At 37.6% G+C, this 144179-nt stretch overlaps 8 protein-coding genes across 11 annotated transcripts; 5 read left to right on the top strand and 3 right to left on the bottom strand.

The window, feature by feature from the left end:
* Positions 1 to 14049: 14049 nt before the first annotated feature.
* Positions 14050 to 19287, top strand: LOC110758091 (uncharacterized). The gene is made up of 5 exons (XM_021959885.2): positions 14050 to 14261; positions 14564 to 14673; positions 16009 to 16622; positions 17440 to 17548; positions 18990 to 19287. The coding sequence occupies exons 1-5, from the start codon at positions 14184 to 14186 to the stop codon at positions 19030 to 19032; spliced, it is 954 nt and encodes a 317-aa protein (XP_021815577.1). The 5' UTR covers positions 14050 to 14183; the 3' UTR covers positions 19033 to 19287.
* Positions 19288 to 21403: 2116 nt separating this feature from the next.
* On the top strand, positions 21404 to 26915 carry LOC110758079 (O-fucosyltransferase 1). Of its 2 annotated transcripts, XM_088253624.1 has the most exons (10): positions 21404 to 21539; positions 21635 to 21806; positions 22649 to 22727; positions 22816 to 22886; positions 22995 to 23083; positions 24253 to 24376; positions 24483 to 24766; positions 25453 to 25582; positions 25798 to 26531; positions 26622 to 26915. In XM_088253624.1, exons 1-9 carry the CDS (start codon positions 21532 to 21534, stop codon positions 26344 to 26346), a joined length of 1506 nt encoding a protein of 501 aa, XP_088109750.1. In that variant the 5' UTR covers positions 21404 to 21531; the 3' UTR covers positions 26347 to 26531; positions 26622 to 26915. The 2 variants fall into 2 exon arrangements, with proteins under 2 accessions (XP_088109750.1, XP_088109751.1); XM_088253625.1 differs by lacking the exon at positions 21404 to 21539 and having other exon boundaries at positions 21666 to 21806; positions 22816 to 22878.
* Positions 26916 to 41048: 14133 nt separating this feature from the next.
* On the top strand, positions 41049 to 47749 carry LOC110758051 (beta-casein (DUF760)). Of its 2 annotated transcripts, XR_015835894.1 has the most exons (4): positions 41049 to 41261; positions 44175 to 44452; positions 46650 to 47549; positions 47626 to 47749. XR_015835894.1 is itself a non-coding variant. In XM_088253204.1 (3 exons), the coding sequence occupies exons 1-3, from the start codon at positions 41124 to 41126 to the stop codon at positions 47455 to 47457; spliced, it is 1224 nt and encodes a 407-aa protein (XP_088109330.1). In that variant the 5' UTR covers positions 41049 to 41123; the 3' UTR covers positions 47458 to 47580. The 2 variants fall into 2 exon arrangements, 1 of the variants encoding a protein (XP_088109330.1); XM_088253204.1 differs by lacking the exon at positions 47626 to 47749 and having other exon boundaries at positions 46650 to 47580.
* A 4335-nt stretch (positions 47750 to 52084) lies between these two features.
* XTH30 (xyloglucan endotransglucosylase/hydrolase 30) lies at positions 52085 to 55203 on the top strand. Its single transcript, XM_088253205.1, has 4 exons — positions 52085 to 52581; positions 52730 to 52830; positions 52957 to 53165; positions 54436 to 55203. Exons 1-4 carry the CDS (start codon positions 52338 to 52340, stop codon positions 54959 to 54961), a joined length of 1080 nt encoding a protein of 359 aa, XP_088109331.1. The 5' UTR covers positions 52085 to 52337; the 3' UTR covers positions 54962 to 55203.
* A 15320-nt stretch (positions 55204 to 70523) lies between these two features.
* LOC110758043 (cellulose synthase-like protein D3) lies at positions 70524 to 75368 on the bottom strand. Its single transcript, XM_021959826.2, has 4 exons — positions 75116 to 75368; positions 73927 to 74742; positions 72556 to 73363; positions 70524 to 72429 (listed from the first exon to the last, which is right to left on the bottom strand). The coding sequence occupies exons 2-4, from the start codon at positions 74712 to 74714 to the stop codon at positions 70642 to 70644; spliced, it is 3384 nt and encodes a 1127-aa protein (XP_021815518.1). The 5' UTR covers positions 74715 to 74742; positions 75116 to 75368; the 3' UTR covers positions 70524 to 70641.
* Positions 75369 to 81408: 6040 nt separating this feature from the next.
* On the top strand, positions 81409 to 83957 carry LOC110758044 (protein SUPPRESSOR OF GENE SILENCING 3-like). 2 transcript variants are annotated; one of them, XM_021959828.2, is made up of 2 exons: positions 81409 to 81611; positions 82299 to 83957. In XM_021959828.2, exons 1-2 carry the CDS (start codon positions 81433 to 81435, stop codon positions 83845 to 83847), a joined length of 1728 nt encoding a protein of 575 aa, XP_021815520.2. In that variant the 5' UTR covers positions 81409 to 81432; the 3' UTR covers positions 83848 to 83957. The 2 variants fall into 2 exon arrangements, with proteins under 2 accessions (XP_021815520.2, XP_021815519.1); XM_021959827.2 differs by having other exon boundaries at positions 82284 to 83957.
* Positions 83958 to 85175: 1218 nt separating this feature from the next.
* Positions 85176 to 89891, bottom strand: LOC110758042 (cellulose synthase-like protein D3). Its single transcript, XM_021959825.2, has 4 exons — positions 89431 to 89891; positions 88265 to 89097; positions 87256 to 88063; positions 85176 to 87149 (listed from the first exon to the last, which is right to left on the bottom strand). The coding sequence occupies exons 2-4, from the start codon at positions 89080 to 89082 to the stop codon at positions 85383 to 85385; spliced, it is 3393 nt and encodes a 1130-aa protein (XP_021815517.1). The 5' UTR covers positions 89083 to 89097; positions 89431 to 89891; the 3' UTR covers positions 85176 to 85382.
* Positions 89892 to 100517: 10626 nt separating this feature from the next.
* On the bottom strand, positions 100518 to 108996 carry LOC110758083 (alpha/beta-Hydrolases superfamily protein). The gene is made up of 5 exons (XM_021959876.2): positions 108029 to 108996; positions 107233 to 107269; positions 106234 to 106470; positions 105993 to 106040; positions 100518 to 101250 (listed from the first exon to the last, which is right to left on the bottom strand). The coding sequence occupies exons 1-5, from the start codon at positions 108361 to 108363 to the stop codon at positions 100774 to 100776; spliced, it is 1134 nt and encodes a 377-aa protein (XP_021815568.1). The 5' UTR covers positions 108364 to 108996; the 3' UTR covers positions 100518 to 100773.
* Between the last annotated feature and the right edge of the window lie 35183 nt (positions 108997 to 144179).

Here is a 144179-nt window from a genome sequence, read left to right as displayed (position 1 = left end):
AGTGAATGCTCCTAGAGATGAAGAGAAGACAATCAACAAGTATGGATGCTAGTCTACTTCTTGATTGGACCAATTTTTGGTTTATGGAAGATGAGATACAAAGATGATCACTCATCAACTAAAGTAGGAAACCAAAAACCCTAACTAGGTTTTCTCCAAAGTTTAGCTTATATAGGACAACACAAAAGGCAAAGTGAGAGCTTCCCTTTAGTTGCTGAAATTTGAGTGGGTATTTGCGGCTCCATTTGGTCCATGGGTCATGTCATCTTATGCCACTTATCTCTTGGGCCTAATAGCCATTTGGCCTATTTTGTCTCTTTCCTTTTAAATCATATTTAAAAGCCCAATCCAATATTTCTATATGTCAATATTAATTCCATAATGAATCTTTTAATTATAATTTAACTATTAAATTATAATTTTAGTCTTACTTAATTAACCCGGTCAAACTATTTGACTTTGGTCAATTGCTCTGGTCAACATGTTGACTTTTTACCATTGACAAAGATTTGATTATCAACCATTGACTTGTGTCTCCTCATTTCATTTCTCCTCATTTGTACTTCTAATCACATTCTTTGGGTGTGCAGATCCGTAGGTTCCCTTTAGCAAGCTAGTGGGTTTGACTCAACTCCTCAGAGATGATATACAAATTAAATTCCACAATTTAATTCTTCCTAGTAATAAAGGTTAATTGAAACCTTTTAGGACATCCACAAACCACCTAGCAGCAAGTCACGGTTATCCGAGCTAAATGAGACGTTGTGAAAGAACCTATTCAAACTGGAATGACCGTGCAATTGAATCCTTCTCTTGTGTCAATACTCCTTATTCACATTATTAGATCATGGAATCCGATTGTCAATATCCTAATGTGAATCATTCCTTTTATATGATTATCCTGGTAAGATTTGAAGACTTCTTCTTTCAAGTCTTATCCACTACTCTGCGTAGAGATTTGACCAATCATATCTTGGAGTATTCTCTCTCCTTTACTGAGAGTATAGATTCCTTGTTGTACATTCATTTGCTTCCATGACTCTAATGAGAATCCTGATAAGCACCTTTAAGCTATGCCTAATTCAGCATGACTGTATTGTGCCCTCAAAGATTAACAACATAGCCACAAAACATCTATGATGCCTCAAGTCTAAGGATTAGTTTTCACCATTGCAATTTATGAGTTCCAGCTTGACATGTGAGTAAAGACTTCCATGCTGTAAATCATGTGTTGGATCGCGTTCAGTGTACCTGTTCTTCTACAAGCACCTACACACATATCGATGTGTCTCCACACTTAATGACGATACTGTGTGTATTGGTCTTTGCCGAATATTGACGCCCAATCAATATTCCTATGACCAGGAACATATTTAGAATTTAGGGATGATGAGAAGTCTCCATGTATGCAATCTCATTACATAGCTCTCATATCCACTTGTGTATTCCTTGGACTATGGTTGTTCTACATATTGAAAGATAATATAGGATGATGTAATGTATAAAACTACATTTCTTACCCATTGATAACATAATGTCTTTTATGTCGTCTGAACCTTCATGATTGTCCGCTTGCATCACTTCTCCTTTGTACTCGAGACTTTCCAGTAAAACACGGTTGAGCCCCCAAACCTGTCATAAACGGTACACCGTTCGTCCGTCAAGCAGCGTAGCCTTCGAGCATTGGAGCTGAGCGTAAGCATGGTTGTTGACTTCTGAGTGTCTCTTCCTTTCTAGGTCGACAATTGTTATGAGTTCCTCATTGCTAAGATAACAAACTTCGGTCCAAAAAGGTAGGTAGGTTCCAAAATTCTTGGATGGGTTGCTTCCAACACCTGTGCATTCGGTGTAGAATTCCGCCTCCAAATAGTGGGCTTCGTTTTGGTTGAATGACACTTGATTTCCTGGTATACGAAGTGGTCTCAGCCCAATCCTTCCTTTCACGCATTGGTGGTAGGTGGAGACCATAAGCTTGTGCTTGTTGAGCCATGGCCTCCCAAGCAAAGCATGGTAAGCCACATCTACATCTACCACATAGAACTTAGTAAGTGACCGAATTGGCCCTACCTTCAAGTTTATCTGTATGTAGCCGACTATAACCTCACTCTTATTCCTGAAACAACTGATGCTTGTTTGAGATTGCACAATTTGAGATAGTGGAATGCTAGCTGCCGTGAGCACAGACAGAGGTAATATGTTGACAGAAGAGCCTGTGTCTACCAAAGCTCTTCTTATAAACACGTCGTTGATCTGACCCTCCAAGTAAAGTGGCCTCCTGTGATCTAGATACGGGACTTCCATATCTTCGTCAGTGAAGACAATAGCATTATCATTTTCCAAGAACGACCTTTGCAGTTGAGCAGTGAAGCAATGAGGATTAGATTCTGCAGAGATGTTCATGAGGGCTACAGCAGCTGCTTCCCTTGCTTGTGGTCCAAAGCCAAGTTAGTAAAAGAGTGACTTGAACTTTGGATTCTTCTGGAGGACTTGTGAGGCGGTAAGCCCCTGCTTCAGACCTAGGTAACGCTCCATCACACTCATTTCAGCCTCTGTGAGATTATGAAATGTAACATCGGTTGTTTCTTACTGTCCAAATGAAGTCCCCAAGTAGCGTTCTTCTAGCATGTCTAACGTGAACACTTCATTGCCTGAACCATCATCCCATCCATCAGCAAGTGGCCATGGGGTGTTATAACTTGAAGGTTTTGAATATTTACACCAGTAGGCCTTCTTCATGTTTCCACAAGGTTCCCAAATAGCCTTTGGTGACTTTGGGTCATTCTTTCATGGGTGGCACAATTCATCATCGTCGAGCAAGTCATCGGAGCATGTGATGACATCGGCTATCTCATTTCCCCTCGTTTTGGCAAGGGGTCTTCGTCAATGGCTTGCTTCTTAGAGGGGAGCTCAAGAATTCCCCCATGTATCATGTAAGATCCTTCTTAGAGTTTGGCAAGCAGTGGTTGGATGCCCCACAAACTGATGATAACGGCAATAGCTAGGATCACCTTTTTCCTCTCTGGTAAGGACCTTGTAGGGCCTGAGGGGTTTGATTGCATCGTCAGCAAACATTGTGTCGAGAATAGCATGGAATTCTTCGTCTTTGCACGACAGTGGCGGATATGTCTCCCTATCTTTTCGTTTGTGTGAGTTATAGTCATTGGACGGCTTGTCATCCACAGCTAACGTTGGTGTGCTTCCTTCTTCTCACTCCTCCATGTTTTTCTATCCAGTTGGTTTGACTGACATGCTTGTCTTCCTTACTGCTTCCAGCAGCCTGGAAAATTGGCTGATACCAATATTTTCCAGATAGACTCTGTAGTCTGCCATGATGTTACTTATGCATATTTTGACAAGCGCTTCTTCATCCTTCTTATCATAGCAGTCTAGAGCCAAGTCCCGGAATTGACGCACGAAGTCCACAGGGTCTTCCTCATGCTTTTGGCAGGTGTTGTTGAGTTGAGTCGTAGTGACTCTTTCCTCACGCTGGAAGTACTTCTTACAGAACCTACCTGCCAAATCTTCCAAAGAGCAAATAAAGCCTGGTGCCAATGTCGTGTACCACGTATAAGCACGGTCGGTGAGGCTTTTTGAAAACTCCTGGATATGGAGGTTATGATCACCGGCATGTGGTCCCAAAGCATCAATGAAGCGGTTGACATGCTCTTTCGGGCTTCCTTTCCTTCCGTCGAAAATGACGAAGCTTGGTGCCCATAGCCTTTGGGATATGGCTGCTGGAGTAGGCTTGATAGATACGATGGCTGAGGAACATACTTCCAATCCTCCTAGCTTCGGCTTAGTTCCTTCTCCAGCATGGCGATGACATCTTCATAAGTGACAAAAGATGGCCTTTTTGTTTAGAACCCTTTCCGGCAGCAGCAGACTCCTCTTGAGGGGGTCTTTCATTTTCTTCGCTTGGCTTGGAGACTGAACTTTTTAGTTCTTTGATCGTGTCCACAATCTCCTTCTAGGTTTCCCTCATAGCATGGATGGCTGCAACAAGGTCTGTAAGGGTGAAAGCTCCCTCACTTGCATGTTCTTCCTCTCTAAGGGAGGCATTTTGCCTTGATTCCGAGTTACCATGGTCTGGCCCCTCTTAGGAAGCCATGGTATTGCTTCTGGTTTTCCTTCCTTGGAGGCATTGGTGAAGATAATGTTAGAAATATGCCCTTAAAGCCAACTAATTATGTAATAGTTTGAGTTAAGAACATCTTTGATAAAAGACATATTATGTTATTAATGGGCAAGAAATGTTGTTTTATACATTAAATTGTCTTATTATCTTTCAATTATGTAGAACAACCATAGTCCAAGGAATACACAAGTGGATATGAGAGTTATGTAATGAGATTGCATACATGGAGACTTTTCATCATCCCTAAATCCGGAATATGTTCCTGGTCATAGGAATATTGATTGGGCGTCAATATTCCGCAAAGACCAATACAGACAGTATTGTCATTAAGTGTGGAGACACATCGATATGTGTGTAGGTGCTTATAAAAGAACAGGTACACTGAACGCGATCCAACACATGAGTTACAGCATGGAAGTCTTTACTCACATGTCAAGCTAGAACTCATAAATTGCAATGGTGCAAACTAATCCTTAGACTTGAGGCATCGTAGATGTTTTGTGGTTATGTTGTTAATCTTTGAAGGCACTATACGGTCATGCTGAATTAGGCATAGCTTAAAGGTGCTCATCAGGATTCTCAATAGAGTCATGGAAGCAAATGAATGTACAACAAGAAATCTCTACTCTCAGTAAAGGAGAGAGAATACTCCAAGATATGATTTGTCAAATCTCTGTGCAGAGTAGTAGATAAGACTTGAAAGAAGAAGTTTTCAAATCTTACTAGGATAATCATATAAAAGGAATGATTCACATTAGGATATTGACAATCGCATTCCATGATCTAATAATGTGAATAAGGAGTATTGACATAAGAGAAAGATTCAATTGCACGGTCATTCCAATTTGAATAGGTTTTTTCACAACGTCTCATTTAGCTCGGATAATCGTGACTTGCTGCTAGGCGACAACCATGGTTTGTGGATGTCCTAAAAGGTTTCAATTAACCTTTATTAATAGGGAGAATTAAATTGTGGAATTTAATTTGTATATCATCTCTGAGGAGTTGACTCAACCCACTACCTTGCTAAAGGGAACCTATAGATATGCACCCAAAGAATGTGATTAGAGGTACAAATGAAGAGAAATGAAATGAGGAGACATAAGTCAATGGTTGATAATCAAATGTCAAAGTCAACATGTTGACCGGAGCAATTGACCAAAGTCAAATAGTTCGACCGGGTCAATTAAGTAAGACTATAATTATAATTTAATAGTTAAATTATATTTAAAAGATTAATTGTGGAATTAATATTGACATATAGAAATATTGGATTGGGCCTTTAAATATGATTTAAAAGGAAAGGGACAAAATAGCCCAAGAGGCTATTGGGCCCAAGGGATAAGTGGCGTAAGATAACATGACCCATGGATCAAATGAAGCCCCAAATACCCACCCAAATTTTGGCAACTAAGGGGAAGCTCTTCCCTTGCCTTTTGTGTTGTCCTATATAAGCTAAACTTTGGAGAAAACCTAGCTAGGGTTTTTGGTTTCCTACTTTGGTTGATGAGTGATCATCTTTGTATCTCATCTTTCATAAACCAAAAACTAGTCCAATCAAGATGTAGACTAGCATCCATACTTGTTGATTGTCTTCTCTTCATCTCTAAGAGCATTTGATGTGGTGAGATAAAGAACTCCAATCTTGGAGCCTTAAGGTGAAGGGGTCAAAATCAAGAGAAACAAAAGGCCTTTCCAACAAAGGTGTTCATTCTTGAAAATCAAGAAGGTTTAGCTCAACTAGTATAAACAAAATGAATCCGTCATTTAGAATGTTTTTGTTGTATAGGTTGTGGCTAAAATTCATTTCCTAAGCATTAGATGCATGTTTCCTTCAAGTGGTATCAAGACCCAAGGTCTAGTCTCTTTGAGCCTTTTATTTTGGTTATTGGTTTTAATATGGACTTGTTTTCAAACTTATGTGATATATGTATTAGATTTTCTTTTTCATGTCACTTATTCATTGGATATGGGATATAGGATGAATGAGTAGGAGTATGAAAAGAAAAATCAAGAGATGACACCAATGGGGGTGGCGGCAAGGAGGGGCTTTTTGGGTCTTGTGTGTGTCCATGTGTGAAATGTTTACACGGTTGTGTTAGTCTTGAAATTCTAAGCATGGATATGATTTTTGCATGAATTTAAGATTTGTGTGTGATTTATGAAGAGTCATAAAGATTTGAAAAAGGTTCTTGAAATGTTCTTGGTGTTCATGATATGTTTATAGAAGTTCTTGTTAAGCATGCTTTTTGATCTTATTTGATACTTGACATTTGTATGTTGAATGTTAGTCAAAAACATTTTATGACATCCTATGACATTTTCATATAGTATATAGTTTTTGTCCCCTAAAGTTTTAAAAAGAAACCAATGAAAATGAAGATTCTTTTTTGGTACAAAAGATGGTACCACCTTGTGGTCCCAAAATCACACCATCTTTTTCAAAATATCAACACACACAACACAACACACACACACACACACACACACACAGACACACACACACACTCTTACATGGCCAGACCAACCTAGGATTTTTAATTTTTAATTTTTAATTTATTCAAGTAAAAGACAATTTTACTCAACATAATTATTTAATCCAATTATTAATTAATTTTTAATTATTAATTTATGCATGTAACCTAGGATCCCTTTTCAGGCACCGTCAGACCCACAGGAGAGACCAAAAGGGTCCAGCTAGCTCGAACGCCCAGTGAGTGGACTTTTGTTTTATAAATGGATTTTATGCAATTGAAGTTTCATTAATTAATCTTGAATGAATTATTCATGACTATTACTTTCCAAGCATAAGTATTTAAATTCAAATATTTTTATTAAATTCTGTTTATGTTAAAATGTGAATGGCTTGGAAAGTAGGAAATGAAGTTATAACATGATTAAAAGATTTCATGAGAAATAGAATTATAATTTTCTAGGAAATGTTTTTAAACCACCATAGGTACCCAAAATGTTGCCTTCTGATAAAATATTGTCTTCGGTTATAATGATGTCCACGGACATCCTAGTTGCCTTCGGTTGAGTCAGCGCGTGGTTGACATTTGCCCCACGAGTCTTAGGGATATCCGGACCGTGATGAGTGAGGATGCGGCTCGGGTCGACTTTGTGTTACCGAGGCCTGCTAGGATGTGTACGTGACACAAGGCATTGACGGTAATGTGGGAGTTAACGGAAAATTAAGGAATTGACGGATATATGATGGGTACACCTAGATGGAAAAGAAATCTTTATTTTTCAATGCTTTAAACTGAGTTGATGATTTGTGTAACCGTGTGAATTGTTATATAATTATAAATATGCATGTTCGATTTCAGGACGATTATAGCATGTGAATTTAATTGAGTTTTCTAAATGTTTTAATAGTGGGGTTAGTATGTTCATATTTTATTTTCCAAAACTTTATTTTTGGTCCACTCACACTTTTAAATGTTTTGCGCCCCCAGGCAGTAGTCGAGTACCAGAGCGCCACCACAGGGCAGACCCCACATTCCGCTTCATCCTTTCACTATGTAGGGTTTTTGTATAATTGAATTCTACTTGTAAATTAATCCAACTAGTATTGCTCTGAGAAATTGCCCTAGGATTGCTATAAGGCCTGAGGCCTTATAATTTTGTTGTTGAATTGCTTGAATATAAACTTGATCCATGCTGAACGATTGAGGGTTATAAATTGCTTTTTGTGCAGGTGTAAATTTTTGGGAAATGAGTCATATCAGGGGAGACTCTGCTGAATTTTCGACAGAAGTCAAACTTGAAGTTAATTTTGTTTTAATTAGAAGGGAAATATAGTCAAGTGTGTTTGGCACATGCTAGGTGTTGGACACGCACAGGATTCGGCGCAAATTCCAAAGTGGAATTTGAGTCGGGTCATGTCAATGCAATTGCTGAAAAATTACAGTTTTATCCAAAACTTTAATTAATTGCAGTTTTGCCCCATTTGCCCCATTTCACTAAATGACAAAGTTTTTTCATCCTTTTGTGAAAATTGTTTATTTGTTTGAAATAAATGTTTCATTGAAATTAAGCCCATATTATCCAATAACAAATTTTAGAATTAGATTCTAAGTTAATTATCTAATAAGATTAAAAAATCAAAGAGATGATTATGGACTTATGAACACAAATACATGACACAATGTGATTGGCCGATTATTCATTAGATGAATGGAATAGGTTTGATTTATTGGTTTGTAAATTAAATAGGGGCTTCCATGCCTCTCCTCTCTCTTAATCTCAAATGTAATTCCCTTAAAGTCCATTGGGCTTTAAGTTCTTCATCTCAAGTTCTCTATTCTCAAATAGTTATAGGGAAGAAGGAACATTAAGAGAAGGAATAATCAAGTCAAGATTACTTATATTATTCATGGGTCCAACGCCCAATTACAACCATGAATGTTTTAAGTAGTTAAGACATGTAATAAAATCAACCTCCTTCCAAAGGCCTTAGATTCAACATCTTGGCTAGATGTTAGATCGAAATCAAGTCCATAATCATTCATAAGCCTATGGATGACTATTTATCTAAACTTAAGCAAATGCAAAAGCTTTCCGTTAGTAGTAGCGCATATTCCCAAATCTCAAATAAAGGAGTTTTATGAAATTGATTTGATTTGCAAAACAAATAGTGGGAGTATCGTATAACTACTAATATGATTTAGAATAATAGTTGTCCTAAGCCAAGTAGTTTAATTGGATTAAACATGTTTATGATGAGACCTTAAAACCCTCAATTAACTAAATTAAGTACAAAAACGATAGACTTTTTGAAAGCCTAGTCGTGGCCTTCCACCATGGTGAATTCTGAATAGGCTTGACCCTTGTGAAGGCTTTGCCTTAGATATGGGGGGCTGATAGCAAGATGTTCTTGCTTAGGAAGAATTCATTTATACATTGGATGTTGCAAGGATAGGCTTAAACATGGACCAAAATTCTATTATGATGAGGTTCATGATTGTATCACTATACTTTGCAAGAATGGTGGGCTAATACTTAACTAGTAAAATGGTGCCTCACGATAATATTCGGGGGTATACATTTGCTAGATCCCAAATTATATGGGAACTCACATCATGATGTGAATGAGTAGAAGGACTCTCTCTTTATTATTTGTGTTATCCCTAGATCCTATTATGGTGCGGTGATCCAAATAATAGGGAGCCTCCCATCCCGCTAAGAGACATCTTACATAAGTCTCTCGTATTCCATTTTTGAGGGATTATGGAAATCGTTTAAAATAGTGAGAGGAGCTATAGAATTTAAAGACCCTAAATCTATGGCCTTAACCAAAACAATCTAATTTCTGTTATGTTTGTAGATATTTCTGTAGAACCCCATTCATAACACATTACACAAAGCAAGCCTCAAATGAACCATATAATTTCAAAAGGGATTAGCTTCCATAAGGATTGTAAAAGGAAGAAGAGATGTAATGTACATCTTTCATGCACAAGGAACAAAACTTATTAAGAGAGCAATTTTGTCATTGAGTCAGTAATGGCAGTTGAAACTTCCACCTGGATAATGGATTCAGGAGCTAGCAGACACGTTTGCAATACATTACAAGGTCTAGCAAATCATAGGAAGTTGTCAAAAAAGGGAAATAGTGCTACGTGTCGGTAATGGTACCCAAATATCTGCAAAAGTAGTAGGCACTTTCCACCTTAAACTACCACATGGGGAGACACTTGAACTTAAAGAATGTCTTTATCTTCCAAGTTGCGTAAAGAACCTAGTATCTGTTTCAGCATTGCTGAATGAACATTACACTATCACATTCAGTAGAATGAGATGCTCTTTACAACAAGGCAATCGAATCATATGTAAATGTACTATGATCAATGGTCTCTACAACAATTATGGAAAATAGCAACTGCTTGATTAAGATGCCAGGACCTAAGAGGCCAGAGAAGAACTCAATCCAACTCAAGTTTGGCACCTAAAGTTAGGACACATTGGCCAAGATAGGATCCAAAGGATGGTCAAACAAGGATACCTTGAATCTTTGGGTTCAGTCCCTATGCCCACCAGCGAATCCTGTTTTCAAGGCAAAATGTCAAACTTGCCTTTTTCAGAAAAAGGGGAAAGAGTCACTGAGCTTCTTGAATTAATCCACACTGATGTATGTGGGCCATTGTCCACTGCATCAAGGGGTGGCTTTTCTTACTTCATTACGTTCACCGATGATTACTCTCAGTTGGGAATAAAGTACAAGTCCAAGGCCTTTGAAAAGTTCAAAGAATTCAAGAACAAAGTTGAAAAGTAAATAGGAAAGAGTATCAAGATTCTAAGATCAGATCGAGGAGGAGAATACTTGAGTACTGAGTTTCTTGAATATCTCAAGAAACATGGCATCCTATCTTAGTGGACTCCACCTGGAACTCCACAACTTAATGGTGTCTCCGGAAGGAGAAACCAAACATTGATGGACATGGTCCGATCAATGATGAGTTATACTGACTTGCCAGTATCGTTTTGGGGATATATACTTCAAACTGCAGCATACCTGTTTAACAGAGTACCTTCTAAATCCGTGCCCAAAACACCCTAAGAAATGTGGTTTAGGAGGAAGCCAAGTCTTAATCATCTTAATATATGGGGTTGTTCGGCTTATGTCAAGAAGCATGATATTGACAAGCTAGACGCTAAATCAGAAATGTGTAGATTCATTGGATATCCAAAGGAAACTAGGATACTACTTCTACCATCCAAAAGAACAAAAGGTGTTTGTTGCAAGATCTGCAAGATTTCTTGAGAGTGATTTTGCATTGGATGGCACCTGTGTGCAAAATGTTGAGCTCAAGGAAGAGTCTGGAGAGCCTCATGAACCTGAAGTAGAGTCAGATCCAGTTGACAATCCGGCCCCTTTACCTACACTCATCCAACCTCTACATAGGTCTAAAAGGATCAGTAAAGCACCTGATAGATATCTAGGCTTACCCAACCTCCGCACTCATGGGAGATGACATGGAAGATCCTCTTCTCTTCCTTTGATTCATCCCCATTTTGTGAAATCCCCCTAATCTAAACACACAGAGACAAGATTTTTGGGAGGTCTAGAGTCTTCCCGTAGCTGTCCTTGTGTCAACCTCCTATCTTTGACAACACTCTCTCCTTCTTTCCTCCCTTATTTTATGGCAAGAGCTGGTGGGGGAAAGAAGTGGGCAATGGTGTTGGTCTGAAGGGTGTTTCGCTCCCAGCAGCTTGCACACGCAAGTATCCTTCGGTTTTTTCAGATGGTCTGTCTTGGTTTTGCCTCTTGGCCATGTGCTGGAGACTTTCAGATATTTTCTAAGTTGTTTGGGCCACTCCCTAAGGTGATGGGCTAATTTACTAAGGTGATGCCAATTTTCTAAGGTGATGGGTTATTTGTTCTCTCCTTCATGCTTACCCACATATTTGGGCTCAAGAAATGGGCTCGAGTTTTTGGGGCTTCTAAGCAGCCCAAAACTTCCACTTCTTGGCTCATCAATGGGCCTCATGAATACTCGTAACCATCAATACCACAACCCACTCAGCAAGTCCTGTACATTTGCGTGGCTTAGGCCCACTTAAGCTTATAGCGTGACTAGGTGCAAAATAAGGATTTTCCGCTTGGCATTGCATGTTGTTTGGCGTGCTCGTGCTCGAATTTTATTGTTTTGTAAAAGGGGTTGTGGTCGAGTCAAAATGACGTTTGATGAGGTAATAAGCATGGGTTCATAGAGCTGGTACATTTTACAGGCTTGTTACAACTCTTGGCATGACGAGTTACATATTTGCTTGGTGTGGCTTGTGGATCATGACTCGTGCGAGCATGTACAACGAATTTTCGCGTGCCCAAGTTGGGTTTCTTCTTGGTAAGATATCGTACTGGACCGGGAATATATTTGGGCCTAGCCTTGGATTTTTCGGGTCTCAACAACCTCTACCAAGCAAGATATTCAAAAATACAAAGGAGCAACAATTGTTCAATGATGATCGTCTGAACCTCCTTCACCAATCAAACTTTATCAAGATTTATTCAGAGACTACATCCAGGAGACCAAATGACACATATGAATTCAGGATAAGCAAAATAGGAGCAAAAGTTTTTTATGAAATCTATAACCAGATAACAGAACAAATTGAAGCATAAGACAACGACAACTCATACTGGTGTCTGCGGCGCAAATCTCACGGCCTGGAGTTCCGGGCCGAGGGGACGTGCATTAACACGGGGTTTCCTGCTTTTGGATGCGGTGCGGTTGTGCGCGGCCGTGCCAGCACGGTTTACCTTGCGTTGTTGTTTTGATGAGCGTTGGATGGGTGAATGGTGCGCCTGTTTGATCTGTCTTCTTGGTCAAACGATTGTAGCCGAGAGAGGAACTGGTCTCGGCTGTTAGGTTCACGGCCTGAACTACAAGGCCGTTGAGTGATGGTGTTGGTGGTGGGTTTTGGGCGGTGCTCCGGCGCGCTGCTCAGGGAGCGACGGTCGTGTGATATATGGGGTGAGTGAGCGAACAAACAGAGATGGTGCTCCGGCGCCTTGAAAATCAAGGGTCGTATGATATATTGATGAATGTATTCTGCTTACAACCTAACACTACTCCTAGGAAAGCAAGTAAAGATATTGAAAGTGCATTACAGAAGAAAATAAGTTGCTCCGTGGGAGGCTTGTTTTGGTGTTTGAACCCTTTGAATGTAGCTTGAGTCTTGTATTTATAGGAAGAGTCCCTGGATGAGTAATCGAGGCTGAATTTATGCATAGTGGAGTCTGACTAGCGCAAGTGGGCAATCCAATCGACATTTGGGATCGTGAAGTATGGTGATGAGACCCCAGAAATCCTGGTGAATCTCGGCCGCCGCGTTTAATCGTGGGTTCTGAACCTCTAGCCGTGGAGACGCATTTATTGCCTAGATAGCTGGTGAACCAACATCTCAAGCTGTCAGAATCTTCGTGAGAATGTCCACGTCTAATCACCCTGATCTTCATCACCAAATCCTGACTTCAGTCACTTCCCACCTTCCCTCATGCATTAAATGCTACTTTGTGGCCAATGGGTTTGCTGCATTAAACAGGCACTACTTCAATAAATGAAGCATGGGACCCTGCTGTCACGTGATGATTTGCCTTTAATGCCTTGGCCGCAAATTTGTTCGGCCTCGGCCTCGGCCTATGCTTGAGGCCGAGATGATCATGCCTTAGCAATTCCTTCTTTTATTCTTTAAGGAAGGCGAAAATGCCCTGGCGAAGCGTTCCAGCCTCTGCGAGCAAGTGCCAGGGTCGAAAGAAAGGGTTCCCTCGGCCAGCTCGTGGCCGTGATTTATCAGGCACAAACAACTGGAATAGCTTAGGAGAAGAAGAGCTACACAACATAGACAACATGATGGAAGCATAATAACTCCATGTGAAAGCCTTATGATAGAAGCATCATCAAATTCATTTCACGTGAACAGATCATCCTAGCAACATAGAAGCAGATGTAGCATCAGTCCAAAGTGTATCAAAGCAAGAAAATCCAATTTTTTGGCTCCATATGGCTAGCAAGAAGCAAGACTTTTTGGCACCATCTAAAAAATAGAGAAAATACCCATGGGGTTTGGTCCAGTGGTTGGGGCTGGGTCCACCATGTTTGGCCGAATGTGAGCAGGCTCCTCAGTGAGGTCCTGCGTTCGATGCTCCGCATGTGTAAAAGAACCCCAGGGGGAGAGCTTTAACCTTAACCCCTCCCCGGCTCGGAGTGGTTGCACACTTGCCACCATTTTCTTAATCAAAAAAAAAAAAAAATAGAGAAAATGCTCATTTTTTTTGGATCAGAAGAAAAGGCTCCTTAGGCAATCTAAAAATAAATAAGGGCATTATTGTCCAAACACTAGAATTTTGTCCTCATTTATAAATACTTCCTTAATTTTGGGCTGAATCAAAGGTTCCTCTTATTTATAGTTCGGAGTTAAAAACGTGAAAAGAAGGTTGAGGGAGGGAGGGCGAGACAAAGGGGTCTTCTTTTTTTCTTCGCTCTTTCTATTAGTGCCCAGCGTCTACGTGAGATACTGAGAAAGAGGAGAGTTAAAAATGGGGAAGCAGGAAGGTACCTTGTGGGACGATTCAGCTCTGATCTATGCTTTTGACGACGCCATGTCCAGCTACAAGGTTCCACCTCTCTCTCTCTCTCTCTCTCTCTCTCTCTCGCTTCTGTATTTTGCTTCAGTATCTTGAGAAGAGCACTACTTACTTACTTGCCTCCATAGCTTCGACCGCAATTGTTTTCATTTGTAGACTTGTGCTTTCTTCAATATCATTTTATTGGGCACAATTTTGATACTGATTTTTATTGAAAGACCTAAAATTGGAGAATCATGGACTGCCTAATTGATTTTATTATTATTTTTTTCACAATTATGTTTTTCTTTGATGTACTGACCTTATAATATCTGCTGTCACCTAATTTCCAGAAAATGCATGGCAAGAAAACGAATGAGGCTTCAACTAAGGAAGAAAAAGTTGCCATCAACACAGCAGAACAAGTCATTACTGCGGTTGAAGAAAGTGAGGAGGCTAAAAGGTGAGCTTATGACTTGGCAGAGCTTTTCTCTTTTGTAGATTGTGAATTTTGGATTCTCATTAAAAGAAGAAGAATATTGGTTTTGTTAAGTAGTGTAGTTACCCTTAGACTGATAGATTTTATTTTCTTTTAAATGTCTTTTTCTTTTTGACGAGCTGGGTATAGCTCCTGTTATCTGTAATTTGTAAACGAATATTTTTCCATTATCTTCCCATAAAGCTTAAAACAAAATGAAAAGTATTGTTGTTGTTTTATTGCGTATAGTTTTAAATTTTTGGGCCTCTTATATACATTAAATGGTTTATTTTAGATTTTGAAAAGAACTTTACTATATAGTGGTGTGAGTTGTTGAATTCAATGACCAAGTGTTCAGAGATTGTGTGCATGGAGGTTTGTATAAATAATCAAAAGATGGAGAATAATTTTTGAGATAGTGCGGTTGGAACTTCGACTCTGGTAGGCTTAGTTCTAGAACAACTTACATATATAGGTGTTTATGGATTGGTGGGATTGGGGTTTGTGATATTTTTTTTGTTGGACCCTGCTTTATTGTCTTGAATATTTTCACCGCTCAAACAACTGATTTCGGGCCCAGAGCCAACCCTATCTAACAAACTGTGGGATTGGATCAGTCAAGTGAAGGGATTTTTCTTTCTTTCGATCGATGCGGGACTTATGCTTCTTACTTATTTTATATAGCTTAGGAAATAATGAAAATAAAAAAGATAAATTTCTGCAGAATCAGCATGGCAGTAGTCTTAGACAGGTTAGCAGCATCTTCATTCACCTCTATTTCCATTGTTCAAGTCCATCCCAAGACCTAATTTCGTCATACCTTTGAAAATACTGCCGGAATGTTTATAAGTTTGCAAAAAATGCAATAGTAGTCACTTCTCTCTTTATTTTTCTTATGTTTTATATATTTTTTGTTTTTGGTTTCTGGTCAAGAGTGCAATGATAGTATCTTTATAATGGGTTTCAGTTTATTGTTTTTGTTTTTGTATATATGTAAATTTGACTGAAAACAGTGCATATTCTTGCTTTTGTGTTGGGATTATGTATCATGTAATGCACTTTTCTAATTAATATAGTGCATAAAAGAGCTAAGTTAACAGAGGAAGGCTAGAAGTCAGCTAACCATCACTTATAGAATGTCATGCATAGAACTCATTAAGCTTGAAAAACCATAGTTTTGCATAAGATAGGGTCCACTAGCAATGTATGGCTCAGTTCACCTGGTAATAATTTCTAGTGTGGTATGCAAACCTTAAATTGTATCTAATAGTGTTTATTGAATCCTGTGATGCATATGACCATTTCTTGTGCTTTAAAAAGACGAGGGGATGCAGATGACCATAGTAATGACACATTGAAGACTACTGCAGAAGCTGGAGAGACCAGTAATCTTTCAGAAGTGAAAGAAAACCATCCTGTAGATTCGCATGTACCTGAGCCCTACTCACAAGTTGCTCAGGATGTGCAAACTGACTATTCATATTCACAAGGTGCAGCAGATTATAACCAGTTACTCAACCAGTATTATGAGGTTGAGGAGAAAAGACAGAAGCTACTAGAGCAGCTTCATCAGTTTGGTGGTTGGAATTATCAATATTCTGGTGAAGTTTCTGGTTCCATTGTACAGGGGGATACTGCTTATAGTTCTCAGCAGCAAGCAGTCCCTACATGCCAACCTTCTAATCCAGCTGTTGTCTGCTCATGTTGCCCGTATCTTTGTCAATGCTTGATGGCTCCGTGCACTTCATTTCCTGCTAGTTTACCAGGTGGGTCATGTGCTGGTAGAACTTGTACCAATGCTTGTTTAGCAACAAGCCCTGGGCAATCATTTTCTCTTGAAGATGATCAAATTGTCAAGACAGCAATGGGGACTGCAGAAAGAGCATTATCATCAATGAAAATGAAAATTTCTGGTGATTCTAATATAAGTGAAGGTATGCATGTCTTCTTAATAAATATATCTTCCGGATCATGGTTCATTTAAAGAAGTAGCCATGAAATAACAGGATTAACACTTAGAAGCTTTGTTTGTAAGTTCTCCTAAAAAAAATATAGCTATGAAAGAAAAAGTATAATATAATTTTCATTCGTCAATATAAGTGAAGGTAATAATTTTCTCTTGACCTGGTGAGATAGTCGGCCTTGGTTATCTAAATTAACTATTTGGATGGCCAGAGGCCCAGAGTTGTTGATATATGGTGTTTGTAAAATCTGTATTTACTCACCTTCTAGATAATTTGATTTTATGTTGTTGATATTATTGCTCTTATGCTGTTACGCTTTACAAACACAGACGCACACAGACACACACCCACACACAAAACATAAGTACATACATATGCCTCTATGTTATGGATATATCATCTATGAGCCCTGTACGTTATTGAAGTAGTATTATTGTATGATTCTCCTAGGACAGAAGATTGTATATTGAAGGGCTTTAGTTTTACTGGTTGGCCATGGCTGTTCAATCAATGACGCAAACATATTGTTCTTTGATTTCAACCTTACCATTACCCAACAAAAGATAGAAGTCAAGTCTGATACATTAACTACCTACTCAATAACCTTGTATGAGTTCACAATCACTACAAATGAACCTTGGTTTGGGAAGTTGAAGTATATTTTTGTTTCAGTCCATGCCATGGCTGAACGATGGTGCTGTGGTGGCTTTATAAATTTCATGTTGTTAAAGCAAATGGAAGTTTATCCTCTCTGATTGTATCAATTACTTTTTTACATAAAATACAGATAAAAAGGATGAGAAGCGTGAAGGGGAAATGGCTGAAAGTACTAGCTCCGAGACAGATCTTACTGTTGTATTAAATGCATGGTATTCTGCAGGTTTCTTTACTGGCAAGTACGTAATCATTTCCCTACTTCAAATTATTTAAGCTCAAATAAATTTATTAATTTTAATCTATAATTGAGCTCAAGTTACTTTTGTTTCATGTGACAGCTGTATTGAATAGTCTCTTCACATTCCATTTCTTTACACTTTGTTGTCAGCCTCTCATTATATATGATTTGGTTACCAAACATATTGCTTTATGTGATTTGCATTGCATATTTGACATGATATTTTACAGGTTCGTCTATATCTATTGCTCTTATTCTTGAATTTCAGTAGGAGTTGAGAACAAAACTTTTAAATGTTCAATTCCATCTGGACAAGTTAGTGTTTATTACCATTCTTTGCGTCTACCATTTCACTGGACATATATGTAGGGCCAGCAATATAATGAGCTCATAGACACATTTGATTATGCATTGAGGTACATCCATTGAGCTCTGAAATTTTTTTCAGGTCAATTACTAAAACCACCCCTCAACTAAGAGGTTGATTTGAAGTTAGTACCCAATCTTTAAAACGTGACATTTTGGTCCCCCAAACTTTTGAAAACACTCAAAATCAACCCTCTGTTAGGTTGACTATCAGTTAGAAGTGTTAAATGTTGGCAGTTTCGGGTCCCATTTTTTACTCTTATATAGAATTCAGGGTTTGCGCCATCTGGATTACTTAATGTCAGGTGACAAGAAAATAAAACAAGTAGCAAAACTGTTGAGAAATATTTAAAAAATAGCATACAAACCAAAAATACATTAAAAACACAAAAAGACAATAAAAACCTGCTCATGAGCAGGATGAGATCTTATTGAAAGGAAGCATATGGGCTCTCTCTTCCTTGGAGGTTGTGGAATAGAGCGTAGAAGGGAGGGGAAAGACGCTGGGAACAATGGAATGGGAGGGGTTTGATTTTATGGTGGAGCTGTCCATGAGATGGCCCAAATTTTAGTCATTAATATTTATAGAAGTTTTGATGTTCTTGTTAATTATTTTTTTATTGATGTGCATTAAATAATCCATATGGCTCAAACTTGAATTCCACATAAGAGTGAAAAAATGGGACAGGATCCAGCTGCCAACAAGACATTTAATGGTTCTAACTAATGGTCAGCCCAACTGAGGGTTGATTTTGAAGGGTTTTCAAAAGTCTGGTGTGGTGATCAACTTGAAATTGACCCCTCAGTTGAGGGGTAGTTTTATACAAACTATACAGAAACATGTGACATGGCACAAAATTTTTTTTATGTCACTCAGTATAAACTTATTGGTTTCACATGCCAGTACACCGGAAGAACACTGTCCATCTTCCCTACCTTCCATAGAGATCGAGATCTATATTGCTTGATATACATGGTTATGAATTAATCTGGTGTTTGGTGATCCTTTAAACTGATTGTTTAAAATTGGAATGGTTTATGGCAATTCTGCTAAGTTAGTGAGGTTTCTGATGTAGGTATCTTGTGGAGCAATCCGTTGCAAAGAAGCGACATACTTAGGCATGACACATCAGGGAGAGGCAAAATTGTTCTGTTTTCTACTGGATCTATAGTTGAATTAGAAGTATGTGGTACTGTAATCAGAGTCAAAATAGTTCTGTGAAAAAGTATGTTCTCTGTACGACATTTTTTAATCTGGAATCGTTGATCTTTTTTTTTTTGTCAAAATTAATTGTTGATCAGTTTGACCAAAAGCTGTATGAACATGGCATTTGGAGCTTGAAGTTTGTCCTATAAGTGGTTAAATTCCCCCAAGTGCTGGAAAAGGTTATCATTTTTGTAGTAAATAAACTAATTGCAGTTTTAGTAGGATATTGAATAGCACATCTTCAAACTGAAATATCAATTGTATACTGTGTTATGCTACAAGCACCAATCACAACGAGCAGGTGCCTTCAAGTTATGAACTTGCTTTAAAGGACCCTTCCCTCCACCTCCACCTCCACCTCCACCTCCACTTTGTTACTAATGTTTGAACTATGTATGGCCATGGGACCTTCCACCCTGATAACAAAGATGAAAGATGCAGAAGTAAAGGAGAGAGAAGGAAGAAGAAAATACAATCGAGCTTGCTGTATTTCTCTATCTGATTATTAGTCCAGAAAAGAAAAAAAACACTGCTTGAAATACAAGGGGGTTTGTATTACCAATGAACATTATTGACTTAACCAACCGTCCCATGACCAGCATGGACTCTTAAGTAACTCTAAACCTTTTGTTATTACTGCCATCCTTCCTCTTCTTCTACTCTATATTTCTGCCCTTTCTCCTACTCGGACTCATCACAAAGGTTGAAACTCAGCTCATTTCCTTTAGAAGTGGTTAGCTTGTGTTCAATCAAGGTGCTTAGTCTCTTATTGCTACTCTGAAACTCCGTAGTTAGATCACTAAACTAACCTTGGGGAGTTTTTGGGGGGGAGAGGGGGTGTTGTAGATATGCTAAACTAACCAATGTTAAATTAACAAAGTTGATTAAACATACATAATATTTTGAAATTTAGCTCTAATGAACTAAGAAATCATCAAAGATTTCGAACTACACACGCACAATTTGTTGGTACTAACCACGAGATCCAGTCTAGACTCTAGACAAATCAATCCATCATGAATAAAGACAAAATCCCGCTCATCAAAGGCCCACAGGAACCGAGTTGATGCTCCCACATCCTTAACATGAGTAGTTAAAGCAAGTAACAAAAAACGTTAATCAGTTAGAGCATCTGTAGTGGGGAGGTGTAAATTCGGAGATGTACATCTCCTTTACGCCTTCGAGAAATGCAAATGTCATTTTTGCTCCAATGAGTTGGATTCAAATTCAAATATGTAAATCCGATTTGCATGTATTATTTCGTTTTTTACGTTAAATTTTTTTAATGTTGATTTTGTGTGTGTTAGGTTTAATTATTTTTTCTAAACAAATTAACCTAAAAATTTTAATATTCCGATAATAGATAATTTCATTCAATATGATGTAGAAGAACCTTGTACAGTGTAGTTCTTAGTTTCATATTAGAGAGTTGTTGGAGAAGAACCTTGTACATTTGCATCAATTTAATTCCCCATTTTAATAAATCTTGGCCACGCCCTAGGCCCACCATTTTAATAACTTCTCCATCTTTTAGGCAACTTTCCTCTCTCCTCTTTCTTGACTTTTTTGTTACGGGACCCACTTGGTTGGGTGTAAAATAAGATGTACATTTGCATATTTTTTCCCACTTCACGACTGTGATGTACATTTACAGTCGTATACATCTCCCCATTACAGGACATTCCGGCAACCAAATATGTATATTTGACATACACCTCCATATACACCTTATCAATGTGGTTGCTCTTCGTAAGTTAATATGACGTTAACTACTCATGTTGGTCTAATCTCAATGTAATTTCATAATCCGAACGGTTGAATTTTTAGTTCATCATTCAAAATCAACTCTATAAAATTATATCCAAATCGGTACTCATTTAGCCACGTGATTATAATCATGAATATTTCTTTATTTATTAAAAATGTTGTGTTCGTCCATTTATTTCATCATAGTTAGATAACTAACATTCTTCAATTTGAGTATTTTTAACAAGAATAATCTCTCAATAAAGATCTATTCGAATCATGAGATAGATTAGATTGTGGAGTTGGGTTCAGGGCCACATAACTTACTAGTTGACCCGACCCGACCCGGTCAACAACTGAAACATATATTTTTTTTTTTGGTGAAAACCAAGGTATCCCCGTGCGATTGCGGAGACTAACCCTCGAGGTACTGTCGGGCGCAAAGCGGGGACCTCTCCCAACAAAGTCTGCTCTATTCGCAAGCGCCTGGGATCGAACCCAGGACCTCTTGTTTAAAGGATCCAAGCCCTTCCACTTGGACCAACTCCTGTTGGTACTGAAACATATTTTCGTGTGTTGAGAATTGAGATAAGAAGGATTCAGTGACACCGAAATTAAAGAAAGAAAGAAAGTGGCTGTTGAACTGTAAGAAAGAAGCTTAAGCAATGCGAAGGTAACTGAAGTACCCATTTCTCACTCCGATTCTGAACTTTCCCGGTAACCAAACACAATTGAACCCAAACTTTTTTCTTGGGTGATTTGATGCAGACAGGGGCTTCAGCAACGGCAGCATGCGAAGCCAGCAGGAGGTGGAGGAGGAGGGCTGAAGGGCATGATTGGGAGGCTATTGATCGCGGTTGTGGTTGTCTTGATCTGCACCATTTCTTTGGTTGTTACATCGACGAGCAATGGCGGCGCTCGATCTGGCTCTCGCTCTAAGGTTAGTTGGAAGCTGAGGCTTTGAATGATTTTGTTTGATTTTAGTTTTGGAAGTCTGGCCTGTTTGGTTTCTGAGAAATTTTATTTTACATACATTTCACCTCATGCAGTGGGATTAGTTTTAATTAATCTTAGTTGAAGAGATTGGTAAATGCTACTGATTCTTGGATACATTGAAATTAGGAGTTCTATTTTTGGATGCGTGCAAATGACACATGGAATTAAATGCCCTTGCTGTTTTCTTTTGCCACCTATTAGCTGAACATCATCATTTTTATGGGTGATTGTTGAAAATTCAGGATCCATAATGTAAAGATAATGGTATTGATAACCGAAAATTGATACTTTGTCCACTCTTTCTAATGACTGAAGATGAAAATGAGAGTGATGATCCAATATCCTCTAACAGGTTGATCAAGATAACTGATTTATGAAGAGAGATTATGTAACAAATCATGCAATCGAGCATAAAGTACTCAGGTCATATCCAATTTTACCATTTTTTTTAAAAAGACAAAAAATCACATTGCGAAGTACCCTTCTTAGATACTTTTGATGATGAGAAATCCTTATCTCAAAATTACTAGAAGGTTTTTATGGTGTATTCTAATTGGGAAGAAGGAAGCTAAGGTAAAGTTGCAATGTTTATGTGTACAATACGAATAACAAAGGTGAGATAACATTTTTAGTTTGTCACCTTAATCTTCCGTTGTGTTCAAAAGACTCTTTGAAAGTTTCATTCGAGGCAGACATCTTCTGTTAAAAAATTACCGTAACAGTGAAGCTGCCTGCTATTTATTTGTTGAAACTTTGACTCTGAGTTCTCTTACCATGTATATGCAGCTGATTTTAGATGAACTTTGGAGAAGTGCTGATTCTGTTGGTTGGAGACCATCATCAGCTCCACGGTCTGATTGGCCTCGTATGTCTTTACTCTTTTCCTCAATAATTATAATGCTTTAGTTTCTAGAAACATCATTTTATGTTCTGATGCTACTACTTTGTGGCAGCTCCACCAAGTGAGACTAACGGCTACCTACGTGTGCGCTGTAACGGTGGTCTCAATCAACAACGTACTGCGGTTTGTATCTTTTTCTTTTTCCCTATGATATGTAATTAATTACATTTTTGTCACCCATGTTCTTACGAGGGAAATATTTGCTTTCTGTTATTCTCTTGGATGTTTTAGATCTGCAATGCAGTTCTTGCAGCAAGAATCATGAATGCTACACTTGTCCTGCCTGAATTGGATGCAAACTCTTTTTGGCATGATGATAGGTATCTATTTTCAATGATTATGTTGACCCTCAACTCACATATACACATTATGTTTCACCTTGTGTATTCAAATTCATTCTTAACTTGTATTTTCTGATATTAAGCCAAAAGAGACAGGGTAGATAGAATTGTAAATTTCATGTAGCTACAGGGTTGATGTGCCACATATAATTAGCAGCCTCAGTTACTAGTTTGTAACATTTTAATGAACATGGAGGAATTAGATGTTTCCAGATTTGTAGTGATAAGGCATTACCTTTCTTCTTTTCATCTAGGCACTTAAAATTCATTACCATGGCCTTAGTTTTTTCAGTTTGTTCTGTTAGTTGATCTAGGAGGACTCTTCTCTTGGGGATTTTCTTAAGGTATATTTCAATAGTTAAAGACCAATATTGAGTTTTTCTGGTTTTGTTGCCACAAGTGGATTCAAGGGTTCCCTCAAATTATATTCTTCATACTTGCAGGAATGCAGAACCAGCCTTATTCCATAAGCAATCCATGGACTTCCCTTCATCCCCTCAATGATTAAACTATTCCTTTCCATCCAGTGTCCAACATATGCCCTATAAAAAAAATATCATCCAAAGTTTGGCTAGCAAACCACACCTACTTTGCATCCTTGTCTTCTCCCCTCCACCACAAGAACCTCCACAAATAAGGCATTACATGATGGTGGCAACACCCAAACCAACCTAAGAGCTCATTAGATGGGATAACATCACAATGCAGTGCTCCTTCTCTTAACCTGAGATCTCAAGCACACCAAAGGAAGACCTATCATTGGTCTTTCTGAAGGGTAGCTCAGCTACTTTTGTCCAGTGGTTCACAAGGAAATAGGTTTAATCATATATTGACCTATTCATTGGCCTGAATGTAACTAGAGCAGTTAAATTCCAACTTCTGGCATTATTGAACGGAAACTTAAAGCTTCAACATAACTGCATGAATGTATTTTCCTGTAGAACTTTTGGCATAATTTCCTATAAATATATCCCCTCATACTTTATGGTAACAACTTAAATAATATATTTTCTTGGGAAAAACAAAGGTATTTGTTCTGAGGAACTGTGAGTAATGTGTCTACTGTGCTCTCATTGTTAATTGAATGCTGGTTTCTATGAACTCCATAAAATATTACATGATTGTAACCACATCTTTAACATGTGCAGTGGTTTCCGCGGTATCTATGATGTTGAGCATTTTATGAAGTCATTGAGGTATGATGTAAAAATTGTGGAAAAAATACCAGAAATTTACAAAAATGGGAAGACCAAGAAGATAAAAGCTGTACAGGTAAAACATCCGTATATGTTTTCATCGCATTCATAATCAGAAATCAATGTGAGTTCTTTAATAGGTTCAAAATGTTTACTTCCTCTTCCTCTAAACCTTGTCTCAGCTCCGTCCCCCTAGAGATGCTCCTATCACTTGGTATACCACAGACGCTCTTGTGAAAATGAAGGAGCATGGTGCTATTTATCTTACTCCATTTTCACATCGTTTGGCAGAAGAAATTGACAACCCTGAGTATCAACGGTTGAGGTGTAGAGTTAACTATCATGCTTTGAGGTTTAAGACAAATATTATGAAGTTAAGTCAATCAATAGTAGATAAGCTTCGCGCACAAGGTCACTTCATGTCCATACATCTTCGTTTTGAGATGGATATGCTGGCATTTGCTGGGTACGTTCTAACTTTTTTGCGATGTTCTCATTTGCATGTGCATGTTGGGGGGAGAGTTCAGATGTAAAATATTTAGTTGATTTTGTTGCATATGGTGAAATATCTGCTTACAAGACAAAAATATGATAGAAGTGAAAAATGAAAGCAAACCAGACATATTCACGTATATAAATATGCTTGTGTACAAACACATGCGTTGCGCTAAATTAAGTCAAACATTTGAAGGTACGTTTGTAAAATATTTAGGGTGAGGGGGGCATAGTTTCCAGCACAACTAATGCCCTGAGTGACGTAGGATATAGATTGCTCTGATACTACTGATGTAGAACAAGGAGAGAACAGAAGTAAAAGAAAAAACTGACCAGTAATTTAGCACAACAAATTGAACTTTAATCTTTTAGTTTAGTATCAATCGGCCAAAACTAAGATTCCAAGCACTGGAGTGGCCTATCTATATAGTCACTTCAGGTAAGTTCCTGGCGAAATTCTTACATCAAATGAGGAATGACTAGAGTGTTCTCCTTTATATCATGCCAAGAATTCTCGTGTTTTATAGTCACTAGATAGACAAGGCGAACAATCTGTTTGTTTCATCAGTTCATATTTTGAAACGGTTCATGAGTTCAGATTTTGAAAAACAATGTTATATGATGACTTCGTAACATCTGGTAAAATTATTTCTGCAGGTGCTTTGATATTTTCAACCCCAAAGAGCAGGAGATTTTGAAGAAGTATCGAACAGAAAATTTTGCACCAAAGAAGCTTATCTACAAGGAAAGAAGAGCCATTGGAAAATGCCCATTAACTCCGGAAGAGGTAATATTGTCTTTCTTGTTAATGTTTCCTTATCGATCAGTGAAAAAGGTTTTTTGTACTGCCAGTGAGAAAGAGTCATCAAGATTAAGATTATAAGATGGCTGTTACCTTGCATCAGTGTCTTGTTAAGCTTCGCATACCATTTCAAGATAACAGGCAATATATGACATTTCCTATATGAAATCCTAATAAAATTATGCCTCTTTTCTATGCAGGTCGGTCTTATTTTACGTGCGATGGGGTTTAACAATTCTACCAGGATATACTTAGCTGCTGGTGACCTATTTGGTGGGGAGAGATTCATGAAACCTTTTCGGGCTTTGTTCCCTCACCTTGAGAACCACAGTTCTGTAGATCCCTCAGACGAGCTAGCAGAAAACACCCAGGGATTGTTAGGGTCAGCAGTGGACTACATGGTTTGTCTTCTCTCTGATATTTTTATGCCTACATATGATGGCCCTAGCAACTTTGCAAACAATCTCCTTGGTCACCGCCTTTATTATGGCTTCCGAACCACAATTAGACCTGACAGGAAAGCTCTTGCTCCAATCTTCATTGATCGAGAGAAGGGATGGACAGCAGGTTTTGAAGAAGCTGTTAGGCAAGCCATGTTCAAGACCAACCTTGGCGGCCCCCACAAGCGGATCCCACCTGAGTCTTTCTATACAAATTCTTGGCCAGAATGTTTCTGCCAAACTTCTCCACAGAATCTGGCACATAAATGTCCATCAGATAATGTGTTGGAAATTCTTGACAGCAGTTGAGTGAAGCCAAGCCACCGATGGCCTGGAATCCTTGCCTCAATCAAATTCGACAATATCTGTGACAGAAAGATGAGAAAGTAGTGTCAGGATTTTAAGCAGGTGATTGTTCCACCACCATACTGATGAATCCCTTTTTGCCATAATGTATAAGGGATGGTTTTCCATACTCATATTCTGCCTTTCAGGTAACCATTATATCCATACTTATGTTCTGTTTAAAAAATTTCGTACGTCCTCTTCCACAACCATTTCATTATTTTCTTATTTATCACTAGGAAATTTACGGACATTTCATGTTCCTCTTGATCATATAAATTGGTTCTTCAGTGATTCTGATTTTCTGGGGTTTACACCATGGTGCTTCGATTAGTATATGGACAAAGGAGGCAAGCTTTCACTGATGCAGGACACACGAGCCATGATGGTAGTTTGCAGATGTCTTATGTTGTGATCTCAAAATTTACATCTGATTTGTGATACAGTATGATTTGATTGACTTCCCTGTATGTTTATGACATGTATGGCTAATTATAGTCTATACAGATTTTTCAGTCTTACCTTTACCAAAATGCTCTGTTACCATTAGATTACCTGGGTATTGATGCATATGATAGATTTAAGGGTTAATTATAGTTTAGTACCTTGTGGTTACACCATTAAGACATGTTAGTCCCTACCTTCTCAATTTCTACAATTAACATACCCTGGTATTTTAAATTTGTTACAATGTGGTTCCACTGTTAGGTTTCTGTCAGATCTCTCCTTTAGTTGCCTATGTGGTGCTATAGGTCTCACATTTTCTTTTCTTTTTGTAAATTTTAAATTGAATAAAATATTAAAAATATTAAAAATAAGAAATTTTTTTTTTTTAAAATAAAATAGTACCCCTTTATCTCGATTTCTTCTCCCTCAATCCCCCCATGACCACCACATGCAAGCTCCAACCCCCAAACCCATCCCATCCTCCATCCCAACCCGCAACCACAGTCCCCACAAACCCAGAACCCCAACTTTGAACCACCTATAACCCCTCCCCCTCCTTCCTCCCGATTTCTTCCCTCCTTCCTTCCTCTCGATTTCTTCCCCCCTCCTTTTATAACTATACAACGGATCATATGGTATGGAACAAGGTAGCACGGACACTCCATGAGGCCGAAGTGTCGGAGTGTCGGACACGTGGACGCTCCTCGGACACGGGTCAATGGTCAAGACACGGTCAAGACACTTTTGGACATGGGTCAATGGAAGTCAAGACGCGGCAGGGACCCATTTGAAAAGTTAAAATAAAAACTTGGGTCAAAACATAATTATTGAAACATTTGTGGACATATTTGAAATATTTTTAAAAAAGGGGCTAAAAATGTAAATCAAAAAAGTGGGCTAAACCTATCTGGGGTCATATTCATTTATCTTTGTCATTTACTTTCATTTATTTTTATATTACTCCATTTACTTAAGTTTATAATGTAAGTATATTTGGATTCAAATAAAAATATTAGAAAATCAAATTCCCACCAAAATCAAAATGACGCCGTACCTTAAAGTTTCTATGTTGAATGAGACAAGCCAGCTCAGTAAGCGAAGAGATTCCAAGTAGATTTTGCAAAAAAATTTCCCAACATGCTTTCGTTATTCAAGGACGTTGTCTGATGCTTTCCTTACCATTTAAACCAAGACGGCCTTTAATCTGAAAAAACAGAAGCAAACTAGAGAGAAAACATAAGTAGAAATCAATAAAAAAAAATGGAGTTCCCTACTATTCCTGAAGTCTCCACATATTTGAATTTATACCTTGCTCCTCCTTCAAACCAAGAAACAACATGTGAAAATGTGGTGTTTTCACACTCCAATGAAATTCCAGCAACTATGAACATGCTTACACCATATGGGAACTTGGTGATGGCAAGGAGGTTTGACAAGACTGTGGTGGACGAGACCAATTTTTTCAGTGCTCACTGTGCCGCTTCGGTAGCAAATGTAGGATTGCATCTGCTAGCGAGGAACCAAGAGTGTGCCTCATTGACTGCTTTAGTCGCAAACTTGAAGGTTGAAGTTGCTGAATTGTATGGGCAACTTAGGCAATCAAACTGACATATAGAAGCACTAGAAAAGAAAAATTGAGACTATGCCAAACTAGTGGAGGTTTTACAAACTCTTGTATTAAGAAGAAACATATAAGGATTTGAGATGAAGAGAAAAAGTCTCCCTTTTGAAAGTATGTATTAATAAATTATAGTTCTATGTTTGTTTGGATGGATTTGATACTATAAACATGGGAAATGCGGGTGTGCTTGAAATTGCAAACCTTTCACTTGATGAACCGGAATTAGAGGGCATGTTGTTTTTAAAATATATATAACTTGTAAGTATATTCAGATTTATTATTATTTTAATTGCCGTGTCCTAGCCGTGTTCGTGTCCTAGTTTTTTGAGATTTTCCGTATTGCCGTGTCGCATTTCTGTGTCCCCATGTCCGTGTCTGCGTAACATAGGTTGTATCTCAACAATTAGCTTGGAAAATATGGATAGCTAACCTTTCATCCCCGCTTGATTGCAATAAGAACAACTTGTCATGGTGAGACTGAACAGAATTGGCAAATATGGACAATTAGCTTTGCCCAAAACCCTAGATACCTGAATATAATACTTGATGGCGAGACTGGCGATGCTGTCGCCATGGACAATCCGGTGCGAGATGGTGAATTTTCCGAGAGAATTGTCTCTCCAAAAGTTTCCAGACGCTGGCATACCGATGATATGCTTTAGATTCCAAGGGGCTTTGAAGGCTCTGGTGACAATCTCCTGATCGGAGGCAACCGAGTTCCAAACTCGACATAACGAGCTGGAGCGAGCTAGGTCGGGATCGGGAGCTTCTTAAAAATGAGGCGAAGGGTGTCGCGGTAAGTCAAGGCCGAGAAGTGAGAGTTCATCGGAGATATGGTGGAGTCAAAAAAGTCTAAGATTTCAGTGGTGGTGAGGTTGAGAGGGTTGAGAATGTTGTCGTAGTTTTCTTCGTCCTTGCAGCAACCCATTGTCGTTTAAAAGCTAATTGTCTAGATACAACTCCCCAAATTGCTTAGAAATCAGGAGAAAGGAGGGGGAGGGGGTTTGGGTTGTTGTGGGCTGTGGGATGGTTTTTGGGGTTGGAGCTTGAGGGTGGTGGTCATGGAGGGATACGAGCAGAAGAAATTGGGATAGAGAGAGAGAGGGAGAGAGAGAGAGAGAGAGAGAGAGAGTTTTATTTATTTAATAAAAATTCTTATTTATTTTTAAAATGTTTTATTCAATTAAAAATTAAAAAAAATGTGGGACCCATAGTGCCACGTAGGCAACTAACAGAGAGATCTAACAGAAACCTAACGGTGGAACCATATTGTAACAAATTTAAAAGACTAGGGTATGTCATTCTAAAAATTGAGAAGGTATGGACTAACATGTCTTAAGGGTGTAACCACAGTATACTAAACTGTAATTAACCCTAGATTTAATCCATTCAAGAAAGCTCAAAGTTGTGACTTATGAGGGAACTCGAAAAAGAACAATAAATTTGTTAGTAATACTCGAGATGAACACAAAACCGCAATAAGCACTCCAAAGCTTTGTTTGAATCAAAACATGTATGAAGAAATCATAAGCAAGTATGCATCAAAACTCACATTCAAAACCCCAAGTGGATACTAACACCTTACTTTGAACCAAGAAGAATGAATAAAAACCATAAATCAATAGAAACAGCTCTTAAGATCATAACCCGAGTATAAACTTTATCATCAACACATTTGAAATGGAAAAACGTAATCTAAGCAATTCATAAGCATTTATAAAAGCAATTAGATTATGAAAACTATTTGGAAAACAAAAGTCCACGCACAAACACGTCCTAACCGTTTGGCCTCGACCGAGCCACCAGGTCCACCTTATAGGTAAATTGGGCACGTGGGGGCCACGACCTTAATGCAAGTACATGCGATTCCTAGTCGGACACTTGTATACATAATCCAGGTATGTGCAAAATTTTCCTAGGTGGACACTGGTATACTAAATACAAGTATATTCAAATTTCTCATACGCACCGTAGACATTACTAAAAGCAACATGGTAAAGTAACCATATGACCCACCAATGGCAATTAGGTAATATAACAATAATCCGAAGGAAACTTTTATTCCTAAGGCAGTCAAAATATGGGTACTTGAGTGGGTTTGAAAACCATTTCCCAAAAGCTTATCATAAACCACTTCCTCAAATCCTATCAAATCCATACAAAAAACAAAACCAGTCACTTAAGCTGTTTATAAATCATAAACAATACTTTCCAAAACTTTTTGAACTCAAATATAGCAAAGAATGTTCATAATATGAAATCAAACTCTTATTCAACACCAATGCCACGAATGAAATTCAAAATTCATGATTCTTAATTAATCAACTGAAAACCATTTCCAAATCATATCTCAAATCAATAAAACCTTAATAAGTACCCCAAAGCTTTGTTCGAACCAAAACATGCATGAGAAATCATAAGCAAGTATGCATCAAAACTCACACTCAAAACGCCAAGCGGATACTAACACTTTCCTTTGAACCAAGAAAGAACGAATAAAAGCCATAAATCAATCGAAACAGCTCTTATGATCAAAACCCAAGCATAAACTTGATCATCAACACATTTGAAATGTAAAAACATAATCTAAGCAATTCATAAGCATTTCTAAAAGCAATTAGATTATGAAAACTATTTGGAAAACAAAAGTCCACGCACAAACACCTCTAAACCACTTGGCCATGACCGACCCACTGGGTCCACCCTATAGGTAAATTGGGCATGTGGGTCCCACGACCTTAATGCAGGTAAATGCAATTCCTAGCCGGACACCTGTATACATAATCTAGGTACAGGCAAAATTCTCCTAGGTGGACACTTGTATATTAAATACAAGTACATGCAAAATTCTTCCCGCTGGACACATGTACACTAGATACAGGCACATGCAAAAATTCTCCTATGCGCGTAGACATTACCAAAGGCAACATGGTAAAGTAACCATACAGCCCACTAATGGCAATTAGGTAACATAACAATAATGCGAAGGCAAATTTTATTCCTAAGGCAACTGAAAATGGGTACTTAAGTGGGTTTGAAAACCATTTCCCAAAACCTTATCATAAACCACTTCTTCAAATCCCATCAAATCCATACACATAAAGAAAAACTGGTTAGTCAAGCCATATATATATCCTAAGCAATACTTTCCAAAATTTTCAAAACTCAAATATAGCCAAGAATTTCATAATATGAAATCAAACTCTTATTCAACACCAATGCCACGAATGAAAGTCGAAATCCATGAATCTTAATTAATGAACCCAAAAGAATTTCCAAATCATATCTCAAATTAATAAGCACTCCAGGGTTTTGTTCGAACAAAAACATGCATGAAGAAACATAAGCAAGTATGCTTCAAAACTCACACTCAAAACCCCAATTGGATACTAACACCTTACTTTGAAACAAGAAAAAAAGAATAAAAACCATAAATCAATCGAAACAACTCTTAATATAAAAATCCGAGCATAAACTTCATCACCAACAAAATGATATTGATTGATTAGTGATGTGGTTGTAGTGAATTGTGCTTATAATTTGACTTTTAATCAAACCATTGTGCACTGAATGGGGAACTGGCTCAGATTACTTCTTTTCTATGCTTGAATGAAGAGGACTTAAATATTCTACTTTCGTGTGCTAGATCTAGCAAAAAGATAGCCTTGATTGGGCTGGAAAACCCCTAATCAGGCTAGGAAAAAGCTGATCGGGCCATAAAACTTTGCATGATGTTTTTGGTTTTTGTAGTTTGATGAGCACATAAATGAATTAAAATAATAAGAGCAAGCTTTATCAACTCAAATATGATCAAAGGACAATAAATGAAATTCAAGATCTCTCCATTCGATCCATTATAAGTGAAAATCCAAGTAAATACAACTAAAAAGTTAACAAACTAATGAACTGGGAAGAAAAATTCATAAATGAATTAACTGATTTTTGCACCATTGATGATGGTTTGTCCAGGTAGGGCTTCGCTTTCTTCAACAAGTTGGCATGGTAGAGACTCACAGTTCAAATTGCATTTATTGCGGTTGCTCAACCTTTCCCTTCGTTGTCTCTAGTTGTCAACATCAAAGATTGAGGGATTCTTTGTAAGGGGTTGGACATGATTGGACTAAGCTGAACTGTCTGATGACGAAATTCGACTGGTATAATTCCACACCAGCATGGTAGTTTTGTCCCACAGCTAGACCCTAATGGAGATCTCAAGTAATCAGAAAGCTGGCACATTTTTGGGTCATTTGAGCATGTGTGCTTGGCTCGTCAGGAAGCGGGTCGCTCAGCTTCACTGCTAAGTAATAAGGATAAGGTCGAGAGCAGCAAACTAAGAATTGTTCCTCGGGCCTTGTGGTGAGATCGAAGAAAAATTTGAAGCAGGCTTTGGCATGGTTGGATTTCTTGACTATGTCATGAAGAGCTGAACCCAGCGGCTTCTTGTTTGGAAATCTACATATAGCTGTGAGCTCAAGGAAATAGACTTGAAACTAGAATTGAAAAATCCACAGTGGACCACCATAATAAATCTTCATTTTATCGGTGACGATGTTTCGAAGGCAGCAGTACAAGTGGGAGAGGAAAAACGAGGTGAGGGCTAGGCCTTTCTTATCAGCAACTGCATTATGCATGGCTGCGAATTCCAGAGTGATTTTGTTTGACTGAACATAGAACATAAATTTGCAAAGCCGAAAAAGGAGGAAAGCAGCATGCTCATGCTCACGAGGAGATGGGCGTTCTTCTTGGACTTTGTCCACTGATAGATTAATATTTTGCATATATAATTTATCTATATTTGCATTGTTTTCCTGTGAAATTGGTTAGTTTAATGTGTTTCGTGAAGATTTTGAAGGCAATCATTTCTAGCAAGGCTTTGGAGCTAAAACTATGATTTTGGAAGCTTAAGGGATCGAAATGGGTGGAATTATCAACTCAACAAACTCTTAAGAACTCACTTTGTCATTTCATCAAACACCTGAAGTGCATCTGTGCAAGTGTCAATTTATATTCACAACTGGTCTCAGTGACCAGCTCTAGAAAGTTTGAGTTAGAGAAGTTTACCATCATTTGTATGCAACTGGTAATTTTGGTGAAGACTCATTTGCATTTGTTGAAGGTTGATGTCTCTGTAAGCACCAATGAGCAATTTAGAATCTTCAAGAATGATTTGTTTAGCCATAGAAGAAAAACAAAGAATTGACAGAGAGTTTATGGGCTTTGAAGAAGAATTCATTGATTAATTTGTTGAAGCACACAAACCTTGCCTACAGGTATATTAGTGATGAAGACTTACCCGGAAATGGTACAATGGTGGAGTTGGCAACTCCAGACGAGAACGGTAGTGATGAAGATGTGGGTACGCCTCTTTATGAACCTCCAAGAAGTGGGCCAACTCTATGGGAAATAGGCATTCCAGGTAGTGTGAACGGCAGATTACTAGTCCATTGGTTTTGCCGAAATCCGTTTAAACCATTGGTACAATTTCTTTATTTTCTCCCAAAGTTCAATTTCTTTCCTTCTAAGACTTGGATAATTCCTAACTCTCCCAGCTGCATCTTCTATTTGTCCTTGAGTGGGAATTGTTTATTCCACTCAGCCGCGCTTTCCTCTCCACAAAGCCACTTTCTTGTTTAGACTTGGGTAATTCCCAAGTCTTCCTCAGCCGCACCCTATTTTATTTTCCTCCTCAGTTTGGGTTTTCTTTTTGGTCTTATTATTCCTCTACTTCCTAAATAATTATTATTTTCTTTATTTTTGGAGTCCGTTTTGCCTATAAATACAAAGCCTTAACCTAGGAGCCAAGGATCTTTTCCACCATATCTTCCCATATACAACTTTCATACACCTAGAGAAATATCATAGAGATCCAAGAATTTGCTGTTGCACTACTTGAGGAGCTTTCAAAGGTGTTGCGGCCAAATCAGTTTTATGACAATAATTCTCTTGTTTATATTTTTTTTTTTGTTATGAACTAATTTCCCTTGCTAGGGCTATGATGTAGCCTAACCATGAACATTTAATTTTTATAGTTATATTAATTTCTGATTATTATCCCATGTTGAGTATTTGTTACTGCTCTTAATGATTTAAATATCTAGCTAATATTTAATTGATGATCCAAGAGGAGACCAAGAGGAGATGTTTGGTGTTTGCTTCTTGTAACAAATACCATGTCTTGAATGAGTGCCCCAGAGGGACTAACATGACTCATGTAGTTTTCTTGTAGGTTCTCATAGAACTTAATGGGTTCTTGGTTTTCTAAATCCTTTGCTCGAGAGAGAATGGGTTATTAATTGAGAATACTTTTGTTTGAGCCCGAAAGGGGGGATATTGAATGAATTAGGAGAAAGCAACTGTCAACATGGATAGTAATTAGGGTTAATTGGCTATAAGAATTAAGTGGAATTGGTTATGGTGAAATATGATGCTCTAGTGTCTCATCAACTTGATTTTCCATTGTTAATTAAATTGCTATTTTTCGTAATTGTTTTAGTTTACTTAAATCAATCAATCTTCTTAATCAACTGATTAAATAAACTTTTGAATTAATCATAATTGGTAATTAATAGGAAATTACAGTCTTCGTGGGAACGACACTCTACTTATTTCTATATTACTTGTGTAGATTGTGGGCTTGCAATAATTTCACAACATCCACGCTAGCATAAGTCTTGTAGAAGGTACCATAGTTGTAAGTGTTCTTATTGCTGCTAGCCAAGTGCATCTTCAACCTACTGGAGAACTCTTGGTCCTTAATGGTCTCACTTATCTCCATACCGAAAGGCAGAAGGCCCAAAATGACAGAGATATCCAAAACTATGGGCATCATGGCATCAAGCCTCAAAATCATGGAATTGGTCACCGAAGACTAAAAGTTTAGCACTGATGCGAAGAGGGATTTATCCATGATTATAGGACATTCACAAATTTTAATAGCATCATAAATACCTAGGTCTCTCTAGTGTTTGGCGTAGAAGTGCTCCATACGAGGAACCCAAGCTTTCCAGATGTTTGCAACAGTCGGCCAAAAGAGTTGAGGTCGGGCACCTTCCCACGAGCTGAATGAAACCTTGAAGAAGCATGACTTTCCAGCAGATTGTGACTCAGGAAATCCGTGAAAGTCGCGGGCACACCCTTGGGGAAGTGAGGATCCAAGATGTGTTCTTTATTCGGAGACTTTGCAATCTCGTCCATCACGAGTGTATTCACCATTTTTGAACAATCAATAAAGAGGGCACTGAGAGAGGTATGCGCTTTGGAGGTAGCGGCCTTCCATGCTGCTTTCTCCGCAATTTTTGCCTCCACAACTGTGACAAGTTGTTTCGATGGGGCTTCTTTTCCCTATTTAGTAACCACCTCTGATACCTCCATCTCCGGTTCTTTTGTTGTTTCTTTTTCTTCTTCAGCAACCTTCAATGGAATTTTTGGAGCCATCACGTTTGGAGAAGACACAAAAGGCAAGGAACAAAGAGTTTTGATGGAAGACGGGATTAAGGGATTCTAAAAAATCTTTTGGAGAAAAAGAAGAAAGGATTTGAGTAAGATGTGAAAAGATGGGAATGACAAAAGTTTCAGGTTTTATACCCCACTTGCATGAAGGGCATTTAATGCTTAGTGGGAGGGAAATTTGAAATGGATAGGACAACTGGGAGATTGCCTCGTTCCACAAACAAACGCATGTGCTGGAAACCCAGGGGAGAGACATGTAACCCCAATAAATAGTGACGGCACAAAGAAATCCCTTCCCTCCCACTTCACACCTCGAAACGCACTGTTCTTAGATTTATATAAAGAAAGGAGCTTTCACATCTTAACCGGAAACAGTTGGGGAGAGGAAAGTTTCCATTTCTTTTTAAGGCCACTCCCAGGAACAAATCCAATGGAGACAGGGTGGGGCCTGTAGCTCAGAGGATTAGAGCACATGGCTACTAACCACGGTGTTGGGGGTTTGAATCCCTCCTCGCCCACAACTAGCCAAAAAGGGAAGGACCTTTCCCTTTGGGGGTAGGAAAATCATGATCGCCCTACGGACATTTAATAAACCTTTATCATGGAAAGTTGTCAGAGGAATTTTCACGACTAAAGGATTTTGGGCAGATTTTGCATTTAAAACTTGCATTTCCACGAATCATTCAGCTACAAATGTGTAGGAGCTGAAGATTCTAGAAATAGGGGGCAATGTTTAGACCCAAAATTTTGCACCAGCTGGATACATGTACAATGGGCTTCTTGGGGAAAAAGAGGGCAACGAGTGAAGCCCAGAAGCAGCCAATGAGGCCCAAAAAGAAAGGACCAGAGATTGAGGGAAATTTATTACCGAAGAAGTATTTCGGTCAGACAAAAAGTTATCAAACTGAGCAAAAAGGGAATGGTCAAACAAGTCATGACAGAAGAAGATCTCCCCACCGCCCATAAATATTTCTGCCACTAAAGCTAGCCAATTGCATATAGCCACGTGTAAAGGAGGATGCACAAACAATTAGATGTTTCAGTAGGGTTACAACAGTTGGTTCAGCCAAAAGACCTCTGTTAAAAGCTATAAATAGAGGACTCCAGGCAACGTTCAAAGGGTCCAGCACCAACCAAAACCCTTTAACAAGCAAACCAAATTTATCTTTTATCATATCTTGTCAATATCTTTAAGATGTTTTCTTAGGAGGAGTAACTATTGTGTAACTATCGCAGAGATCCCAGAAATCGTTCTGGGATTCGTGGGTAGTCCCCACTTCGTTTTCGTTCATCAATATACATTTCAAGAGAGTTCTTTTGATACCCACAGTTCATAAGCATTTTCTTGAACATCATCCCTTCCATCCAAATTTCTCCAGATACCCACATTTTTCGAGCAGTCTGAACCCACTGAGTCACCAGGCTCAGTGCCATCACTGCCAAGCTACAGGGTTTGGTAGTCTACTAGCCATATCAACCGTCTTAATCAATCCAACGTCCTTGTAGCTCAAGCCGTGAACCTAATGGCCAAGATTTGTTCCTCTCTTGGCCAACAATCATTTGCAAAAAAGTCAGATCATTCAAGCGCATCCAATCCATCCGTCCATCCAATCAATTCATCTATGACTCAAATCGCCCAGTCATTTGTGCTGTCACACCCGCTCACCGCACTCACACCAAAGCAGGACATATTTGTTACACGTCCAAATTCGCACTGACCCATAGTCTTGTTATTTCACACCAAAATAATAGACTTGCAGTCGGAGAGATTTGGACTAAAAAATGCTTTTTGTTTTTTAAATAATGTCTTGAAAGGGACAACGATCAATGGTTGTGCTCTGCTGAGAGAAAGTATCCATGGTTGACTCACATAAGGATTCATCAATCTTATGCAAATTGGGCAACTCTAGAGACAACAAGGGATGCAGAGTTTGCTAAGAAGACCTTAGCTTGTTTATTGGCAAGGGATCTTCTCTTTGGGAGTAGGTCCAAGGAAAAGAAGTATGAATATGGAGTGGAGTCCTAAAATCCCCAATTTGACTATCGTCAATTTGGATTGGTGCAAGCCATTTCAGAACTTGTCTATGGATCAATGAATACACGTAGTTCCTGGAGAAAGAAGAGTATGACTTTCCAAGAGATTAGGAAGCTGATGGAGAGTTTCAGCAGAATGTTTTAAGGAAGAGGCATCCCTCCATACAACTTGAATCCCCTCAGTACTCCTTAATTCCATGACTATTGGATAGAGAAGTTAGAAGATTGGTTCCGTGAGAAGTTAAAAAACTTTTGATTTATTTATTTTTTTAAATTGTATTTTTCTAGATGACTACCTTAAAAGTTTTCCTTTTATCATCCGTATTTTTCTACATGTCCATTTCAACAATTTACCTGCAATAAAAGGAAAAAAAAAAGAAATTGTTCAAACGAACACCTAGAAATACGAGTGATAAAAGGAAATCTTTAAGACGGCTATCTAGAAAAATACAATTGAAAAAATAAATAAATAAAAAGTTTTTTAAGCCGCTCGTAGCGCACATGATTACAATTACAAAATAGAAAAGGAAAATTTGCAAGTCACGTAGCACTCGTGATAAAATAAAATAAAAAAAAGACTCTCGCACATGCGACTTGATAAGCTTTTTATTTTTATCTTTTTTTACAATTGTATTTTTCTAAATGCATGTATCAATAGTTTCTTATTTGAATGACATGCGTGTGATTAATGTTGCATATGGACATGCGTTTTAACATTCTTCTAATTTTTTGAACTTTTTTTTTTGTTTTGTTGGAAAAGATGCTTTATTAAAAAATAATAAGTACCATAAGGACATCTCCAACCCAAGGACCTAAACCCAAAATATCCCAAATTATTGCCTAAAACCTCTCCCAACCCAAGAAAATGAAGGACCCAAAATTTGGGAAAACCCAAACTTGGACCCAAATAACATTTCAAGTATTGTCTGGACCCAAATCCTTTCATGGAGCCCACATGCATCTCAAACAGCCCCTATGTGCAAAGATTCTAACGTGGCCCCCACCTCCAAATTTGCTGCTGCTTTTTGTCTTCTGTTTGCGCCACATGTCGCTGTCCTATGGAGTTGCCATTGGAATCCAACGGCAACATTTGAATAAGTTGCTCTTTTTTTTTTCTTTTTTTTTCTTGTGTGTATATACATATAACTTAAATCAACGATGGGGATTAAATCTAAGCTATTTTAACAGTAAAAAAAAGATCAAATGGCTGGAATTTAAATCCAATGGTCAAAATAATATTTTAAATTAATTTAGATCAGATCCAACCCCAAAACTCACTCCAAACTCTATAAACACCCATCCATTTCTCAAATAATCTACCAAAAATATTTTATTTATTTCTCAATTTATTTTTCCTTTGTCAATCTCATCCATCTCCTTTCACTCTTGTTGAAGATGTCCACAAAATCTCAAAGCGGTGTAAATTGGAGGCCCGAAGAAGATGATGCATTGTGCAAAGGGTGAGTTTCTGTCAGTGAAGATGGGGCTATTGGCACCAATCAAGCAAGCGACACATTTTGGAAGCGTGTATATCAAAAGTTTCTGGAAAATGATCTGGGCATTAGTGGACCCGAGCGACGAACATATCAAGCCATTGCTTCTCGGTTCAAGACTATCAACCAATAGTATTCTCTTTGGAAGGCATGCTTGACTAAGGCCAATACGAACCCACAAAGTGGCTCAAATCTACATGATGCGGTAAGTAACCATTCTTATTAAAGTTTTAAATTTATATTTGTAATTTTATTCAACTCCAAACTTAAATTTATTTTTTCATGCATAGGCCTCCAAATAGGCCTTTCAAGTTGTACCATGCTTAGGAAATTTTAAAAGATTGCCCAAAGTGTAACGATATAAATGAGCCTGCCACACAACGTTCTTCTGGAGCTAGTGCAAGTATGATGAATTTGGATAACGACGCAGATGATATCACCATGCCTAGTCCAAGGCCTGAGGGGCGAGATAAACAAAAGGCTGTAAAAAAAACAGGGAAGATGGCTGACCCTTCTCAACAAAAAAGGGATAAGTACTTGGAAACATTGGTGGAGCAAGGTATTGCTTTCGAGGAGGATAGGAGACGAAAGCTCAACATATTGGACAAATTTGTCCAAGATCAAGCTGATGCTTATGCGTATCAGAAGCAACAATATAAGGGAGCCCAAGAACAAAAAATAATGTCCATGGACGTGTCCAAATTTACTCCAAGAAGGAAGAAGTATTGGGGGGATAAACAAGATGAAATTATGCAAGAACATGCAAGGCAAGCCCCCACGATGGTGGTTATTAGTTTATTCCTATTGGGTTTCATGTATGGTGAATTTAAAGTATTGTGTTTTTTCTTTTAGAATTATGTTGTGTGTTTTCTTTTGGAATAAAATTATATTTGTGGAATTTTAATTTTTTTAGGTCAAATGGTTCAAAAAAATTTAATTATGAAGTTATTTAAAAACATTGAATAAGAAAAGTTATCCATAAAAAAAATATTAAACTTAAATCATTCTTAAACAATTTAATAAAGTTGCGGACTTAAAATTTGAGTCCGGAGGGTTGGGAGAAAAAACAATTCGAGTTCAGGCAAAACCCAAATAGTCACTTTTTGGAGGGGAAAAATTTGGGTTTAGCCCCTCATGGGTTGGAGAAGGTCTAAGAGTGTACAAAAGATAGCATTGAAACAACCAATACTATCCAAAACCCAAGCATGAGAGACATGAATAAATGCATGATTTTAAAAAAAACTCACGCTTGAACAACTCAAGGGGAAACAGCAAGAAAAGAGAAGAAAGAAGAGGAAGCCTGAACAACACTTCGATCTGCACACGAAAACCGCAATGCGACCAACAAAAATCATCATCCTACATCAGAAAAATAAACCAGAAAATTAAAAGCAGCATAAACTAAGAAAAAACAAATGACGTTAAGCAATTTTTCGGACTTTTAATACTAGAAAAATATGGCTTGACTTTAAAATAAGAAATCGTTGAGACGGTTATCCAGAGAAATACAATTGCAAAAACAAAAAACAAAAACAAAAAGGTTTTTAAGTCGCACGCGCTTACGTGCGGAGAGGCTAGTTAGAAGAAAAGGAAAAAGAAGAGAACCCAAACAAACTGCTTTTAACCACCAAGACTTCTACTATCAAATTATCACGCAACTCTCTCTCTCTCTCTCTCTCTCTCTCGGGACATACAAAATGCAGGTTTCAGGTGTTATTGGCGACGTTTCGTTGGTGATTCCCTCAGGCGGTGGTCTTAGCTGGCCAGAATTCAGACACTTCCATTCGCATACGCTCTCTAACTCCAAGTCATTTCTTTCTGGTGCTTTTTTCAGAGTAAGCTCTCGTCCACTCTCATTCATGTTTTGCTCTCGTGTTTAAGCCTTTGGTTGCTAAACAAGCGTGAGAAATTGAAAGGAATTTTTAGATTTTAATTAATGATGGTTGGATCTTTTTTTTAGCCTTTCGTTTCTTTGGGATAGATTGGACACAACCCAGATCAGATATTTTCTTTTACCCTGTTTGGTTGCCTAGAAAGTGTAGGAAAATTTGTGACTGATATACAATTATCCATCTCCACTTGGTTTATTTAAAAGCTATTTCGTGAATAAATTAACAATGATAAAATTTTACTTCCTTAGGAACATATTTTCTTTTTCTTTTTTGAAATAAATGGAGCCGTACGTATTCAGACTGCGTGTGAACTGTTTGTTCATTTGAAGTTAATTCTTCAGTCATTCAATTGGTGGTGATATGAACTTTCATGGGCAACAGTGACCAAAAGAATTAGACCTTGTGCTCCCAATATTATCAATCAGATTGGGTTTTAGTTTTATTTTTTCTATAATTTATTTAGGTTATGAAGAGTTATCCCTGCAAAAACGTTGTTACATAAAACTGAAACGAAAATGTGGATAATCAAATGGCTAAACAACTTTCAATTTAAGTTTAACTGAAATTTTGCATGGATAATCGTTGATAGAGAATCTAAAAACTAAACAGTTCCAGTCATTGGTTTTTATCCCAGAAATAGGATGTGCATATTTTAAGGAAAAATATGGACATCCTTAATACACTCGTGTCTCTATGTTTTTTTTTTCTTTTGCTCATATGTTGAATTTTGCTATTTTTGTCAAGATTTTGTCAATGTTGTCAACTGATTTATGCCTATTTATGCCTATGTTCTGTCTTGTCTAGTGCAAAAAAAGAGAGGAAGAGAGCAGCAATCTATATACTTAATTTCTTTGCCTGCCAACAGTTTCCTCATTCTTTCTTTCTGGATCTTCTGATTTTTGTGTTATTTTTTTCTTTACCACAAGGTTTACACATGAATTTACCAGTTCTACATACCATAAACTTACTGAGGAAAACAAAAACAAAAGATCCCGAATGTACTAAGTAAACCATAATAATCTTACCTAAACAACTCATGATCCTAGCCATAAACTGAAATGGTTGCCGCAACATTAATGAGATTAATGACAGTTGGGTGGCACCAAAAGACGGCTTCGTTTTTTTTTTTTTTTTGGCTGGGTGAGAAATTTATAGTATTGGGTGGTGGAAGGAAGGCTAAAGTATCATGGGGCTGTATGTTGATGGCTATCATTTAGGCTATTTGGTCAAAAAGAAAACAAAGGATCTTTGAAGATGTTAAGGGGATGGAAGTGGAGGAGGTGCGGGAGAAGGTTAATTATCGGGCGGCACTTTGGGCATCTATTTCTTCTGATTTTAGGAACACTTCTATTTTGGACTTTGTTTTAGACTGGAAAGCTGTAGTGTCTTGAATTGTTTTGGTTTGCTAAACTAGTTGTAGAATGAATTATTGTTTTCTCTTGTATGTTTATGGTGGAAAGCTTATACATGGTGTTGTACAGCTTCTTTTGTGAAATAAACTTTCCTCTCTTTGTATTTTTTTAAAAAAGGTTGGGTGGTAGGATTGAAAAGGGGAAATCTGAATCGGTGTTATAAAAAAGGAGAAGTGGAGTAGCTTTGAGTGGATGTGGCTTGCTTTGGTTTTTACTATAAGTGAAACTGTGTTGCAGATGAGTAAGAAAATACATGCTTAATGCAATGTCATTGGTGAAATAACTGATGGGTGTGAGATATTGTTGTTTTGTTCACAAAATGTTGCACAACTTTGTTCATATCTGGGTAAATCTCACATATTTCCTTAAAGCAAGCATTTGATTTTACTAATGCCAGTATTTAAAGCAACTGAAGTGCCAATCGAATGGGAAGAACCTTATGTCGGGAACCAAATAGTATTTAGGGTTTCAGGCAAATATGGGAAAGGTTAGAACCAGTACCCAAAATTGGTGCAGGCTTCAAGGGGTGGCCACACTTACTGGGAAAGGAGGTTGTTAATTTAACCTTAACATTTTCCATTATGATTTAGACCCCTTCTTTAATCATATCATTCTTCCGACAGACTCAACTTACCAGTAGTCCTGTGAGTCATGAGAACTTATCTTCATAAAGTGGAACTGTTTACTACAGTCTAGGTATCACCGTCGAAAGTTGACAATCTCCTTGAGAAACAAAAATTTAAACATAAACCAGAATTTGCAAGTGTTTCAGACCCAAATTCTAGCCAATCCTCACATGACAATGTAATTTATTAAAGTTAAGAGTTATTAATAAAGAGAGCAAAGTTTACCTGTGGAAGATACTTGCATTATCACCAAAAATGGCAAAAGGATCCATAAGTAAAACTAGAACGGAAGAAGCAGAAGATGAAAAACAGAGAATAATGACAGATGCATAGACGAGTAGAAATAAAAACTGCTGTCAACTGCCTAGCTGCTAAGGATGAACATCTGTTTTGCCGTCATTTTGTAATGAAAATGATATATTTGATTGATACGTTGCTCCTGAATTGGCTTTAGTGTATTATTTTTTCCATGTCTTCATTGAATTTGTATCCCCATATATTTACCAATTTCTAATCCTTTTGATTCTATGCATTTGTATTCCCACATGTACTTGCATGGTATCATTTTTATAAGCTAGTTGCCCCAAGATGCCTAAAGGGGCTATTCACCATTTTGTATGTCAGTTTCAAAGTAACACTGATTATCTTGATTTTGGCATTGATTTAATATATATATACACACTGAATTTGACTGCTGAAATTCAATGAAGAGAGTTGTATGAATATTTCTGCACCATATTGCCATATCCAGGGTGGGCACTAAGGCAAGGTTATGAATGGTTGGCGCTTTAACAAAATATTTTTCTTTTCTTTTCTAGAGCTGTCCTTCATCTTGCATACCAAAGCTGGGAAACGGACTGTATAAGTGCCGAGCAAGAGGGTTGATTGTGAGAGCATCAAAGGATTCAAGTGATAATTTGGTGCCAGTTGCTCCTCTTCAATTTGAATCCCCCGTCGGCCAGCTTTTGGCCCAAATGTTGCAAAATCATCCACATCTACTACCTGCAGCCATTGATCAGCAGCTTGAGAACCTTCAAAAAGATAAAGATGCTCAAAGAGAAGAAACTTCTGCTTCATCTGAAGATCCCCTCTACAAGTAAGTACTGTGATCTCTCAAGAGTAGTTATTTTAGTTTTGTTCTTGAATGGACGGTAATTGGTAAATTTTTACATTTTGAAACAACTCAGAATTTGATGCACACTGATGGAAATGTTTAAGGATCCTCTTTGGACGCCCACCACTAAGCCCATTGCCCCAATTCTGACAGTAAGGCCTTTTTGGTAGTGTAAGAGTCATTTAATTTTAAAATAGTTATAATGTAAGTCAAAGAGTTAATCTGAGAGTTAACAGGGGTTAATAAGAGTGAACTTATTTGGATCTTAGCTTCAATGTGTTTTAAGATTTCTTGGAGTTCTATTATTTAATGTTTTTTTTTTGGACGAATCTATTATTTAATGTGACTTATACTATTTCTCTAGAAATTAAATTATTTAAAAAATGTTAAAAATTTCTAATTCAATTTCGAAGTTAAAAACAAAAGCTGAAAAAAAAAATGGAGATAGAGAGAGAGAGAGAAAGAGTACATTTGGGGTGGGGGTATTTGGGTGGCTTAGAGTAATTAAGCAAAAGTTCTATCATTTAAAGCCCTTCATAATCATAAGCAATAGCCACCTTGTGTTTTCCTACATTACACACAGTGACCTAATGCTGCATATGGACTTTATCTTACCACCCAACTGACTTCATAGCAGCAGCATTGCTGATCATTGTGGGGTAACAATGTGATATGGGAGCAGTTTTATTTTCAAATTAGCAGGGGATTAAAAGTATTTGGTTTGGCATGATTTTTAGTTTTATGGGATAATGATACTTGTGGCATTGAAAACATGATTGGAATTGGCAGATCATTAACTAATTGGAGAGAATAAATACTTTCTTCGGGCCTGGTCCACCTGTAATTAATTTGTGTCTTTGGGTCTATTAGCTAGATACTGTAAGACTCCACAAGATGCAGACCAGTGGTCATACTGAATTCAGCAGTTGAACCCTCAGTTGTGTCAGTAGTAATTGAAAAGAAAAATAAATATTGCAAAAGATTTCATTAGGTCTGCACTTTTTCTATCATCCCATATTATGCTCACCTTCTTGATACAAGATAAACTTATACATCTATGTAACTTCCTGCCTTTGCTATGAATCTTTGAGATTTAGTATTTTACACTACAGGTTGTATCATGTTATGTGCTGCTCTAGTTATTTCCGGGTTTAAACTTGATTTTTTATTTTTTATTTTTTTTAAATGATGGCAAGAGCTTCCTAGGTAGCTGAAGTACACTTGACACATGCCAAGTAAATTTTCTAGTCCTACTGAACTTGGATGTGAGATTTAGAGAAAAAAGTACTTGTTTTCATTTATTTTCTCTTTTCCATAATTTGACTTGAACCATTTTTGTTTAAATATAGAGTGCGGTTCAATTTGTGTGCATGTGCTTGAGTTTACAAGTGTATGACAACTGATGGGTACAATTTAGCACAATGCTAACACCTCAATGCTAGTACTTTAATATGTGATAGGTACCAGCAGGAATATGACATAATTTCACGAAGATCAATCAATCTAAGAACTTTGTGCCAATGCTTACCCTTAGATTGTGGCACTACCATCAATCAATCTAAGAACACAATTACCTTTCCTGCAGTTGCAAAGCTGATGCATCACTGCCCTCCCGGAGCCTATTGCACACCGGTCTGTCCACCATTTCGATGGGAGCAATTAGATGACATCCAATCAGAGACTCCACAAACTACTAAAAAACAACCTGCATATGTTTCCCCTCCATTAGCCACATTACAGTACTAGCACTAGAATGTCACCATCCTCACCATTGATCAGTTGGTGTCACACCATCTTGAGTCTTGACTTACATTTGGCCTCCATCAGTATCTTATCTTCATTAATTTGTACTGCATTTCTGACCTACCATCACCATCACCATCACCTCTTTCAGGCTGAATCATAGCTCCAAATTTTCTTTCTTCTCTTGAAAGTCAATTTTAAGTAGACATGATTAGGTGTCTATGAAGAGATACTGTTATTTCCTCACAAAAAATAATTGAAGAGATGCTTTTATCATGCATCTCTCCATACTGTACACAGTTTGAAACATATTGTCTAACAATCTCTTCGCATACTGGTGCTTTCTCTTTATTTGTTTTCCCCAACTATTGTTTGATTCATTGTTTGGGTGTTGGAGGATATGGATTAACTTCTTAAATAAAATCATGAATTTTAGGCGAATAGCTCAAGTCAAAGAGAAAGAAAGACGCATGGCATTGGAAGAGATAATATACTGCTTGATAGTGCAGAAATTCATAGAGAATGATATTTCAATGATCCCGAAGATATCAGCGACCTCAGATCCCACCGGAAGAGTGGATTTCTGGCCAATGCAAGAAAATAAACTAGAATCTGTTCATTCTCCTGAAGCATTGGAGATGATACAGAGCCACTTATCCCTTGTACTTGGAGAGCGACTTGTGGGCCCTCTTTCTGCCATCGTTGAGATTAGCAAAATCAAACTTGGAAAGTTGTATGCTGCTTCAATAATGTACGGATATTTTCTCAAGAGAGTTGATCAGCGGTTTCAGCTTGAGAGAACCATGAACACCCTTCCTGATGGTTTCACTCCAGATGCAGCACCAGCAAACCAGCTATGGGATCCAGATTCCTTGATCCGGATACCTCCATACGGTGGTAGTGATAGTGATAGTGATGGAGGTAGTTACATGAACAATGGTGATGACAAGCCGTATCGACTGAGATCCTATGTGATGTACTTGGATGCAGAGACTCTCCAGAGATACGCTACTATAAGATCAAAGGAAGCGATTTCTTTGATTGAAAATCAGACACAAGCACTATTTGGGAGACCTGACATCAGGATTACTGAGGATGGTTCAATCGATGCCTCTAACGATGAAGTGATTGCGCTTACTTTCTCTGGATTGACAATGCTTGTCTTGGAAGCTGTTGCTTTCGGATCATTCCTATGGGATGCTGAAACCTACATTGAATCCAAATATCACTTTCTCAAAAGCTAAATGTTTATTTATTTACGCCCAGAGGCGAGGCTGCTGCTTATATGTTTTAGAGTATTGAGCCATGGTGTAATGAGTTTCCTGTAAATATAATGGTTAGTTAATTGTTACAAAAGTTACTGTCTAGATGTGTTGCCAATTTGACCTACTTTATCCCAAATGTAACTGCAGGAAAGATGTAAATAGTGATGCACGTATTACCTGGTGCTGGGCCTCGGGCGTGCGACTCGACACCACCAATGTTGGTGATTTCTAGTGTCTTCCTCAAATTTTTAACATGGCAGCAATTACACAATCCGAGTATACAAACATGCTATGTTGCACGGATATCAGTATAAGTATGAGAATACGATATGGCAATACGCCAATTATAATATTATATTTAATTAATTTTAGATGAATTAGTTCTAAAATATAATACATTTGTTCTTTTAAGGGATTCTCAAATAATTTTATTTGAGGGACACTTTTGAAGCCCAATATGAATTTTTCTTTCACAATCTGAATTGTCTATTTTTTAAATCCTCACTCATAAATCCTCCTTGTAAAAAACATTAGACAAATCAGAAACCGTTAAGACATCTTAGTTGTGTCCAACGAAATTGACGAACATGGTGCTTCAAGAAAATATAAAATAACAAGGGAGATTCACTACTATACCCAATATAGGAATCCAAATTATATATTAAAAAAAACCTATATGAAATGGACTTTAGAAACACACCCAAAACCCATTTACAACATAACAAAAAGGCTTTTAACTTCTTTTAAATTACAAAATTGTCACTGATTTCTTAAAACAAACTCAACCCCAAAACCTCATAAAAAAATCCCAAAACACTCAATAGGGCATCAAAGTAATTTAATAATTAAAATTCAATTCAATTGGGGTCAGCTATCATTTTTTGGGTTTTTTTTGGATTTGTTTATAGAAATTAAATGGTGTAGGGTTTATTTATAATTTTAGTACTAAGAATGGGTATATGACTAAATATCTCAAATAACAATCGTTTAATTGAGTAGACAAATATATCCAAATTCAAGTAATTTTTTGAAGATATTTTTAAGGGAATAAAACAACAGCATGTGTAATTAGACCCAACATCAAATGGTTAACAAAAGAAACATCTAAGATCTGATTGTAATTAGACCAAACATCAAGGGGTGCAATTGAAACGTCCTTGTATTTTCTCATCGACGTCTAGAGCTTTCCAAAGCAACTACCCCTTTTTTAAAACAAACGCTTAATTATTCCACACCCAACCGCCGCCCTTTGTTTAAATAAACTGTGACCATCATTTCACTTGCTCCGCATATTTATTTATTTATATATATATATTTTTAAATGTATTTCATACCCAAATTGACTTGCTCCTCATTAAAAAAAAAAAATTAACAAAAAATTTGATTCGGTCCATTTTGGGAGGGCAGGTTAGTATCCTAACTTCTCGTGTATAAATTAAACTCATTATTTATAAAAATAAATAAAAAGCCAATGGGTCTAGCTTAGTGAAAAAGGCCCTTGACTTGCAAACTAAAGGTCCCAAGTTTGAATCCTCACGGCATCATAGTTGTGTGTGAGTGTGTGAGAAATCCCCTCTCTCCTGTAGACTATTGCTTGTCCTTTGAAAAAAACAAGAGGGGTGGGGGAAGACCCTGTTGGCGGTTTCTAACGTTAGATCATGTAATTAAGAGCAATTATCTATCCACTCGAGGTCATAATTTAGAATGTTAGTAAAACGAAACGGGATAAGTACAATTTGGCAAAATTTTTGAAAAATCCAAATCAAAAGTTTGGCTACTATATAATATTTCAATATAATTTTTTAAAAATTTGTAATATAATTTTTTTTAATAATATATGAAAAAATACGTGTATTAAACGTGAAGAATACATACATATGTATGTGTGTAAGACGTGTATTGTACATTTTTTTTTTAAATGTGTATATTATCGAGTCTTTTATACATGTATGGAAAACAAAAATATTTTTGAAAAATATTTACGTGCGTATATAACACGAATATTATACAAAAAATTACTAACTAGGCCATATATACGAAGATGTCGCTTGTATAAAAATAAAAATACAAAATGTACCTTAGCAGTGTTTTTAGTCACTTGTTTTATGATGGGCCATATATACGAAGATGTCATCATCCTTACGTTACTCCCTTCATAGCTTAACAGATGTCCCTTTTCCAGCGTCACATTAAAGGCTTGGGTAGATAAACTTAGCCTAAATTATTGAGTTTGATGATGGGAACATTTTGCTTAGATTACGACTTCTTCTTCTTATTATTTTTAAAATTTTATTCTTTCATATACGCTAGCTAGCTCGGGCTCACACCCATATTTATTCTTGTATTCTTCTTTCTGCTTAGCAAATAACAATTAATTAATTAATTAACAAATATGTCTATACTTTTAATTAACAAATATGTCTATACTTTATATAGTATATACTTAGCTAAATACGAATATAGTATGAATTTAATTTTAATGTGTATTCATCTCTTTTGAAGGATCAATATCTAAGGATACAAGTTGACTTAGTGACCAAGAAAAGCTAATTACAATGAATTCTAATAATTACAGAAATCCTGATTATACAATAATCACCACAATCCTAACCATACTAGGAGAGTTGACTCACGCTAACAATATGTATAAAATACGCACTTCTATTATTCGCTAAATTTCTTTAAAAGATACAACGAAAAATTCGGCCATTATATAAAAACTTGTAATTATGCCTAAATTTGTTTGTTTGCATTTTTTTTTAAATTGTACGTGAAAAATAATGATAGAATACGCAAATAATTGTTAAATGTTTGAAACAAACGTTTACTGTTCATAAAAAATAAGTACATATGCCGTTAAGAGCATTGCGATAAAAAATAGAAAAAATACGTCAATTAATGTAATATGCCGTTAAGAGCATCCGCAATAATTGTTTAATAGTTCAATGCAATAAAAAAAATACGGCAATTAATTTTTTTTTCAAATATATTCAAAATTGATCTTTTTTTGAAGATCTCTTTGAGAATATTTCAATGGTACAATTTTTAGTGTTATTAAATTTATTTATTTTATTTTATTGAGTATGTAATAAATAAAAAAAACATGTAAGAAATATAACCATTGATATGAAGTTATTTAATTGTACCATTATAAGTAAAATGGCAATCCAATTATTGCATGGAGTCATTATGGATGCTCTTAGACGAATCGTTGCATGGAGTATCAACTTTATTCTTTTAATTGGCAGAAGTGTTAGTTGTTATTACAATTATATTCCCTTGACTTGGAAGGCCAAAGGACCCCTCCATCGATATAACTTAGGCACCGCATGAATTTGTAGTTGTTAAATTTGGTTATGGATTACCTACTGTTTATATTAATCATTCATTATTATTATATGTAACAACCCGACATTTATTTTATTTTAAAATTTTAATGTATGCAAATCCTAAAGTTCAAACATAAAAACAAACAATTCCGTAAGTTGTAACCACAGGCACCAACTACATTTTGTATATAATATCTCTTCGGTGAAACCGTGGGTATTGTGTTATCAATTCTTTCATGTTATTATATGTGTATTTATTTATTCATATTATACATAGGTCCATGATATATTAATCATGTTGTCAATTCATATTATAACATATGTACTAGTACGTAACATAACATAATGCATTGATGTGACCATCAAACTAGAATTTTTTCGATGTGTGTTTCCCCAATTCTCCAGAAAAATACAAACACTTAGAAACCTTAGCCACTCTCTCTTTCTCTCTCTCTCTCTCTTAGCCCCAAAGGAAAAACTCAAAAAAGGGAGGGGAGGTTAGGGGTAGGAAGAAGCGTAGGTTAGGGGTAGGAAGAAGCATAACTGCCCCTTCTTTCCCTCTCCAAATTTTTTTCGGGTTAGTGAATACTCCCTTATGGTGTTTTCAATAAGAAGTCCTTTGTGGTGATTTCTTCTGACCCATCCTTAGGTCGAAGTTCGTCATCACCTACTTTTCCATGATTGTTCGATTGACATATTTGTTTGTTGTTATGCGTAGTTAGATCGCTAAAAAACCATGTATTTCCCAAATCAGTCATATAATGGCGTTTTTTAAGGTGGTGGCTGTAGTGTTCATTTAAAGTTATTGGTGTGGTTTTAGAATTTTGGGTTTTGTGGGTTTTGCTTAAGATAACCATGCTTAATGGTAGTGATGTGGGCTAGGAGTTGTGTGTTCGACTTTTGTCCGCTTTAGTTTTGTTTTTTATCGTGTTAATTTTATTTTTCATTAGACTTGATACTTTGGATCGATCTGTTGATTTATTTTTTTATTTTTATTTTTTTAGTACAAGTAATAGTGTCACATACACACACAAATATGATGTCATAAAAGTTCGAACCTAAGATCTCTAATCTGCAAATGAAAGCCCTTTTCCATTGGGCTAAACCCATTAGCGTGATGTTGATTTCTTAGTTGTACAAATATCTAATGAAGTTGCTCCTTCTTCTGATGGCCAATCGGATAATATCCCAGCCAACCAAGGGCATTATCGTACATCCCACAATTAATTAGTTAAATAATTAATTCAAAGCCTGATCAACAGCCGAGGACCATATATTTTGTCTTTCTTTTCTTCTCTTTCTCTTTCTATCTGTTTCTCTCGTAACCTTTGCATTGAATCCCTGGCCTCTTGGTTTGGTGGCCTCTTAGCTCCTCCCTCTTGTGAATTCTATATAAACAAACTCGGAGAGAAATCAAAGGAGGTGAGATCGGATGAGAGAGAGAGAAGGAGAAAGAGAGAAAGAAAATTAAAACAAAACGCAATACAGATCAAAATTTAAATTATTACAAAGAAAAAAGAAAAGAAAATTATGGAGGGGACAATAAAACGTTGTAGATGTTGGTTCAACGGGATTTCTCTCTTTCTCCATCCTCTGATCATCAGTGTCTCAATCATATTCTTGTGTATGGCTAATATTGGCAACGCGGACGCAGCTTTCAGTAACCTCACCACCATCCCCTTCAACCAAGGATACAGCCCTCTCTTCGGTGATGGCAATCTTGTCCGCTCCCCCGACGGGAAAGGTGTTCGTCTTCTCCTCGACCGCTTTACAGGTTAGTTGTGTTCATTTGCGCGTGCAGAAAAGCTAGTATAATATTAGACAATTCATTATATGACCTTTATTTATTTCTTCAATTATATTCATTTTTTTCTCTCTTTCATTTTTCATATTGATTAATTTGGTTAATTAATTTAATTAAGGGTCTGGCTTCATCTCCTCTAATCTCTACAACCACGGCTTCTTCAGCGCCAACATTAAGTTGCCATCCGATTACACTGCCGGTATCTGTGTTGCCTTCTACGTAAGTTCTCTTATTATATTTTGGAAATTGGAATCCCTTCTGGTTGGGAAGAAATTTTGTTGCTACATATCCTGCAAATTAATTAATTTGTTTATTTATATGATCGTGATCAAACTGAACAAACAGACCTCAAACGCGGACGTATTCGAGAAGAGCCACGACGAGTTAGACATAGAATTCTTAGGGAACACAGAAGGGAAGCCATGGAGATTCCAAACCAACATCTACGGAAATGGCAGCACCAACCGCGGCCGGGAAGAGCGTTACCGGCTGTGGTTCGACCCTACCAGGGACTTCCACCGATATAGCATTCTTTGGACCCCTCAAATCACCATGTGAGTTTTTTTTTTCTTCTCATATTTCTATTATTAATATTTATTAATTTCCTTCTATAGAATTTGTGTTCTTTTCTACATATATATATTTGTTTTGCCTTGTTTTTCTATGCCATGTTTTGCTTTGATTGTTCCTCCTGTTTTGGGAAAGTTCTGGTATTCTTGTTTACGTGGTTATGCTTTGTAGACTTTGTTGTTTGCTTATTTGACCTCACGGAGCAGCCACACACGCTTTGGGATTGCGTCTGGGTTGCTTCTACTTGAGCACAAATGGACAACACATGAGTCTATTCAACCTAAAAAAAGTTTATATAAATAATATCTCTTCTCGAGAATTATTCAACATGTGTTATGCTTAGGTCGCACTTTGAATTTAATTTGATGGTTGATTAAATAAAATTGTGGATAAATGTGATCATACTTTGTTTAAAATCTAATAATAACCCAATATGTCACATCTAACACAAGAATAATTCTCTTTTATGCTCTCAGAGAAAAAACAAGAATCATTTTTATATACGTGCGCCTACACACACGATCATTTTGTCATATATATATATACACACTAGTTTTTGATGTATTTTTACTTAAACATTTTTGTTATTTTGAACTCAATTTGACTTCAAAATATTCGAATGAAACTGTAACAAGAAGCTCTTATATAATTCATACTAGCAAGCTTGTGCCAATTGGTTTATTTATTTATTTTAGAATATAAAAAGATATGGATAATTGTGTTTCCTAAAAATAAGACTCTTTATCTGATTTTTTCAATTATATATTTAAATTCTTTTTTAATATGAAAAAGTGTGAATTTACCATATTATCCTCATTTAATTAATAATCTCAATTATTAATGTTTGCATTAACTAATGACATTTTCCGGTATTTTGAATGTTGATTCTCTGCCTTTTGCTTCATATTTAAAGATAAATATACTTTTTAGATGGTGTACCAAATTATTGTTAGGCTACCAAACTGACCCATGCAGATCCGAAGTTTTCTATACACCATATTGACTCAATCATAGCCTAATTTTAATTGAAAAAATTGATTGATGATAATTGATATAATCAGTCAATTTGTCCAACTAAATTATTGCCATTGTTGACGTATAATTTGGGGTGATGCAAGTAAACCTTCCCCTATATATAATTATTTAATTATTAAATTTGTAAAATTTGTTCAATTAAATTAAGGCTATGATTGACGTATCAATTTCAGATGATGCAATAAATAATTAATGACTAAAAATTTGTTAATGTATCAGATTTTATGTGGATGATGTTCCAATTAGAGAGGTGGTGAGAAGGGAAGAGATGGGGGGGGACTACCCGTCAAAGCCAATGTCGTTGTATGCGACTATATGGGATGCTAGCAATTGGGCCACATCAGGAGGGAAATACAAGGTGAATTACAAATATGCCCCTTTTGTAGCCGAATTCAAAGACCTGGTCCTGGATGGCTGCCCTGCCGACCCCATCCAGCAAATCCCAGCCGCTGAAGCATGCGCCGAGAAAAACGCCCTCCTCGCAACCCAGGACTACTCCGTCATCACACCTCAGCGGCGGGCCGCCATGCGCAGGTTCAGGCTGCGTTACATGTACTACTCTTATTGCTATGATTCGTTGCGGTATCCCGTGCCACCACCCGAGTGCGTCAACATTGCGGCTGAGAGGGCACGCTTTAAGGACACCGGCAGGTTGAAGTTTGGCGGCAGCCACAAGCGGCAGTCCAAGCGGAGAACCCGCAATCGCAATCGGGTCCTCCCTGATTCGGACGTTACACCCTATTAACCTTTCGGTCATTGCCTTTATATTTTATTCATACAACTCATGCATGCATGTAAATTCAAGCCTAGCTTATACCATACCGTACAATACTGTACCTATATAGGTTGGTGGGGCGTCATTCCCCTTTTCTCTCTCCAAATTAAGTTCAAACCTTAATTTTCTGTTGAAAATTAGTATAAAATTTGGCATCATGAGTTATATATAAGCAACCACTTTTGGTGGGGTCTTTTTTGGTTAGACACAAATTTGGTGCTTTCTCATTCACATGAAATAAATTTAATTTGATGAGCGCGTACACTGAAAAAAAAAAGCCAATGATTAGGTCGATTGATATTGTTTTAATATGATATCCAAATTCATATTTCCAGCAACATATAAAATTTGAGTGCTGTTAAACAAACTCTAAAATTAACTGAGTACACTCTACTACCAAAGAATTTATTGAATTATTAATTTACACCAATATAAAATGACCAAAAAGGATATATTGAATTGTGAAACAAATATAATTTTAATAAGTATACTCTACTCACCATATTCAACCCTAATCAAATGTAGATAAGTTTTTGTTTAATTTTAAGGGTCATTGATGTTTCAAAGGCTTAGAACTTCCTTACAGACACAGTGAAAGACAAGTGTTGACGTTTCTCCATGTACTTAATTCTTCCTGATGCAAAAGATGGGCAGCCATATTTGAATGAAAAAGTTTGTTCCAGTTTGACTTAACTCAACATCATCCATACAATAAAGTTGAAGTGGATGACTTAAAATCCTAGGGTTTGAACATTTCTTCTAACTTGGAAGCATTCAAAATTCTCAAGGATTTCGAACTGGTGATGATGCATTTCACTGGTAATTTGACAGAGATGTTTGAGTCCCCTCCACATAGTTCGAAGAAAATCACAAGGATTTACAAGAATCAAGCTTTGAATTGTAGGAGCTAGCAAATCTACTCACACAACAGCTTACAAAATTAAAGATTTTGAAGTGAACCCAAAATCTGAAAAGAGGGCACGAATTCATGTAAAAAGAGAAATCTGGTTTAGGATTGGTATTAGGGTGTTGTGTGATAGAGTGTATTAGGGTGTGCACGGGGTATTTTGGGTAGTTAAATAAGGTGTACTTAGTTAATTTAACATTTTGATTAAAATATTAGGGTGTACTTAGATCATAGGGTGTACTTAGTTAATTTTAGGGTTCGTTTAGCAACACTCTAAAATTTTAGGGTTTTGTTGAACAAACCCTAAAATTAATTGAGTACACCTAATTACGATCTAAGTATACCCTAATATTTAAATCAAAATATAAAATTAACTAAGTACACCCTATTTAACTACCAAAAATACCCCTGGTAAGCAACAAAAGACTTCAACTGCATAAGTAGTAATTGGAAATGAAAACCAAACTAAGCAGAGCACAACTAAACAAGACTAAGATTATAGGTCATCATGACTTACAAAACTAAGATGGACAAACTGTGATGAAACTAAAGCCATTGAATAGAGAAGTTCATTTGGTTCATCGACTGTTAATTTTCTAAAAGTGGTCTTCAAAATCAGAGTAATATCTACATGATCATATTTCTTCAGTAAAATCAAAATAATTTTAGAATTCGTTTAACAACACTCAAATTTTATCATACCAAATTGTCTAGCTAGAAATCACCATCCAACATCCATCGCATTTGAACTATTTTGTTTTTGTTATCTTTTATCCTTTCAGTCATGACGTGGCCAACCTTCAGGCTAGGCTAAGCATGTGCCACCTCCGCCTCACACTCTAAATCCCACTATGCATGTATAATTGGGCAACAAGAAAAAAAAATTGAATTAACTGTATAAAATCCCAGGACATTGGGATTCATTTTAAATTGGTACCCACTTTTTGAAGATCCTACAAAATCATTCACAAACTCATTAAAATTTGTCACCTTAAGGAATGGTTGTTCATAACCTCTTATTTTCGAAGCGAAAGATCAACATTGGGATCTGCACTAGACTCTAACTTTTATCATAAATTCTAACCTTGATGTGGTGTGTATTATAGAAGAATATAGTTCTCATTAATTATAATTAGATTACATCAGAGTATTTATACAGGGAATAAAAACTGACTTTTCATACTACACAAGAGTCGTGCTCTAACAATACTCTAACAGATCTATAGCTGTCTAAACAGAGACTTAACAGCAGTATTAATATTCTAACTAACTTTGACTTGTTTGACTCCTTGTAGAGAGGTCTCTTTACATCCCCTCAAGCTGAATGGGGGGGACTGAAGTGAAAGCTTGGACCTGAGAAAAAGGAAACGTTGCTTGCTCAAAGACTTGGTGTGAATGTCAGCAATTTGCTCTTGACTACAAACATACTTCACAGTCAATTTTTGATTGAGAACCTGTTCTCTAATGTAGTGGAAATCTAGCTCAAAATGTTTAGTTCTAGAATGAAACACATGATTATTTGATAGCGCTATGGCAGATATATTATCACACCATAAGACTGGAAGAGAAGGAAGTTTGTAACCAATATCTGCAAATAACTTTGCAATCCAAGAAAGTTCAGTTGCTGCTAAAGTGAGTGATCTGTACTCAGCTTCTGTTGAGGATTTTGCCACAGATGATTGCTTCTTTGCACTCCAACTTATGAGAGTAGATCCTAGAAAGATGCAATAACCTCTAGTAGATCGTCGATCATAAGGGCAACCTGCCCAATCTGCATCAGAGTAGGCTTGCAGAGATAGAACATTAGTAGCTTGCTTTTGAATAAAAAGACCATGGCTGATTGTGCCTTTAAGGTATCTCAGAATTCTTTTTACTGCTTGTAGATGAGGGTCTCTTGGAGTATGCATAAACTGACACACCTGGTTGATTGCATATGAGAGATCAGGCCTAGTCCAAGTAAGATACTGGAGAGCCCCCACAATAAAGCGATATTCAGCAGGATTAGGCAAGAGATCACCACTATGATCTAATTTTACAAAACCAACAGGAGTGGCACAAGGTTTAGCACCAGTCATGTGCACCTTGGTGAGAAGGTCAATGGCATACTTGGCTTGAGAAAGAAACAAACCAGTGGATGATCTTTGAACCTCAAGACCGAGGAAGTAATGAAGAGGGCCAAGATCCTTGACTGGAAATAAGGCCCCCAACTGAGTAATAACAGAGGTACAAGCCAAAGTAGAAGGACCTGTGATGATAATATCATCCACATATACTAAAACAATAACCAAAGAAGGAACTCGTTTGATAAAAAGAGAGGTATCAGACTGTGAAGCACTGAAACCAAGAGAAAGAAGTGTTGAATGCAGTTTTTCATACCAAGCTCGTGGAGCCTGCTTTAGACCATAAAGAGAACGATGGAGTTAACATACATGAGTAGGCTTAGAAGAATCCACAAAGCTGGGGGGTTGCTCCATATAGACTACTTCCTTAAGAAAACCATGGAGAAAAGCATTACTGACATCCAATTGATTAAGAAACCAGTTGTGATGAACTGCCAGGGTAAGCAAAAGTCTAATGGTGACTGGTTTGGCCATAGGGCTGAATATTTCACCAAAATCCACACCCTTTTGCTGATGATAACCTTTTGCAACAAGGCGACCCTTATATCTATCCACAGAACCATCGGGTTTTCGTTTGATTTGAAAAACCCACTTGCAGCCTACAAGATTCTGTTGAGGATAAGAGGGCATTATACTCCAAGTACCAGTGAGTTGGAGAGCATTAAACTCTTCTTGCATGGCATGTCTCCAATGAGCAAACTTAGAGGCTTGAATGTAGGTTGTGGGAACAAAGTCTAAATCTGTAGGAATATGGAATTTGGCAGAGGATGTTTAGTGGTAGTGCAGGCCTTAGGTTTGGATATTCCACTTTTAGATCGAGTCTACATTGGGTGAGTGGGTTGAACTGGTGGGAGAGGGGGAACCACAGGAACAGAAGCAGCAGCAGGAGAGACAGATTGTATATAGTGGCAGATTGTGGAGGAAGTGAAGTAGGGAGGGGAGAGATGGGGATGGAAAAAGTGAGAAAGCTTGGTGAAGAAGAATAAGGAGTAGGCAAGGGAGAGGAGACTAAGGCCAGAGTATGAAATGGAAAATCTGTTTCATGAAAAAGAACATGCCTAGAGATGTAAACATGACTAGTGTTTTGAATATCAAGGCATCTATAGCCTCTATGATGAGGACTATAACCGAGAAACACACACTTTGTGCTCTTGGGATCGAGTTTGGATGAGGTATAAGGCTTGAGCCAAGGATAGCAAGCACAAATCAAAATTCTAAGTTGAGAATAATCTGGTTTTCTTTTGAGTAAAAGTTCCAAAGGGGAGATAGTTTTGGAAGAAATAGGAAGGCGATTGATAAGGTAGATAGCAGTTGTAAAGGCGTCAACCCAAAATTGATGAGGAACCTTAGAAGCAGCCAGTAAAGTCCTAGCAGTTTCAACCAAATGTCTGTGTTTTCGCTCAACACACCCATTTTGTTGGGGAGTGTGAGGACAACTAAGTTGATGAGCAATGCCATTATCCTTAAGGTAGGTCACAAAAGCAATACTAAGAAATTCATCCCCTGAATATGATCTTAGGGCATGTTTGGTACCCCTCACTATATTGGATTGGGTTAAATAACACTTAAAAACCCATGTTTGGTAAGAGGAGGACTAACTTAAATGAGACTAGCAAGTTTTTGAATACCATAAGACTTTATGTTAGTTGTTTAAAGTCTTGATTGAATACCACTAGATTTGACAATTCTATTTTAAAAATCCTAATAGTCTTAATTGAATACCACAAGATTTATTTAGATTATTTAAAAGTCTTAATTGAATACCACATGACTTTTTTATCTCTAAATAGTCTTTTAAAATCCCAATTGAATACACCCCCTAAATAGTCTAATAGTAAAAAATTTGCCTCACTCGCGGGTTCAATATAACGAGCTTGAAACATGGTTCGCTAAATAGCGAGCTTGCTAAACAGAGCAAGCGAGTTCGACGATAACCAACTTCTTCTTCTTATTCACCTAGAACTGTCACCACCATTTCCCCAGTCGAACCACCAGAATCACCACAGACAGTCGTCAAACCCAGTCAATCAAACCATCTACCACCAATTCAAACCCACCCACTAGAATCAACCACCACCAATTCAAACCCACCCACTCGAATCAACCACCACCAATTCAAATCTAGTGGAACCAAAACCAAATTCAACCCAAATTCAACCACCACTGTCAAACCCAATTGAACCCTTTGAAAAATCATCAACCATCGACCATGGCTCAATGAAATCAGATGGAGATTTGTAACTTCAAAGGAGATGAAAATCTGTGACTTCAAAGGGGAATAAGAGAGAGAAAATGATGAGGAGGCAGAGAAAGGTTGGGAGGGGGAGATAGAAAAGGACAGAGAAGGAGAAGGATATCATTGTATCAATATTGGAGAAAAAAAGAGAGAACCAGAGAGTGAGATCTGGAGGAAGAGAGAAAAAAGAAAAAAGAAAGGGGGCCTGGGAAGGAAGAAGAAAAAGAAAAAGGGGAAAAAAGGAAGAAAAAAGAAGAAAGACATGAGATAAAGATAGTTTTAGCTTTTAAAATATTATAATTTTTTTATTTAATAAATTATACATTTTTCGTTGGTTTCTTTGCATCATTTACTTAGTTTTAGGTCAAAATCTCTAATGAATTTTAAATATTTAAATAATTATTTTAATGGTAGAATTGTGTGTAGTGAATTGAATCTCTAATTTTTGAGTCATGTAGATGACTTTGGTATATATGAAGAATTTCTAACTTTTGCATATATGAAATGTACATGTCAATTTAGTTTGGAGGAAAAGAAATGTATATGCCAATTTGGTAATTCTAATAACAAAAAAACTTACATTTAATTATTTAAAAATTATTATTTTAAAATATAAAATAATTATTTTTTAGTCCGACACAGCACCAAACATAGGTCTTCACTATTTTTACAATCCAGCTTCGTAGTTCGATGCAACACCAAACGTAGGTCAGGACTTAATCCAGCTTAGGCCAATATGAGCTAATCCGAGACAGTCCTAGGATTTAGTCCAATCCATGCCAGTCCGCCGTACCAAACGACCCCTTAGAGCCTTAATAGAAAGAGATAACAACTTTTCAACATGGGCTTTGAAATGCAGAAATGTCTAAAAGACCGCAGATTTTGTCTTTATTGGATAAAACCAATAGAATTTTGTACAGTCATCAACAAAGAGTACATAATACCTATAACCACTGAAAGAAGTAACAGGGGCTGGTCCCCATACATCAGAGTGCACTAAGGCTAGTGGTGTACAAGCAACGTTTGAAGAAGCAGTAAATGGAAGTTTAGTACACTTCCCCAAGGCACAATTAGAACAGAAAAATGAGCCATGAACAACATCAGATAAAGGCAAAAGTCCATGAGTAATCACTTTATTGAGGATTTTGGAGGAGGGATGACCCAATCTTTGATGCCAAGTGTTGTAGGAAACCTTTGTAGCAACATGCGCAGTGAGGGGAAATTGATGAAGAAGACCTTGAAGAGGATAGAGACCATTATGTGTAGGGGCCTTAAAAAGCTTCTTCCTCGAGATTCGATCCTTAACAAGGAAGCATGTTCATCAAATTCCATAGAACACTGATTATCCTTTGTAAATTTATGCACAGACACCAAATTATGTGCAATTTGAGGTACATGCAGCACATTATGAAGATGAAATGTAGAATATTGAGTGCAGAAGAAAATCTTGAATTGGAGGAGGGTGCAGAGGGTGCACGAGAACGATCATTGTGAAAATTGTTGTGACGTGGAGCAAAAGAAAATTGAGAATTATTGGTGTGAAAATTGTGAGGCTGGCGATTTGAAGAATTATAGTTGGATCGACCCCGGCCACGATTGAAAGAATTGGAGCGATAATGTTGTGGTTGAGCAGAATATGCCTAAGGTTGAGTAGGTGTAGGGAGTAATGGTGGTTGTGGTGGCGAGGCTTGGTGAGAAACAAAAGCCTAAGATGAGTGAGAGGATTGAAGGTGTTTCTTGCGTGCTAGAGACACTTCCTTGTTTAGTAAAAGGCCATGGAGTTCATCCACAGTGGTGGAACCAAGACGAAGCTCGATTTAGGTCACAAAAGACTCATACTCACCAGCGAGACCATTGAGAATAATAGCAATGAGATCAGATTCATCCACCAGAGGACCAGCGGCAGCTAAAGCATCGGAAATCGACTTATGCTGAAGATACTCAGAGATCGAAGAAGAACCTTTCTGAGCCGATTGAAGACGAGATCGGAGTTGATGAATATAAGATTGCGAGACACCAGCAAATCGCTTTTCCAAATTTTGCCACAATTCATTAGCAGAAGTAACACCAACAGTAAAAAGAATGAGATCATTAGATAAAGTGAAGTTGAGCCAAATGATCAGATTCTGATCTTTCTCGTACCAGAGCTCATAAGCAGGATTGAGCTGAGAGAGACAATTTCTAGAGGAATCACGAAGAAACCGAGGTGGTGGTGGTTCGGATCCATCAACAATGCTAGACAATTTGTAGCGACGAAAGATCGGAGCAAATAGAGAGCTCCAAAGAAGGTAATTGTCACGCTTGAGTTTGATTGGAACTAGGCTTCCAATATTCTGAATTGTGATCGAGTGCACCGGAGTGAAGTTAGGGTTTACAGTAGTTGAAGAAAGAGGAATTGATGGAGAAGAGTCAGACAAAGGAGAGGCCATTGGAAGAAGGACTAGGAAGGAGGATCTTGTTTGGCAAGAGAGAAAGTCACAGAGAAAATGACAGGGAATGAGGATTGTGTTTGGCTCTTGATACCATATAGAAGAATATAGATTCTCATTAATTATAATTAGATTACATCAGAGTATTTATACATGGAATAAAAACTGACTTTTCATACTGCACAAGAGTCGTGCTCAAACAATACTCTAACAGATCTACAGCTGTCTAAACAGAGACTTAACAGCAGTATTAATATTCTAACTAACTTTGACTTGTTTGACTCCTTGTAGAGAGGTCTCTTTATGTATTGCTAAAATATGAATATCGTTTGAATACTTAAGGTTAAGTTTTATTCTTCTTCATAAGGAGGTATATATAGGAATTTACATTAGTGCTTTACAAGGAAATAGATTCAGTAATCAATTAGGATAGTATCTTCTAATTATACAATGATTTGTCAACTATATAAAATAAGAAAGTAAATCCCTTAACTAATCAAGGAAATAAATCTCCTTGATTAATTAGGAGACTCACATCAACACTCCTGCTCAAGTTGGTGCATATATGTCACCAATCCCCAACTGGGTAAGTGAGTCATGAAATACTCTAACACAAACAGCTTTTGTTAAGACATCTATCAGTTGATCTTCTGATTTTACGAATGGTAGGCGGATGATCTTATTCTCAATTTTTTCTTTGATGAAATGTCTATCCACCTCAACATGTTTGGTTCGATCATGTTGAACTGGATTATGGGCAATATCGATAGCTGACTTGTTGTCACAATGCAACTCCATTGGCTTTTCTAGCTTGAATCCCAATTCTATCAAGATTCTTCTGATCCATAATAATTCACAAACTCCGTGAGCCATTTCTCGATACTCTGCTTCTGCACTAGACCGAGAAACCACATTTTGTTTTTTACTCCGCCAAGTGACTAGGTTACCTAACCAGAAGTAGAGCGTCTATCTATAATGGAACCAGCCCAATCAGCATCTGTATATCTAACAACTTCAATCTCCATTTTTTGAGAACATTAATCCTTTCCCAGGGGTTGACTTTAAGTATCTTAAGATTTGATCAACTGCATTCCTATGAGAAACACTGGGTTTATGCATAAACTGACTAACCACACTCACAACATATGCAATATCTGGTCTTGTGTGTGCCAGATATATCAACCTTCCAACAAGGTGTTGGTACTGTTCCTTATTAGTTGGTTCTTGGTAAATGTCTTCACACAAATTGTGATTCATCTCAATAGGTGTGTTAGCAGGCTTACATCCAAGTATTCTTGTTTCAGTGAGTAGATCCATTACATACTTCCTTTGAGACAAAAATACACCAGTTTTTTACCTTGCTACTTCGATTCCGAGAAAGTACTTCAGATCACGTAAATCCTTCATCTCAAATTTCTGAGACAAATACTTTTGCAACTTCAGTTGCTCTCTTGTGTCGTTTCCAGTTACAACTATGTCATCTCCATAAACAATCAATTCAGTAAGTTTTCCTTCATCACGCTTCAAGAACATGGTGTGATCTGAATTACTCTGTGTATATCCAAAATTCTTCATAGATTTAGTAAATCTGCCAAACCATGCCCTGGGAGATTGCTTTAACCCATATAATGACTTTCTAAGCTTGCAAACTTGATTCTTCTTGTCATGAGCTAAATTGCATCTTAGGGGTAAGTCCATATATACTTCTTCTTCCAAGTCTTCATGTAAGAATGCATTTTTGACATCAAACTGATGTAGTGGCCAATCGAGATTTGCTGCTAGATACAATAGGACTCTAATAGTGTAAATTTTGACTACTGGGGCAAAGGTCTCTTGGTGATCTCATATCTCTGTATGTACCCCTTCGCCACCAATCTAGCTTTATATCTTTCAATGGATCCATCTGCTTTAAGTTTCACAGTATAAATCCACTTGCATCCTACTGTCTTATTTCCATGAGGTAAGGGAATGATATTTTGTGACATTCTTTTGGAGAGCTCGAATTTCTTCATTCATGGCTTCTTTCCATTTTGGGTATTCTAGTGCTTTAGTTACACTGTTGGGGACAAATATGTCAGCCAACAGCTTCACATAGTGCACACGTGACTCTGATAATCTGCTAAGAGATATATAATTATTGATGGGGTATTTTCCTTTGGCTTTAAGATCTGCTTCATATTATACTCGAGGTTTGCCACGATTTTTCCTTTCTGGAAGCTGAGATGTAGGCTTTGTGCCTTCTGAAATCAAATCATCATGGGATATTCATTAGTGTTATCAGTTTTAGGAAAAGATGTTACCTGAATGACTTCCTCAGCAGGAGATTGGTGTGGTATTGAAGCTGAAGTAGGCAAATTCTCATAAAACGGTTCAACTTTCTCCTCCTAATTTTGACAACGTGGAGACAACTCATCGTTTTTCTTTGGCGACCGGTCGTTTTGAAGCAAGTTCTCCATATTTGAAGAACTAAGAGGAGGTGACCAGTCGCTTTCCACTAGAGACCAATCATTTTGATGCAAAGTGACATCATGGGGAAAAATTTGAGAATTTGAGCAGTGGTGGATTCTCGATTCTCCTCATATGCTGCTGAAAAATATAAGTCGTGTTCCTGAAACACAACATCCATGGAGGTAAAGACCTTCTGACTAGGAGGATGATAACACCAGTATCATTTTTTATGAGGTGCATAGCCAATGAAAACACACTTTTCGGCTCGGGGATCCAATTTGCTTCGTTGGTGATCATTTAAGTGGAAAAATACAACACAGCCGAAAATCTGGGGTTCTAGATTTGGGGTGGGAGGTATTTGGATATGGTGGTGAAGTGTTTGAAGTGGTGTTTGGAAATTTTGGATACTAGAGGGAATCCGATTGATGAGGTATGCTGCAGAGACGGCGGCTTCGCCCCAAAAAGATCATGGCATATTGGCACCAAAGAGAGAGGCACGAACTACTTCCAATAAATGTTTGTTCTTTCTTTCAACCACTTCATTTTGTTGGGGAGTGTAGGGTCATGAGCGTTGATGTATGATGCCATGATCTTTCTTGTAAGAATTGGTTAAGATCATGGTTGAGAAATTCTCTGCCATTGTCATAATGAAGAACTTGAATTTTAGCATGAAACTGAGTCTTTACCATTTGATGGAATTGTTGAAATTTGGAACTGACTTTCCTTTTAGTTTTGAGAAGGGAAACCCAAGTCATGCATGTGCAATCATTTATAAACGTGACAAACCATCGAGCTCCTGCTAGAGTGGCAATTTTAGCAGGTCCCCAAATATCAGAATGAACAAGAGAAAATGGAACCAAACTCTTATTTGAACTTAATGGGAATGGCACACGATGGCTCTTAGCCAATTCACACGTATCACACTGGAAGTTGGAAACATCAAGACTGGAAAATAATGATGCAAACAACTTCTTAAGATAACCGAACGATGCATACCTAAGACGTTTATGCCATAACTAAACTTTGTCTCTCTCCCCCTCCAAACGAGTTCTACTGGTTGTGAAAGCTTGACCAACCTTGGTCTCACTATCCTGTGCCCAGTCCAAGTAGTAGAGTTTGCCCCGCCGAGTACCACAACCAATCGTCTTTCCCATGAGGATGTCCTGAAAAACACAATGATTTGGCCAAAATGATACAGTACACCCTAAAGTAGTAGTAAGTTGTGCAACAAACAACAAGTTATGGTCCAAGGATGGAACAAGCAATACAGAATCCAGATGTAGGGAAGTAGAGAGAGATAGAGAGCCCTCCCCAACCACAGGGGAGGGGGTACCATTAGCATTAGACACCACCGACGGAGTGGATAATTTGCGACTAATAAGTTGGTCAGGATCAAATGTCATATGATCCGTAGCACCCGAGTCAATAATCCATGGAAATTTTTGAGAGGACGTATGAAAAGTAGAACCTTTGGTGGTGGGGGATAGAAGCACGAGTCCAGGCAGCCGAGTCAGCAGGATGGACCGCATGCTTCTGTGAGTCTGCAAGAAGGGAGAGAATCGTAGGGAGTCCTGACATCGCAGCAGAAGTAAGATGTGATATGAGAATGTGAGGAATTTTATTGGAGGAATGTGATTTGAGGAATATGGTGTATGAATTTGATTTAGGAATTTGATTTGAGAGGTATGTATATAAGATTTGAGGGTATGTGTTTAGGGATTTTGATAAGAGGATTTGAGGACTTTAGATTGGAGGGATTTGGTTTTTGAGGAATTTAAATATGAGGAATTTGATTTAGGGTTTTGGATTTGAATATGAGAAATTTGATATAAAGGTTAGAGACAACCTAGGATCGATTGCTCTGATACCATACTAAAATATGAATATGGTTTGAATACTTTAGGTTAAGTTTTATTATTATCCATAAGGAGGTATATATAGGAATTTACATCAGTGCTTTACAAGGAAATAGATACAGTAATCAATTATGATAGTATCTCCTAATTATACAATGATTTGTCAACTATATAAAATAAGAAAGTAAATCCCTTAATTAACCAAGGAAAATCTTCTTGATTAATTAGGAGACTCACATCAACATGTATAACCTTTAGAAGCATAGATCTCAGTAATTACTTTTCCAGAACCAGAAGTAATGATTCTGCGTGTCTTAAATCAACAAGCCAATCATTTAGCTCACCAGGATATTCTTGAGGTAATGGTGGGTTTTTTAGTTGTTTGTTATGGGTGGGTTAATGGTTATTTTATTTTTACCTTTAATACATATTTTGCAAAAGCTCTCCAGCTCGGAGGATGAGAAAAATGGATACATGTTTCATGGTGCGAAGTTTTCTTGCTTATGTTTGTATAATCAATCCTATAAACATAACAACTTTTTCATTTTCATTGATGTCTGCCGTAGAGAATGTATTTCCTTGTAATAAACAAATTACACAAAGTCCTTATTTATACAAATTCAAGAAGTCTACTTAAGGTAGGAAATAATATAGACATAAATACAATCCTATTTATAGCAGGTAAGCTAATTGCTAGGAGGAGATTGTGAGGTTGACTTCCGTGTGTGTTAGGAAAGGAAAGCTGCGTTAACACCCCCCGCAAACTGGGCATCGTAGGATGAACAAGTTTGGAAGACATGTGCTGATGGCGTGGTTTGTGAAGGGCCTTTATAAATAGGTCCGCAAGTTGGTCGACAGGAGGAACAAAGCAAACTTGATGACTTCCTAGAGCAACCTTTTCACGGACAAAGTGGTAGTCCAATCCAATGTGACGGGAGCGGGCATGGAAAACTTGGTTGGCAGCCCTGTAAGTGATGTTGAGGTTGTCACAGTAGAGTAGGACTTGGAATCGAAGACGCACACCCAATTTATGAAGGAGTGAGCATAGCCCAGTGGTTTCAGCACAAGCATGAGAGAGGGCGTGGTATTCCGATTCTATACTAGAGCACGAGACATTGGGTTGTTTCTTGGAACACAAGGAGATGAGGTTGGTTCCAAGAATAATCACATATCTAGTGGTTGACGGACGAGAATCAGGACACCTTGCCCAGTTTGCATCAGAGTAAGCGAAGAGACGAGCTGTGGCAGATTGGGGAGTGAAGGCGAGGCCGAGATCAATAGTGCCCTTGATGTAACGAAGTATCTGTTTGGCTGCAACAAGGTGAGAGGTGCAAGGGGCACTCATGAACTGAGCAACGGTGTTGACAACAAATGTAAGATCCCACATCGACCAACGAAGAGGGGATGATGTGCCTTATATGTACATGCCCACCTCCATCTAGCACAAGGCCCTTTGGGAGCTCACTAGCTTCGGATTCATGGGAACTCCAAAGTTAAGCGAGTTGGAGCTAAAGCAATCCCAGGATGGGTGACCCACTAGGAAGTTGCTCGTGAGTTCCAAAGAACAAAACCGTGATGGCAAAAAGGGGGGCCCAAAGCAGACAATATCGTGCTACGGCGAAGCAATCCAGGATGTCACATCCTTTATTGTCACATCAAAGACAGATAGGAGAACCTTGGCAACCAATGGGGTAGATGCTAGTTTGGAGTTGAGAAGATTGGCTTTCTTTAAAAGATCATTGGCATATTTGAGTTGATTGATGTGTAGAGCACCGTCCTTATGAACAACTTGTAAACCCAAGAAATAGCACAGCGGACCAAGGTCTTTGATGTCAAAGTGGCCACCTAAATGAGAGATGAATTGTTGAAGATGGGTGGGATCACTACCAATTACCAAGATGTCGCCTATGTATAGAAGAAGAAAGATGGTATGGGAGGCTTGTTGAAAAATAAAAAATGAAGTGTCAGCTTGTCTCTGTGAAAAACCCATAGAGAGAAGAAAGGTACTGATGCGATAGAACCAAGCTTGAGGTGCTTGTTTGAGGCCATAGAGTGCCTTGTGGAGCTTGCAAACATGAGAACGATGAGTGTGATCAATGAAGTCAGGGGGTTGAACCATATAGACATCTTCTTGTTGAAACCCATGTAGAAAGGCATAGACATCAAGTTGACGAAGTGACCAACCACGAGAAACTGCAAGACTAAGAACGGTGTGAATGGTGGTAGGCTTGATAATAGGACTGAAGGTTTCATCATAGTCTATGCCCAGGCGTTGATAAAAACCTTTGGCAACTAGACGGGCTTTGTAGAGTTCAATGGAGCTGTCAGAGTGGCGCTTAATTCGAAAAACCCACTTACACCCAACTAAGTTCTGAAAATGAGAGGAAGGAACCAAGATTTGCATACTCTGAAGGAGATGATACCTGGAAATGTTCAAATGGAAAAAGTGTTTCATTAAATAAAACATGATGGGACGTATAAACACGACATGGGGAGGGATGTAAGCAGCGGTAACCTTTGTGGTGAGAACTGTATCCAAGGAAAGCACATTCAATGGTACGGTTGGTGAGTTTATTGGCAGTATAGGGTCCAAGATATGGGAAAGAAGAACACCCAAACACTTAGAGATGAGAGTAGGAGGGATGATGTTGGAAGAGACGAGCATATGGGGTGTCCCGGTGAAGATTGGGAGTAGGTAGGAAGTAGATGAGATGGATAGCAATAAGGGCAGCTTCGACCCAAAGATTGTGGGGAGTGTGGGAAGTGGTAAGGGAAGGAGTAGAGAGGCCATTCGCACAGCCCCCTCTTGGATGATTTCTTTATCATGTGTTTTGGGTGCATAAAGAAGAAATAAAAGAAAAAGAGCCATCAAAAACAAGGAGTCGTTCTGTGGTGAGGGTGTCATATATGGACCATGGATGTTTGGACCTTTATATTAGCCACAAGATTCATCTGAATAGTAACTTCACTTAAGTTTAATGAAATAGTCATATTGCTAATATGAAGGTCCACATAAGGGGTCCATATATGACACTCATACTATAGAATTTCGCCCAAAACAAAGGAAGAAAGAAAGAGGTTAACGCCTCTTTGCTCCATTGGGTTGATTTCCAATTAAAAAGTGGATCATATTGCCTACTTTGACTAAAGGACAAGAAGGCCACTGATCAGTCCTTGCTCATGTGCTAACTGATAAAATGTCAAGAGCCCTAAAACAAGTTAATGGGTTGTCTAAAATTGCCCATTAATTTCCAATCATGAAATGTTTAATGGGTGATTCAAACAAATACTCATTAAATTTTCAGCAGTTCAAATTCCTATTATATGGTATTATATGGTTCATGGATCAATTTTAAATCCTGAAAGCCATGTTATCTTGGTAGTCTTTCACTGTTTGCTCTGCTATATTCATTGCTAATATCTATGTCCATGGAGCTTTGAAACGTTGGTACAATTTATATTGGTATGACCACATCAAATTTGAATAAACACCACAATTTGAACATCAAATTCAAAATGAGTAAAAAAAAAACAAATAGCTAAAACAATTTACATTTCACTGAGACATGAAAATTCCTACAGGTTCAGGTTCAGCCTTGAAGTTGAATTTAAATGGACAAAAACAAATAAAATAATACTAGTAAACTAGACAAACTAAGGGAACTGGAATGAGCCCCCAATTTGATTAGTGCCTGATGGGGGGCTGATAGCCACCCAAAGGAGAGAAATGGTGATTGCCATAAGACCAGACCACACAAACACAATGGTGGGTGTCTTCCCTCTTTTTCCCATGAGCCCTTTCGCAAACGGATACAAATGAGCCAACACCCAGAAACTGAAGAACACACCTCCAAGCAACCGGCTCCACTGCGGTATCACGCTGTATATCGTTCGACAAGTTGCAACTGCGATTGCAATCAAGTTTGTCATCATGATGGTGATGGGTGGTATCATCAGAGACGTCCATTTGAAGATGTAGAGATCAACAAACTCATCATCTGCATCGTCACTACCAGATTTCGATGTCAAAGTGAAGGAAATCTCTATTCCTGCTATCACCTTCAGAAGGCCTTGCAGCACAGCAGCTAGATGAGCACTTGTGCCTCCAATCAACCAAAACTGCTCGTTCCTCCACCACTCTTCCAGTTCAATGCCAGACCACTTGATCTCCAGCACGGCAAGAAGAATGAGGGTGATTGTGATGCCCAGGAGGTATGCCAGGAAGGTTATGTTGAGGGACTGAACAATGAACTGACCCGAAAAGAGCGAGAGCGCGGGAAGGAAGCAGTAGACAATGAGGAAAAAGGAAGTGAAAGGGTACATTCCCACATTCAGGTAAGCGATCCTTTGCAGAATTTTCATCCTTGAGCTGGCCAGAAGAGCATTGTTGCGAGAAAAGAAAATCTCAACAGAGCCAGTAGCCCATCGGAGCACCTGATGCAGCCGGTCAGTAAGATTGATCGGGGCAGTCCCTCTGAAAGCATCTCTCTTTGTAACACAATAAACAGATCTCCATCCACGGTTGTGCATCCGGTAACCTGTCACCACATCTTCAGTTACTGATCCATAAATCCACCCAATTCTCTGGCCCCATTCAGTCTTATCCTCATACCAGCATGAGATGACACTGATTGCCTCTGCAACCGTTGATGCATCAAGAAGCTCCCGAGGGAGAGTGAGAGCGCCCGGGGGCCGTCCATGTTTCATGGATGGATGATCAGCAATGGGCCGACCTTGGAATTCTGCCACTCGAATTGAGTCAACAAGGAAGCTTGAGTTTCCAAACTTTTTAGGAACAAGAGCAAGATTCATTTCTTCGTCCTCACCAAATTCTCCAACTTCAATTGATTGGCAGTCTTGGGAGGCAACTTCAGGGGCAGAAGCAACTGAAGAAGAAGATTTCCTTGTGCGACCACGGGCAGAGAAACCACTGCAGCAACAGCAACCATTTCGACCCTTTTTCCCCCGAGGAGGATCAAAGCCATAAAGGGCGGTGCGACGAAAGAGGCATCCAGTTCCTACATACACTGGACCCTGAAGGCCATCAAGCGCACGCATGTTGACATCAAAGAAAACAGTGTTGTGGTTGGCATAGCGATCAGAAGGGTCAATTCCTTCAAACCTCTGAGGAAACTGCACGTAACAAATGCGATCACCACCGCGGTCCATCATGAAGCACATACCTTCTCTCAGTGCTTGGGAGTTGTAGATGTAATGGTCACAGTCAAGGTTGAGAATGAAGGGGCCATTGGACATAACCGCTGAGGCGCGAACCAGAGCATTCATGGCACCAGCTTTCTTGTTGTGATCATAGCCAGGCCGCTTTTCACGAGAAACATAAACGAGCATGGGGAGACGAATATCAACCTCACTTAGGTCCAAGGAACTTGAATCCATTGATGTTCCTCTAAGTGGTTCATCACTAGGAGGTTTCAACATCACCTGCATATGAACATATGACACAAATTAGCTTTTTAGCCAAACCAATCGGCATGTTTAATTAATTTGAAGTGACATCTTGAGACTACATTAGCGAAATTTTACAAGACAAATGGAACTCATATGTACCTGCATGATACTGGCATGATCACCCCTAGAATGCTCAGGCGCAGAAACTGTCCAAGTGCCAGGCCAATGGGTTCCATCAGCCATCCAAGTAGCTTTCGGGATCTTTATCTTTTCTACTGCTTCATCATTTCCAATCTCTCTCCCAAGTTTCATAGCCTTCATCTCGTCCCGAGCATTATAGGCATCCGAACGTCTTCGAATTGAATCAGGAAGGCCATTAATCCTAACCTTAAATTCATCATACTCACGCTTCAACCGTCTGCGGTCCTTGACAAAATCTGGCCGTACTTTATTCTTATAAGGATCTCTCTTCAGATTGAAGTACGATTCTGGATTTCGTGGCTCAATAGCATGCTTCCGGCAAAATGGCACCCACAAATTGGCAAAACTGGCAGCTTCTGCCATGGCCTCAAAGGTCAAAAGTGCACCTCCATCATCAGAAACATAGCAAGAAAGCTTCTCAACAGGGTAGTCAGCTGCAAGAATTGATAGAATGGTGTTTGCAGTGACAAGAGGTGGTTCCTTCTCTGGATCTGCTGTTGATACAAAAATATCTATGCCTGGAAGATCAGATTTTCCAGTAGGATTGCTAGGATTAGGTGATTCAAACTTCTCCTTTAGAACATCAAGATTAGTAATGCGATTGATGGGACAGAGCTTTGGAAGCTGATCAAGTAGCCAGGAGAAGGCGAACCAGATTTCACAAACGACAGACATAGCCCACAACCACACTGCATCCTCATTAGGGTTTCTGATTCTCCATTGCAAAAATAGTCCAAGGACAACCATTCGAACTAATATTAGGATCCTGCAAGAATACACCCACCCACCAAAAAGATGTAATTAAGCTTGCAATTAACTTGTTCAAGTAAATAATGGACAATACTATATAAACAACTCTAACTAGCCTATATGGAATTACTTCTGCAGCATCAAAATTAACAATATGGAAGAGAGCTGAAAGAGTGCAACAAAAAAGGGTTTGTTAACTTTGAAGCTGAATTCAGACCAAAAAAGAAATTCTTCGAAGCTAATAGCAATGAAGTTATTAATTAGAAGAGTAGTATTGAACTCCAAGGTATATTTTTGAAGCTTAAACTATGTAATGTACTTGGTCATTTGTGGACAACTTTGTTATGAATTTCAGAGTTCAAGAACTATGTAACACAGCACATCTTAGACTAGCACAATGCAATTCATAATTTCGACACAGTGAAAAGAAAAGGATAGAAGATAAAAACAGTGCAGGTAGAAATAAACACTGAGGTAACATTCAAAAACAAAGAGAATGGCAAAGCCCACAAAAACAATGGGAAGACATTAACAGATCAGAGGAAAACAGAGAGCGCCAAATGAGGAAAAGAGTTTTACCGATAAGGACTCAGAATTGCAGCAGAGATATTCAGTTTGCGCGTAAGTGGCCTCCATTGCTTGTCATGAAAGACTTTAGGATCACCGCCAATCCCCTCCTGGCTCCCATCCACAGCAACCTTTGGCCATATAGCATTTCCATATCCATAACTCCCCTTTGTCTCGAACAACCATTTGGTATGATCAAACTCACTGCTCTGACGCCCCATCACTGCTGTTGACTTCATCAACGACAACCTCCTCTCCATCTTCGAAGTGAATGGCACCTGCAGATGCTGCCCATTATTCCCAGCATACTCACTCACATCCAGCTCCTTATAAGGTTCTTTGCAGCCAGGACAAATATGATCACCCGTTCTTATAGCGTCCCTATAACAATCCAAACAGATCTTGTAATCACACTCACAAGGGACAATGTCTACTCCCCTCTCATCAGTGACTACCTTAGCATCACAACCGGGCACAGCGCAATTCGACCCTTTCGCGCCGGTCATCTGGGGATGGCTAGTTACAGACTCAATCACCTTTTCCTTCAAATGGGCTCGGGTAATGCAATTATAGCCGCCGGTAAACAAAGAACTGGAAGCATACTGGTCCTCAACTCTCTGAGAAGTGGACCACTCCATGGACATTCCCATGGGCTGATTATCAGGTGTAGAGGGTATGTGGACAGTGTAGGTTGCAAATTCAACACCCCCAATGTCACTGTCAAGGTCATTGCTAGTTTGGGTAACATGGTGAACCCTAGGAGATCCACCTGAGAAATTCACTGGAGACTCAGAACCCATAAAGCTTAGCACCTTCTAGCACCAGAATCTGAAATTCAAAACACAAGAAGCAAAAGAGCCACATGCTCCCTCTATCAGAAATTGAATGAAGAAGTTCCAAGCTGCTTAGCATAAGACTCGAAATCTAGTACAAAGACAAAAAGCAATCCCTCTCTTTTCTCTCTGCAATTTTTATGTTTGATTTCACTCAGAAAGCTGTGACTTAAAATAGAAGAAATATCGAAAAGTACATTTAATTATTCGGATTACGCAACTGATTTCTTCAATCAGTACCCGAAGCAAAACAAGATTGCTAGCAAAAGAAACACAATATTTTTTGTTTTTTGAAACTTCAACAGATGGTATGCAAAATAAAACAGCAGCCAAAATGAATAAACGAATGAGTGATGAACACTTCTCACCTTAAGAATCAAAACACCAGCTCAAATCCCGTTCAAAGAAGAAACCCTTCAGGCCCTCAAAAAAAAACAGTTGATTTCTTACAGAGAGCGAAGAAGCTGCAGGTTGATGACGTGGAAAACCTAAGAATGAAGAAATGGGTACACGTTGTTTTTTGAGTTTGGATTAAGACTGTGTGCTGATTTGCAATCCAAATTATGAGGCACAGGCATTGTGGGTTTTGAGTTAGCTTGGCGGACTTCTTTCTCTGCTCGTTTTCTTTTGGTCCCTTATAAAAGATTTTGTTTTGAATTTTTGTCGCTGTCTTTGTTACCGTTGAAAAAGTTTTAATTTTGAATTATTTGACCGTTGCAAAACGAGACCGTTGTGGAAGGACTTTCTTCTCTTTACGACCAATAAAAAGGATAAGGAGATATCGACCCAAAAAATTAAGGAGAAGGAGATAATTTTTATTCTTTTTCGTTTTTAATATAAGCAATAAGGGGAATGGAGTTTCTTTTTCGTTTCTACCAAGGTGTTGTGAGGGTTCGAATCTAAAATAACTAGTTTGTCAAAACTTAGCATCAATGAGTTTTTACAAGAATCTAACGACTTCAAATATAACACATCAAACTTAACTAAAATTTAGTTTTATTTAATTTTTTTCTTTCTAAATTGACGATATATATCCCTTGTTGTCTCTATATCTCTTTGTCTCTCTTTCTTCCCCTTTTTCACTAGACTAAACCCAATTTATTTTAATTTATATTTTTTATACTTGGGTTTAGATGGGATGGGATAACCAAATCATCTTTTGCTTTTTCTTTTTAAAGTGGCCTTTCGTAATAAAAATGTTAGCCCTTTTTCTTGCTTGTTTTTTAAGAGACCCACTTTTTTTATAAAAGAAATTTGTTTAAAATGAGGTTTGTCACATGTGTGCTTGAATTTTTTTTAAATCCTCATTTTAGTTCTCAACTTTTAGATTAATCAATGTGGTCCTTGATCTTTTGGTTCATACATCAATTTGGTCCCTACTATAGTATTTTGATAAAACTTTCATTAAATTTGGTGACATATAATCATCATCACATGACCAACTTTAAAGGAATTTTTTTTATTAAAATAGCTTATTTTAGTCCTAAAATTCATGTTTTTGCTAAAAAATGTCATCTTATCTCCATTTAGGATTTCACATTTCGGTCTATTTAAACTTATCGTGGGTGTTATACGGTATACCAAACATCGCGGAGAACCTTGCATCAACAACCAAACCAACAAGTGGCCACTTTTTTCTGTTCAAAATTTGTAAATTATTGCAAATCTTATTGCTTTTTACTTATCTTGGGCAGAATAATTTCGTACCATTTCGAAGGCTACTTTGTAGCAGCGTAACTCTCACATTCTTAAAAATGTTTATGTCCTCCATATACTATTCAAAAGCTTGTGTGACACAATTGAGAAACATATCATGAACCAAAACAGCCACTAATAAAAGTGGTGGGTTTTCAAATTTCAATGGAGAAAGTAAGCTGCTCACCAACTATTTGTTTCTTTTTGCTGCATCTCTCGGATCTCTGGACCAAATGCCAAAAAGAGGTCTTCTTGAAACCCTTCAAGCAAGTTATTGCTTCTATTGACAAAGAGAGAATTGTGTGAATGGATTGTTTTGATTTTATATTTGTGGAGTCCAATTTGAATTGAGATGGCATGAAAAAGAATTAAAAATTAACTCTTTGGTTATAATCAATGTCTTTTTCATTGACATAATCAATTTGCATTGCATTCTTCACATTCAAAGCTCCAACCGCATGGTGTCGCAAACTTTTTATATTTTTTCATATTTTTTTTTTCACAAAGTAATAAATGCTTCTTCCATTAAGAGGGTAATTATTAATTAACAATCTATATACTAATTATAGGATTGACATCATAATTAATATTTTTATTTATTAGAAAATTAGATATTAACCCAAAACTGCAAGCACTCGTAGGGAAAACTCATGGGTTTTTTTAGGATCAATGTAGGCCCATTTTTTGGATTTTTATCAAAATTTTCATTAATTATCATATTAATAATCATAGTTCGACTTTTCTCAATGCCCATATTACCCCTAATAATATCCAATTTTATCGTGCGTGTTATAAATGGTTATTATGGGGTTTGTATTGAAAATGCCCTTTTTTTTTGGGAGCTTTAGTAGTATAAAATAAGGGCTAAAATTATTAAAAAACCTCACATGGAATGCACTTTAGAAACATATCCAAAAACTATTTACTACATAAGAAATGAGTGTTGAAGTTCCTATAAATTACATTACTGCCATTGATTAACTTAAAACAAGCCTACACAAAAAACTCAAAAAAAAACCCAAAACAAGCCCAGCAAGCCCGAAGTACTATCCCATATCATAGAAGTACATTGTTAATACCATATCATAAAGTACAACACAGTGTTGCTGAGGCAGAAGCTACTGCAAGAGACAGTGTTGCTGTAACCTGTTGGAAAAGGAATCATGTAGCTAATTGCTTCAATGACTTGCAGAACCATTGAAGCAATCAGGTAGCCGCAAAATGAGCATTGCCTTAAACAAATATTACAATTTTTTTTCAGGATAAGAAATGGCATGTGATGCATCAAGAGATGCTGAAATCTTCCTCATAAGCCTACAAATCAGGTTACACAAAACTGAACTTAGATGGCAATTTGCTCACAAACATTAGATAGCATACATATATAGAGCCAAACAAATCAACAACAGTGAAAAAAATAAGCACAATGAATTCTAAATCACTAATTCCAATTATTATATCATTCTAAAATAAAAAAAGCAATACATCAATGACTCATATTGACGAATTAAGTATTTTACGCTAAAAACTCACCCCAAAATTCTAACTACCACCAACTCTAGCACCGCTGGTGCGCCAAAGAATGAAGAATCAAATTGAATCACCATATCACCATCGCCAAAACCTCAATTCAATCATACACTAAGCAAACATAGAAATTAACAACAAAAAATACGAGAAATTACAAATTTCACAGTAACCTCTAAGAGCTTTTGCGTATGAGAGACTATGAGTAGCTCTTCAGAGAATCTCTCTCCTGGCGGCATATCCATACTGAGATCGACGTATGTTATCCAACAATCATTCCAAGTACGATCTCTGCCTTCTTTGCCAGGCTCATTCCTCTATAGGAGTTCTTAGCTCCGTCTCCGTCCGAGGATGCTGTGGTTGACGTCGCTCGGATTCGACAAGGCTAGAGAAGAAACTAGAGGCGTGTCGTCGGCCGATGGAGATTGAGACGGATATGATTACAATGGCCCCGGAGGTGAAGAAGGATATGGTACATTAATTGGAGCATCCGACAGAGATGGAGGAAGGGGAATCAATGATGGAGTTTTGGGCAAAGGTGAATCGACGGTGGGTTGCCGCAATGGAGTCAGCGAGGGTTGTGGTGGAGACGACGAAGATGTAATGGAGAATTGGACTCGGAGAAAAGCTAGAAGCAAAGCTCGATGAACCTTGCCATTGTTGAAGAAGAAGAAGAAAGTTCGAGATTCTAGTTGATTAATAGACAAAGCAAAAGGGCAAAACAGTAATAAAAAATAGCTGTTGAATTTAAGAAATTGACAACTGCCAATTTTTGGGTTTATTTTGGGTGTTTATATACATTGAATGGTATAGGGTTTCTTTATAGAACTATGTCTAGGAATGGGTAGTTAACTAATTTCCTTTTTTTTTTTTTTTATAAGATGGCATCATCAATATTTTCTTCCTTTCAATATAATTTATATGGGTAAATCTTCTACCAAACACAACAATATGTTGGGTCAAATTCAAATTGTATTTAAATGTAGTTTTGGGATAATAGATTAATGATTAATAAAAAATCAATTAATATAATACATATTAATCATACCTTAAATATTGGGTGATAATCTTCCCACTCCCTTTTTGTCAACTTACAATCCTTTTTGTTTTTTTTTTATAAATACTTTTTACTATAACAGACAAGGAAGTGTAAGTGGACAAAAGAGAAATGGAAAAATCAGCTCCCTAATTTATAGAAGATTATGGGTGAGCTGGGCTAGGTTGTGTCACAATGGGCTCAAATGGATCGAGCTTTGGGCTGAGCTTGGGTCTTAAACTCTTAGCTTAGGCCTTGCCCATTAAAAAATCAAGTCGGGTCAACCCACCTAAAGCTATGAGGTGGCTCGGGCCATATGATGAATTTATTTTTACTAACATGGAATGAGAGTACAAAGAGAGCATTTGAAGAATTTTACTAGTAAGTTGGATTAAAGTATAATTTCTTTTGTAAAATGACATTTTATTAATCACGCTAGTTTTCATTTCAATTCTTAACAATTTAGTAAAAAATCTAGTGAAATTGTTATTTTATTCTAATTTCAGACACTTAGTAAACATTTTAATGGGAATGCCGTGGAGTGACTCATGCTCACTCTGATTCATGTTCGCTCCAATTCCAAGTTAGTAAACATGTCATAAAGAGAAACTTATGTGCAAACTAAGCTAGTTACACTCTTATCAATGTTGGCATTTACTATTGATGTGGCATTATATCACTATTCCTTGTTACGTGGTTATCAATATGACGTGAGAAAATAGTTATAAGCATACGAGCCACACGAATTTCTCCAAATTAAGAGAGAAATGTATATGCAATGTGGGCAGCTACTCTTATCAGTGTTGGCAACTAAGGATGGTATAAAATTATGTCATTGGTTCTTGTCAGATAGAGGTGTCAAATCGGCCGACTTGACCCATTTAGAGTTGGCTCATTTAATAAACGGGTCCTGCTGAGCCCACCCATTTAGGAAAATCATCAATTCCGACCCGAACTCATGCCCCGAGCCCAAGGGCCGTGCTCATGTTGGGCCACTAAATGGGCCGATATGAGCCCACGTCAAATTTGACTTATATATTGCATTTATTTTTTAATTTTTTTTACAATTATGTATATACTAAAAAGATTTATTATTTGTTAAAAAAAAGTCAATAACTTTATTTACAGTACATTTAAATAGAAAATGGCTAGCTTATTGTTTGAGTTTTAAAAATTGATACTTGAAAAACAAAATTATTATTCTATATATAAAGAAAATATTAAATTTTAATATATATTATTAGAGAAAAGAAATAAACTTGAATTCAAGATATAAATATTATAGTATTATGTATGATTTTTCTCTAAAACAAGTATAATTTAATAAATGGGCTTTAAATTGGCTAGGCCGACCCATTGGACATGATTACCTCATCCCGGCACGCCCCAAAGATATAGGCCATTCTATGCCGGGCCTTACTTAAGTGGGCCGGCTCGGTCCATTTGACACCTCTATTGTTAGCGCATCTTCAATAGCCTCTTCAACAGCTTTGGAATGCTAAAATAAGTGAGCCACATCAACAAAACTTCCTCCAATAGACTTGTCAAACTCAGTTACCAAAGCTGCAACCCATGTCTCTCTCTTTAGGACTGACATGTTGACCTTGGCTCTTCAAAACATTTAATTTTACTTTGGAAGAACAAAACCTACATCGAAAATGATAAAAAAAAACTACACTTTTTCTTTTCAAATAATTAATACATAGAATTTCTTCACATATTTTTGTATTTTTCCTTCTTTTTTTTCATAACATTGCATTAATTGAATTGAGAGACTGCTGGGGCACAAATTATTAAAGTAGCAAATAAACTTTTCCAAATTACCACATAGGTTAACAAACTTTAATTTGCTACTACTATTGGAGATGCTCTTACATGGTCATCTATTTGACATGGCACGACAGTTATGGGCACACAAGCCATATAATTTCTTTAGATAACAAGAAAAACTTACCTTTAACATGGGTAATTACCCTTGTCAAGGTTGGTGATTGATGATTACATGGCTTTATGCCATTGGTCGTTGTTATGTGGTCGTCTATTTCACGTGACACAGTAGTTATAAGTACACGAGTCTCACGATTTTTTTCCAAATTACGAGAGTGTATCACATGAAGAAAGATACAGTGTCTATGACATGAGTTTATGTCATTGGTCCTTGTTATGTAGTCGTCTATTTTACATGACACAACATTTACGAATCACGCGATTTTTTTTTCCTAAATTATGAGAGTTTATCAAGTGAGGAAAGAAACAGAGTATCTGACATGGCTTTATGTTATTGGTCCTTGTTACGTGGTCTTATATTTAAAATGACAGAATAGTTTTTTTTTATTTATACGAAAATGACACAATAGTTATAGGCATATGTTGCACAATATTTCCAAATTACGAGAGAGTGTATCACGTGAAAAGAGAGACAGACAAATGTTATATATACACCCAAACCCACGAAAGTTATTTTCTCAGATTAGGCACCACGCACTCTTCGCATCACTCTGTCTCTGGAGTCTAGACTCTGGAGGTGGACTGTTGGAATTCATCTTGCAAGGCGCCTCCTCTGCTCCGCCAATATCTTTTGTTTCTTGTAATCTCATTGGCATCAGGTACATCTTTCTTTATTGTTTATTCTTTTATTAATGTTTTAATTTTGCTGGATGGATTCATTGGCTGATATTGGTCATACTATTGATCGCGTTCATGGCAGCAATCCCAACTTCGGATGTTTTGATTTATGTTTTTTATTTTTTATTTTGTTTCGTTGAATGGATTCATGCTCCCCAAAATGTGGGTTTGTACCTTTTTTTTTAAATGATTCTAATGTTCATTTTCATTAATTATGTTGAATGTATTAAAAATTCGGTCTTTCAGAATTTTTGTCTTTCTTTCATTATTTATGAATTGGGTATGACAGAAGTTTATGAAGAATGTTGATTTTTGTACAGAAGTTTATTGAGAATGTTGATTTTCTACAGAAGTTTAATGAGAATGTTGATTTTCTACAGAAGTTTATTGAGAATGTTGATTTTCTATAGAAGTTACATAAAGAACTTTGATTTTCTGCAGAGGTTTATTAAGAATGTTGATTATCTGCAGAATTTTATTAAGAATGTTGATTTTCTATGGGTTTTCATTCAGATTTCCTACAAAAGTTTTACAGCCTTGCTCTAGGTTATCAAGTTTTCTATTTATAATCTGAGATTTCAGGGCACTTATGTCCATTACTAGGTATTAGATACTTCTATTTGAAGTGTTTTTAAACTTTTTGGTCCCTCAAGAGAGTTGTTGTCCAGGATGAGTTCAAGAAGAGGTGGTGGAAATTCCAAAGGGAAGGAAGTTCGTGAAGTCAATAGCCCGAAGGTTAAGCAGTTGAGTCATGGTGTAGCAGACATTAGCCTGGACTCGGCACAAGACGATGGAGAGTGGGCGGTAATTTCCAGAAAATCCAAGAACAGAGCTGGTATCAGTGCTGCAAAACAAGTCCAATTGGGTCCTCAAAATTCTACTTATAAGGCGTGGGCACCGGCTCATGATGCTCAGAAGCCAAGTATGCGAAATGGAACTGGTGGTTCACAAACTGCTAATTCTCAAAAACCAGCTGGAGGAAGAAATGCAAGGCAGCAGCCTAACAGTACTGGCGGTTTTGGAAGCAACTTTTTGGCCCGGCAACATTTGATTCCCCCTCCCCTGGACCATGGATGGAATTGGCAATCTAGAGCTGGTAAAAAAGACAACAATGTGGCTGCTGGTCTCGCTGATGATAATGATGATGACAACTCTGATCATATGAGCGATACTGACGAATACGATGACGAGCTATTCAGTGATGAGTTTGACTCTGATTCAAGTGAAAAGAGCCATGGCACTCGGAAGCAAAATAGATGGTTCAAGAAATTCTTTGAAAATTTGGATGGTTTAAGTGGAGATGAGATTGGTAATCCTGATAGACAGTGGCACTGTCCTGCATGCAAAGGTGGTCGTGGTGCCATTGACTGGTACCAAGGCGTGCAGCCCCTGAAGAGACATGCCGAAACAAAAGGATCAAACAGGGTGAAGCTCCACAGAGAATTTGCAAAAATTTTGGATGTGGAGTTGCAGATGAGAGGAGTTATGACTCAATCTGTGGCTGCTGGTGAAGTATTTGGTAAATGGGTAGGTTTGAAAGATGAGGAAAAGGATTCCAAAATTGTCTGGCCTCCGATGGTTGTCATCACAAATACTAGACTTGAAAAGGATGAAAGTGGGAAGTGGATTGGTATGGGAACCGAGGAGCTTGCTGAATACTTCGGATCTTATCCTTATTTGAAGACTCGACACTCATATGGTCCGCAGGGACACTGTGGGCTGAGCATTTTGATTTTTGAGGCCTCTGCAATAGGGCATTTTGAGGCTGAGCTGCTGCACAAGAATTTTGCAGTGCAAGGATTAGGCAGGGATACTTGGGATTGCGGTCCTATCTTGTTTCGTGCAGGTGGTATTCGACAGCTTTACGGTTACATGGCAGTGAAACGAGACTTGGATATGTTCAACCAGCATACCGAGGAGAAATCTAAGCTGAAATTTGAGCTGAGATCTTACCAAGAGGTGGTCCTACACTCAATGAGGCAAGTGAGCGCGGACAGCCAACAGGTTATTTGGTTGAAGGACAAACTTCCTAAAGAACAGAGGCTTAGAAAAGATGCTGAAGAGACTAATGAGATACTTCGTGACAAACTCGAGAAGGTGCAGGAGGAAAACCGCATTTTAAAACGGAGGATAAAAATGCAGCTTGAGGAGAACAAGGAAGAGATGGATCTGCAAGAAGAATTTTACAAAGATATAATGTCTCATACCCGAGATTGAAAATTTTATTTAAGTTTATTGCATTTACTTTCTATTTTGCTTTATTAGAACTCCAGTTTTTTTCCCCTTTCTATTAAAACCATAAACATATCTTAATATTGGTATTTTAACTTTTGAAGTGTTTATAAGGTTGCTGGATATTTTATGTTATTTGGTTTTGTTTTGTGACATGGGTGCCTTGGTTAATAAGCATTCTATGGCTTCTTTACTTTTCTATATCTCGAAGCCAAATTATTATATTGTTTGAGTCATGCTTTCATTTGCAATTGGGATTGGGTGCTTTGCTTGCTGCCCAAGTCTCCAACAAAATTAAAAGAAAGACTTTAGGTGCTCACGGTAGAGCTGCAACTTCTCTGTCATTGCTGGCTGGAGTTCTGTTAGAAAACAGAGGAAAACAGAGGAAAACAGAGAGAACAGAGGATTTTGCTTTCCAATGGGATTGCTGCAGCCAGTTAAAAACTTGTATAGGATTTTTCGTATCAGAATCTAAATATAAGTAGGCAATTGATAGTTATTAATTTTAAGACTGAATGAATTTGACTTTCGTTTTCAAAATCTTCTTTTTAATCTTAAAATTAGGAAATGGAAACCTTTATCCAAATCCTCACTATTCCTCATTTGGGAATAGGAAACAAAAACATATGCAAGGTTTCTTTTTCATACCGTTGACCACATAGATTTGTGCTCCATGAAAATGAAATGTTTAAAGTTGGTAATCAATTGTCGATATGGTCAGTAATAATCTATCAACTTCAACAATCTCACCCAAATCAGTTGACCACATAGATTTCAATGACACTATTTTTCATTACCACTCTTGGTGGCGAGCATTATCATCATATTAATGGACGTTGAATTAGTTGAATTTTTTAGATTCGTGTAATAGGTAGACTAAATCACACTCATCCAACACCAATTAACATGTTACTAATGCTCACCACCATTTAAGAGTGGTGAGCAAAAATATTCTCGATTTCAATGGCTGCATTATTCTTTATGGAAATATTTAATGTAATTCTTCCACAGCTAAAACCTTAACCAATTTGTAAAATTTACATTCCATTGCCTAACCAAAATAAGCCCTTGACAAATGGATAAGAGGCGTAAAAATGAACGTAAATACCTATTTTCTTTTGTGCAATTGTTTTTTTGCCAAATCCTTCTGTGCATTTAGAAAAATAAAATGAAACTGGAGGATTCAGCATAATCCAATTCACTGTATGGTCCACTTAAGTTCCGGAGAAGCTACGCAGACATAACAAGGAAAAAATAACAGCAAGGCCAAACACATTGAATTACTCAGCTCTAGTGATGGTATTTCATGTAACTTTAAATCTGAAAACAAAATACTCATATCAACAAATGTATAGAATCCACTTTCCTATGAATATCAAGTTCAAATCAGTCAAAAAATGGCTAGAAAATGTACATTTCAGTGGGAGACCCTATACGACTTCCTGCAGGTGCTGGCTTAAAGTAGCATTTAGGTGGACAGAAGATAAGATACCTTCAAAATAATGTGTGGAGTACATGCATCATGGAAACTGGAATGAGCCCCCAATTTGATTATTCCCTGATGGCGGGTCGATAGCCACCCAAAGGAGAGATATGGTGATTGCTAGAAGACCAGACCACACAAACACAATCGTCGGTGTCCTCCCTCTTCTTCCCATAAGCCCTTTTGCAAAGGGATATAGATGAGCTAAGACCCAGAAGCTGAAGAAAACACCACCAAGCAAGCTGCTCCAATCTGGTGTAGCACTATATATTGTTCGACAAGTTGCAACTGCGATTCCGATCAAGTTAGTCATCATGATAGTAATTGGTGGTACCATCAGAGCTGTCCATTTGAAGACATAAAGATCAACAAAATCATCATCCCCGTCATCACCTCCAGATTTTGATGTCAAAGTGAATGAAATCTCAATGCCTGCTATAACCTTTAGAAGACCTTGGAGCACCGCAGCAAGATGGGCACTTGTGCCCCCGATCAACCAAAACTGTTCGTTTCTCCACCACTCTTCTAGTGCAATGCCAGACCACTTGATCTCAAGCACGGCAAGAAGAATAAGGGTCAATGTGATGCCCAAGAGGTATACCAGGAAGGTTATGTTGAGGGACTGAACAATGAACTGACCAGTAAAGAGTGAGAGTGCAGGAAGGAAGCAGTAGACAATGAGGAAAATGGAAGTGAAAGGGTAGATTCCAACATTCAGGTAAGCAATCCTTTGCAAAAATTTCATCCTTGAGCTGGCCAGCAGAGCATTGTTGCGGGAAAAGAAAATCTCAACAGAGCCAGTGGCCCACCGGAGAACCTGATGAAGCCGATCTGTGAGATTGATTGGGGCAGTGCCACGGAATGCATCTCTTTTTGTTACACAATAAATAGATCTCCATCCGCGATTGTGCATCCTATAGCCTGTGACCACATCTTCCGTTACAGATCCATAGATCCACCCAACTCGTTGGCCCCATTCAGTCTTATCCTCATACCAGCATGAGATTACACTGATTGCCTCCGCAACTGTTGATGCATCAAGAGGCTCCCGAGGAAGAGTCAGAGCACCTGGCGGACGTCCATGTTTAATGGATGGATGATCAGCAAGGGGCCGACCTTGGAATTCTGCCACACGGATTGAGTCAACAAGGAAGCTTGAGTTTCCAAACGTTTTAGGAATAAGAGCAAGACTCATTTCTTCCTCCTCCATGTCTCCCAGTTCAATTGATTGGCTGTCTTGAGAGGCAACTTCAGGGGCAGAAGCCACCAAAGAAGTTTTCTTGGGATTGGTGAAGAAACCACCACAGAAACCATTACGCTCTTTCCTGCTAGGTGGATCGAAGCCATAAAGGGCAGTCCGACGAAAGAGGCATCCTGTTCCTACATATACTGGACCCTGAATCCCATCGAGGGCTCGCATGTTGACATCAAAGAAAACAGTGTTATGGTTTGCATAGCGATCAGATGGGTCAATTCCTTCAAACCTCTGAGGAAACTGCACGTAACAAATGCGTTCCCCACCCTGGTCCATCATGAAGCACATGCCTTCTCTCAATGCCTGGGAGTAGTAGATGTAGTGATCACAGTCAAGGTTAAGAATGAAGGGACCATTGGACATGATGGCTGAGGCACGAACCAGTGCATTCATGGCACCAGCTTTCTTGTTGTGATCATAGCCAGGCCGCTTTTCACGAGAAACATAAACTAGCATGGGAAGACGAATGTCAACCTCACTTAGATTCATGGAATTTGAATCCATTGCTGTGCCATTTAGTGGCTGATCACTAGGAGGTTTCAACATCACCTACACATGGTATAGATAAACTTGTTAACCAGCACATTTAATTCAATCTGAATGCATATAAAAGAAACTTGCTGAATTCTACAAAACCAATAGAACTTTTATGTACCTGCATGATACTGGCATGATCGCCCCTAGAATGCTCAGGCGCAGAAACTGACCAAGTGCCAGGCCAGTGGGTTGTATCAGCCATCCAAGTAGCTTTTGGGAGCTTTAAATTCTCCACTGGTTCGTCATTTGAATTCTCTCTCTGCATTTTCATAGCCTTGATCTCCTCTCTAGCATTAAAGGCATCAGAACGTCTCCGGATTGAATCAGGAAGACTATTAATCCTTACCTTAAATTCATCATACTCACGCTTTACCTGCCTGCGATCCCTGACAAAATCTGGGCGCACTTTATTCTTATAAGGGTCTCTCTTCAGATTGAAGTAAGATTCTGGATTCCTTGGCTCAATATCATGCTTCCGGCAGAAAGGGACCCACAAGTTGGCAAAACTTGCAGCTTCTGCCATGGCCTCAAAGGTCAAAAGTGCACCTCCATCATCAGAAACATAACAAGAAAGCTTCTCAACAGGGTAGTCAGCTGCAAGAATCGATAGAATGGTGTTTGCAGTGACAAGAGGTGGTTCTTTCTCTGGATCTGCCGTAGATACAAAAATATCTATGCCTGGGAGATCAGATTTTCCAGTAGGATTGTTGGGACTTGGTGTTTCAAATTTCTCCTTCAAAACATCAACATCAGCAATGCGATTGATGGGGCAGAGCTTCGGAAGCTGATCCAGTAGCCAAGAGAAGGCAAACCAGATCTCACAAACTACAGACATAGCCCACAACCAGACTGCATCGTCATTAGGGTTTCTGACTCTCCATTGCAAAAATAATCCAAGGACCACCATTCGAACAAGTACTAAGAGCCTGAGATTATATCCAACAAAAATTAAAGAGTGTAAGCTTATAAAGCAAGCAGTACTAACTAAGCTTATATGCAATGAATTGTGTGGGCTCACAAATAACGATGAAATGAAAATCTCCAAAAATACCACTTTGAAATAAGTAGCAAAACGAGTGGCAAGAAATAAACAGCGCAGAAAAACAGAGAGGATCAAACAGTTTTACCGATAGGGACTGAGAATTGCAGCAGAGATATTCAACGTGCGCGTAAGTGGCTTCCATTGCTTATGTTGAAACACATTAGGATCGCCACTAATTCCATCATCACTTCCATTGGCAGTATCTTTTGGCCACATAGCATTTCCGTAGCCATAACTCCCCTTTGTCTCAAACAACCATTGGTTATGATCGAAGTCATTAGTCTGACTCTCCATCAATGCTGTTGACTTTGTAGATTCTGATTTCATCAACGACAACCTCCTCTCCATCTTTGACATCCCAGCTGTAGATGGTAGAGACAGAGGCTGCCGATTCGCCACAGCATACTCGGTCATGTCAAGTTGCTGCTCCTTATACGGTTGTTTGCAGCCAGGACAAATACTCTCACCACTTGCTATAGCATCTCTATAACAATCCATACAAATCTTGTAATTGCATTCGCAGGGAACTATATCTAACCCCCTCTCATCAGTCACAACCTTTGCATCACAACCCTCCACAGCACAATACGACCCTTGTGCTCCGGTCATCTGTGGATGGCTAGTTTCGGACTCAATCACCTTTTCCTTCAACTGGGCTCGTGTAACACAATTATAGCCACCTGTAAACAAAGAACTCGATGCATATTGGTCCTCCAACCTCTGAGAAGTCGACCGCTGCATCAAAATTCCGGTGGGCTGGTTGTCAGGTGTAGGGGGTATGTGGACAGTGTAGGTAGAAAATTCAGCACTCCCAATCTCACTGTCAAGATCATTGCTGGCTTGGCTAATATGGCGAACCCTGGGGGATCCACTTGAGAAACTGAAGCGAGATCCAGATGCCATAAAGCTTACCACAACCTGCAATTCATGGCACATCAGAAATTGATTAAAATTTGAAATAGCTAAACACAAACACAAATCCAACCCTCCTCTTTCATAGACAACAAATGAAATATACAGATTAAAATTTTGCTTTGCTTACTCGGTAGTCTCAGAACTAGAGGAACAAAACAAAACAAAAAAATAATAAAATCTCACTGTCTCTTCAAAACTCTGTTTCTCTCTCGCTCCGGAAGAAACAGAGAAAATCAAACTATTAAAAAATACAGTCTCCCTTGCTCTAAAACTAAGAGAAAAAAAAAGGCATAAAGCAATCACAGGGAGATGGAGAGTTTTTTGTCAAAAGCTTACCTATTAAACACCAACCCTCTTCAGTCTTCTCCAAATTCTTATACAAATACAAAGCCACACACAAAGTTTAAGAAATTTTCAAATGCGCCGCCCAGAGCAAAGCAAAGCAAGAAACACAAGACCAAGTCCAGCCTCCCTACCCTAGTCGCTACTTTTTCAAACCCTTTAACAGTTCCAACACAAACCCACTGCTTCTTATACCCAACAACCCAATGCCGGCTCCCCAATACACCTCATGATCATCATTTTATCAAATGGGTTTTGCGGGTTTTGGAAGGTTTGTTGACCTTTGTTTTCTAGCAATGAGGTCGTCTTATGTGTCCATTTGTTTCCTTTTCGAGTATGGTGATGTTTTTATTTTTGCAGAGAAGTAGTCAGAGAGAGAGAGAGAGAGAGAATGTCACAATTAGCAGAGAAAGACAATGGAGACGGAGAGAAGGAAGCTTTTGTCCTGTGCTTGTATTATGTGAGAATGGTAATGGTTGGGGTCTTGCTTTTGGGTTTTATAAGGGACAAATCGGGAATTTCGTGGGTCGGATTTTGGTTGCTTACAAACATTCCAGTTTACGCGGTGTGGATGTAAGATTCCCCTGCGGTCGTGAATTTGGGTTCTTACTACAATCGGTTTCATTACAACCCTACATCACAAAATTGTATTGTAATCCTTTAAAAATGATGACTGAAATTCCTATGATATCTCTATAAAAAAAATATATTTAAAAAAAAACACAATATATTATGACAATAATAAAAATCATCATCCTTTTTAGTAGTTTTCCTTATCAAGTTTTATTTAGCGTGGTGAGCAAAAATATTTCCTTTATTGTTTGTTAAGATTTGCAGAGAATCCTCCTTATAATTATTTATTTTTATTTTAATTAAAAAACTCATCATTATTATCACGAAAAATAATTAAGATCATCTCACATATTATAATGGCGATTACTTTGTTATCTTTTAAATTAAAAAAAAACCACTAAAAAAATTCTGAGTTTTAGTTACCACCTTCCTTGCTGTTAATATAAATTGGTCATATTTCTTAAATAAATAAACATAAATTGGTCATACTATTTTAATAACATTAAACAGTTGTCGTTAATAATAATATATATTACATCAGCGCAGTGAAGTTCATCTTGCCCTGCCTGATCAGTTTAGAAGGCAAGGCATGTGTCGGTCTTTTTGTGGATCCTTTCTTGATGGGGTGGTAATGTTGTTGCAGAGGATCTTTACCCTGTTTGAATATGAGCTGTTTATAGTTGTATTTACACATGCGTGTATACTCAATCCCTTTCGTGAAATGGCTCTTCAGATGACAAAATTTTCTTCTTCAAATGTTGAATGGAAAATATTAAAATAGAGAAGAAAATATAAATGCAAGGTTAAATAAAAAGAAAATTTAGAAAAAGTGAAAAGAGAAACAATATACTTTATTTAGGGGTGGGCGTTTGTGCTGGAAAAGGATATATAAAAAGATTTCCAATTATACCGAACAGATCCAAATCAAAAGCCTAAGTTAAAAATATCTAGTGGAATAATATCTAATATCCGAGGTAAACTGCAGAGTATTGAGCATTATATTCAATAGAAAAATTATTTTAAAAGTACGTGTCACCGTCTTATGGAAATTTGGAATGTTATTAGGTTTTTTTTAAAATTTAGAAAAACTACATAAAATCCTCCAAATTATAGGGTCATTTTCAAGTTCATAACCACTTTTAGAGACATTTATGAGTACATACTCAAACTCCCGAAAAACCTATAATTTACCCCCTCTGTTAAACAAACGTTTATTAATCTGTTAAATGCTTACTTATCAAATGTGGGACCTATTTTTTAATGAAATGGACTTCCATGTATACAAAAAATAATAAAAAAAAATACATCTTTAAAATAACTAAAAAAGAAAATCAAATAAAAAAAACCAACACAAAAAGATAAAAGAAAAATCAAATCAAAAAGAAAAAGTAAAGAACAAAAAAGCGCAAACCAGCTCACCCCCCTGCCCCCCCTTATACAAAAAAATCTCATCGTTCCTAACCCCATTCCAATTCCCCCACCCCCACTTCCACCACCTCTCTATTTCTCTCTCTCATTTGAACTCGCCAAGTAGGTTTTTCGGGGGTTTGAGTATGTACTCTTAAATGTCCCTAAAGGTGGGTATGAACTTGAAATGGTTTTATGTAGTTTTTCCTTTTTTGTTTTTAGGGTTTTTCACAAAGAGGCTCATTTCTACACTATCATAGTCCTACTGTCTCTAGCAGCAAATCTAAATTGACCATTACATCAGTTTGATGTTAAAAATGTCTTCTTACATGGAGACTTGGAAGAAGAGGTATACATGGATTTACCACCAGAATATAATCTCATAACAAGAAAAATCAAGTTTCCAAGCTTAGAAAGTCATTATATGGGTTAAAACAGTCTCCTAGGACTTGGTTTGGAAGATTTACTAAGTCGATGAAGAATTTTGGATACACTCAGAGTAATTCAGATCAAACCCTATTTTTAAGAGTGATAGAGAAAAAAAATCACTGCATTAATTGTTTATGTAGATGACATGGTCATAATTGGAAACGACACAAGAGAGCAATAAAAACTACAAAAGTATTTGTCTTAGGAATTTGAGATGAAGGATTTAGGTGCTCTGAAATATTTCCTCAGAATTGAAGTAGCAATGTCAAAAACTAGTATTTTTCTGTCTCAAAGGAAATATGTGAAAGAACTACTCACTGAAATAGGAATGCTAGGATGTAAGATTGACGACACACCCATCGAGATGAATCACAAGTTATGTGAAGATATATGGACCAAGTGCCAACCAATAAGGAACAATATCAGTGCCTTGTTGGAAGGTTGATATATTTTACATACACAAGACCAAATATTGCATATGATTTGAGTGTGGTTAGTCTGTTTATGCAATCACTCAATGTTTCTCAGAGGAATGCAGTTGATTGGATCTTAACGTACTTAAAGTCTCCTGAGAAGGGATTAATATTATCAAAAAATGGAAATATTGAAGTTGTTGGATATATAGATGCTGATTGGGCAGGTTCCATTACAGATAGACGCTCTACATTGGGTTACTTTACATTCGTTGGAGGTAACCTAGTCACTTGACAGAGTAAAAAATAAAATGTGGTTGCTTGGTCTAGTGCAGAAGCAAAGTATCGATATATGGCTCAAGGAGTTTGTGAATTATTGTGGATCAGAGGACTCTTGACAGAATTGGGTTTTAAACCAGAGAAGCCCATGCAGTTACATTATGATAACAAGTTAGCGATCGATATTACTCATAATCTAGTTCAACATGATCGAACAAAACATGTCTGGTGAATCGATATTTCATCAAAGAAAATATTGAAAACAACATCATCTGCCTACCCTTTGTAAAATCAGAAGATTAGTTGGCGAACGTCTTGACAAAAGCTATCTGTGGACAAGTATTTTATTACTCACTTACCAAGTTGGGCATTGGTAATGTGCATGCATCAACTTGAGGAGGAGTGTTGATGTGAGTTAATCGAACAAATCAAGGAGATTTATTTCCTAAATTAATTAGGTGATTTATTTCCTTGTTTTCATATAGTTGACAATCCTTGTATAATTAGGAGATATTCTCCTAATTGATTACTGTATCTATTTCCTTGTATAACACCCTTGTAAACTCCTATATATATACCTGAAGTATTCAAACCAAGTATCATATTTTAGCACCACTTGAACTTAATAATTTATTTAGAACAAGTGCATTTTAGTAAACAACTTATGGAATCAATACAATTTATTCCTATCTCGATTCCACATAGTTTAGTAAACAACTTTAATGAGACCATGAAATTACGAAATAAACTATCTTGCCAATAAAAGAGTCTCTTTTGCTGAAGTGAAGTCATAAGTTGATTGATATCGGACAACAGAAAATATAATAATCATATTGAAGACGAACAATAACATAAGGACGTTACATAATTGATAAAGAAAAATACGTGTTAAAATTGCTAAAATGCGCATATATCAAGTTCGGTAAGGACGTCGACATTCACAACTTCATATTGTGGAGACAATGATGGCAGTGGCATGGAAATTATTGAGCACTTCAATATCAATGGTAGATCCAAGCCAAGAGAAGTTTGGAGATCTAAGTTGCAAGGGCTACGAGCAACTTTTCTTTTTTTCTGTTAAGTTCACTTTAGTTTATAGCCTCTAAGTTTAGGTCCCTTTTTTCATGCATGTGTCAAGTTAGGTGTATCGGTATCATAATTTTATACCACATGACGTGGCAATTTATGTCATTAGTCACATCAATAATTTTAATTTATTCAATTTAATAATTTAATCTTGTTATTTTAATTTATTAATTATTATAGTAATTAAAAGTTAGTGTTATTGTAACGAAAGATTTGAGTAAATTCAAATTGATGATGTAGCCATCGATATGGATTGACATATCATGTGCTACATTATCAAAATGTGGTTTAATATTACTCTTTCACTAAATACTCTGTTTTTTATTTACAGAATTGGCAGTTGCAACTCTTATTCGTATAATTATATGTATTGTTATTTATACTCCAAAATTAATACGATTGTCACTTTAAAATAGCAACAGAAAAAAATTGTAAATAGACAAACTGATAGAGAGAATATACTTTTTGCCCAACAAATTTGATGAGTGAGTAAGTGATCATGTCCTAAAAAATAAATAAATAATTTGACGAGCCAATATCCTCCAATTGTCATGCTCGTAACCCGTGGGACTCTGTATGGTCCATTTGTTATCCCGTCAATATACAATGACACGTGAAAAAATTATCTCACATGTCATTGTGTTATTAACCGAAGATAGAAAAAAAGTGTTATTCATGTTTCCATTCGAGTTTCCGATTGCTTTTTGGTCTGTGGGAGCGCGAGAGAAGAGAGAACTCAATCTGCCGTGATTCCAGCAGCGCATGATGGAAATATGCGCTTTTGTGTTCACCAGAAAAAGAAAAAAAAAAGTGCTTTTGTTCGGTACTTCAGTTACTTGGTCCAATAAAACAAACACCACGTGAATGACTTTACAAAATTCTAAGTTTAATGATGACCTGGAGGCTGGATCAAGGGAGAGGATTCGGTTTGGGTTTCAAAGGGTAGTTGTTTAAATTGATTGAAAGTCAATACAATTTTTTTTTCCTTTTTTTCGGTTTTGAAAGCATAGAGATCGTGTTTGTTTTTAATAGTTGAGAAAAAAATATATAGTTAGTAAATTCGTGTATTATAAGTGTTCATAAATGTTTTTTTATTATCATATTATATATGTATGTATGTACTCTTATAATAATACGAATTTTTGGAATATTTTACAATAATACACAAATTATTAGCGTATTTATCTATATTTTTCACGTATTATTAAAAAAATTACATATAACAAAAATAATGTCTTGTATCTAGTTTCAAATCTATCATGGATGGTGGTGTGTGTCAAATTGCTGTTGATATGATGGCTTCTATAAAGTCTTTGGGTTTCCATATTTGGGATGCCCCTGCTGCTGTCAATCAATTCATTTTCAATGATATTTTTTCTTATACAAGCGATAATTTAAATGGGACTCGAACTCGGGTGCAGTGTAGGAAGCGCATACGCATACGCTCTAGCCAACTTGTTTATTGTTAATGTTTATGACCAATTATCCCTCCTCTACTAAAAAATGTAAAAAGAAAAAGAAATTATAGTATGAATCCGCTAAGAATTCGGCTTCTCTCTTGACCGTTTCAGTCCTCAACTACTTTCAAGGACAAAGTGCCATGTCGCCAAAGTGACGATAATATCAAAGAATTGCTTGGTTACTATAATTAAAAGATGTAATTTGTTGGATTATTATTTAAGAAGGATTAGCCAAAATGGAGGAAGCTGTCAAGTTGAAAAGTCCTTGAGTTGATAGCTTATACGAACATTCTTTCTTGTGCCGGTGATGATCATTTGCATATGGAAGGTTAGGTATCAGGTGTTCACACATCAGTCAATGAGTATTTTATTAATATCAGACCTGTGGCAAAAATAAAAACAAGATAATCTCTAGAAAGTCTTGCATGGCTAGTGAAAACTAAAATTAAAAAATATCAAATCAAGAAAATGTGAGCAGAGCTGGTATGGAATGTGTCAAAATGGAACAATTACTAATCCTAACCGACACACAAAGTAACACGCGTCTAGCTTAGTGAAAAAGAGTCTTGATTTATATACTAATGGTTTCAAGTTCGAACCGTTAAAGCACCTTGATATTTGGCTATATAGACCAAAGATCAACTTTATAATATTGCACATTTGTTGGTGAAAACCTAATTATTTGTCAATGACGCAAAAAACAATAGGTGGTTGATGTGCTCATAAATTCGACATTTATCTATGATATTTCTCCATTTTTACAGCTTTGTTTTACTCTTTTATTTAGGTTTTACATTCTTTTATTACTTTTTTAGGTAATCACAAGCAAATGGGGGAAAATGAGCTAAAAGAGAAAGTTGAGTTTGAAGGGCCTGTGCAGATCAGTCAACTTCACAGATTATACTGTACTGACTCAGGAAGAACCAGAAGCTGAGCCACATATGCTTGGAAAGCTACGGATGTCTATTTTCTGGGGAATTTTACAGTTCGTAAATATCATTTTTCTAGAGGAAGTTATGGTGGTTTTAGTACAGGTAGTTCGGGCTACGCGGGAATCTGCAATCTTTTCTGAAGTCCAAGTTTTGAGGCCCAAATCACATCAATTGGGCCAATGACGAGTATTCCTATTACCCAGGGGTTTATATGTCTGAATAAAAAATAGTGCTACTATTTCCAATCCCTTATCCTATTTCCCCACCCACCTTATTTTCCCACCCACCATATAAATTTAAAGATTTTCTATTTAAACCCCATGCTTCTCTTAGTTCACCCTATGTTCTAAGTTCACCCCGACTTTTAATTTAAATTTTCACAATTTCTAAGAAAACCCCACTATCTTCCCAAACTACCCTTAAATACACCCCAAGTTGAAAAAAAAAAGAAATAAAAGAGATTTTCTATTAAAACCCCATAATTTTCTTTGTTCACCCCAATACTTAATCATTAAACAATATTTGTAGCATGCATGAGATTTTGTTTGGGGTGAAAGTTTGAAGCAAAAGTATGTGCAATCAACAGCCATGAGTGCAAAAAATAATAATAATTATAAATTAAAAAAAAAGCAATCAACAAAGACTTATAAACATCACATGAATTTATGAAAATCCCATTTTGATCGGACATTGAGAATTGTTTTAATGCATCCAACATTTAGTTCCTAAATCATGTTTCAAGAAAAACAATGTCATAATATTTACAGGTTTTAGTTACTTTGTTTCTGAAGCTGCTACAAGTTTTCAGAGCTCAAACAAGTCCTCATATATGGGACGCTTGTCACCTTGCAGAAATTGCATCTGGGATGGAGAACAACTTGCAAGGTTTAATCTGCAACCGTTCCAATTGCCGTGGGGATCTGCTGATAAAGGAGCTAAACTGTTTTGTATCTAGAGAAAGAGAACAGCTTTACCAAAACATCAGGTATAAATTTTAAATCAAAAATCAAAACAACCAATCAATCAACAGCCAAGAGTGCAAAAAAAAAAAAAACAAAAAAAAACAAAAGCAATCAACAACCAAGCGATCAACAAAGGGAAGAGAATAAGATCATTATAGCCAAACAATCAACAAGTCTTTCCATCAGCTTCCATGCATATTTTAAAGAGGCAGACTCATCAATGTTCTACGTCTTTAAAAGAGGAGTAATCTGACAATACGATATAGAGGAGTTTGTATTTTTCTAAAACTTAATATGAAGAGTGGTGGGGTGTATGTATAGATGTACTAGAGTTAAGTATTAAATTTGATGACTTTTTTTGTCTTTTTACACAAGAGAAATGCTAGCAACCTTCTCTCTAACCTTCTCCTTTGGACCTTCTCCCCTCTTTGCTTGACATGTGTCATTCTCTCTACACTTAAAACAATGCCATGAATATATTATACAAGCTAACTTTTGCTTTCCAAGTTTACTCTTATTACATGTATTCAATTTATCCAAAAAAAATTCTCAACCTTTTTACCATCTTATTATTTTTATTTATAAAGAAAATATCTGTTTTTTTTATTAAAAAAAAAAGAGGAAATGTCCCCTTTTTTTTTTAACATCAAGTTTAGACTTTTAAAAAAAAAAAATCTAAACCCTTTGTGTTTTATAAATAAAATTAAAAAAGGGACATTTCCTCTTTTAAGAAAAAAAGCACATATTTTCTTTAAAAAAATAATTTACGTTAAAAAAAGATTAATAAGATGGTAAGAAAGTTGTGAATTTTTTTTTGGATAAATTGAATACATGTAATAAGGGTAAACTTGGAAAGCAAAAGTTAGCATGTATAATATATTAATGGCATTGTTTTAAGTGTAGAGAGAATGACACATGTCAAGCAAAGAGGGGAGAAGGTCCAAAGGAGAAGATTAGAGAGAAGGTTGGTAGCATTCCCCTTTACACAATAATAAAACTTACAGTTTAATGATTTAAGTATTGGGGTGAACAAATTGCGGGGTTTAAATAGAAAATCTCTAAATTTAAAAAGACATAATCCTATCTTTCCACCAACCATTATTCCTAAAATGCCCTTTAATTATTATTTCAAGCAAATTTTCCTTTTGAGCTGGTATGACATAAATGCTCTTCCTACAGTCCTAATTCTACACGTCTGGAAGGGATCCTCATTTGCTAACCCATTTTATGCTTTCATTCTTCTGCCATTATTGTCTCAGTTAGAAGATAAAGTTCAACGCTATTTTTAGTTTTGTTCAAATTTTTTGATGTTCTGTTGCTTTACCTTAGAATTAATTTCAGAAACTTGCTTTCGATCGTATGGGAAATCACTAGAGGGATGTTGATAATTATCAGTGTTCCAAAGCTGGACAGAGCTTGTCCAATTCTTCTTATCTCTACAGTCCTTTTCTTTCTTATTGTTATTGGTTTCTCCATTGTTTTTTTTTCACAATTCTTCTTGAACATTTGGTGCCGCACATTGCATTTTGCATCTTCCTTCAGAGTTAGAATCGCTACAATCAATATGAAGAAAGCAAACCCAGAAAAAGAGTTATAAAGAAACAAAAATCCATTGATCAAAATCTTCAAAACTAAAAACCCATTAACCAAACCCAACAAACACGGAAAAACCCCAATTCTCAAATCAAACTAATATAATTTACTGAATACCATCAATCAAATGTTTTACTGAAATGGAAAAACAAAAAACAACCATCATTCAAGAGAAACATGCAAAGAGGAAGCTCGCGCTTGAAGGCATCGATCTTCCTCATCTCTTCCCTCCAATCGCTTAACAAAATCGTCAAGCTTGGACAGCCTCTCGGACACATTACCGATCATTGAAACCTCCTTGAGGAAATCACTGATCGTTTTAGGCACAAAACTAGGTCTAAAATCCAAGCTCAGTTCAGGAGGAACCGAACCCATTTGAGATAGAGAGAGAGAGGTGAAAACGAGAATCAGAAATAGTGAGAATCTATATTCAGACCTTATTTTTCAACAAGTACTTAGAAGTCATTTTACAAAAAGGGTAAATTTGTCTTTAAAATTATGAAGATGAGGTGGGTAGGAAAATAGGACAGGTGGGTGGAAATAGTAGCACTACCTGGACAGGAGAATGGAATGGTGTGGCCGCTGCCCTCTTCTTCTTCTTTCTTTTTTTTATTTTTACGACTCCAAAAATTAGCTCCCTTCTCCCAGTTTTTGCAACCCTACATATAAAAAATTGAGTTTGTTACATAGGTAAATTTAGATGACTGAGTCTTGTACCTATGAGAGTAACAAAAGAAGTAGTTATAAGTTCTTGAAATTAATCATCATGAATAACTAGAATAGATACCATGTTCTAGGAGTTGTGTGTTTGTTGATTTCTATTGTGTTATGCGTTCTTAAAGTGCAACTTAGTAGATACCATGCTAAACACTTTAAGAATGAAAAGAGTTAGAGTAGATACCCATGCCTAACTTGTTGCTTAGGGAAATCAATAACTTAAAGAGTAGATATCATGCCTTTAGGTTGACAAACATAAGCATCTAAAATCTGTTTTGTAGCATTGTGCATGTCGTTTGCTTAAGGAAGAAGATTAGCGGTGAACAACGAATCCCTAACTACTTTTCTCATTGTTTTAACCTCAATCCAATTATGTTTTTAATCAAACGCTGTTTTCAATATTTAGTGTCGAAATTTTCAGTTTTCAATACCATCGTAAAATCATCCTTTTGAACACCTTGTCTACACCGAGTGCCATTTGTTAGTAGTTCAAGGAGATTAATTTTAAGCACAAATTAATCCAATCCTCGTGGGAATGATCTCGTATTTGCTTTCTATACTATTTGTTTGATCTTGTGCACTTGCGAGTTAAAACGTGCATATAGTTGTTTAATTTTTAGGTTGCTATTTGTACAACAGTGGTTGCTAGATCTAGTTTGGTGTATAAGAGTTATTGTGGTTAATGACGATATTGACATTGAAGGGGCTTATGAAATTATAGGATGATAACGAGAGACAACAACTAATATTGCTCATAATCTAGTGCAACATGTTGGAAGTAAAACATATTAGGGTCGACATCCATTTTATTAAGGAAAGATTGTCAAAAGGTTTTATTGTAATCCTTACTGAAAATAGAAGATTGAAGATATTCTAATCAAATGAGTCTCATCTCAACCAGAGTTTTAATTGTGAAAATTGGAGGTCGACATCTACTCAGCAGCTTGAGGGGGCATGTTGACTAGTATAAATTAATTATGTGTAATTAGCTATTTCATATGGCATGTATGAATAAAAGGTTTTTAGATAGGTTTCTTTTGTGAGCTGCTCTTTTAATTTACAATGATAACCTTTTTGGATAGGATTCTAAATAAGCCATTTGTATATTATGAGTAAGGGTATTTTTGGCATTTTCATATTTGGCGAAGCGTTCGACTCGAAAGGACGGACTTGTGCATAAACATCACTTGAACTCAGAATGTTTCTCGGGAAAGACCATATAACTAACTCTTGGTTTGGTAGTACTGCACTCCCCAAAATTGGAAGAGGTCTAAATTTGAATCCCTCTCCCGTGGAGGAAAACAGAAAACAAAAGTCCATATAATATCTGAGCATCAAAAAGGAAAAAAGGAGCAGTATCAAGAGACTAATCAATTGTATGTATTAGTAAAACCCATCAGACAACTACTTCCTCCTGTTTCCAACACTAATGCACAAGAGAAAGGGTGTTAGCAGATCAGAAACCTATACAAGCACATTGTTACCATCAGCCATCCTGCTTCCCGTTTAATCCACTGTGTGTTCCTATGCAGCACTGCCAGTGAAAACATCTAATGCAGCAGCTTGGTCCTGCACATTTTAGGCATTTCGGTCGCCAGGGACATTTTACGCAGCCGGGCTTCCAGCATGCAGGGCATTTTAGCTGCCATGAACAACATTTTACACACTTTGGTCTTGTACATTCAGGGCACTTGGGTCGGCAGAGTTTAATTCTACAGCACTTTGCACAACTTGCACTTGATCTCTTCTGTGTACGCATATTTTGCCAAATCTTTCTTAAACGGATTTCTGTGGTTATGTTCTCCATTTCTTGGATAAACCTGCAAAGATGGCGGATGTAATCAGGGTAAAGCTCCAGGTTGCAGTGTCCACCTCCTTTAATCCACAAAGGCTCATACGCATCCCTCGCCATTTTCCACAGCGCATCGCCATGTAACCAATTCACAATATCATCTTCTGTACCCTGAAAGATGATTTTCAACACATTTCTGATTAATAAGGAAAATCAGATAAGTCTAATTAAGTTAGAGTAAGCAACAAATAGTGGGAAATTTCCTTTGACAAGCTCAGTCAACTAAAATCTTACTGTCAATCTTTGAAAGTTTAGTTTTAAAAAAAAAAAAAAAAATTAAGTCACCAAGACAACTCTAGGACATAAAGTTAAGCAAGGGATGTATACATGCCAGAACATATATCAGAAATGGTTCCATCCAAAGTTGTTCTCAGAGGTGCAATACTAAACAGGGTAAAGTTGGTGTTCACTTGAAGCCTTCAATTTATGTTAAGAAGCACAATCAAGTGATTACCATCCTATAATACCTGTTTAAGTAAGGTTTTCTGGTTCTGTTTCAACCACATGCTAATATTAACAGGGGGAAGGTGCTGCTTTTCCTCATTTTTTTGACATTTCATATCTTCTTTCTAACTTTTTGGCTGTTACAGATATTGATCTTGAATGAAGTGATGAAGCTTCCGCTCTAACAAGTACATTTTAACAAGCTCTCCACAACACCATAGATATAGACAAAACAAAAATAGTAGACAACCAATCAAAATGAGAATTCGAAAAGCATTAAAATTTTGAGTGGACGAATATATAAGAAACTGAGGGAAAAACATTTGAGGGCGGAAACAGTCACCCAACAATGATGAGTTTAGTTGTGATACCACAGTTAGATGTTGAACAGTAACATGGGTTAATAGATACCAGTGTTTAGTTTACTGTTTAAGATGATAAGAAATCACATGGCTTTAAGTCTAAGGGGCAAATAAAATAACAAATAGCTATTAAATCGGGGGATGAGCCCCACACTTGCACTCCATGCTGACATGTCCCTTATATTGCCATACTTTCACCTGCTCAACCAAAGTATACCTAGAATATATACCCACACATCATTTTATCAATCATATCGACACTACGAGTGAGAGGATCTTGAGGGCTTAGTGATCCAAGAGTTGTGTGTTTTATCTTGAGGTTGTGGTTTAGATTGTTTTAGAAGCGAGGTTGAGCTGGGATGATTCCATATTCCTGTGCATCTTTGTTTATTGGGAAAAATTGTACACGGGAAAAACTCTAAAATCTTGTGGGATTGTTGTGCACTGGCAATTTTCTGGGCAATAAGTGATGGTAGAACTTTTAAGACAGATGGGGAGGAAGTGGATTTCTTGTGGGATCTTAATGGTACTTGTCGGATGTAATGCTCTAATACCGTTACTTTGGTTTTAGAGGTTTTGATTGTACCCTCGGTGGAGGACTCCTGATTCATGTCTATTGTACTGTCAGTTCAGTTTACATTAATAAACTTATCTGCTTTTTACCCCCAAAAAAAATATAAAATATGATGTCTTCTTCAACAATTTCAGATCTGGATAAATATAAATCCATAACATTAATGACCACTGCTGCCTCAAGCTCGTCTTAGCAACACTTTCCTTATCATCAATATAGTAGGATGGCTAACTAGATTAATCTCCTTCATTCCACACTCCAGTTTTAATTTTCTGGTCAAAATAGAACCAAAGAAAAGGACCAGATGTTCAGTTGGTCAATATGCAGGAGATTTGAAAGCTTTCTTAAAGTATTTCCACTGAGTTACAACAATTTCCAATTGAGGAATTGGGAGGGCGGGTTAATTGGACATGTTTGTTGAATCTTTAAGAAGCTTGGTTATTCGACAAGTTTTTAGCATATTATTGAATAGAAAAACTAAGGAAATTCATAAAGAGAGTTATATGGACATGGACTAGGTGATCAGAGACTACACAGTTGTTTACAAAAATATGGAATTAACCAATAGTGAGCCAAGAACAAAAACATATGAACAGATGTAGAGAACAAGCAATTACACAATTAGACTTAGTGTGGAAACCCTCCAAGGTGATGCGAAAAACCACGAGTCAACTCTGAGAAGCTTGCTCTATAAAAATTGGGATTATGAGTACAAAATCTTTCTAACTCACTAGAAGATAACACTCTTGGATAATCCCTCACTTGTAAGAAGGCTACTTTGTAAAAGACCCTTACTCTTACTCTTTCACAAATGAATCTCTCTACTCTAAAGCCAAGTTAGTAACTTCGCGTATCCTACATGTTTATACGTATTTTTCAAAATACTTTCATTTTCCATACCTTCTCAAAGATACGGTAAAATAAACGTTTTTAAAAAAGCAAATGCACTATACAAGTATTATACATGCATGTATGTACATATTCTTCATGTTTAGTACCCATATTTTTTACAAGTTTTTAAATAACACGGACAAAACTTACGTTTTAAACACGTATTTTTCACATTAAATTGAATGAGTCCCCTTCTATTGAGAGATCCCTCAAATAAACTTATTTGAGGGGCACCTTGTAGGGCTCACTCCACATTGCATATCAATGATTCAAACTGTATTTTTCATGTCTTCATTCATAGATCATCCTTAAAAAAATTAGGCAAGTCGTAAACCATCAAGACATCTAGTTGTGATGAAATAAATAGACGAACATTGTTTTTGCAAGAAACAGTAAATGACTGTCTTATGATCCAATGGTTAAATATTTTCCAATATTGGTGATTTCTTGCAGAGATGATTTACGAATTAAGACTTGAAAATCAGACAGTCAGAACACTGAAATACAAATGGGGAGTGAATCCTACAAGGGCATCCCTAAATAAGCTCATTTGAGAGATCCCTCAATTGAAGCTCCCTCATTATTGAATAAAAAGACTATACATAAAAAAAATTAAATAAATAATATTAAAATCCTACATAAGGGCCAAAATTTTCATCGTATTTCTTTAAAAAATTTTGCTGAATAATACACGTATGTATTTTATTCATATTTTTCCCATTTAGTACTTTACTAACTAAGCTCTAAAGTGAAGAAGCGAAGAAACAATGGAAAGAAAGTTTCTACAAAACCACCTCCCTTTTATATAGGCATGAAAGGGGAGAGCTAAGATTTAGTGGGATGAAAGATTTCATGAATAACAGCCAACACAGCCATTTATTGATCTTAGAAAACTGAATAGTTTGTTCTTGAATGACAGACTCATTGCTTAATGAATCTGACTTTATCCATTACTCCAAATGAATTATTCATGAACTAAATAAAGATGCAATTTATTGACCTTATATGACCTTACCCATTACCCTTAATAAACTTCTCATCTTTCCCAGAATAAACTTCATGCAACTTCCAAAGTACAACCAACCCCATGCTCCATGGAAAACGCTGACCTCCATGTGGACTCTTTCAAACTTAATCAATTTCAGTTGGGCAAAGTGCACAAATCATCCATGTGTTGTAGGTCATATGTCAATGTTGCCCCTGCGGTGAAAAACTATCAATATACCATCGTGGTTAAGCCTGCTACCAATCTCAGTCTAAATCAAATTTTCAGTCTAATTGTGCCCATGTGCGCCTCATTTTCAGGGGTAAAAGAATCCTTTCAAATCATTGACCCCCGTCAGGCCTAAAAAAACCTTTTTCCCTGCATGTGATGTGCACATGGACACAATTGGACGAAAAGTTCCATTCAGTTTGAGATTGGTAACAGGCTTAATCACAAGGGTATTTATTTTAAAAATTAAAAACACCCTAGGGGTAACATTGACCTTCAACACACACCATAGGGGATTTAGCTAATTCAGTTGGATAAGAGTCATGAAAACTATTTCTAACTACAAAGTTCTATCTCCTGTTCTTCTTGTTCTTCTCAGTTAATTCTATTTTCCCAACTTCTTAAGACTGGGACTCTTACCTAGACAATCAGACCCTTGCATTGCATCTACAACCAAAGCTTTACTGGCATTGAACATTTTGCAGGTTGCCACTCACATTCATTATCTAATCTCCCATATAACTAAAACTAAACGTGAAAGATGTAGGTGGTTATATGATTGAAATGGTACAATTTTCAAAGATTTACAAGCCACAAAATCAACTCAACTACAGATTAATATCAACTAATTGGGGTTGGCTAAGTGAACCCTTTCATATTTAAGCCTCTCTAAGGCTATCTTATTTGCTAAGTTCACTCTCAAAGGAACTAAGCTTTACACTGGCCTACAATATATAGTACAGCCTCCTTCATTCACAAGTGAGAGAGGAAGAGATCTTAAACGTAAAAATTAAAGATACACCAACTCTTTTCTTGTGAAATCAATGGTCCCATAAAGCCACAAGCTCATATTAAACCAAACAATTTGAACCTCAGATACAGAAAGCCTATGTTGGCAATCTACAGTCCCCCACTACCAAGAAAAGTGGTTGAACAGACTGGTAAGGTTACCCAGGCTGAACAAAAAGGCCGTCAGGGTTGTCCCACTCGTGGGAAGATGAAGTTTTTCATATGCTGAAGAAATCATTCGCATGATTTGCTAAATGGGAGAAAGTGTCTATACTCAACTGATGACAATGGGGTCAGTGAAATACTGCAATACAACCTAATTTTATTTTACACTTAAATGCTGGTATGCTGCAAAAGATGTTAATACAAAAAAAGTAACATACGAAGAAATTCAAGTGGAAGGAAAGAGTAACTTCATTAGCCCTTGAAGAATTATCAAGCATACAAAAGTTTTAAAAATACAAAAATTATGCATTCACATGGTACTGTTTCCTACAATTTTAAACCGACAGAGAACAACAGAAATTCAAAGGGTGTGATTATAATTTTTTACATTTTCGAGATGACAAGGAGTACTTACATGTATTACTAGCACAGGGCACTTCACCTTCTTAATTTTATTGATGTTCTGCACGCATTAGAATAGCGAAAATCTTAGAATAGCGGCAGAACAAGCTTCAGCAATACAGAATATTAAATCATTCTAACAGTCTGCCGACGTCAGTATAACAAACTACTGACAAATAGCTTGATAGACTGTTTCAGAATCAAGCTTGTGCTAGACATCTGCATTACACAACCAATCAAGACATAATCTTCACCTTATAAATGTCAAAGCAGAATGTGAATTTCACATGACACAGCACACGAAGACCAGAAAGAATTGCGCTGTGCAGAACTACACCCCTCAGCCTTGGCAACTTAGCCGCCAAGTGCAGTGTCGGTCCACTTCCAACTGACTGCCCATACAAGATTAAATCTTCCTGGCTAACTCCATACTCAGTCTCAAGGCACTCATATACTGCCTCTATGTCAGCATATGTATTCTCTTCACTAGGCTGGATTTCATTAAGAGGAAAAGAAAAAAAACATAACAAACATAATTAGTACTTCTACCGAACAACGCTTCACAGCTGCTAACGAGCTCAGTAGACGAGAAATTCTAATCTCACTTCACAGCTGCTAACAAATCCAACATTATAGAAGAATAAGCATAATCCTTAAAATCAGCCGAAACCAATGCCCATAAAGCTGCCTAGAACCTCACTCTATTCCAAACTTTAGATTAACCATATCATGCAACATCTAGCAAATTTGGCCCTGTTTGTGACAGTGCCAGCTAATACCAGGACTCAAAAACGAACCCTGAACTGTTTCTGGAACTATTGATATATGAAGAACAAGCACTTGTCGGTGCGTTTCTTGTCTTCTCAACATTCAAACTTTCTGCTATTCTACTAAACTAATTCCAAAATTCTACCCCATTGTGCATTCCTGCCATCGGTTTCTTACATAATTCTATGTTGTTCTAGTGTAATTGGTCCTTGATCTATTATTCTCCATCTTGGAGGAATTTATAGAAGATTGATGTAGAAAACTAGAACACAATTAGAAGCAATCAGCCTAATTTCAGGTAAGAGACAATAAATGTCTTCCAAAATATGTATCACCTAATTCCAGTTCCACAGGCGAATTATATGAAACGGTATTACCATTAAAAAGAATCTTATAATAAGGTGGAACTAGAAGAAGATTCAGGACTAGAATCTTATAATAAGGTGGAACTGGAACATGATGTGGCATAAAATGATTTTAGCTACCTTGCCAGTTGAGGCTCCATATCCAGAATAGTCATATCTGCATAACAAAATCAGGACTAGATTCAAATCCAATCAAATGAAGTTAAATATCAATCACATTGCACCCAATCAGTGAAATATGGAAGTAAATCCCATCATAAAAATTTAAAGGAAAAGAAATAAGAGTTCAGGAAATGGGGTTCACAAATGTGAAAAAACCAATCTGCAGAAGTCATAGATTGTGCATTATAATTGAGAAGAAAAGACAGAATCGTCCAAACGCAAAAACCACAGAAAACCACACTCAACAAAAAGCAATTCCTTTTGAACAAAGAGATAAAAAGAAAAGGGAGAGAGTAATGATATATCTGAAGAGCCAGAAAGGCACTAAATTCCAAGAAAAAAAAACAGTAAAGCTGCGTCTCCATCCAAGTAGAACAATAAAAACCAATTACTTTATAGAAAGAAAAAAGGTAATATTAGAAAAAGGGAAAAAAGGTTGAAAAAGACTGATACGAACTAACATCTAGGAAAACTATTAACTCGGCGGTCTTATTCACTTTCACTTTGATGTCTAATACTAATACAAATGGAGTGAGAAAAAAGAATAGATCTAAAAGCCCATCAACAAAATCACACCCAAAGATTTGCCAAAAAAATTGAAAAAAACTAAAAATCAGACCCAGTGAAAAGTTTTTAGGAAAGGTGGTAAATGAAATTAATTAACTGTTGTGAAAAATCAAAACATAAAAACCCACAAATTGGAAAAGAAAAAAAAAAAAAAAGAGACAGAGAGGGAGAGAGGAGTTGGGCTTACCCAATGAGATTGACTCTGAGAGTGAGCTTGAGCTGGAGAAAGAGGTCATAGAGCTGACCAAGGTCAGCAGCATTGCCATGAGAGTAAAGCAGAGTGAGGCGAGCATAAGGGTTTCTGAGATAAAAAGCAACGATCTTGTTGCCTCGTTTTGTGTCAATGAGCAAGACGTCCAAGGAACGGTCATCGGCGTGAGGAACAGGCAACGACGTCGTTGTGGAGGCGGAGGCGACGACGGTGAGCTTGCCGTCGTGGTCGCGCTTCTGGATCTTGTAGGTCGGTGGAGATGGAGGAAAGAAGGCAAATTTGGTAGCCAGGTGAGAGAACATGCACCCCATTCACAAATCCAATCGCAACCCAATTAAATAAATAATTTATTAACAGAGTTCAGCTTCAACTTCAACTTCAAGACGACCCAACAACTCATGGAATCGAATGGAATACATGTGTAAAGAGAATCTCAGGCTCTGAGCTAGTTTTTTTGAAGCTTCTGGGTTTTTGGGTTTTCTGAGTTGTTTTTTTTTTTTGGGTTTAAGGTGGAATGAGAATGGAGCTAAGTTATTGTTGGTTGTAGTGATGGGGCAGCACAAAATAGTGCTAGTTACTTTGGGGTTTTGGGGTTTTGTGATGGTGTTTGCTTGGCTACATATCTGTAAGATGAGGTCACTGGGTTATGATAGTACAAACTTATATGAGAGAGAGAGAGAGAGAGAGAGAGAGAGAGAGAGATTTGCAGGTTTTGTGTACTGTTTGAGTGAAGTGTGGAGTGTTGGGAAGTGGCAAGAGAGAGAGAGAGAGAGAGAGAGAGAGAGAGAGGAGGGTGGTGGGCTGGCTTTAGAAAGGAGGAAGGGGCTCAAGTTCAAAAAAGCTGAGTCAAATTTAAGTGCATGACTTCATTGCTTGTCAGCTGGACACTGTGCAGTGCAAGATTGCATTGCATCTCTCCTGGCTTACTAAAGCTACAAGACATCTCGTTTTCTGGCCATTTTGAAGACTCTTCTGCGTACTCGTTTGTGTTTTAGACAATTCAAACACTCGCTATCCTCCTTTTGACATTTGTATTCTCTTTTATTTTTAATATATATTCTTTTTCTGGTAAAGACGTTTGTATTCTCTTTGTAATTATCAAAAAGCCCCCTTTTACCTTCTTTTTTTTTTTTTTTTTTGGTATTGTATTTTTGTTTCCTTCATAAATTTGTGGGTGATTATTTGATGTCTATCTTGGTTTCTAAGATTTCATTCATTTTTTCTCTTCATAAAATTAAGGTACAGACATAATCATGTAACGGTGAATTATTCTTCATTAGAAGGTAGTGATTATGGAATTATCACATTTCTTGGAGTGATGAGTGCAAAGGTTTTTTCTCTTTTACTCATAAGAGAAAACACATAGGACAAAAAATCACAAACAATTTAAATTAGAGTGCTACTAAACGAACCTTAAAATTAACTGAGTACAATAAGTGCACCCTAATATTTTAATCAAACTAAGTGCACCATATTTAACTACCAAAGATACCATTGGTACACACTAATACACTCTATCACACAACACCCTAATATCAATCTTAGATTAAATTTCTTTTTTTACATGAATTCGTGCCTAGCAAGAATCAAAATCAACAAGTTTTATTCTTCGACAAAGAGATGTATACTTATTAGTTTGTAGATACTTTGTATTGGCAATTCAATTTTCCCCAACAACCAGAAAATTGGTTACTTTTCATCCGTTGACCATAAAATCAACCAGATACTTGTATAAAAATTTTCTTTTTTTTCCATTGTGCGGTAAATTTGTCAATCTATAATATTTTATCTTTCCACTCTTTTGTTAACATTTGCATACAAATCTTATGATGTATACGCCACTAAACAGGGGAAAGTATATCAATATGGGGAACAATCAAGTTTTTTTCTTCTTCTTTTTCTTCCCTAGTTTCAGAGCCAACTGCCAATTGTTGCTATAAGTTCAAATATAAAGAAGAGGAGAGACAGTCGAACAAGAGGAAGCTATAAGTTGGTTTAATTCAAGTTTTACCTTCACAAGAGACAGCATGACATTGTTGTTCGATGTGGGCACCAAGCAATATGAAGACTTCTCTACATTTGATTCGGATTGAATATGGTGAGTAGGGTATACTTAGTAAAATTATATTTATTTCCCAATTCAATATATATTTTTTTGGCCATTTTATATTAAGGTAAATTAGTAATTTAATGAAATAGTTTGGTAATGGGGTGTACTCAATTAACTTTAGGGTTCCTTTAGCAACACTCTTTAAATTATAGGGTTTATAGGAGTGTTGATATCAAATATGAATTGGGCTTGCCAAAATGAGCTCAGTGGCAAACCATCACCACCTAAGGAGGTAGGCGAGCTCAAAAGGCCAAGCACAAGGCCCATAACCTTTTATATGCTCATGAGGAGGCCCAAAAAATAAGAAAGGTAACCATATAGTTTTATCTCCAAGTAAGGCCAAAAGTACACTGAAAATACCCATATCAGCCAAGGTAACCCTCTAGGGAGGGTTGACTTAAGTTGACTCCATTGAATTGGTTGTGTGAAAATCATGCATCAACAATTGGGGCAATTTGTGGGAATGATTGATACCTGGTCAGCGGAAGAAGAGAATGAGGGCTCGACAGGTCAATAACTCGTCTAAGCTAGAACTCATGTAGGAGCAGATGTCCAAGCTCATTGCCACTAACTAGAAACTTCTGGCGACGAACATGAAGTTGTCAGCTTGATTGCTTGAAAACTAAAGATGGCCCATTATCCTGAATGATCAAGTTGAGGGGCACCCCAAGACAAGCAAGAGCAAGCTGCGAGTCCCAAATGATTAGACTTCCCAGTTGCTCGAGGACATCAACAAGACATTCAAAAAATATCAACAACTACCTATTGAATGTAGAACAAGGACACCATGCTTTTTACTTGTTGGTGCCAAGCGTGGTTGACACCACATTGCCATTCCTTCATGAGCATCTGGCGGTGAGCGTGACGAGAAGCACTAAGTCCCTGAAGACATGATACTACTATGGATCGAGTGACCGAGTCAATCATGTCGAAACTTTTGAGAACGAAAATAACACTCATCGAGCTTTAGACACCGAGAGGTGCCATGCTTTCCAGTCAACCCTCAAGGTAGGGGCTCGGACATGGTTCTAATATCTCCCTCCTCACTCAATCGACCATTTTCAAGACTTGAAGACTCGGTTTCTGAACAAGTACGCCATGTATGTCAACCGGTAATATCTGGTTGAAGATTTGAGCAACATCAATTAGAAACTAGGAGTGTCTCTCCAAAATTACATGACTCATTTTGACGAAGAATTTGCGAAGATCGAGAATTGCGATGAGAAGGTTATGGGAGCATATATTTCGGTGATCAATGAACGGGTGACACGTGGAAAACAGAAATTCCTTAGGTAATTAATAATCCTAATTAAATCCTATTTAATGAGCGGGTGACGCCTGGCTGCTAGGTTGTGGTTGTCACTTGCCAGCTGCTGCCCTTTTTTTGTGTGTGCTGCAACTTAAGGTTTTGACTTGTGATTTCTCTTCCTTTTGCAGTTGCTCAATCATCATGTCATCTGACGAGGGAACCCAATCTTTCAGTTCGCAAGTGCCCATGTATTTGTGGGGTGGCTCCAAGGTACCAAAGAGGAAATTTGTGGCGAATTTGCATCATATCACAACCGAATCCTAGTTTCAGAAGTAACGCGCCATCTTTGTTTCTGTGGGAGTTTTTCTACTTCTTTGAGGTGAGACACTGCGAAAGTATGCCCAACTTTGTGCACGCAAGGATAAGCTATTTGACAGCCTTAGCTCCGGTGATCATGTGTGGAGCACTGACATGCTGGAGGTCAGTGGAAAGTGGGAAGGCGAGGCAAACGACAGTCCGCAAGTTCCCATCACCTACTATCATGGTATGTCACAATCTGCTTATCTACTTCAATTTCATTTGAATTCTTTATTGTGTGGCTAACTGATTCCTATCTTCTGCTTGCAGTGGACGATATCCACAAGAAACTCGATCTCGATCCGGATATGGCGAAAGTCCATCAAGCCATGAACATTCCTACGAAGTTTCACGAATGGCTTTGGCTGTTGAGTGAATATCAAAGGAAAGTAAGTGGTCTGTTTGCATGATGAATATTCCTGCGAAGTTTTGCAAAAGGTGGAAGTTGCATGGCCCTAACTCGGACGATATGCCTGACGAACAGGAGGAGTCCTCGACCGAATTTCTGGAAAAAGGAAGGATGCTCCCAAGCTTTCCAAAGATGAAGCTGCGACCTCGCGAGCAAGAGACATGTCTCTGTTAAGAAAGAAACGGAGACTGCCTTCTCCTGTGATCAAGTCTTCATCGAAGGAGGTATCGTCTGCCAGGATCAAGCACACTGCAGGCGTTAATAGCAAGAAGGTGCATGACACGCAGAATATCTTGGATATGCCTAGTAAGGACGTCTACTCCTAACCTAGTTCATCTACCGAGAAGCAGAGGGTTGCTAACTTTGTCATCTACATTAGTTAAAGGATGAGGATCACATTAAAAGGGTTGTTCCTTCATCTGGCAAGCGTGTGCCATCTACCGAATCACGAGCGATCAAACATGGAACAGATCCAACTTCATTGACTCCCTTGGAGGTGAGGGTGGCTGCGGCTAAGAAGGCCAGGGGGTCACCTGCCCAACTTGGTGCGCAAACTGCTGAGGATGCATGCATGTCTGATCTGCTCAAGATAAATTTGATGTCAAGCTAGTGATCTTGGTACGTTTTCTAGCCTCCCTTTAGAGAAACATAAGGAAGCGACTATCGCTTTGCTTAAAAAAGGGATGATTTTTGCTATTTAGGCTTTCTAGAGCTCGCCTGCCTTTGTCCTCTCTTTTGCTCAGCTCAAGGAGTTGGAGAAGAAGAATGTTGAGTTAACTAGCATGCTCTCGACCGAGCGAGCCCATCATCAGACAAAGGAGGCTGATTAGAAGAAAAGCACATCCCTACTAAAGAGTTCTCTTGCCATGAAAGATAAAGAACTTAACTCATGATCTGCCTAGTAAGGACGCTTGCTGCCACCCTCTGTGTATGAAAAGATGCTTATCTCTATCTCGAGTGCGAGTTTTTTAGTGTGACAAATAATTATGACAAGCAGTTGGTCGAGTTCAACGCCTACTGTGAAGCTGCCGAAAATCCAAGTTTGAAGCTATTGTTGATGCATACAAGCTGGGCTATTTGGATTGCAAGGAAGGAGTCATCCTTTGTCATCCCATGGAAGATGAAGTCACCCAGCTGCCCTACCCTGATATGGCCCTAGCTCAAGATGAGCAAATTGATGTAATGAACATAGAAATAGTTGAAAAGCAGGTAGCTGATAAGATTACAGCTGATGAGTTCGTAGCTAAGGAAGGCGACGTCCACGAGGGTGTAGCTGGTGATGTGGCGTTGAGGGTTGAGGAGCAAGCAGCTGGAGCTACTGAGTAGGTAGTCGAGCAGGTGGTCGAGCTGTTGGCCATGCCCGAGCAGGTAGATGGACTCGCAGAGGATGCAACTGAACCTAAGGAGGTTGTAGGCTGGCAGAATGCCTTTGTGCTCATGATGGAGAATATGAAGATTTCATTTATCTTTTCCATGTTTTGTAGCTTTACTTTTCTTTTGCAATGATTGGTCTCGGTTGACCATCTTATATTTGTTGAACTTTTAGCCAGTTGGTCACTTTGTTATGGAAATTTTATTTATTTAAAACAAATTTTTTGTTGGGTTTTGTGAACTGCTTGAGTGACCTGCTAGCACCTTGGTTATGGATCTCCCTTAGGATGCTTGAATGTTTACCCACTGCTTACTTAAAGGGTGCTCTTCTGCATTTCTCTTAGGATGCCTTGGATGTGTCATGCGTCTCCCTTAGGACGCTTTTGCAATAGCCTACGTCTCCCTTAGGAAATTTTGGTAGGTAACCTACGTCTTCCTTAGGACTTTTTGGTAATGGCCCACGTCTCCCTTAGGATGTTTTGGCAATTAGCCTACGTTTCCCTTAAGATGTTTTGGCAGGTGGCCTACGTCTCCCTTAGGACGTTTTGGCGGTTGCTTACATCTCCTTTAGGACGTTTTGGCATGCAGTCTATGTCTCTCTTAGGACGTTTTGGCAGGTAGCCTACGTCTCCCTTAGGAAGTTTTGGCGGTTGCCTACGTCTCGTTTAGGAAGTTTTAGCATGTAGTCTACGTCTCCCTTAGGATGTTTTGGTAGGTAGCCTACATCTCCCTTAGGACATTTTGGCAATGGCCTACGTCTCCCTTAGAAGGTTTAGGTAAGAAGCCTACATCTCCCTTAGGACGTTTGAATAGTTGTCTCCCTCCATCTCCCTTAGGGCGCTTTTGATATTCTCTCGAACACTTCTTTTGAAAAACTTGAACTTTCTTCGAATTGAAGTGGAGTGGACTTAGTCATCTGCTTGTCGATGTATTGCGATTCGTTGTCAGTGACCAGTGACTGTGGGCAACCAAACCGGTAGATAATGTTTCTCTAGATGAATTGGTCCTCGTCAGCTTATTTAGTAGAGGACAGAGCTTCGGCCTGGATCCATTTAGTAAAGTAGTCAGTGGCAACGATAATCATTTCTTTCTTGGCAGGTGCTGGGGCATGTGACCTAATAAGTCAATGGCCCATTGCATAAATGGCCATAGGCTGTTATGCGGATGGTACACTTCGGCAGGTAGACTTGGGATCGGTTTGTAGTATTGGCATTGATCACATCTTTTGACATACTTTGTAGAGTCATGGCATATGGTAGGCCAGAAGTAGCCTATATGCTGAGAGTCTTCTAGGCGAGTGACCTACCCCTAGCATGATTTCCACATTTGCCATCATGGATTTTGCAGAGCCCTTTGAGAGTTTGTGGGTACTTGATGCAAGTGAGATGAGGACCGGAATATGATCTTCGAAGAAGCTTGTTGTCCTTCATGTAGTATCTTGTGGGTTTCTGCTTTGATTTTTCTGGCCTCAAACTTCTCCCTTGGTGAATTTTCATTTACCAAGTAGTCGATGATGGGGTCTTGCTAGTTGGGATCCATATCGATCTGCATCAGGTTCGGCTGCTCTGCCTCTTCGATGCTTGGCTGATCAAGGTGTTTGACCGGAATGGAGTGCCTAAACTGGGTGTGTAGCGCTAATCCCAGACTTGCCAGTGCATCTGCATGTGTGTTCTCTGTCTGGGGAACTTATTGGATGGTGAAGGTAGGGAATTGTTGTTAATATTATGTTAACTCGCAATTGTACGGGGCAATTAGTAGTATAACAAGACAAGTACGAGGTCGTACCCACGAAGACTGAGAAGTTAAAACTAGTTATGTACTTAGATTACCAAATTCAAGAAAGTAGGAGGTTATGTCTAAAACAGAATTTAAAGCAAGAGTGGTTGTGATTGTTGAACAAAAGAAGCAAAATGAAATTGCAAACAAAAACAAGTAAACAAATGTAACAAATAGTGGTTTTAAGAGATGGAAAACGAATTTGGAGACTAGGGCATTCGAATCACCATAACAATTCAATTCTGGGTTATAAGGAGTCAAGTAACAAGTCTAATTCATATTCAAAGATTGATTCTAGCTAAAGTATGATTAGGCCATGGTGTCTGGTTCTAACCTTGTGTTCCTAATTCCCTAATTTGATCATTTGTTGTCTAACCTAAAATTAAGCATTAGGAACCCATTAAGCATAAAAGAACATTTTAAACAACCAAGCATGTATCTAATCCCTGTTGTCGAATGTCCATACATACTCTTCCTATTCATAGTTCAATTTGAATCAAAGCATGATGTCTACTCTTGATTCAAACCAAGATAGCTAACATACAAGTTCTAATGGTGGTCAATCATTCAAACAAGCATATTAACTGATAAGCATAATGAATAAGAACATGAATCATGAATCCAACTTGAAACTCCAAACTTGAAACTTATAAACCCAGAATATTCATGTTAGGTTACATCGAAGCCCTATTTATGAAATTAGCTGCTCATAATGGAAAAGAAACTTAGATAGAAATGAGAAAACATAAGGAATGCGATAAGAGTAGAAAAACCCCTTTTCTGAAGTTCTTATGGTGTCCAAGACTTCTTCAAGTGCTTCTCCACGTCTAATGCTTCTCCAAGAGCTTCCCCACATCTAGAATGATGTATGACAGCTAGTAGGTGATTTGGGATGAGTTTGGGTGAGTGGTGATGGCTAAGAAAGAGGAAATTCGTAGGGAAATGGAAGGGAGGTTTTCTAGAGCTGTTTTGGTGATTTGGGGCAGTTTAGAGTATTGGGTTGATTGCTAAAGTGTATGGGGTTGATGGGAGTGTATGAGAATGATTTCTGGATGTGTTGATGGAATGATGGAAGTGTGGAGGATGGCTGAAGTGAATTTTGTAGCTTGAAGACTTCTCTATTTATAGGGCTAAGAGGGAGGAACATCATGATGAAATCCAACACCACCATTCCTCTTTTAATACAACTCATAACTCCCACTTCATCTTGTCTATGTTAGTGTGGTTGGAATCAATTCCATCCCATACTTCTTTTGCTGCACCTCAAGCTTTCTTCACATGGGTTTTCAAAGGTGTTCAATTGTGGTTGCCTTTTGCTGCCAACCCATGTGGGTTTTCTTTTGGTTGCTGGAAATAAAAGATTCTTCTAAACCAAGCTTGGTGTATGAAGGCTTGAGGTTTCAATATGTATCCAATGGGGCTCAAATTTGGATATGTCATAATAGACACCCATTGGAACAACTTGTATGAAGAATGTATTCCCATCTGAGCAACACAAGTGTACGTTTTGGGCCTTGCAAGTTGATTGCCGAAAATAGACTGGAATTGACTCATGGTGTGCATTTTGAAGGGCCCAACGGATTGGGCTTGGCTTCATCAATTGTTACATTTGAGTAGTCCATCTTGCAGTTCAAAATCTCTTCTTTCAAACTACATATTAATTGGGCCAATACAAGTTGGGAGGAGGAAGTTAATGCCGAAATAAATTGTTAGCTCAGTCTGCTCGTTTTTGCACCATTTTGCATTTTTTCCTATCCAAAGCCACCATTGCTACCTAAGGCCCAATGAACTGAATGATAAACAGAAAAGGGATTAAAAGCACAAGTTTAACTCAATAACATAACCAAATCATAAGCTAGAGGGGTACAAAATGATATACAATTATGAACTGATCAGGAATGCCTTCAAAAGCTCTTGGACTTTGTCTAGGTGCTGGATCATCCTTGGGTGCTTTGCCATGTCTCCCCTGACGCTTGATTGGTGATCAGTTAGGAATCTGAGTAGATGGCTAGCCTCTTGATCGACATCTCATTTGCCGCGCGCACACCAGCGAGCAGTGCCTAATACTTTACTTCGTTGCTTGAAGTTGGGAACTCCAGTGTGATGGCTTGCCCCAACAAGGTTTCGTTCGGAATGATTATAACGACCCCCGCTCCACCTCCCTTGTGATTTGACGCTCCATCTACGAGCAACTTTCACATGTCTTTGGGAATGTCAAGATTGATTGAGGAGGTCTCATTTGCTCTCAAACTTTCCTTGAATTTGTTGACTAGCTTTTCTTCTTCGGTTGATGGAGTGAACTCTGCAATGAAATTTGCTAAAGCCTGGGCTTTTATGGCAATTTTTGGCTTGTAGAGAAGGTCATATTGACTCAATTCGATAGCCCACTTCATGAGTCACTGAGAAGCGTAGAGACAATGAAGAATCGATCTCAAAGAAAATTCTATCATGAGAATGATTCGGTGAGCTTGGTAGCAGGGTCATTGAATTGAGTCAGTATGACGTCCTCTATAGGCCGAAGATTGCCATAAAAGCAGGGTTTTAGCAGATTTTGTTGAAGAGTTCACTCCTCTCAACGAAAGCAGCAAAATGTGCGAGCAAAATTTTGCACGAGGAATATACGCACATAGATTCTTTGACCCTCGAGCTTCCTTCTCTTTCTTCTCCCACCAGTGGGTGTTGGCCAAAGGCCCTCCGATGCCTAAGTTAGATCGATTGGACCTTGAAAAAGATACGACAATAGCTAAAGTGGTCAGAGTTTTCTCTACAATATGAGAGAACTAGGTGGCCAGAGTGTTAGAAATATGCCCTTAAAGCCAACTAATTATGTGATAGTTAGAGTTAAGGACATCTTTGATAAAAGACATATTATGTTATTAATGGGCAAGAAAGGTTGTTTTGTACATCCTATATTATCTTTCACTGTGTAGAACAACCATAATCCAAGGAATACACAAGTGGATATGAGAGCTATGTAATGAGATTGCATACATAGAGACTTCTCATCATCCCTAAATCTTGAATATGTTCCTAGTCATAGGAATATTGATTGTGCGTCAATATTCCGCAAAGACCAATACACACAGTATTGTCTTTATATGTAGGGAATGGCAAGGTCTCAAGTCATTAAGTGTGGAGACACATCGATATGTGTGTAGGTGCTTGTAGAAGAACAAGTACACTGAACACGATCCAACACATGAGTTACAACATGGAAGTCTTTACTCACATGTCAAGCTGAAACTCATAAATTGCAATGGTGCAAACTAATCCTTAGACCTGAGGCATCATAGATGTTTTGTGGCTATGGTGTTAATCTTTGAGGGCACTATACGGTTATGCTGAATTAGGCATAGCTTAAAGGTGCTCATCAGGATTCTCAATAAAGTCATGGAAGCAAATGAATATACAACAAGGAATCTCTCCTCTCAGTAAAGGAGAGAGAATACTCCAAGATGTGATTGGTCAAATCTCTGCGTAGAGTAATGGATAAGATTTGAAAGAAAAAGTCTTCAAGTCTTACTAGGATAATCTTATGAAAGGAATGATTCACATTAAAATATTGACAATCGGATTCCATGATCTAATAATGTGAATAAGAAGTATTGATATAAGAGAAGGATTCAATTGCACGGTCATTCCAATTTGAATAGGTTCTTTCACAACGTCTCATTTAGCTCGAATAATAGGAAGAATTAAATTATGGAATTTAATTCATATATCATCTCTGAGGAGTTAAGTCAACCCACTACCTTGTTAAAGGGAACCATGGTTTGTGGATGTCCTACAAGGTTTCAATTAACCTTTATTAATAGAAAGAATTAAATTGCGGAATTTAATTCGTATATCATCTCTGAGGAGTTGAGTCAACCCACTACCTTGCTAAAGGGAACCTATGGATCTGCACACCCGAAGAATGTGATTAGAGGTACAAATGAGGAGAAATAAAATGAGGAGACACAAGTCAATGGTTGATAATCAAATGTCAAAGTCAACGGTCAAAAGTCAACATGTTGACAGGAGCAATTGACCAAAGTCAAATAGTTCGACCGGGTCAATTGCGTAAGACTATAATTCTAATTTAATAGTTAAATTATAATTAAAAGATTAATTATGGAATTAATATTGATATATAGAAATATTGGATTAAGTTTTTAAATATGATTTAAAAGAAAAGGGACAAAATTGCCCGAAAGGCTATTGGGCCCAAGGGATAAAGTGACATAAGATGACATGACCCATGGACCAAATGGAGCCCCAATACCCATGACCCATGTGTTGTCCTATATAAGCTAAGTGTTGGAGAAAAGCTAACTAGGGTTTTTGGTTTCCTACTTTGGTTGATGAGTGATCATCTTTGTATCTCATTTTTCATAAACCAAAAATTGGTCCAATCAAGAAGTAGACTAGCATCCATACTTCTTGATTGCCTTCTCTTCATCTCTAGGAGCATTTGGTGTGGTGAGGTAGAGGACTCCAATCTTGGAGTCTTAAGGTGAAGGAGTCAAAATCAAGAGAAAGAAAAGGCCTTTCCAACAAAGGTGTTTATTCTTGAGAAATCAAGAAAATGTCATCGAGGGTAAAGATCTATTCCCTTTTTCCCTTTTCTATTTGTGTTCAAAGAGACTAGAAAACGTAATGAATTTTATATCCAAGGTTGCAAGAATCAACTGTGAGTTGAGGCAAACCAAAGTGAGAAATGACGGTGTTCTGGGTGAAGTGTTACTTTATTCGTGTGGGCTCTAATGCCGTGATTGACAGGAGTGGAGATTATAAGTTCTCTAACAGACAAATTCATGAAACAAGATGCATTTTTATGCACGCACATACCGTATTTAGTGTGTTCAACTACACGGCTAGTTTTCACCCATTTCATCAAAGATAGAGAGCTTAGTAGTAGATTGGTCACGTGGAAAGGTTGAGGATATCGTTGATGGGTATTGTCTAGATGAGCCTGGTAATCTTAATTATAGGGAAGGAAAACCTCTTATACATACAGATGGAACTGGATTTGTATTTGAGAATTTGGGTTTACTCTGTTCGAAGGATTTACTCAAAGGAGACTATATCAGTAAGGAACAAGTGAAGGGAACTTTTCTGATCAATACAACGCTACCACCAAAGACACTCCAGATTCGACCATCAATGGATAAAGTTGACACTGATCCAACAATTTTAGATGTTTAAATAGAGAATTCATTGGAGATATTTAAGTAAGCAAATTACATAGGAATACATTTTTTTTTTGCGACATTTAATTGCACTTCTATGTCACGGAGGGGTATTGAAATAGTACTTCACGAAGTTACTTATGAAAGATCTGGAAGATATTCAAGAATGTTTGCTACAGTAGGCGTGCAGCATTCAAATTTGCCAATAACCTTAGGATTCGAAAAGAGATGAAGTTTGCGTTATCCTTGATAGCGGACAAATGTCAGAAGAGGTACTAGTGTACAGGCATCCAAGTTGGCATTTTGGTGATATTCATGTTTTAAAGGCCAGGTACGTAAAGGAGTTAGAATAAGTTGTCAAAAATGCCAAATATGCTATATTCTTCTCTTGCAAAGGTCCACGTTCTATAGCTGATGAAATGGATGGTGGAGATTTTGATAGTGATCTCTCTCAGCTATGACAAGATCCATCATCAACTCTAAAATTTTTGGGTACTAGACCTTGTGAGCTTTTGCCTGATCAAATAGAAGGGTTACAGGGACAATTGGGCCAAGGATGTTGAAATTATAGTTGGTGAGTGAGTATTCTTGGAATTATCTCTTTGGAAGGTGTAATGAGGTTCGGGAAGCGTGGAAAGTTAAGTCCTCGTCAAGTCAAGCTGTTGAGGAAGCCACTTGGGAACCTGACCTCTTTGAGTGGCAGTTCTGAAATTTCAGGGATGAAATTTTTTTAAGGGGGGTAGATTGTAATAACCCGATCTTAAATTAATAATTAATTAATAAAATATTCAAGAAAAAGACAATTTTACCCCGGGAATATTTTAATGGTTTAAAAGTTGATTTTTGTTCGTGAAGGAATCTGGGGATTTTAGTTGTACCGTTGCGTAGAGCGCGTCGAGATGAGTCTGTAGACACGTAGTGGGCTCAAATCAGAATTGTAACGAAGAAGTTATGATCAAAAGAAGTCTAGTGGCACAATCGTAATTTTTGCGAAGTCAGTTTTTAAAAAAACCAGAAACCTCTCTCTCTCCTCCCTCATGCGCAGACCCCTCTTTCTCTCTCCTTTGTTCAGAAACAGCCACGACGTCTGTGGCTTCCGGCAACGATTATGGCCACATCCGACCATCTCCGGCCACAAAATTGGTCCCATTCTCTTCGTCTTTCACTCATCTACACATCTATACCAGTTTCCAGTCCCAAATCTAAGAAAAATTAAGCCAAAATTCAAGCCAAACTCAGCCCAAAATCAGGCTGTGTAAAAACAGTGGCGGTTCATGGCTTTTCCGGCCAACTCTGGCGACCCCAAGCCTTGCAATCACACCCAAAACACTCCCCTACCTTCCCTTGGTGTTTTCCCTCAAAGACCCGATCCAATTTAATGTAGATTTGACGAAATCAAACCAAGAAATTTGGTTTTTCAAGAGACAAAATCGTTCGTTCGAGGGCTTTAACGGTGGAATTGATCTTTAAGCCAAGGTATAAAGTTACTCCCCTTGATGTGCTTGATCTGTAAGTATGATTATTGGCTGGCGCTTTGGAGTTTTCAGATCGCCGGAAAATTGCTCTACACACCCGCTGGCGGTGGCGGTGTGTCAACGGGGTGTCAAGGTTGGTTTTTTTTTTTTTTTTTTTTCTCTTCCTGAGTGATCCCCACGTCATCTCGAGCAAGACGGTATGCTCATATTTCAATTTGGTTATCGTTTGACTATCGATCGGATATCGCATATTGGGCGTTATCTGGGTTCGATATGATCGGACCGTTGGATCGTTTCCAATCGATAATTGTCCGATTGTGTGATTGCGAGTAATCAGACCGTTCGATTCGAACCAAACTGGCTAGACATGTTTATTAAACCTTGTTGAACCCGTAGGAACTCTCGAATCAGAAATGGGAGGTTGTGGGCCCCGCGGGCCTAATTGACCCAATTTAGAAAGTTTGACCCACAGTTGACAGTGAGTCTTTCGAGGTAGTTTCACCCTTTGAGAAGTGCTGGAATGACCGTGAAAACGAGGCTTGACTGTTTTGTGAACTATTTTGGTTATGTTCGGATTACGAGTTTATGTTATAGTGTTTGATGATATTCTTGGGTGTGATTTTGATATTCGAAGTTTATCTTGTTATTTATTTATGATTATTATTATGAGTATTATTAAAGTATATGACTGTGTGATATTGGATTATTCAAATGTTTATGAGTTATTAGGTAATCGCTTTTATTTTCTAAGGGTATTATGCTATGTTTGGTTGTGTAAAGTTGGGAATGGCTTATTAACTGGATTTTGGTGTGGATGAGAAATTAATTAAATGTCTTATTATATGTTTAAATTTAATATATAAACTCAGTGGTTTGAAAATGATGAATCATGGACACTAGTTCTTGTCAGAATGTGGTATATATTTTAATTGTAGTTGAGAACTGATTTTTGGAAAATTGATATAAGAGTCAGAAAATGGATTGTGGAATAAGGGAAAGTTTATGATAAGTTTCGGAATATGGTTTTCAAACCCACCATGGGAGTACCCCCCCAGTTGCCTTTGAAACAGTTTGTCCTTTATGAAAATGCCCCACGAGTTTCGGGGACGCTTGAACTGTGTGGAGGGAGGATGTGCGTTCTAGGGTTGACTACATGTCCCCCAAGTTTTGAGAGGAATGCGGCTCGGGTTGACTTTGTGTTACTGAGGCCTGCGAGGATGTGTCACATTATTTGACACAAGAAATTGATGGTATAATGTGGGAAATGAATAGAAAATCATGGAATTGACTGTTCATTATTGGAATTGACGGAAAATTGGTGGAATTGACGGATCACGAATGGGGGTATGCCTAGGTGGAGAGTATTTAAGTTTTGAGATGTTTTGAACAAAATTGAGGATTTTATCTTGGTATTTATGGGCGAAGGTTTTAATATATGTTTTCCTAATTAAGAGACAAGGATTAAAAGTTTTCTAAGTTTTAAGGATTTTGTATAATTCATGATTATTTTCTTAAATGAAGTTTTATTTTACAATGTCGTTACTTAATTTTATATACCCGTTCTTTTTCTCCTTCTGTTTCTTTTCCAATTAAAAAGTTATTCTCCTTTTATAACTTTCTTTTCCTTTTCCATTTCTTTTCACTTTTGATTTTGCAAAACAGGAGGTCAACATAAAAGTTGAATATATATATTTTGTCAACAAAGCAAGGAGAAAGAACTACGTATGGCTTGATCCCTTTGTAAGGGTACATAGGCAACCTAGAGTTTCTAGGTGCAGCCACAAGATCAAGTGCTGAAAGTTTGTTCAATTGGGTTATATTGGAAGTTGAAAAAGGATTCACATTATTCTAAGAGTTGAGTTCAAATTCAAAGGATGGAATGTTTTATTTGATTTTTGGGGGCATGAGGCCATTCACACTTATTTGTCTAATGCATGTTGAACGATTGAGATTTGTTTTTCAATGTTAATTGTATATTTACAGGTGGAAAGTTAGTGGGAAACGAGCAATTTACAGGGAAGACTCTGCCGAATTTCCGACATAAGTCAAACTTGAAAAAGAATTTTGAGACTTAATGAGGAGGACAATTTGGTCAAGTGTGCCCGGCACCTACCGGGTGTCGGACACGCATAGGGTTCGGCTCGGATTCCAAAGCGGAATTTGGGTCAGGTCCTGTCAATATATATATATATATATATTAATATTGAAAACTAAGAAGTCATGTAGACCTTGGCCAAGTTTCTTGGATGGACTCATGGGGATTTCAAGTCACCCAACATCGGTGGATTACGTTTAATCAAAATTAGAGACTCCAAAAGCCACAGCATCTCCCCAGATGTTAAGCCCAAGTTCTTGGAGGTCCAAGCCCGACCTGCGAAAGTAGGCCCAAAAGCCTCCGCATATTTTCATGCACGTGACAAGATCCATCCAAGCAAAGCAATCAAAGAGAGTGATGTCAATCTGGAACATTCCTAAGGAGGAGAAAATCAAGTGATCAGATTTGCAATCCGATGATCTCATTTGAATCAATTCCATGAATTTAGGAAGCCACACAAGGAAAGATTTTGAACGAAGTTGACCTTTGGCCATTTGATGGCCAGCCCATGGGCTGGCGAATGCCTCTATATAAACCCCATTAGACAAAGAGCAAAGGACCTCGACATCAGACATAAAAACCTACTTTTTGTCTTTCATTTTTCTATCCCTAGACTAGGTTTTTATTTTCCAAGCAAGTAGACTAGATCCGTTCTTCGCTTTCGTTAGTGTAAGTTTAATTCTTGTTTTTAAGTTTAATCGCATCTTTTAATTTAATTTGCATCATTATCATTAAAATCTATATAAAAAAAACCAAAATACCCATACGAAACCTAACCATCCTCGACCTCGAGGAAGTGAAAGAACCTAGGCCAAGATGAGGTTCCTTGCTTGGTCGATCAATCAGCTGGTTAGAAGTCAGAAGCGTTAACAACAATCCAACTTTTTCCATTCAAGCCAATCAGTGGCTTGGTGGTGGCACACCTACGCAATCCAAGAGAAGAAGGACCAAAAGTTCCTTCCGTCGGCCACTCAACCAAAAAAAGGGAAACATAATTTGGCACGCCTGGTGGGACACACTATATGAGTGATCGAAAGGAATGGCGCCATTCCTATCAGCCGATGAACTACAACGGCTAAGATTCTTATGGCTCGAGTAGCCAATCCATTGACCAACATAATGGCCACGACCACTATAGCCAACATGGTGGCCACTATCACTATGGCCAATATAATTTTACCCATCAAGGTGGGTCTAACAACCAATATGATTCGAGTGGCCAATTTGGTGGAGAATATGGTGGGCACAACTACATTGGCGGATATGATCTTATGAACCAAAATGGTTTGAATGATCAACATAGTCTTGGTGCCCAAACCAATCAAGTGGCATTGGGCCAATACACTTACCCATTTTGCCAAAATGATTACACCTATATGTACAATGAGCCTAATTATTGTTCCCACGAAGCGTATCATCCTATTAGCTATGATGGCCAATATAATCTCAAGATGGGTGAGAGGCCATCTGGTGGCCTTACCCAAATGGTGGAAGAATATGCAAATGAGATAAAGGAAACATCTAAGATAGATGTTTTATTAAAAGAGTTCGCAGATGGATTGCAAACTTCCCACGACCTTTTCGTCCAAAGTTTGCGTGAGATTTCATCTCGACTTTGCCAGCAAGATGAGGGTCAAACTCTCAACCCGAACCTTGATCCTCAGTCAGAAGAGGAAAATCCTCATATGCTTGCAATTCAGCCACCCATTCCACCTACTCCTCTAGAGGAAAATGAGATTGGTAGGGAATACAAGAGTGAGAAAGATGTGAATGAAACGACCTTAAAATCGAATATTTACCTTCTTATCAAGAACTTGAAATTTGTTGAAGAAAAAGAGTCCCCCAAAAAGGATGAAACTCAAAAGGTGGTTAACGTTGAGGATAGAAATATCGTCCAACCCAAAGCAACCATCCTAGGATGGAATGACCTACAATCTAGTGAAAGAGAAGGTGGACGCACAACCCAAGGTGCAATCATAGTAGATATGATTGTAGGAGAAAAGCTCGACATTATGAGACCACAATTGCAAATGGTCAAGTTTATCGAGCCTCAGTCAAAGACCAAGATTGGCCAACCAAGTGGACTTGGGGGGCACGAAGGGTCAGCCAAAGTGATGGCCAGAAGTCATCCAAGTCATACTAGCCATCCTAGTACTTCAACTCATTGCTAGCGAACATGCAAGATTTGTGTCGTGAATAAGAAGGGCTCTAAGCTTGGAGTAAAACATGGTTGGCCACCACCATGGTCTCCATGAAAATGTTATTCTATACAGCCACCTACTAGGTAGGCCGTTAAGATTCTAATAAAGGTCATGGTTCATTCTTAAACAAATTGGCCACTTAGTTTTAAAAAAAAATTTAAGAATTTAAAAAATAATAATTTATTTTTGAAGTTGGCCTAAGCATATGAGAGATTGTACTTCGACTGGTGGCTAAGGTCAACATCACCCATAGAAGGCTTAAGATTGAGTTTCATCAGTGGAAGATGAGAGTTACCTCGACATTAGACACAAAAACCTACTTTTTGTCTTTCATTTTTCTATTCCTAGACTAGGTTTTTATTTTCCAAGCAAGTAGACTAGATCAGTTCTTCGCTTTCATTAGTGTAAGTTTAATTTCTTGTATTTTCCATTACGTTGTTTTGAGATTCAAGTTTATTGCTTTACTTTTAATTGTTATCGAATTTTCTTTAAGTTTAATTTAATTTCAGATTGGTTTATTTTATTGCCTTTATCATTTATATCGTTCTTATTTCGTTCTTCATATAATTTACGTTTATCTATTGCTTTGATTTACTTTAACACACTTTAATTCTTTTTTTTAAGTTTAATCGCATCTTTTAATTTAATTTGCTCATTATCATTAAAATCTATAATAATAAAAAATACTAAAATACCCATATGAAACCTAACCACCCTAGACCCCAAGGAAGTGAAAGAACCTAGGCCAAGAGGAGGTTCCTTGCTTGGCCGATCAATCAGCTGGCTAGAAGTTAGAAGCGTGAACATAACAATCCAACTTTTTCCACTCAAGCCAATCAGTGGCTTGGTGGTGGCATGCCTACGCAGTCCAAGAGAAGAAGGACCAAAAGTTCCTTCCGTCGGCCACCCGGCCGAAAAGAGGGAAACAGATGGCAATGTTGGACATTGACTCAAAGAAATGGCAAGAAGCCATGAAGTCTGAGATGGATTCTACGTATGCCAACCAAGTCTGGACTCTGGTTGACTCTTTCGAAGGTATTGTAACAATAGGAAACAAATAGGTCTTCAAGAGGAAGAAGGGCTTAGATGGCAAGGTGGAGACCTACAAAGCTAGATTAGTAGCTAAAGGCTACATACAAAGAGAGGGAATTGACTATGAAGAAACTTTCTCTCCTGTAGCAATGACATACTTCTCGCCATAGCAGCATATTATGACTATGAGATATGGCAGATGGATGTGAAAATAGCTTTTCTGAATGGCCACCTCCAGGAAGAAATCTATAGGGATCAACCTGAAGTATTCATATATAAACATGAAGAGAAGAAAGTATGCAAACTTCAAAGGTCCATTTATGGACTGAAGCAAGCTTCAAGGAGTTGGAACATTCATTTTGATAAAGCCATTAAAGGTTATGGTTTAAGCCAAAATGAAAATGAACCTTGTGTGTACAAGAAAAACAGTGGGAGCGCAGTCGTATTCCTCGTACTATATGGAGATGACTTACATGAAACTATGGTTACCAAAGACCTTCTCGATGAAGGATCTGGGAAATGCATCTTACGTACTGGGTATCAATATCTATAGGGATAGATCGAGAAAACTAATTGGATTATCTCAATCCCTGTATGTGGACAAGGTGCTCAAAAGTTTCCAAATGGAACATTCCAAGAAGGGTTTTCTAACAGTCAGACATGGTATTCACCTGTATAAGAGCATGAGCCCTAAAACCCTAGAAGTAGTGATACAGATGAGCAGGATCCCATATGCCTCCGCAATTGGGAGTCTAATGTATGCCATGTTGTGTACAAGGCCTGATATTAGCAGATATCAATCAAACCTAGGATCAGAACACTAGAGTGCTATAAAAACTGTGTTAAAGTACCTCAGAAGGACCAAGGATAAGTTCCTAGTCTATGGAGGAAACCCAGAATTACTGGTGGAAGGATATACAGACTCCGATTTTGAATATGATGTTGATGATCGGAAATCCACTTCTGGATATGTGTTCGCATTGAATGGAGGGGCAATCAGTTGGAGATGTTGCAAGCAGAGCACCACTGCGGACTCCACAACTGAAGTAGAGTACATAGTTGCTTCGGAAGCAACAAAGGAAGCGATTTGGATGAAGAAGTTCTTCCCTTCAATGTTGGGATTAGTGGTCTGTTTCAATATTTTCGAATATGAATAGAGAAGAGAGGATAGGCTCATTACATTTATAAAAAAAATAGGGGAATTCCCATAAGTAATTGAAAAAATTGAGAGTGAGAGCCAAGGGATCGTGGAAGTTTTGAAATGAATGGAAAAATAATCTACTTTCATTAAGTGATTTATTAGGTAGTTCAAGACCTTTTGTTTAGGCAATTCATACCATCCATACATAATGTTTTTCTTTTCTTATTATTTGTTTATGGCTTGTGCAAACTTATAATTGAAGGTGAAGTTCTTCTGTTTAGAAAGATACAGAGGAACAACTTCAGACTACCTCCCGCTGCAAAGAAAAAAATAACTGACTAACTTGAGAATATTAGACATGTAGGCGGTAGGCATCCCTAACAGAGCTAGATTTGTCACCCCTTGGGCCATCAACTCGAGCATTTGTTGAATCTTTCACCTGAGCCGACGACACTTTGGCCTCCCGAACTGCACCCATTCTCACCTCGAAGAGAGTCAATGATGTTGGATCAGCTCTGTTGCCTGCACAAATCTTATGGTCTGGCGTTTAAGGCCGAGGGGATTTGCGCCAACATTGGTCGTCCTACTTACCATGCAATTGATGATTATTTGGATGAATGGATGGATGTGTAGATTGCGCCTATTTGATATGATTTTGCTCAAAACGATTGTGGCCGAGAGATGAACAGTTCTCGGCCATTAGGTTCACGGCCTAAGCTACAAGGTCGTTGATGGTGGTGTTGGAAATGACGGTCGGTGGATTTGGATGGTGCTCCAACGCCTCGCTAGATTGCGAAGGTTGTATAATATATGGGGTGGACGGAATAGTAACCAGGATGGTGCTTCGGCACCTTGAAAATCAAGGGTCAATTGATATATTAATGAATGGAGGGATTAAGTTTACCACTACTCCTAGGAAAGCATTTAAAGATATTGAAAGTGCATGACAGGAAGATACATGACAGAAAAGATAAATTTGGTCCATGGGAGGCTTTGGTTGGTGCTGGACCCTTTGAACGTTGTTGGGGGTCTTGCATTTATAAGAGGAGTTGGAGAAAAGGCTCGTAAGGGCAAGGACTTGGAGGGCTGCATCTGCTTTTTACTTTAGATCGTGGGCCCCTCAGTCAGCAATGGCTGTCAATCAACACGTTTCCCAAGATAATGGACACATCCTTCTGCTGCTCGACCTTTATCCTCGATTTTCAATGATCAAGGTCGTGACCGAGCTTGCGATTTTCGACTTGCTCTGATTGGAAGATGATCTGCCAGCTTGGGTATGGCCGAATAACCTTATCTTTGTAATTATATTTGTCATGGATCCCACAGCATCACGGTCGGATTTTAATTAATGCTTTTCGTCATGGAGCAGAAAGGCTTCACTTTTCCAGAAATCCCATTCCAGGTTTCCCTCAGTGGGACCCTCGTGCGTATCTCGAGATAATAGACTCGTCATGGCCATTATCTGGTGTATTCTCGACCTCGACCCTGAGTACCGTGACCTGGTGAAATGCTTAGTATGGGCCAAAACTGGGTTGTATGTTGTCCTTGAGGAACATCAGTGTCATGAAAAGTTTCATTCTCATTAATGAGATAACAGATTCATCTATTTGGAAAGGAAACAATAGTAATAAGCTAATTAGCGATTAAATAATACTAAACTTGATTGGTAGGGTGATAAGTATAATTTTCTACATTAAGGAATGGGGAAGAAAGGAATTTGCATATAGTTAAGGTATTGTTTTTTTTCTTTTCAAAATTCAATGAGGTTGAATTGAGTGATTACCATTATTATTGGAACTTTGTCTAACTTCACCACGAGGCAATTGTATCTTATTCGAACGAGCAATGAGGCATGAAGAAATTGTTTTTTTTTTCTTTCTCTTTTCACACGACAAGCGTTTTTAGTGGAATGTTGTTTTTTTTATTATATTGCATATTGACTAAATTACCCATCAAAAGTTTGAATATAAAATTTTCCTATCGTTAGTTTTTTTGTTTTAGGGGTGTTTGTGTCCAGTTTTTTTTTTTTTTTTTTTTGGTGAAGCGTGTGACCCCAACCATTTTCAGCTTCCCTTTGTAATGATACAGATAGAGATTCACATTTTTTTTATTCCCCAATTTTCCAGATTTTAAGAGGTATTAATATTAAAAAGACATTAAATTCTGTCAATGGCTTTATCAATTGGTTCTTTTTTATTTTCTTGTTTAAATGAAGGTTTTATTTATATAAGAAAACAAGAAATATATACAAGTGAAACAAGAATACATCCAAAATATGAGTAAAACACAACTAAAAAAAATGAGTAAAACATTTACGATGTGATGTCAAATTTCAATGAAAAAAAACTAATATCATGCCTTTTTTTTGTCATTATACCGAGTCACGGCACTTCTACAAGAAAATTTACCAAACACGCCGACTTTTCCAAATACAGATTACCAAAAACTTCATAGCTGTTTATTCTCACAACACAATAGAAATAGTTTTTTTGTTGCTAAAAACACGGCAATACCAAACTAGCCCTTAGAGCATGTCTAATGCAAGGGCGAATGCCAAGGGACTAGGTGCTGTTTTAGCCACTAAAAATGGTACTATTCACAAAATCTAGCCTCTCAAATTTTTTGTGCTTCTAGTGGTGAGGGGCTAAGGGCCAAAACTCAAAACTTATGCTTTTAATTTATTATTATTTTATTGGTGGTAAAAACACTTATTTTTTTCATTTTAATTTAATTTTTTTCATCTTCATTGTGACATGATAAGAAAAGATATCAAAATGTTGGATTTTGAAGTATAGAGATGAGTTTATGTGAGAAGAAGATGAAGACAAAAGCCTATTTACTGAGGTTTCAATGTAGAGATGTAAAAAGGATAAAGAAGTGGAAATGTTTGGAGTTTATAAATAAATAAATAAATAAGGAAAAGGTTGAACTAGCCGTTGGATTGAAAAACACAAATTAAAATAAAAAGTGTAGCAACTAGTCTTTCATTCCATTGTCATTGAGAGCGCCACGTGGCAGCTTCTCATAAGCCATTGCATTTGAAAAAGTCAACTTTTGCTGCACCCCTTTTTTCTTTCAAAACTGACTGTGGGGCCTACTCTTGCCCGGGCCAGCACTTGGACAAAATCAGCCCCACATCTTGCCTTAGGCCAAACTGGACTGGGCCAAACACTTGCATTAGAAAGTGTGTTTTTTCATTTGAGGCCAGATCTGGACCTAGCCAAGGTCAAATCAATACCATTACACATTCTCTTAGGGCCAGTTTGGCATTGCTGTGCTCTGAAAATAATCATTGTCAGATTTGTTGTAAGAAAAATCAACTATGAATGAAAGCAGTTTGGCGTTTGGTAAACTTTATACTAAGTGATGTTGATACAAAAATCAGTTTATAAGTGTTTGGTAAATGTTTGTATAAAAGTGTTGTGGGATGTGTATAATGACTAAAAAGGATATAATATTGAAATAATTTTTTATGTATTCAAATGCTTAGTAAATCTTTTATTAAGTATTTTTGTTAAATACTCTTACTTACACTAATACAAATTTTGTTAACAGTCACACCCTAAAAGAAAAAATAACATAGAAATTTAAAGGGCTAACTACAAAACACCCCTTTGATGTTTGGGGTCATTCTCAATATGGGCCGCCGTGTTTCAATTTCATCAATTTACACCTCATGGTTTTCAAATCTAACCAATTTAAACTTTCCGTTAAGTTGACCGTTTGGTCAAACGTTAAATGATGACGTGTCCATCATGGGACTCCTAAAATAAATATATAATATATTATAATAAAATAACATAAAAATATTAATTAAAAAAAAACTTTGAAAACCCAATTCATCCTTAATCCCGACCTCATCTTCACCCCCAAGCCATTACCAACCCGACCCCCAAACCCAGTCATCGGCGTCGTTGCAGGCGATGTAAACGTGACAGTGGTGGTGGTGCGTCCCCACATCTACCTCCCAGCCCCTGCTTCCTCCACCCACTATCTCTCTCCCTCTCGCCCTCTCTCTCTCTCTCTCTCTCTCTCTCTCTCTCTCTCTAGCATACACAGAAACAAATCACAGCACCCCAATCTTCGATCCCTACAACCCATCTTTCTCCCTCTCCCCAAACCCTAACCTAGAAGTCCATCACGTCTCCTCTGCCTAGGCCTTCCAGCCATAAATTCATTCATCTGATCTAGTTTTAAACATAGCCCAAGGTCGTTGCTAAAAAGAAAACAAAAATAAATTCTAATAAAGAATACCCACTTCTAACCCTTGAAGTTGGGCTTCCAACAAATCCAATTATAAACGGCTACAACAGTGGGCATTGAAGAACTTGGGCTACTTGATGTGGAAATTTTGAGTTTTTTTTTTCATTTTATTTTGTTTGCTAGCTTTGTAATTTGTTCTCCTTTCATCATTTTGGTTGGTTTGTGCTATTTTGAAAGAGATGAAGTACATTGTCTGTTGGTTTCTACTTGCCAGTGACAGGGAGAGAGAGGGAGAGAAAGACAGGGAGAGATAGAGAGAAAGAGAGAGTGGGTTAGGGAAGCAGGGGCTGGGGGATGGATGTGGGGATGCACCACCACTACCATCACGTTTGCATCATCGATGTCGGTGACTGGGTTTGGGGTGGGGTTGGTAATGGCTAGAGGTGAAGGTGAGGTCGAGATTAAGGGTGGGCTAGGTTTTCAAACTAGTAAGAATTATAATCTTGAGGGGATTGTGTTTGGTTTTTCAAAGTTTTTTTTAATTATTATTTTATGTTATTATATATAGAAATTAGTGGGTCCCACGATGTACACATCATCATTTAATGTTTGACCAAACGGTCAACTTAACGGAAGGCTTAAATTGGTCAAATTTGAAAACCATGGGGTGTAAATTGATGAAATTGAAACACAAGAGCCCATATTGAGAAAAACTCTAAACATTGAGGGGTTGTTTTGTCATTAGCCCAAATTTAAATATAAAAAATAAAAATAAAACAGACAAAACCAAAACTAATCCACCCTATCTATATCCCTCTCCCTTCCAGCCCTACCTCCACCCACCCTCCCACAACCTCCGCCATGTTCTTGACAGTAACACCCTGCAAGAAATATCATCTCTTTCTATCATTGAATCCAACAACAAACAAAAGAAAATTGCACATCTAAAGATTTTAGCAAGCTGATATTTATTCGCATGCAGCTCCAGGATGGCTGCAACCTCGCCGACTACAACATCAGAAACAATCCACTGTACATCTAGTGCTCTAACTCCGGAGCAGAAAGAAAGAGTTGTGCCTCCCTTTGGCTAATTGAAGCTTAGGGACGAAAAATTATCTCTTTCAATTTGTTGTATGCAATAGTGCTTTGTCAATGAAAATGGGGAGTTGGAATGGGTTGCTTTATCAAAGGAGGATTTAAGAAAGTAAAGATTTAACAGGTTTTCACTTTGAAACATTGTGAGAACCAGATGTGTCCTTGTGGTATATTGAGAATATGCTGGTTTATAGGAGGAGGAAGGTGAGGGATAGATGATGTAAATCAGAAAAGTCAACAAGGATATTATAGGGACTTCGTTAAAATACATTAAAACAATCGGTTCTTTGTTTAACTTTCAGCGAAAGCTGAAATAATAATCATCCTTTCAGCTGCTTTCCCAAATCATGGTGAGTCACAACAATTTTCTCTAAAAAGCAATTATCTCTTCTTTTACCAAACAGGATGAAAAGCTAAAATTGTAAAAATAAGTTATTTTGACCACAAATAAGCAATGGCAAACGAGCACTTAGTGTAGGGCGGTTATCTAGTGAGAATAGCTATATGAGAACATTACATGAGAACACCATTGGATCTAATCTAACGATTGCGCGAAAAGTAATTGTAAGTGAAACTATTGTACTAGATTGGGGCATTGTTCTCTCTCCTCCCTCCAAAACCGTTGTTCACTTTGTTCAATTACGAGGCCTTTTTTTTTATCTACTTTGATATTCTCTTTGAGGAAAACCACTGAAGAGCGCCCCTCTAATTCCTTTTTTTTCTTTTCATTTTTATAGCTTGCTCATTCAGGCAAAAAAAAAAAAGCAATCTATTCTCCTAAATAGTGCATGTACCACTATAATTCGATTCGATATTTTCATCTTTTTGGTTTGGTCTTTCTGGTCCAAACATTCGTCAAACCTTAAGCAATGTCGAAACTGGATTTGAGTTGGAAACTGGTGACCGCAATCCTTATGGTTCTGTTCTCTTTGTTTTGAAATCCTTGAGCACGGTCGAAACTAGGGTTGAGGAAGGTCAAAACCTTTTGGGGTTGTCATATTGGTTGAAATTTTGAATTTCGAAATCACTTACGAGATAAGTGATATACTGTATTTGTCAATTTTAGTATTGGGCATCAACATTAGTTACGTTAGTTTGCATGTAGGTTCTTTAATGTTTCATCAGAGACTCAAGACGGATTCGTATGTGTAGAATACTTATTTACTAATGTTTCATACTACATTTCGTTTATTTATCCGTAAAATATATATAAATTTATATTTCAGTGTTTTTAGTTTTCATATAGTATTTATTTGGTTAATATATATTTGAAGATCTTGTATTTGTGAATTTTAGGATTGGGCATCAGCATGAGTTACTCTAGTTTGGATGTTGGTTCTTTAATGTTTCACCAGAGACTCAGTGTTTTTATTTTACATATCGTATTTTGGTTAATATATAATTGAATGCTCTTTGAAAGCATGTGTCAATGTTGTTATGATGGTGGTGATGTGATATCCAAGGTTAAATTACAAGAATTGTGAAATGGAGTGTGAATGACAGGTGACATTAGAGGTAAGTTCGAAGTTCAAACCAAAATTGGGACTTGAATTTGATTGCTGTGAGGAAGTGTTCAACTTCTATAATATGTATGCCTCGAAAGCTGGATTCGGCATTAGGTGTTCTACAACAAGAACGTCCACATTGACAAGAGAGGTAACAAGGAAAGAATATGTATGTTGTAAACAAGGGTATTCGGAGACTAGCAATGTTACTCGTAAGATAAGACAGCGAGGTTGTACTCGAACTGGTTGCAACGCTAAATTTGCAATTTTGAAGGTACAAGACAAGAATAAGTACATTATTGTAGGCTTCAATGAGGTACATGTTTGTGCACAAATCCTCGCAGGAGAATATTCGCTTAGGGATTCTTCAACTTTTGATCTTACTTCTCTCTCTTCCTTGATTCCTGTTAAAAAATACCGGAGTAAATGGACCACACCCGGAGGGTGCTGGCCAAAGGCCCTCCGATGCCTAAGTTAGTTCGATTGAATCTATGAGAAACAATAGCTAAAAAAGGATACGGAGATGTAAGTATGGTGTGAACCAGGTGGTCGGAGTCGGGTATTTTCTTAGGCTGTAGAATTAGGTTTAGAGTTACCTTGAATGATGAATGAAGCCATCTATTTATAGGAGCCTCGGAGGCTAGGGTTTCGTAGAGAATAAAACTCTTATTAGGAAGAAGTTTATTATTTCCCCAAATTGTAGAGATTGAGTCCAATAGGGATTTGATTGGGATCCAAATCTCGTAATTTGATGATGATAATATCTCCTTATTTGGATAATATCTAAATTAGTGGTATTATCTTATTAAATAAAGATAATATCACATAATTAAGATATTATCTTAATTTTCTGGTATTAATTAATTGGCCAAATAAATTGGCTCAATTAATCAATTTAAGGGATATTCTTCTTTTCCACATGGCGTGCCGTAATTGGAGATGAAAATATTTGGTCTCACATTTGATGAAATCCATCTGTTGAGATCTCACTGTAACTTAACAAAGTCTACAAAGGTCTATAGTGCACATATGAGCAAAGTTAATATCCCAGTACATAAACAGGTAAGCATTCTTGAGATGCAAGAAGGGGATTGGAAAATGTTTGGTTTGTAAAGAGAGATGTCTATAATTATGAAAGGGACATGTGTGCAGAGGTCAGTGGGCATGATACAGAGCTGCTTAAGGAGCATTTTTTGGCTGAGCAAGAAAAGAATGAATCATTTTATTTCAAGATGGAGGTAGATTTGGAAAGAAGGATGGGTAATGTTTTCTGGTCAGATGCAAGGTCAAGACGAGCTTATGGGTGTTTTTAGAGAGGTTGTGGTATTTGATATGACATTCAACATGAACCGCTATGGGATGATCTTTGTGCCTTTGTTAGGCATTAATAACCATCAGAAGATAGTGTTGTTTGGTTGTGCATTCCTAACTAGTAAAACCACAAATTCATTTGTATGGTTGTTCGAGGAATTCAAGAAAGTCATGCCAAGAGAGCCACTCAAAATTATATTGCATATCTTGAATAAGTTTACCAAGAATCTCCACATTAGAGAATGTTTTTCCGGAAATGTGCAAATGCATATGAGATATGGACACCAAAGAAGAATTTGATGCGAAATAAGATGAAATCATCACAAACAATGGGCTGAAAGACCATCCGTGGCTGAGCTCAATTCATGCTTTGTGGGAGAATTGGGTTCCATCATATATAAAACATGTGTTTTCGGCTGGGATGTCAAGTAGTCAATGAGCCGAAAGCTGTCATTCATTTTTTAAACAATATCTTAACCAAAAAAACACATTGATGGAATTCATAGTACGTTTTGAAAAAGCTCTTGGTTCACAGAGGCATAAGGAGTTAATGGTTGATCATGTCAATAAAAATGAAAAACCTCCAATTCCATTTCGAACACCAATGCAACATCAAATGGCACCCATTTACACTCGGGCAATTCTTGATATCTTTGAGAGGGAAGACTTCAAAAACCTTTCATACTTGTTCGAACTTGTAGAACAAGATGAGACTCACTGCAAGTACAAAGTAACACTACTACAAAAATGGAAAAAGACGACCAGAAAATAACGACGGAATAAATAAATATCGTGGTTGTGTTTAGAAAGAAGACAGTAATAGAAAACTGTCATGGATGAGTAACTTAAACACCTAAAAAATCGAGATCCGCTTAGGTATTTTTAAAACACGACGCCTTAAACTTACAAAGCATCATCTTATTAAACATGTTTTCTCCATACGTAAACTCTTAACCCCAAAAACAACGACAGTAAGCTACCGACGTAGAAAGTAAAAACGACATTTTATCAAAATTGCCACCGTGTTAACTGCTAGTTATACACGACAAACTCTTCTTAATCAGCGTCGTATAATTTTACTAGAATCCACGTCGGTATATTTGTAATCAGCGCTGTATTAATGTCATATACCACGACGGTAAATATATAAGCGTTCAGCTTTCTAAACTCAGGCACTTTATCTGTGAATTACCACCGGCAAATTCAAGGGACTAACGCAGGTTTCTCAATCCGCTTACAATATCTAAGGGGGGGAATTTCCAATTCAGCAATTAATTCATATGCCCAAATCTACACCAAATAGATTTTCAAAGTCAATACTTAATTACGAACTTAAATTTCACAAACACTAAATTTGAACTAAATCATGCATGGATAGCAAAACTCAATCCCTTTATGCTCCATTTAGGATTGTTAATTCTTTTACGCTTCTCATCCTCCACATTTTACTTCCCTTTTTTCACTAAACTCTGCACTGCTTGTTTTCCCATTCTCTGTCCTTTCCCCTTCCGATCATTGTTTTCATCACTCTCCTTCTTCTTAGGAGCAAACAATAGAGAATCTTGCTGATGCTCAAACAATATAGAGCCCCACAAATATTTGTTGAATTCGTCCACTTTATGAACCAAGTGTAAGTACTCCTCGTTTATTTTAACATTTTGGGCTTTCCCTAATATCACAAACTCCACAAAATAAAGCAGTCCTAATTTGAGCAAGCCCTTGCTTCCTCTTTTGGACTTTAGGAATGCATTTTTTAAGTTATGACAAGTAACTTGACTTTTGTTGCTAAAATGCGCATTAATAAACCGACTATGAGCATCCCCTGCGGACATTATGTAAGGCTTTGTTCCACATTTCATACCACTGATCAAACAAAAGCCTTTTATAGTGAATTGAGCCACGCTGGACCTTATTGCATAACTAAGGCCCAGCATGTCCTTCATTCCAAGTCCTCCAGCTACACAGACATATCAATAGTACTCAAGCTACACCCATTGTCATTACTTCTGATATACTCAACCCTAAAACAGATTTCTAAGCATATTTTTGAAAGAAGTGAAGTTCACTTAAACAAAGAAAAATTGATGATGATCGTTTGATAGTCGGTAGAAGAGGAGGTTCAGCGAAAACAACCGAGGAAGTGAAAGAGAAAGATTGAGGTTCTATGACAAGAGAAGAGAAATACACAAATTTAAGTATGGTATAGTAGGTAGTGAAAAGAACCAAGGAAGTGAAAGAGAAAGACTAGATGAAGGAGGTTCTGCAACAACAGAAGAGGAATACACAAATTTATGTCTGGTAGGTGGAAGTTTACATTTTCGATGTTATGATTTTAGGGTTCATTCATAAATTAATTCAGAAGAAAGGCACGATTGTAAGGAAGAAAGAAAATTAATGAAGAAGAAAGGCACTTTTTTTCGGAAAAGAGACAGCGTTGGAATTCATGCGACATGACACATGGGCTAAGGGGAAACTATAGCGTACCTGTTTGTATTGTAAGCTTGCTTTTTCTCCTAAACCATTCAGATGCATTTTAACAGTTGGGATTGATCTTGTAGAAAGAAGTAGAAATCATAAGCATCACTCACACAATGAGTTTAACGTGGTTCAACACGAAGCCTAAATCCACAAGAGGAAGAGAGCGAGATGTATTATTCATAGGTTGCTCTTATTTGAGCCCCTCAATATATAGAGTTACAATCAAAAAATAGAAGGGAATCAAATCCCGAAATTATTTGATGCAGATCTGGTTGTGATCAGGAAAATATGTATTATGATGAAATATTCTAAATTGTGAATAGTTGACTTTCGCAACACTCCCCCTCAAGTTGGTGCGTAAATATCAATGGAGCCCAAGTTGGATAGCATTTGATGAAACTTTGCAGAAAGTACGTACTTTAGAAATTTCTCTCCCACTGTTTGAGGTCGATGCTCAAGTGCCTCCTCCTCAAATCCATACTCTAGAAATTTCTTATGCAAATTGTAACGCCAAGAGTAGTGTCTTCTCCACTAATAATTTTAGAGCCTAAAGCAAACAAAATTGGTAAGACAATAATTTTAGAGCCTGCCCCAAGAAGCAAATTAACTAAGTTTGAAATGGCTGTTAATCTGTCAATACTAATCAATAACCACTAATAGAGTCCCCAATAGCATTTCAGATTACAATCAAGTAGAACACAACACAATAGGAATAAGAGTAAAGAAAAAGCAAGAATGAAGATGAAAACCCATTATGATTTCAATAAACTGTTTAAGTTGCAAGGTAAAACCTAAGTGTTTTTTATCAAGAGAGGACAAGTAACAGACAACAGAGCAAGTAACAAACGGTGAAGCCAAACATGCATATTTTAAGTCCAATTGTCTCGGATCCATATATCAAATAATGCATGGTGTTCCTTGCTCTATCAATGAAAAATTTATTCACATGACTGTCCAATTACTTTCAGTCATAAAAAATACAATCCCAAACTTCCCATAAGCATAGTCTACACTCTGGAACTCCAAACAGATTAATTCATGAAACTGTTCCCTACATTGGATGTAGTGCTAGCAACCATAATCTCGACAAATTTCTCAATGATGGGGAAAATAACAAGTTCATTAGAGTTTCTCCAACCTGTAATACATAAAAATTTTAGTTCGGAAGAAAACACTAGCAAAATATTTCCCTATTACAATTGAAACTCTCGTAGTATGTATAAATGCTACCCCAACTGTGAATTCAGTGTGAGAAAGAATACATAATGGATAAATTGGGACTAGGAAGAGAGAAATCTATGAAACCTGTTAAGTTCACATGAGTCAATGGATTCACATTGAAACTTATTAGTTTAACACTCAAACCCTGCCTAATTATGCTTTGCAGTGAGAAAACCATCAAATCAAGATCCCACTACTGGATAGATGATTCTGAACCCCAACACAGTTTATAAAGAGTGCATTGTGACTCCAATTAGACAATAAGAATGACAGTAAGAATAGAGACAAGTGAAAAAATGGTGTGCTTTGCCCTTCTTTAGTAAATTACTTATGGGAAGTTCGGAATGGTAATGGAATGCTATCACCACACCAGGGCAAATACACAATACAGACCTATGGGTTCTGTATTCTTCAGGTTCTATATAATTATAAACACATTTTCAGGTTCTGTATTATTCTTTTTAAACCTCTATACAAATATATATGCACAATAAGAAAATCAATGGATTGTGAAGGGGAGAAGAAAAGTCATCAAACAAGCAGAAAATCTATAAACCCCAATAGCATTTCAGATTACAATCAAGTAGAACACAATGCAATAGGAATAAGAGTAAAGAAAAAGCAAGAATGAAGATGAAAACCAATTAGGAATCAAACAAAGATCGAAGATTTCTTACCAGAGAAGCTGATGGTCTCAAAAGTTGATTTCAGAATGGGATCACACTAGCCTCAAGGTCGTTTCTCAAAATCAAAACTTCTGCAACACACCTCAAAATCGAAATTCAAAGAGAAATCAAAACTAAAATCAAAACTGAACCTAAAATCAAGCTCTACCTGAGTACCAAATGAAAACCTAGCTGATTTAAGGACACAAAATGTAGCTCGCTTTAATCTGTCACTCTGATCACTCGCTCTGATCGCGCGCTCGCTCATATCTCTCGCTCTGGTCTCGTGTCATCTTGGTTTTCTTTTTTATGCAGAGTGTGTTTTGAAAAAAAAAATATAAGTTTAAAAAACGTTAATTGGTCACTGATGTATTAAATAACATAAGTAAGGCTACCTTGGCATTTGTGTTGGTCACTAACTTTATAATTTAAGTTGTTTTCAGTGACTAATTTAAATACTGGTCAGAAAATTTAGTCATTAAAAATTAAAAAATATGCCTCAATCAATTTACTGACCATTTAGTATTATTATTATTGGTCATTAAATTCACTGTATTTGGAGTAGTGAGTAAGTACAAAAATATATTGTAAAAACCCTACGCTCTGTGAGAAAAAAACCCTTATGCGTCGCACGACTTTGGGGGGGAGAAGGAGGTCCTCTCCTCCTCCCATTTCCTCTGGTTTCTCTTCTCTAGCCTGCTCCCTGCTGCTTGTGGATCTCCACGATCTGTCAGCCCGTTTTCTCCCCTTCTTTGTGGGTGTTTCTGCTCTCCTCTTTTGTGGGTGTTCTGCTCTCCCCTTTTGTGGGTGTGTTGTTCTCCCCTTTGTGGGTGATTTGCTCAAGCTCTGCTTGAACTCTAAGGCTTTATGCCTTCGGTTTCCTTTATTTACCCAGATACCCTTTTATTTCTCATCCCTTGTATTTAGTTGTCCCCTCCTCCATCCATTTCCTCTTATCTCCCTCACACACTCCATTCAAATCCCTTCTCTATGGTCTTGGTCCTTCCCACCGAAATTTTCTCCTCCTTATTGATCTGGCTTCACCTTGTGGCTGCTCCAACTAGCCGAAAATGCGGTTTCTCGCGCACAACTCTGAAGATGTGTAGAGTTCGAGCTTTTGCTCTTGCTCGGGTGCCTGCACCACCTCCTTCTACTATGTTGATGTTTGTTTGGTTTTTGTGTTTGTTCTGGTGCTTTGTCAGGTTTGATTTGGGGGGTGATGATCTTCTTGTGGCTGGCTTCTTTTTTCTTGACTGTGTCTTTGTAATATGTGGGATTTTAAGGTATTTGGGTGGATCTGTGGGTTGTGCGATTTTTTCATTTTGTGCACCTTGGGTGTGGCAGCTCTTCCCCTCAACTTGTCCCAGTGATGTTGTCTCAGGCGGCGGTTCTGTTGAATTTTGGTTAGGGTTTGTTAGCCTTCTTGGCCTTGGTTTGGGCTTGTGTGGGCTTAATGCCTTCTGGGTTTTTAACTTCTTGTTGGTTCTTTTGCATTTTATTTGGGCTTCTGGCATTTTCACTTTCGCTTTGTTGATGAGCTCAGTTGGTTGGGTCTCACTTTTTGGTGTATTGTTATGCCCTTTTGTGGGTTTTTAATGAAATCCACTTTCGACTAAAAAAAAAATTCACTGTATTTGTGACAATTATTAATGTGGTCACAAGGAAATTGGTCACTACTGACCTTTTTTCTTGTAGTGTACACCTTTAGTAAAAATATCAATCAATTGATCACTACTTTGGATATAAGGAGTGCATATCAAATTTTCTTGGACTTTTTCACGGACAAAGTGGCAATCAACCTCAATGTGCTTTGTCCTCTCATGAAATATGGGATTTGAAGCAATGTGTATTGCTGCTTGGTTGTCGCAAAATAATTCCATTGGAAATTCTGACTTAAAACCCAAATCATGTAGAAGGAAACATAACCATATTAACTCACTAGTGGTGGAAGCCATGGCTTAGTATTCTGCTTCAGCACTTGAGTGAGCAACAACATTTTGTTTCTTGCTTTTACAAGTAACTAAATTTCCTCCAACAAATGTACAATATCCAGTTGTAGATCGACGATCCGTTGGACTTCCAACCCAATCAGCATCCGTATATCCAGTAATTTCAGTTTGACCATTTTTTTTATCCATATTCCTCGCCCTAGGGACCCCTTCAAGTATTGAAGAATTCTACTAATAGCATCCATGTGACTTTTCTTAGGATCATGCATAAATTGACTAACCAAGCTCACATCATAGGTAATGTCAGGAAGAGTAATGGTTAAATAAATCAGCTTGCCTACTAGTCTTTGGTACTTACCAACATCAGCAAGTTGTTCTCCATCCATATTTAATTTGACCCCCCTATCGACACGTGTACGTTTCAACAGGCTTGGCTCCCAATTTTCTAGTTTCCTTAAGAAGGTCTAGCACATTTGTTCTCTGATTTTTAAACAACCCTTTAGACAAATAAGCAATTTCCATACCAAGGAAATACTTCAATTTGCCCAAATCCTTTATTGCAAAACTTCTGTGGAGGAAAGACTTCAACTCTTCAATTCCACTTTTATTGTCTCCTGTGATAATAATATCATCTACATAGACTAGAACAACAATTATACCAAAAGAACTTTTCTTAGTAAACATAGATGAGTCCGCATCACTTCTATAAAAATTTGATTCATGAGAGCATAACTTAATTTAGCATACCATACACGAAGAGCTTGCTTAAGCCCATACAAGGCTTTTCTTAGGTTGCAAACCAAACCTTCTTTAGCTTCTTGGGCATGCCCTGGTGGTACTCACATATAAACTTCCTCCTCCAAGTCACCATGCAAAAACACATTTTTCACATCCATTTGATACAAAGGCCAACTATGATTTACAGGAACAAAGTATAGCACTCGAACAATACTCATCTTAGCAACTGGTGCAAAAGTTTCCTTGTAGTCTACTTGTATGTTTGAGTAAACCCTTGTGCTACTAGTCTTGCCTTCTGTCTCTCAACAATTCCATCACTACTATACTTGGTTTTGTATATCCATCAGGAACCGACAACCCTTTTTCCTTTAGGTAGTTTGACAATATCCCATGTATGATTGTTGTCAAGAGCAGAAAGTTCCTCGTTGCTTTTTTCCAAATCGGTTGGGCAATAGCTTCACTAAAGGTAGTGAGTTCATCTGTAATAGAGCTAATAAATACTTCATGTGATTCAAAAACATTGTTATAGGTTAGATGATCCTGAATTGGAAATGAAACAACATGATATGTTAAAA

The sequence above is a fragment of the Prunus avium genome, chromosome 5, assembly GCF_965620075.1.
Source record: "Prunus avium chromosome 5, drPruAviu1.hap1.1, whole genome shotgun sequence".
NCBI lineage: Eukaryota > Viridiplantae > Streptophyta > Magnoliopsida > Rosales > Rosaceae > Prunus > Prunus avium.
The sequence above is the reverse complement of the archived record's forward strand: the minus strand, read 5'-3'. Positions and strand labels throughout refer to the sequence as shown.

What these genes read in the sequence shown, in the direction of transcription:
- LOC110758042 (XM_021959825.2), bottom strand. Translation starts at nt 89,082, where the DNA reads ATGGCATCTGGATCTCGCTTCAGTTTCTCAAGTGGATCCCCCAGGGTT. An exon ending in GCAATTCTCAGTCCCTATCG is followed by an intron (nt 88,064 to 88,264) that starts GTAAAACTGTTT and finishes ATATAATCTCAG; the next exon opens with GCTCTTAGTACTTGTTCGAA. An exon ending in ATCATGCCAGTATCATGCAG is followed by an intron (nt 87,150 to 87,255) that starts GTACATAAAAGT and finishes TACCATGTGTAG; the next exon opens with GTGATGTTGAAACCTCCTAG.
- LOC110758043 (XM_021959826.2), bottom strand. Translation starts at nt 74,714, where the DNA reads ATGGGTTCTGAGTCTCCAGTGAATTTCTCAGGTGGATCTCCTAGGGTT. An exon ending in GCAATTCTGAGTCCTTATCG is followed by an intron (nt 73,364 to 73,926) that starts GTAAAACTCTTT and finishes GTATTCTTGCAG; the next exon opens with GATCCTAATATTAGTTCGAA. An exon ending in ATCATGCCAGTATCATGCAG is followed by an intron (nt 72,430 to 72,555) that starts GTACATATGAGT and finishes GTTCATATGCAG; the next exon opens with GTGATGTTGAAACCTCCTAG.
- XTH30 (XM_088253205.1), top strand. Translation starts at nt 52,338, where the DNA reads ATGGAGGGGACAATAAAACGTTGTAGATGTTGGTTCAACGGGATTTCT. An exon ending in TCTCCTCGACCGCTTTACAG is followed by an intron (nt 52,582 to 52,729) that starts GTTAGTTGTGTT and finishes AATTTAATTAAG; the next exon opens with GGTCTGGCTTCATCTCCTCT. An exon ending in TGGACCCCTCAAATCACCAT is followed by an intron (nt 53,166 to 54,435) that starts GTGAGTTTTTTT and finishes TTAATGTATCAG; the next exon opens with ATTTTATGTGGATGATGTTC.
- LOC110758091 (XM_021959885.2), top strand. Translation starts at nt 14,184, where the DNA reads ATGGGGAAGCAGGAAGGTACCTTGTGGGACGATTCAGCTCTGATCTAT. An exon ending in ACGCCATGTCCAGCTACAAG is followed by an intron (nt 14,262 to 14,563) that starts GTTCCACCTCTC and finishes CCTAATTTCCAG; the next exon opens with AAAATGCATGGCAAGAAAAC. An exon ending in GCAGGTTTCTTTACTGGCAA is followed by an intron (nt 17,549 to 18,989) that starts GTACGTAATCAT and finishes TTTCTGATGTAG; the next exon opens with GTATCTTGTGGAGCAATCCG.
- LOC110758044 (XM_021959827.2), top strand. Translation starts at nt 81,433, where the DNA reads ATGTTATATATACACCCAAACCCACGAAAGTTATTTTCTCAGATTAGG. An exon ending in TGTAATCTCATTGGCATCAG is followed by an intron (nt 81,612 to 82,283) that starts GTACATCTTTCT and finishes TGGTCCCTCAAG; the next exon opens with AGAGTTGTTGTCCAGGATGA.
- LOC110758079 (XM_088253624.1), top strand. An exon ending in TCAATCAACAACGTACTGCG is followed by an intron (nt 22,887 to 22,994) that starts GTTTGTATCTTT and finishes TGGATGTTTTAG; the next exon opens with ATCTGCAATGCAGTTCTTGC. An exon ending in TCTTTTTGGCATGATGATAG is followed by an intron (nt 23,084 to 24,252) that starts GTATCTATTTTC and finishes TAACATGTGCAG; the next exon opens with TGGTTTCCGCGGTATCTATG.
- LOC110758051 (XM_088253204.1), top strand. Translation starts at nt 41,124, where the DNA reads ATGCAGGTTTCAGGTGTTATTGGCGACGTTTCGTTGGTGATTCCCTCA. An exon ending in TTTCTGGTGCTTTTTTCAGA is followed by an intron (nt 41,262 to 44,174) that starts GTAAGCTCTCGT and finishes TTTCTTTTCTAG; the next exon opens with AGCTGTCCTTCATCTTGCAT. An exon ending in TCTGAAGATCCCCTCTACAA is followed by an intron (nt 44,453 to 46,649) that starts GTAAGTACTGTG and finishes CATGAATTTTAG; the next exon opens with GCGAATAGCTCAAGTCAAAG.
- LOC110758083 (XM_021959876.2), bottom strand. Translation starts at nt 108,363, where the DNA reads ATGGGGTGCATGTTCTCTCACCTGGCTACCAAATTTGCCTTCTTTCCT. An exon ending in CTCAGAGTCAATCTCATTGG is followed by an intron (nt 107,270 to 108,028) that starts GTAAGCCCAACT and finishes TTTGTTATGCAG; the next exon opens with ATATGACTATTCTGGATATG. An exon ending in ATGGAGCCTCAACTGGCAAG is followed by an intron (nt 106,471 to 107,232) that starts GTAGCTAAAATC and finishes AATGAAATCCAG; the next exon opens with CCTAGTGAAGAGAATACATA.